General features: G+C 48.3%; 3 protein-coding genes and 1 long non-coding RNA gene across 10 annotated transcripts; 2 read left to right on the top strand and 2 right to left on the bottom strand.

Moving 5' to 3' along the window:
- Window positions 1–15,222: 15,222 nt before the first annotated feature.
- Window positions 15,223–28,720, top strand: LOC129519143 (uncharacterized). Of its 2 annotated transcripts, XR_008666362.1 has the most exons (3): window positions 15,223–15,602; window positions 16,220–16,413; window positions 28,063–28,720. It is a non-coding gene; the product is annotated as an uncharacterized LOC129519143 (long non-coding RNA). The 2 variants fall into 2 exon arrangements; XR_008666361.1 differs by having other exon boundaries at window positions 15,223–16,413.
- Window positions 28,721–31,076: 2,356 nt separating this feature from the next.
- RFC2 (replication factor C subunit 2) lies at window positions 31,077–53,132 on the top strand. Of its 2 annotated transcripts, XM_055340431.1 has the most exons (11): window positions 31,079–31,511; window positions 34,682–34,751; window positions 37,448–37,489; window positions 37,814–37,920; window positions 41,559–41,660; window positions 43,933–44,033; window positions 46,796–46,953; window positions 47,136–47,201; window positions 48,937–49,017; window positions 50,876–50,989; window positions 52,769–53,132. In XM_055340431.1, the coding sequence occupies exons 1-11, from the start codon at window positions 31,369–31,371 to the stop codon at window positions 52,877–52,879; spliced, it is 1,095 nt and encodes a 364-aa protein (XP_055196406.1). In that variant the 5' UTR covers window positions 31,079–31,368; the 3' UTR covers window positions 52,880–53,132. The 2 variants fall into 2 exon arrangements, with proteins under 2 accessions (XP_055196408.1, XP_055196406.1); XM_055340433.1 differs by lacking the exon at window positions 50,876–50,989 and having other exon boundaries at window positions 31,077–31,511.
- Window positions 53,133–54,805: 1,673 nt separating this feature from the next.
- LAT2 (linker for activation of T cells family member 2) lies at window positions 54,806–68,597 on the bottom strand. 4 transcript variants are annotated; one of them, XM_055340434.1, is made up of 13 exons: window positions 68,461–68,597; window positions 65,005–65,127; window positions 64,355–64,394; window positions 61,901–61,944; window positions 61,679–61,739; window positions 61,396–61,433; window positions 61,106–61,141; window positions 60,994–61,024; window positions 60,528–60,583; window positions 59,328–59,393; window positions 58,969–59,040; window positions 58,466–58,587; window positions 54,806–55,625 (listed from the first exon to the last, which is right to left on the bottom strand). In XM_055340434.1, the coding sequence occupies exons 2-12, from the start codon at window positions 65,096–65,098 to the stop codon at window positions 58,484–58,486; spliced, it is 642 nt and encodes a 213-aa protein (XP_055196409.1). In that variant the 5' UTR covers window positions 65,099–65,127; window positions 68,461–68,597; the 3' UTR covers window positions 54,806–55,625; window positions 58,466–58,483. The 4 variants fall into 4 exon arrangements, with proteins under 4 accessions (XP_055196409.1, XP_055196412.1, XP_055196411.1 ...); XM_055340436.1 differs by lacking the exon at window positions 54,806–55,625 and adding an exon at window positions 56,638–56,647; XM_055340435.1 differs by lacking the exon at window positions 54,806–55,625 and adding an exon at window positions 56,665–58,186.
- A 5,748-nt stretch (window positions 68,598–74,345) lies between these two features.
- Window positions 74,346–101,934, bottom strand: EIF4H (eukaryotic translation initiation factor 4H). 2 transcript variants are annotated; one of them, XM_055340740.1, is made up of 7 exons: window positions 101,799–101,934; window positions 84,100–84,287; window positions 82,274–82,338; window positions 82,089–82,185; window positions 81,681–81,740; window positions 76,641–76,778; window positions 74,346–76,342 (listed from the first exon to the last, which is right to left on the bottom strand). In XM_055340740.1, exons 1-7 carry the CDS (start codon window positions 101,855–101,857, stop codon window positions 76,203–76,205), a joined length of 747 nt encoding a protein of 248 aa, XP_055196715.1. In that variant the 5' UTR covers window positions 101,858–101,934; the 3' UTR covers window positions 74,346–76,202. The 2 variants fall into 2 exon arrangements, with proteins under 2 accessions (XP_055196715.1, XP_055196714.1); XM_055340739.1 differs by lacking the exon at window positions 81,681–81,740.
- Window positions 101,935–121,896: the final 19,962 nt, after the last annotated feature.

The following is a 121,896-nucleotide window of genomic DNA, read 5'->3' as shown; positions in this document are numbered from 1 at the left end:
GCTTCTCCCTCTGCCTATGTCTCTGCCTCTCTCTCACTGTGTGCCTATCATAAATAAATTTAATTTAATTTAATTTAAAAAAAAAGAAAAAAAGAAAAAGAAAACAGGGGAGGAGCCCAGGCCCTGCCAGAGGTTCTTAAGATTTTAGGGGCACTGGTGCCCTTGAAACTTGAGACCTGTAAAAAAAAAAAAAAAAAAAAGAAAGAAAGAAACTTGAGACCTGTGGACTCTCCCAGAAACATACAATATGCTGATGCATGTACGTGTGTGTGCACACACGTACCCATGCACACGTATACACACGCAGAGTTTTGCAGACAGGTTCAGACAATTCTTGGACCTTTTGAAGCTCTACGTAGTTTGTATATCCAAGGTTTTAGGGCAGAGAGCTCAGAAAAGATGGGTGTAGGCTCATTAGAGGGGAACAGGGCATAGCAGAGAGTATGATTTGCCCAAATGGATGGGTTTCTGACCCAGATGAAGTGGCACCTGGGTCCTGGGGTCACTTCTCCCTCCTTTGGCACCTAAGGCTTCTGGAATCAGGAAAATGGCCAAAGTTCCCAGGACATCAGCCCATCGGAAATAGGCTAAGAAGTTTCTCAGTTGGAAACTAAACCAGAGTTTAGTCCTGACCCCTCCTTTCAAAGATGGGTAAACTGAGGCCCAAAGAGAGGCAGGGCTAAAAATAATAAAAATTAGAAAATAAAGAAAAGCGGGGATCTATCCAGGGCAGGGTCTGACCTGCTGTGATGCACCTGAGCTCAGTGATGCCTGACCAGGTTCAGACACCCCCTCCTGCCTTCCACCCACCCCTGGCCCCTCACCAGCCCCCTCCCTCCCTGACAGCCCCCAGCATTCTTCATACTAACATGCAGGCAGGGCACTAGCTTCCCCTTCCCTGGACACCATGGGCGGAGCTGCAAAGGGACGACTCACCTGTCACGCTTGTTCTAGGTAAGAAAAGAGAGTTTCTACTTTGTGGAAGCTCAGATTGAGGTTTGCTGCTTCCTGAGGCTAAGTGAATGTTGCAGAGGTAGAGACTGGAGCTGGGCATGATGCCTGCCCCTGGACATCAGGCCTGGGGGGGCAGTGGCGGTGCGGACCAGGGGAAGGGAGCCCTCCCAGCTGACCTCTCACCCAGGACTTTTGTCTCCACAGAAAGCGCTGATTGGGCCATTTTCTTGCTGACACTGGCCCTGACTAGCAGCCCCACGAGACGGTGGTGAGGGCCGGGGGGGCTTTCATGGGAAGAGCGCCCTGGGAATAACAGCCTCCCTGTGTAGAGAGGGCAGGGAGATGCCACCTTGAGCCGGGGCAGAGCTCTTGGAGGCAGAGACCACAGGAGAGGCCTGGCTGCCCTGCAGGTTGCCACCGCTCTGGTGGACTTTTTATTGTTTTATTTTATCTTTTAGGACACACAGGACATTGGCATGATGGAATATTTTATAGCCTTGCTCTTTACAAGGAATTTGTAATAACATGGGGGAAACAGTCCCATTTTTGTTTTGTTTTGTTTTTTAAGATTTTGTTTATTTATTCATGAGAGACACAGAGAGAGGGAGAGGCAGAGACACAGGCAGAGGGAGAAGCAGGCTCCATGCAGGGAGCCCAACGTGGGACTCGATCCCGGGACTCTGGAATCATGCCTTGGGTTGAAGGCAGGTGCTTAACCGCTGAGCCACCCAGGAATCCCGGCGGTCCCATTTTTATGTCAATTGAAACATGCACGTAACACACATCTGAAAATAATGTGTTATGTTAATTATGCTTCAGTTTAAAAAATGCATGTGGTAAAACTGTGTGTATGCTAGACTCTCAATCTTGTAAGCCACAGATGGGGGGGAGAAAACTGGCAATGGTGGTGGGCTTCGGGTGGAGGGAATCTCTAGGATTTTTCTCCCCCTTTTTCTGCATTTTTCCACAGTCGACATATGTGTTACTTAACTAACAAAAGGAATTTAAACCCGTTTCTGTTAAGGTGATTGTTTGGATGTTGTGTTTCTGTTCAAAACACAAAAAAATGATTGTTCAGATGTGGTCCCTGGCTGGGGCTGGGAGTGACATCACCATGGAGATATCAGCTGAGGCCATCACTCTGAAGGCCACACCCTTACTTGCGAACACGTGGACTCTGCCTTCCCGGCCAGAGGATCCTGGCACCTCCCTCTGGGTTGACACAGCCCACAGTGTCATGAGCCCCAGCATGAGGGAAGGTCTCTGCTACCACTTCTCTCTGTCCAGGGTTTTCAAGGTCCTGGGGACTTTGTCCGTGTGGCCTCCACCATTTCCTAAGGACAGATGGTAAACCAAGGCTGGCCAAGTGAACCCAAAGCTGGCATTGCTGAGTACTTATTACAGGGTAGGTCTCGAGCTAAGAACTGCGTATGGGTTGCAGGAATAAATGGGGACCACTTAGATGAGGACAAGCAAACGGGGTTGATCCAGAGCTGACTGTATGGCAAGGGAGTCGGCCACATGGCTTGTGTTTTGCAGACACTCCAGGCTGGCCAGGGAGCCAGAGAGCCTGAGGGCAGGCAAAAGGGAAGGTGTAGCTATGTCTGGGTCGGAGGCTGTTGGCATAGGGAAAATGGAGGCAGGATAACTAGAATCAGGGTGGGTATCACCTCTGCGATGGAGCTGGGCAATATATTTGTTTTTTTCTGGTTGGTCCTGAGTTGGAAGTGAAGGCAAGAATTCAGGAAGCTGGCGGCTACTGATGGAGTCCCTGCCATCTGGGGCCGATCACTAGTAGGGGAGGGTATCATTTGTCTTCCTGGACCGCAGGCTGTGGATTGTGGGCCAGTTCTTTTTATATGTGGTCTGGCCCTTGCATTTTAGAGAGGAGGAAACTGAGTCATGGAGGGGTTAAGGACACCCTCCAGCTCACACAGCTCACGAGGGCAAGGTTAGCCAGGACTCTGCGCTTCAGTGCTGGGTGTAGAGAGGGCAGGGAGATGCCACCTTGAGCTCCAATCTGAGGTCCCGAAGCTTCCCGCTTTGGGACTAGGACGGAGCAGGTAACGTGGGAGACCGGCTCCCTCCACGGGGGACCGCCAGAGCCACGCTGAGAGGAGCCTCTGCATGCAACGTGCCAGTTCCAGTTCTACCTGCACCCACTGAGTGCCTACGTGTGTTGCATTTATTCTTTTCTGTATGCCAGCCTTGGTTCTAAGCAACCTAGAGTCTATAAACTCATGTAAACCTCAGGATGCCCCAGGAACGGGATCTGTTTCTGGTCCTGTTTATGGGACGGGGTCCGACACATGATCTCCGGGCAGGTAGGGAGTGGCACCCAGACCACCCCAGGGCCAGAGTTGGTGTGTTAGTGATTACACCTCCTGGGCCTCGAACCAAGTAGAGACAGTGAAGGGGCAGCAGGGGCTCCTGTCTTAGGGCTTTGCTGCTGAGGGAGAGACCCCCCTCTCTGGGAGGAGGCCTTAGGTGCTCATGGACTCCACTCCTTCTGGGGCTGCTTCCTCTTTGGGTCCTGAGTGAGCTGGGCCAGACACCTGGTCTCCTCTTGCCAAAGGAAGTCTCTAGAAGGTGCCAGCTGCAGGGCCTCCTCCCAGGCTGTCCCTTGGCTTCCGACCTTCACAGCTACTATTCCATATTCCTCTCTCCTCGTACCCCAGTTTGCACATCTGTGCATTGAGTCACTCAGGCCGGAGTGGAGACACACCCTGGCGAGCATGGCTGTTCTGTGTGTCTGCGAGCCTCTTGCCCAGGGAGACAGACTGCCAGGGACACCACCCACTGGCCATTCCTCCTCTAGGGCTGCCCACTCCCTGCACAGGTGGCCTGAGTCCACAGGGACATCTGGAGTTCTTCGGAGATATCATACAGGTCACCCAGTGCTCCCACCAGAAACACAACTAGGGGCTGGCAGATACATTCCCAGTCTGTTATTTTATCATGAAAAGTCGCTGGAAAAAAACAACTGTGCCTTCACCGATTCCTATGAGAAAGGATGTTTTGGCACCAGGAAAAGGTAAGCGCCTCCCTTGGAGTCAAGGACCAGCCCTTTAAATTAAATGCCTCTGGCTTTCTGGAAAGCTCTTGCTTTGTTCACTTTCCCGCTGATGGGGAAACATTGGTCAGTGTTGGCAGCTGTTCCTGGAACCTTTGGGACCAGTGTCCTGTGGAGGCTCACTCTGGCTTTGAGGCCCAGGGCAGTGACTTTCCTGGTCCCACCCCAGTCCTGGTGTCCTAAAGCCACCTTGGTTTCCTAAGATTTACACTGCCCAGTCTGGCTTTTCTTGGACCAGCTCACACATCCTTCCATTCCCCCCTGCCTTCTGGGGCCCTCTGAACCCTCGATGTCATCATGTTCCCAGGGTCTGTGAGCCAGATGTTTGGAGAGAGGTCATTTGTCCAAACCCTATTGCTTTTCAGCAACAAATATAAAGTGCCACGAGGCACAGCACCATCAGGAGAACTACCAGCCCTCTAAAAACAGCAGTCTCTTTCTCTACAGCTTACCCTGGGGTTTCAAATTTCATAAACCGCCCCTGCATCCCACAGAAGTGGTCCACGTGTGCATAATATACAAAAGCTAGGGACGCCTTGGTGGCTCAGTGGTTGAGCATCTGCCTTTGGCTCAGGTTGTGATCCCAGGTCCTGGGGTCGAGTCCCAGTTTGGGCTCCCCGCAGGGAGGCTGCTTGTCCCCCTGCCTATGTCTCTGCCTCTCTGTGTGTCTCTCATCAACAAACAAAATCTTAAGGGCAGGCTGGGTGGCTCAGTGGTTTAGCGCCGCCTGCAGCCCAGGGCCTGATTCTGGAGACCCAGGATCGAGTCCCACACCGGGCTCCCTTCATGGAGCCTGCTTCTCCCTCTGCCTGTATCTCTGCCTCTTCCTCTCTCTGTGTCTCTCATGAATTAATAATTTTTTTTTTATTTATGATAGTCATACAGAGAGAGAGAGAGAGAGAGAGGCAGAGACATAGGCAGAGGGAGAAGCAGGCTCCATGCACCGGGAGCCTGACGTGGGATTCGATCCCAGGTCTCCAGGATCGCGCTCTGGGCCAAAGGCAGGCGCCAAACCGCTGCGCCACCCAGGGATCCCTGAATTAATAAAATCTTAAAAAAAAAAAAAAAAAACTTAAAAAAAAGAAAGCTAGAGCTCATATTCAAACTGCTGTTGTCCTAGCAACAAAACCCCTTTTACTGCTTTCAATCCTTCAGCCCCTCTTCTGCCCAGTGTGTGGCTACAAAATTGCTTTGCTAGTGCATACACAGTATAAACCAAGAAGACCTCTGATGGAGGTAGGGAAGCATGCTTTGGACCACATCTAATTCTTAATAGCAGCTTCCTAGAGGAGGTGATAGCCCAGAGGCATCTTGAAGGATAAGTGTGTGGCAGGCTGAGGGGGCAGCCTGCAGGGGATGTGGGGAGGGGTCCTGAGCTCATGTGGCAGGAACACAAGGGAACTAGGGCTCACTTAGGTGAGGGTGGAGGAGGTGGCTGGCCTGGTCAGTGAGTGCCTCCTGTCTCACAGGGCAGGGCTGTGGAGGTGGGTTTTTTCCTAACGACAACAGGGAGCCCTGAAGGGTTCTAAGTAGGGGAAGGACATGAATTTTAAATATTTTTTAGGGGATCCCCGGGTGGCGCAGCGGTTTGGCGCCTGCCTTTGGCCCAGGGCGCGATCCTGGAGACCCGGGATCGAATCCCACGTCGGGCTCCTGGTGCATGGAGCCTGCTTCTCCCTCTGCCTATGTCTCTGCCTCTCTCTCTCTCTCTCTGTGTGACTATCATAAATAATAAATAAAAATTTAAAAAAATATATTTTTTTAAAATTTTATTCATGAGAGAGAGAGAGGCGCAGAGACAGGCAGAGGGGAGAAGCAGGCTCCATGCAGGGAGCCCGACGTGGGACTCTATGCTGGTCTCCAGGATCAGGCCCTGGGCTGAAGGTGGCGCTAAACCGCTGAGCCACCAGGGCTGCCCCAGGGACATGAATTTTAGACCTGAAGCCTGACTCCCTAGACCACACAGGGCTAGTGCAGTGACAGACAGGGAGGAGAAGCAGGGCAGTCAGGGACGAGGGGTGGGCCCCAGCTGTGTAGACGGAAAGGCATGGCCTCTCAGCTACCCAGGGCCTCAAGTTCTGGCTGGGACTGGGCTGAGGAAGCACATCATCAAGGACGGGACCCCCATACTCTGGGCTCCCGGCTCCTCCCAGCCAGAGGAGGCTCCCCAGCCCCTGATGCCTCTGAGCAGGGGAGGGTTTTGTTTCCTGCAGTGGGGTGCAGGGTGGGCCCCAGGGCCTGCCTAACAAAGCTCCTGGTGGCCTGGGCACTAATTAGCCCAGCCTGGCAGGGCAGGGACAAGGCATGCTTGTTTTCCAAGCCTGCTGCCCTGCCATGACAATCTGCATTCTCGCCAGCTCCTGAAGGGACATTGTGTTAGAATCCCACTCTCCAGGGACAGAGCTCCCTGTGGCCTCAGAACCAAAGTTGGACCTGAGGAAAAGTGGTGCCCCAAACAGGGACACTTCCAGGGGGTCCCGATCAGGGTGATCAGGGTGGGGAGCACCTGGCTGGGTGTCCCTCTGGGGTTGTGATAACAGCGATGCCGATACATCCTTCACTTTGAGAGGCAGCACTGGGGCGGGGTGTGCGGTGGAGGGCAGAGACCAGGTGGGGAATCAGGAATCAGCAGGACCTGAGCCACCTTGAACTTCGGGCAGTGCACTAGCTGGGTGACCCTAGACGAGGCACACATGGCCCAGGCTCAGTCTCCTTGTCTGCAAAATGGGAATGACTGGCTCCTCCTCCATGCAGACAGACAGACAGTCCCAAATCATGAGGGCTCTGATGGAGACACAGCCCAGTGCTTGGGCCTGACCTTCCACCCCATAGATGCCAGGAAGGGCAGTGGGGTTGTTTCCCTGCTGAGCAGTCACTCCTGTCCTTTCATGTTGGTGGGGCTGGGGCAGCAGGAGCAGAGATGGCGGTCTGAAGCCGTCAGCTCTGATCAGGGCAAGGGCAAGGAAAGAGGCCAGGGGAAGGGGAAGGGAAGAGGCCAAAACCCACCTTCTGGTCTTCGGCAGGAGGGAGGGTGTGTATGTCATCAGCAAGCTGCCTCCTTGCCTCCCCAGCCTGGGAAGCTGGAAGCAGCCCCTGCATGAAGCTTCCCTGGGGCTCTATGCAAGACACAAAACTGCCCCTGCCTCAGTTTCCCCATTGAGGCACTGTGTCTCCTTTTCCTCTTTCCTGTCAAGCTCCACAGGATCCCAGGGCTGGTGACCTGTATGGCCCAGGGGGCTTCAGCCTTGTGCAGGGGGAGGGGATGCTGATGTGGGGTCAAGGATCCACAGCTCCCCCACACACCCCTCTTCTTCTCTGTACCTTAGACCTCCCCTCTGGCCAACCGACGCTGAACTGAAATTTCCAGAGGCCCTGGAGCAAGTCAGAGGGGCTGCCATCAATCTGGAGGGTATTACCCACCCAGGCCATCCAACCTTATCTACCAAAGGACCCCCACCTATTGGGTCATAGGGTGCCTGCCTGCCCACCCCCAACCTGCAGCCAGGTTTCTTGTCCACCGGGATCTCTACCTGAGGCCCAGAGAAGAAAGCCAGGTGGCCTCCCCCTGCTGTTGTGCCCAACAATAGCCACAAGTAAGGGACGGTTCATCAGCTAGAGTCTGATTTGGCCTCTGGCCTTTTCACCCTGGGTTTGGGGTCAGCGCATTGACCCTGGTCTCCTCACTGGAGCCTCCTGGAAACATTTGAGACCAGAGTCACAGTGGAGCCTCTAGATAAGGGTAGCGGTGGGGTAGAGTCCCTCCTCCATCAGGATAGGGATGAAGTGGGGGGTCCCTAAGTCAGGGTGCAGCTACGGTTGGGGGTCCCTAGGTCAGGGTGGGGGTGGAGTGGGGGTCCCTAGGTCAGGGTGGGGCTGGGAATCTTTAGGTCAGCGTGGGGGCAGGGTGGGGGTCCCTAGATCAGGGTGGGTCCGAGGTGACAGTCTTTTAGATCAGGGTAGTGGTAGTATGAGGGGGTCTTTGGATCAGGACGGGGCTGGAGGGAGAATCCTGGGCTCTACCCCCAAATCTCTGTGTGACTTTGGGCAGGTTTCTCACCCCATCATCCTGGTCTTTGGTTCCTAAGATGGAGGGCAGGATATGGGGGGTAAATTATTTTCAGGTGTTTTTTTTTTTTTTAAGATTTTATTTATTTATGACACACACACACACACACAGAGAGAGAGAGAGAGAGAGAGAGAGAGAGAGAGAGAGAGGCAGAGACACAGGCATCAGGAGAAGCAGGCTTCCTGTAGGGAACCTGATGCTGGACTCAATCCCTGGATCCCAGGATCACACCCTGAGCTGAAGGCAGACCCTCAACCACTAAGCCACCCAGGCGTCCCTATTTTTTTTTTTTTTTAAGATTTTATTTGACAGAGAGAATGAGAGAGCACAGGAAGGGCAACAGCAGGGGGAAAGGGAGAAGCAGGCTCCCCGCTAAGCAGGGATTCCTGAAGCAGGGCTCATCCCAGGACCCGGGGATCATGACCCAAGCTGAATTCAGGTGCTCAACAAACTGAATCACCCAGGAGCCTCTTAGTACTTGCTTTTAAGTGACAAATGTGGGCAGCCCCGGTTGGCGCAGCGGTTTGGCCCTGCCTGCAGCCCAGGGCGTGATCCTGGAGACCCTGGACCAAGTCCCATGTCGGGCTCCCTGCATGGAGCCTGCTTCTCCCTCTGCCTGTGTCTCTGCCTCTCTCTCTCTCTCTGTGTCTCTATAAATAGATAAAATCTTAAAAAAAAAAAAAGAAAGAAAGAAAGAAAGAAAGAAAGAAAGAAAGAAAGAAAGAAAGACTCTATAATCCTTATTTAAAAAATGACAAATGTATAAATGACACAAAATCATACTCTTTGGGAATGTTCTAAGACCTTGGAATATTTTGACCTGATTTCCTTATTTTATGAAACTGGGGGGATCCTGGGTGGCTCAGCAGTTTAGTGCCTGCCTTAGGCCCAGGGCGTAATCCTGGGCTCCCGGGATCGAGTCTGGCATCAGGCTCCCTGTGTGGAACCTGCTTCTCCCTCTGCTTCTCTGTGTCTCTCATGAATGAACAAATAAAATCTTTAAAAAAAAAAAAAAAAGAAAAAAGAAAAAGAAAGAAAGAAAGAAACTGGGGACTAAAATTCATCTTCTGAAGATCTTGAAAGGTCAGAAACCTCGATGAAGACTTGCCTGGGGGGTGCCTGATTGTCTCAGTCAGAAGAGCACGTGATTCCTGATGTCAGGTTGTGAGTTTGAGCCCCATGTTGGGTGTAGAGATAACTAAAAAATAAATTTAAAAACTTAAAAAACTTAAAAAAAAAAGAAAAAGAAAAAGAAAAAGAAAAAGAGTTGCCTGGAAGTAAGGGGGGTACGTTGGTAAAAAGTGAAGTCCCTCGACTTGGATGGGCTCCTCAGACGTGGGCCATATGTTGGCCGGCTGCAAAACTGACCCCCCTCTCAGAAAAAAAAAAACACAAACAAAACCAGACCCCAGCCTTGCTTGAGGGGAGCCGCTAGTTCAGCTGGGAGCCTGTGTCCGGGGGCCAGTGCCTGCAGGGGCCTGCCTTCCTCCCCTGTGCCGAGTGCGCTTTGGGCCTGATCTCCCCCACCTCTTTGGCCCACGCCTTGCAGGAAGGTGAGGGTCCCTGCCAGCCCAGCCTAGACCATCCTTCCACCTGGTCACACTCCAGCTGTCTGCTAAAACATGGGTCTGGCCATTTGTCTTCCTGCTGGATGACTCAGCCTCGGTGCACTGTTTGCCAGGGGGTGGGGGCCGGGTGGAGAGTTGGACGGGGGCACGGTCCACTGGGCCCCATCAGCGTTTCAGCCTTGAAGCCCCAGCTCAGGGAGCCACCGCTGGGCAGAAATCTGTGAACCTGGGACGCCTGGATGGCTCAGTGGTTGAGCGTCTGCCTTTGGCTCAGACGTGATCCTGGGTCCTGGGATCGAGGTCCGCACGGGGCTCCTAACAGGGAGTCTGCTTCTCCCTCTGCCTATGTCTCTGCCTCTCTGTGTCTCTCATGAGTAAATAAATAAAATCTTAAAAAAAAAAAAAAATCCGTGAATCCTGTTTCCCCAGAGGTTGGCCTCCCATGGCTGCTGCCGGTTCCCCAGAGTACTCCTTCCTAGAGTCCAACCGGACTCAAATGCTCCAGACATTTGAGAAGCCTCATCCTTGATGCCCCATTTTTGCCTCAGGTAGGAGAGGAGATTGATGTGGGAAACAAAGGCAGAGGAAAAATTAAATTTCCTACTGCCTACAGCCCACTGACAAGTCCTTGAAACAGGCAGAGTGACATTCATCTAGGGACTCAGCTGCCTCGATGTTGACACTTTGCTAAGGGCAAAGGTAATCTTAGCCTGACCCCCCAGGACCCTGTAAGTCTACTTTAACATATAAAAATTCCTTTAGAAATTTCCTTTATCTCTGGGCGCCTGGATAGTTCAGTGGCTGAGCTTCTGCCTTTAGCTCAGGTGTGATCCCAGGGTCCAGGGATCAAGTTCCACATCAGGCTCCCTGCAGGGAGCCTGCTTCTCCCTCTATGTCTTTGCCTCTCTCTCTGTCTCTCATAAATAAATAAATAAAATCTCAAAAAAAAAATCTCCTTTATCTCTACTTCCACAGTACATATTGGCGATCATCCCCCAAGCATATGGCTCACCGATATACATCTGAAGGGTCTCATGACTAAGGTTTTATTAGACAGTAATAGATGACCTTTTCCCAACAATAGCTAGCCCCCTCAAGGTCCTGGGAACCTTGCTTCCAAAACTCCTTGGAGACTTACGCTCTCCCTAACACCCTCCCAACTTGAAAGTACATAATGGGCCACTCTTCATGACCCCAGGGCAGCTCTCTCTACCCATGGGTCCTGTCCCCATGTTTTAATAAAATCACCTTTTTTGCACCAAAGACGTCTCAAGAATTTTTTCTTGGCTTTTAGCTTCGAACCCTAACGACTTTTCCTACATCAGAGATGACACCCCAGGCCCAGGTCCTAGGGTGTTACCTGGGAAAGCAGATACAGACAGGGTCTAGGGGGTCTTTCCCAAGACACAAGCCATAGTGTGGGGTTGTGCAGCCTCTGGGGACCATCAGCCACCCTTAGAATCCTGGTGCCATGTAGCACCCTGGGTGGCTCAGTGGTTGAGGGCTTGACTGGCTCAGGTCATGAACCTGGGGTCCTGGGATCGAGTCTCAGATTGGGCTTCCTTGCAGGGAGCCTGCTTCTCCCTCTGCCTATGTCTCTGCCTCTTTCTGTGTCTCTTGTGAATAAATAAATAAATAAAAATCTTTTTAAAAAATCTTTAAAAAAAAAAGAAGAAGAAGGATCCTGGTGCCACTTACTGTCTTTGTGACCTTGGGCAACAATCTTTGCTACTCTGGGCGGTTTCTCTCTCTGGGGCTGCAAAATGAGGTAGCAGTTTCTCCAGAGTTCCCAGGGCGCGGGGCATGCAGTGAGCACTCTGTAGGAGCAGTAACTGTGCTCTCTCAGAGTTCGGAATTGCCAGGGATTTCCACCAGAGGCCAGGAACCAAGGCGCAGGGCTCCCTGAGACGGAGTATTGCCTTACGCATTGCAAGAACCTACTAGCCCCAGCCTGGGAGGCTGTCCAAACGCCCCGTGGGTGATTCACCCACCCCTTGCCTGATGTCAGCCCCCACCCAGAGCACTGTTCCCCATTAGCACAGTGGCTGGGTCCTCAGCATCTGCCTCCCTAGCTTCTCCCTCTTGTGTGCTCTGTGCTCCAGTTACTGCTCCCCACCCCCACCTCGATTTCCAGCTCCTAGGAGGGCAGCAGGCCCCATGACTGTTTGTAGTCTTGAGTCCTCCTCCTCTCTCCTCTGAGCCTGGGCTGAAGCAAACTGCCAGCCATTCCCCCCACCCCCACTCCGGACTGATTCTAGTAGAGTCCCAGATGGTCCATTTAAGCCAGGAATGCTCAACTTCCTGTTTGGTTTTAGGTCAGCAGTTCCTAAACCAGAACTTTCTTTCCCAGGAAAAGTATTTCTTCAGGTTACCGACACTGTTATGCCACTGTGAAAACCAGGGAAATTTGAGACATTTTAAAAAATTTGGATCAAAATGAAAATTAAGGCCTGCCCAAGGAAGAAGTGGAGGTTTAAAGCCCCGGCCTGGTCTGGTGACCTGGGTTCAAATCCATCCCACCCCAGGCACTTGCTGGCCGCCTGGCTTTGAGCAAATGGTTCATGGCCTCACTGTGTTTCTCTCGTGCATTAAACAAAGGAATAAGGATTTCTTCACTAATGACTTGTAGACATTAAATAAAATGTCAGAGGAAATGGATTCTAGCACACATGCCTGGCGGAGGAAAAACAGTGTCCAGAGAGACAAAAGTCTCTCTCTGACCCAGGGCCACTCAGCTAATCATCAGTGAGCATCTATCAGGGTTCCCCATCACCTGGTCCAACATTGTCTCCAATCGAGGTTTTACAGAGTGGTCAGAAGAGAAAATAAGACCAAATGAGAGGCAAAAATTCATGAGAAAAATGGTTGGTGAAGAAATTTTTTGAGGAGAAAGCATCAGAAGGACTAGGGGAAAAATTCTCTGAAGGTCCAAGAAGCAGGTCTAGGCATCAACCCGAATCCTTCTCTAATTATAATTAAAAAGAAATTTGTGTCATTTTCAAAGAATTTCCACATCTTTGGAAGGAGTGCGACTGGACAAAGAATGTGAAATATTCAACCAACCTGTAAGGTCTCCATTACTCATGATGGAAGTTTCTATGGGTCCTTGAAAGAAATGTTTAATATATATTGCTAATTGAAAGAAGCCAGTCTGAAAAGGCCATATACTGGGTAGTTCTAACCATATGACATTCTGGAAAAGACAAAACCATGGAGAACATACAAAGATTAGTGGTTGCTTGGGGCTGCATGGGGAGGAGGAGGTAGGAGGATGCATAGGTGGAGTGTAGGTGATTTTTAGGAAGGTGAAAGTATCCTATAAGATATTGAAATAGAGGATACATGACATTATTCATTTGTCAAGCCCCATAAAACTTTTTGAACATAAAGGGAGAATCTTTATGCAAACTATGAACTTTAATTAATACTAAGTTTTTTATGAGCATTTAAAAAATTTTTTTATTTGATGGTGAAAGGGAGCACACGAGGGAGCGAGAGAGCATGAGCCGATGGAGGGGCAGAGGGAGAGGGAGAAGCACCTTCCCTACTGAGGAGGGAGCCCAGCATGGGATTCAGTCCCAGGACCCTGGGATCATGACCTGAGCTGAAGGCATATACTCAACCAATTGAGCCACCCAGGTGCCCCTAATTAATGTGTTGATACTGGCTCATTAATTGTAATAAATGGGGGCACATCAGCGGCTCCTACTTTTTTTTTTTAAAAGACTTTATTTATTTATTCATGAGAGACACAGAGAGAGGCAGAGACATAAGCAGAGGGAGAAGCAGGCTCCCTGCAGGGAGCCTGAAGAGGGACAGGATCCCAGGACCCCAGGATCATGACCTGACCCTAAGGCAGATGCTCAACCACTGAGCCACCCAAGCCTCCCTTGTTCTGACTCTATATCTCAGCTAGGGTGTTGATTTCAGGTTTATGAATTCAAGTTGAACATCAGGCTCCATGTTGGGTATAGAGTCTACTTTAAAAATAAATAAAATAAAAAAATAAAATAAATAAAAAAATAAAAATAAATAAAAAATAAAAATAAAATAAATAAAATAAATAAAATAAACAAAAGTGTTAAAAATTGTAATAAATATATCAACCACATCACCTAAGACGTTACTAATAGGGGAAATTGTGCCAGGGGAGAGGGTATATGGGAAGTCTACATACTATCTGCTCAATTTTCTGATAATCCAAAACCATTCTTTTTTTTTTTAACTTTTTTTTTTTTTATGATAGTTACACAGAGAGAGAGAGAGAGAGAGAGAGGCAGAAAGAGACACAGGCAGAGGGAGAAGCAGGCTCCATGCACCGGGAGCCCGATGTGGGATTCGATCCTGGGTCTCCAGGATCACGCCCTGGGCCAAAGGCAGGCGCCAAACCGCTGCGCCACCCAGGGATCCCTCCAAAACCATTCTGTATAGACTGTCTATGCATTTCAAAATTTTGTACTTGCAGGAAGCGTGATGTGGTGGAGAGAATACTGGACCAGGGGCAGCCCGGGTGGCTCAGCGGTTTAGCTCCACCTTCAGCCCAGGGTGTGATCCTGAAGACCAGGGATCGAGTCTCACATCGGGCTCCCTTCATGAAGCCTTCTTCTCCCTCTGCTTGTGTCTCTGCCTGTCTCTCTCTCTCTCTGTCACTCTTTCGGTATCTCTCATGAATAAATAAATAAAATCTTAAAAAAAAATATTGGACCAGGTGACAGGGAACCATAACCAATTATGTGGCCCTGGGCAAGACCCTTGCCCTCTGAGCCTGGGTTTTCTCTTTTTTAAAAGGTGGCTCAGTCAGTGAAGTGTCTGTCTTCAGCTCAGAGTCCTGGGATTGAACCCAGGGTGGGGTTCCCTGATGGAGGTGGTGATATCTGCTTCTCCCTCTCCCTTTGCCCCTCCTGCTCATGCTCTTGTTCTTTTTTTTTTTTTTTTAAGATTTTATTTATTTATTCATAGAGACACAGAGAGAGAGAGAGAGGCAGAGATACAGGCAGAGGAAGAAGCAGGCTCCATGCAGGGAGCCTGATGTGGGACTCCATCCTGGGACTCCAGGATCACGCCCTGGGCAGAAGGCAGGCGCTAAACTGCTGAGCCACCCAGAGATCCCCTTGTTCTCTGTCTCTTAAATAAATAAAATAAAATAAATTTTTTTTTCTTTCTTTTTTTTTTTTAAAGGAAGGCATTGGGCTGGATTATCTCCGAAAGTCCCCCTCTGCCTATGAAAGCCTGGGCTTTAGTATAACCACATTTCAGAAAGATAAAAGAGTGAAAGTCTGAGTGTCTCAGGAAACAGCCCTATGAGTAAAATTCAGGGGATGTGCGCTGCCACTGGTTTAGTTCCTAGAATTCCCAGAAGGTATAGAAAATGCCAAATCTCCCGCCCCGGGTCACCTTGATCGGCCAATTCAAATTTCCTCCAAATACCACGCGGGAGGCGGCAGCAACCGAAACTCTAAACTGCCTCCGGTCCCTACCAGCAGGCGGGGGTTTCTTCCCTCCTTGGCTCGGCCTAGAAACTCATATTTTATTCATGAAAATCTGAGGCCCTGGGAGGCCTCGGCCTAAACAGGATGTAAATATTTGCGGGCGGTGGGGGAGAGGTGGTTTTTGAGCTGGGGCTGTCCTAAGCAGGGGCCCGCCCGCCTCCATCCCCTCTCCAGGGTGGGTGTGGGGGGCATGTGCAGGCTGTACCCCTGATTGGGGCCCGGGTTTGGGACTCCAGTACCCTCCGAGGGAGTCCCCTAACCTTCTGATCACCCCCGCCCCGCCCCATTCTCTTAATCAACCGGGTTCCCCCATCCGCCTTGCTGAGACTTAGCACTGGCTTCCCGGCGCTTGCGAGGTGCGTGGCCAGCTCCCCAGCCTCACCTGCCCTTCCTGCACCTGGACACCCTTTGTCTCGGCTGCGCGGAGTTCCCGCCATCCCCAGGCTGTACAGGTATTGCCCCTCGCTCGCTTCCACCGCTGGTTTCGCCGGGACTTAACTTACCTCTGTGAGCTTTGACTTGTCTCCAAGACCCCCCTCCCCGAGTTTGCACGGACTACGCCCTCTTCTGGAACCCGGGCCGCCCCGCCTCTCGGGCTCTCCCGGGAGAATAACTCCTGCTCGGTTCTCAGGGCCTGGCCTGAGCATCACTTCCTGGAAGAAACTGTCCCTAATGCTTCTCCACCAGCTCTGAGCTCAGAGTCGCTCTGCTCCACGCGTGGCATCTGCCGTGCTGAGCGGAAGCCCTTCCTCATCTGTATCCCATACTGGGGACAGGGCCCTGACTTCGGTCCTAAATAAATATTTGTTGAATAAATGAACAGGTGGATGGACGGACGGACCCATAAAGACATGGTCCAATTACCGCCTGCGTCTGTGGCCTTCTCTGACTTGCCGCTATCCCCAGCTGGCACATCTGCACCATGGATGCAAAGCTTCTCTTTGGGGGCCTTTCACACCGCACCAGCTTGTCTCTAGCGTGTGTTCCCCCCACCCCACCCCACAGCCTGTGTACAGTGTCCCTGCACCTAGGGCACTTCCTGGGGCATAACAAGCTGCAATCTTGGTAGAATCTTGCAGGGTATCGAAGATTTCCAAAGTTATACCCTGCACCCCACAACCTCTGGCAAGATGCAAACATTCTTTCTGTGAGATGCACCTTCTTGGAATTGGGGCCCTTGGGGCTTCCTGAAGAATGTGGTGTCTGCACAAGCGTGCAGGAGTGGGCATGCTCAGGCTATACTTCACTTCGTGACTCCTTCAGGTAATGAGACCAGTGCTTGGCTATTTCTGGGATTAGGGAAAACAAAATACACCCCCAAACTGGAGTACCAGCAGGTCAGACTGGACCCAAGAGAAGCACCCCTTTGGCAGTGGAGGTGGTATTGAAATGGTGGGTGTGACCTCACACTGAGAATAATGTCCCGGGGAGATTGGTGCAGAAAGAAACTGCTGCCTAGGTGAGGTTTTAAAAATGCAGTTAGTCAACCCCAAATTGATCTGTGTAGACATGTGTTTTTTCTCAATTATAGGACTTCTTAGCTTAAAGCGGGCTCACTTTCTAGCTGTCTGAATGTTCCACCACACAGAGAACCCAACAGGAAGCGAAAGAAAGAAAGAAAAGAAAAAAAAAGAAAGGAAGGAAGGAAAGAAAGGGAAGAAAGAAAGGAAAAGAAAGAAAAAAAAGAAAAGAAAGAAAAGAAAAAGAAAAGAGAAGGTCCCACAGGAGCAGCCTAAAGGGCCTGTCCTGGCACTCACGTTTCTTCTGGGAGAATCTCCACACCCCCAACTCCCACTGTGGTCCCTGCCTTTCTGTGTTCATTGAGCTCTTGGAGCAGAAGTTCATTCCTGCTGTGTGCCCAGGCCCCCAGACCTACCCCATCAGAACCTCTACGGTGGCCTCCTGGCCTCGGCATTTGTGTCAAACCATCTCGGTGATTCTATGCAGCTACACTTGAGAAGCCTTGACTGGAGCTTCCCGAGACCGCATCTGTGTCCTGCTCCCAGCTAGTATGTCACTGTACCACACCTGATGTAGCAAGACTTTTACATAGAATTATTGTTTACTTCAGGGGCACCTGGCTGGCTCAGTCAGTGCAGCGTGTGACTCTTGATCTCAGCGTTTTGAGTTCGGGCCCTATGGTGGGTGTAGAGATCACTTAAAATCTGAGGGGCACCTGGGTGGCTCAGTTAAGCACCTGATTCTTTTTTTTTTTTTTTTAAGCATCTGATTCTTGACTTTGGCTTGAGTCATGATCTCGGTCCTAAGATCAAGCCCTGTGCTGGACTCTGTGCTGGGTATGGAGCCTGCTTAAGATTCTCTCTCTCTCTTTCTCCCTCTGCCTCTCTCTGCTTGCACTAAATAAATAAACAAATAAATAAATAAATAATCTGGAAAAAGCCAACAACATTGAATTATTACTTTTTTTCCTGTAACTCTTTTTTTGCATGGAGACTTTTTCTAGTCGGCATACATGAAGGACCTTTATTTTTTTCATTTTCATTTTTTTAAAAGATTTTATTTATTCATGAGAGACAGAGAGAGAGAGAGGCAGAGACACAGGCAGAGGGAGAAGCAGGCTCCATGCAGGGAACCTGACATGGGAATCGATCCCAGGTCTCCAGGATCACACCCTGGGGTGCAGGCGGCGCTAAACCGCTGCACCACCAGGGCTGCCCAGGACCTTTATTTTTTAATGACTACGTAGTATGAATATAGCACAATTTACCTCCCCCTTCCACCTACAGATGGATTTCTCTATCATTTCCTGCTCTCCCCTGTTCTAAATTACCACAGTGAATATCGTCATACATATATCTGTGCATGTGTAAGCATTTCTGTAAGACGAGTTTCCAGAAGGAAATTCTGGGTCTTACAATATACACTTCTTCTTTGTTTTAAGATTTATTTATTTGAGAGAAAGAGAGAGAGAGAGATCATGACTCAGGGGCCGGAAGGTAGAGGGAGAAGCAGACTCCTAGCTGCAGGGAGACCCATGCAGGCAGGACTCCTGAGACCATGACCTTAGCCAAAGGCAGATGCTCAATTGACTGGGCCCCCCAGGCTCACAAGAACGTACACCTTCTAAAGCATTGCTAGAGGGGCACCTGGGGAGCTCAGTTGGTTGAGCGTCTCCCTTTAAAAAAAAAAAAGATTTTATTTATTCAAGAGACACACAGAGAGAGAGGCAGAGACACAGGCAGAGGGAGAAGCAGGCTCCATGCAGGGAGCCCGATGTGGGGCTTGACCCCAGGACCCTGGGATCACACCCTGAGCCAAAGGCAGATGCTCAACCACTGAGCCACCCAGGTGCCCTGAGCACCTGACTCTTGATTTTGGGTCAGATCATGGTCTCGTAGTCATGACGTCAGCCCAGCTTTGGGCTCTGAGCTCAGGTTGGAGTCTGCAGGAGATTCTTTCTCCCTCACCCTCTGACCCTTCCCCCCCACTCATGCTCTCTACCTCTTTCTCAAATAAATAAGATCTTTAAAATAACTTCAAAAGAAAGTAAAAATTAAAGTGGCAATGATATATATATACATGCATGTTATATGTTACACTATATATGTTACATGTAACATGCATATGTGCATATACATTTGCACACCACATTAACAACCAAACAGAAATACTCCTGGGGAGCCTGGCTGGGTCAGTTGGTGGAGCGTGCAACTCTTGATCTTGGGGTTGTGAGTTCGAGCCCCACGTTGGGTGTAGAGATTATTTAAAAATGATTAAAAAAATCTTAAAAAAAAAAAAAAAGAGGGACACCTGGGTAGGTCAGTGGTTAGGCATCTGCCTTTGCCTCCAGATGGTGATCCCAGGGTCCTGGGATTGAGTCCCGCATCGGTCTCCCGGCCGGAAGCCTGCTTCTCCTCTGCCTATCTCTGCCTCTCTGTTTCTCTTGAATAAATAAAATCTTATAAGGGATCACTGGGTGGCGCAGCGGTTTAGCGCCTACCTTTGGCCCAGGGCGTGATCCTGGAGACCCAGGATCAAATCCTACGTCGGGCTCCTGGTTCATGGAGCCTGCTTCTCCCTCTGCCTGTGTGTCTGCCTCTCTCTCTCCCTGTGTGACTATCACAAATAATTTTTAAAAATCTTTAAAAAAAATCTTAAAAAAAAAAAGAGGGATGCCTGGATGGCTCAGCAGTTGGGTGTCTGCTTTGGCTCAGGTCCTGGTCCTGGGATCCAGGATTGAGTCCCACATCCGGCTCCTCATGGGCAGCCTGCTTCAAATCAGCACTCCTATCCTGCATCAGCCAGTGATGGAGGAGGGATAACTGGACAGAACTGGAATGAGTGTGGTGCACTGGTCCCCCATCCCTCAGCAGATTGAGAAGCAGCCACAGGAAGGCCAGGACAGACACACTGAGTACAGGAAGAAGGGACAGCTTGGACGAATAAATAAATGGAACAAAATTAGAAGTAAGGAATCCAAACCTCCTCGTGGCCCAGGTTCTACAGTGTGGGGCAAATAGTCCACCACATGCTGCCTGTAGCCACGGGGTAGTGTCCACATTGCAGCACACAAATCCCACACCCACTGTACTGATCACCCTAAAGCACTGGGAAAAATTCTGTACCTTTTTTTTTCCCCTAAGAAGGCAAGGAAGTGTGTGAAGCAGTTTTCAGTTTCTCAACTATTAAAATTTAACAAAATAGTTAAAATGAAAAAACTTTGCATACAGAGGACACTTAACCGGAACGTGTACTTACATAGAACAGCTTGTCTCCTGAGAGGGTTATTAAACCACTGCTATTCAGAATTTGCTTAAAGCAGGGCAGGCTCTCCTTGAAATCACCAGCCTTACCCATCCTAAAATGCCCTCTTGTGAGGAACAGTAAAGGTCTTTTAAAAGATGCATCTCATGAGCACTGGGTGTTATTCTGCATGTTGGTAAATTGAACACCAATAAAAATTAATTTATTAAAAAAATAAAAAATAAAATCTTAAAAAATATATACATACACTAATCATGTCATATTAATCATATAAATATACTAATCATATTTACATTAACATTAATAACATGAATTTGGCATATTGAGAGTTTGTCATACTGAGAATATGTCAAACCCATGTTATTAATGTCATTATGAATATGATTAGTATATTTGTATTAATATGCTTGACATATTAATATTATATTGTTTTAAGACAGATATCAATTAATACTTCGGATGTTTTCATCAACAAAAGGCACATACAGAACATCTACTGTGTGCACAGTATTGGGCTTATCATTCCTAAAAGCATCATTTCAAATTTCTTTTCATGTCTGAAAGAAAACTGTACTAAACTTCTGGTTCATAGTTTTGTATCACTTGATGTTTATTATACTTCATAAAATGTGGGATTTACAAAAAAAAAAAAGAAGATGCATCTCAGGGTCATGTGTAGTTATCTCCCCTTGCCCCTCAAAGCCCAGGGTATCAGATCAGTGCTTTGCTGCTGAGGGGTGTAAACATTTAAAAATCAAGAGTTCTCTCTGGACACGTTTGCGCAGGTGTGTCGGATTTAAGCTTGAGCAAGCTTCCTTTTAATACTTAGTTCACAGGGCATCTCCCTGTGGGGCCTGGGCCACTCTGCTGGAGTGCTCTCCAGGTGTCACTTGTAGTGTGTAGGACACCTGTACACCTGCCATGATGCTTGGACCATGACGCTCCTGTTAAACTAGCTTGGCATCACCTGCTGTGGTCAGAACAGAGTTCCCAGAACAGTGCTCACAGCGGCTGGTCCTGTGTGGGCTTGCCTTGCGAGAGTCACATCGCAGCTCCACAGTGAGGACTGTCATTGTCAAATGGGCAGCCTTCTCTGGGATGCCTGTGAGAAGAGCCCAGTCAGAGATTACCCTGTGACCTCGTTAACCAGAATGACAGGGCAAGTCACACGCTCAGAGATACACACCAGACTTGGGGAGAGACTCCAGGAGAGGCAGAGACAGGTATCTGGGGTACCAGATGCCTCAGTTTCCACATCTGTAATGGGGATGACAACAACCTCACAGAGGGAGTCAGTGTAAAGCCCTTTACCCAGGCCAATTGCTAGTTACGTTAGTAAACCTCAGTGGGGTCTGAAGGCTGTCACCAGCCCCACACTCACTGCGGGGACTACAGAGACAGTCGGCAGAGAGGCAGCTGTCCAAGGTGGAAGGAGCAGGCCCACGGTGGGGAGTGGGACCGTTGAGTGCACCACAGGGTACATTTGTGCACCAGCCTCACAGAATCTCAGTGGCCCGGGGTTTTCCTTTCTGTAATAATAATAGTACTTGACAATGAAGCAGCACTTTCTTCTTTTATTTATTTTTAAAGATTTTTATTTATTCATGAGAGAGAGAGAGAGAGAGAGAGGCAGAGGGAGAGGGAGAAGCAGACTCCATGCAGGGAGCCCGACGTGGGACTCGATCCTGGGACCCCAGGATTACTCCCTGGGCTGAAGGCAGGCGCTAAACTGCTGAGCCACCCAGGGATTCCCCTTTATTCTTCTTTTAAATATTTTTTATGTGAGGGAGAGAAAAAGAGTGCAAGGTGGGGGACAGAGGGAGAGGGACAAGCAGATTCCCCGCTGAGCAGGGAGACCAACAAAGAGGCCTCGACCCCAAGATCCTGGAATCATGACCTAAGCCAAATGCAGACGCTTAACCCCCAGAGTACCCAGGTACCCCCGGAGTAGCACATTAAAATATTACCTCCTGGTACTGCTGGTACAGTAGTATACTACTGTACACTAGTATAGCCCATTGGGAAACAAGTGACAATTCATTTTTTAAAAAGATTTTATTTATTCATTTTTTTAAATTTATTTATTCATGTTAGACACACACACAGAGAGGCAGAGACACAGAGAGAGGGAGAAGCAGGCTCCATGCAGGGAGCCCGATGTGAGACTCCATCCTGACCCCAGGATCACGCCCTGGGCCAAAGGTAGATGCTCAACCGCTGAGCCACCAAGGCGTCCCAACAAGTGACAATTCATACAGATGTGGGTTTGCCAGTGAGCCCTGAGACAACTTTTGTGCGTTTAAAAATTTAGAAAGTTACAGATTTTCTTTTGACTTGTAAAGTTACAAATTTGAGAAACCTTATTCATGCTTTCAAGTTCACTTTACAAATCTTACTTTTCTTGAAGTGCCTGGGTGGCTTAGTCGGTGAAGCATCTGACTCTTGATCTCAGATCAGGTCTTGATCTCAGGGTCATGAGTTCAAGCCCTGCATTGGGCTCCATGCTGGGTGTGAAGCCTGCTTAAAACAAATAACATGGGCAGCCTGGGTGGCTCAGCGGCTTAGCACCGCCTTCAGCCCAGGGCGTGATCCTGGAGACCCAGGATTGAGTCCCATGTCGGGTTCCCTGCATGGAGCCTGCTTCTCCCTCTGCCTGTGTCTCTGCCTCTCTCTGTGTGTGTCTCTCATGAATAAATAAATATTAAAAAAAACAAACAAATCTTTTCTTTTCATAACTCTAGTGAATTTTGACATTTATTGACTTATACCATTATTATTGGCATTATTATTTTAAGTAATCTTTATCCCTAATGTGGGGCTCAAACTTAGAAACCGGAGATCAAGAGTTGCATGCTCTTCCAACTGAGCGAGCCAGGCGCCTTTTGATGATTGATATTTTTAAAGGCTTTCTTAGATATAGCATAATTAAAATCTCTCAAACATTTTATTTTATTTTTCTAAGATTTTATTTATTTATTCATGAGAGACAGAGAGAAAGAGGCAGAGACACAGGCAGAGGGAGAAGCAGGCTCCCTGCTGAGAGCTTGATGTGGGACTCGATCCGGGACTCCAGGATTGCGCCCTGGGCCAAAGGCGGCTAAACCACTGGGCCACCCAGGGATCCCCCTTGGATTCTGTTTATATAAAATGTCCAGAATAGGCAAATCCATAGAGTCGGAAAGCAGATTACTGGAGAGGCTGGAGGAAGGGGCAGATGATGACCGTTGATGGGTCTAGGGTTGCTTTTTGAAGCGATGAGGTACTTTGGAATTTGTGTGGATGACTGCTCAATTTTGTGAATATATTTTAAAACTACTGAAATAGTTTTAGAAACTATTTTAGAAATAGTAGAATAGAAACTATTCTATTAGAATACTCTACTATTTAGTAGAAAACTAAACTAACTAAACTAAAACTCTTCTATTAGAATAGAATAGAAACTACTGAAGCCTGCTTCCCTCTGCCTGTGTCTCTGCCTCTCTCTCCTGTGTTTCTCATGAATAAATAAAATCTTTTAAAAAAATATTTACCCTCTCTCAAACATTTTAAACTACATTTATAAATTTAATTGTTCAATTTCCTTTAAGTTTCTTAGTTTTCTGACAAACCTAAGTTCTTAAATATATCCTATAAATCTATTAAACATAATATGTTGAATCTCAAGTTCCCTTAAATATTGTAATACAGAAAATAATATTGTAATACTATTTATAATTTAATAAGATTTTAACCTAAAATCACAAGTTTAATTTTTTTTAAAGGTCTTACTTATTCATGAGAGAACACAGAGAGGCAGAGACATAGGCAGAGGGAGAAGCAGGCTCCACACAAGGAGCCCGATGCAAGACCCAATCCTGAGACTCCGGGATCACGCCCTGAGCTGACGGCAGGCGCCCAACCGCTGAGCCACCCTGGCACTCTCCCACAAGTTTAATTTAATTCAGTTTTACATTTTATTTTTTAAAAATATTTTATTTATTTATTTGAGAGAGAGAGCAGAAGCAGGGGGAAGGGCAGAGGGAGGAGGAGAAGTAGACTCTCCACTGAGTGGGGAGCCCCATGTGGGGCTTGATCCCAGGACCCTGGGATCATGACTTGAGCCAAAGGCAAACATTAAACTGACTGAGCCACCCAGGCACCCCTACATTTCATTTCATTTTATTTAAAAAAAATGTATTTACTTATTCAAGAGGGAGAGAGAGAGAGTGGGGGAGTGCAGAGGGATAGGAACAAGCAGAACTATTGGATGAGCATAGAGCCCAACACAGGGCTCCATTCCACAACCCTGAGATCTCAACCTGAGCCAAAACCAAGAGTCCGACGTTTAATCAACTGAGCCACTCAGGCGCCCTTCAATTTTACATTTTAAGTTAGAATTATAAAGGTCCCTTGGTAGACACTAGTATGCTAACTTCTCGTTAGCATTTCAAATCCTTAAAATACTAAATATATAACGATCATACATGAATGCTACAGAAAAATACTAATGCAAAATTTTTACTTAGGTCACCATGTTTGTATTTCTGAAACTCCCTGGGGTTATTCATTTATTAAAAAAAATATTTACCAGGCAGCCCGGTGGCTCAGCAGTTTAGCGCCGCCTTCAGCCCAGGACGTGATCCCGGACACCTGGGATCGAGTCCCACGTCGGGCTCCCTGCATGGAGCCTGCTTCCCCCTCTGCCTGTGTCTCTGCCTCTCTCCTCTCTCTCTCCTCTCTGTGTTTCTCATGAATAAATAAAATCCTTAAAAATATATATATATTTACCAATGACACCTGAAGCTAATGTAACACTGTGCATCAACTACTACACTAAAAAAAAAAAAGATAGGAAATTTGTTTTTTAAAATACTTTATTTATTTATTATTTATTTTTTTAATTTTTATTCATGGGAGACACAGAGAGAGAGGCAGAGACAAACGCAGAGGGAGAAGCAGGCTCCATGCATGGAGCCCAACATGGGACTCGATTCCAGGTCTCCAGGATCGGGCCCTGGGCTCAAGGCAGCGCTAAACCACTGAGCCACCTGGGCTGCCCCAGAAAGATATTCTAATGACCCTTATTAAATTGAAGATGCTCTTGCTTAGGACCTAGCAATTCTATTTCTATCTATGCTAGAGAAATTATCTAAGAAGCACAATGGAGGGGCACCTGGGTGACTCAGTCAGTTAACTGTCTGACTCTTGATTTCTGCTCAGGTCATGATCGTTGTGAGATCAAGACCTGTGCCAGGCACCGAGCCTGCTTAAAATTCTTTCTCTCCCTCTCCTTCTACCCCTCCCCCTAGAGGGCTCAGACCACCCAGTGTAGATCCAGGCTCCCTGCTACTTGCCAAGAGACCTTAGGAACAAAGCTTGACCCCTCTGTGCCTTGGGTTCCTCTTCTGTAAAGTGGAGGTAGAAGAGAGAAGACAAAAGAATGGGGTGGAGAACTTTAGCAGTATCCTAATGTTTTATTTCTCTTTTAAAAAAAGAGGAACATTTTAACATCTGTCTTGGTGGATAAGTATATGAATGTTGATACTATTTTCAGTACATTTATTTCATATGTTTTATAGTTTTAAATTTAGAGGTTAAAAGATCACAAAACAGGGCAACCCGGGTGGCTCAGCGGTTTAGCGCCGCCTTTGGCCCAGGGCCTGATCCTGGAGATCCAGGATCAAGTCCCATGTTGGGCTCCTTGCATGGAGCCTGCTTCTCCCTCTGCCTGTGTCTCTGCCTCTCTCTCTCTCTCTCTCCCTGTGTTTCTCATGAATAAATAAATAAAATCTTAAAAAAAAAAAAGAAAAGAAGAAGATCACAAAACAGGGGCCCCTGGGTGGCTCAACTGGCTAAGTGTCTGCCATAGGCTAAGGTCACGATCCCAGGATCCTTGGATTGAGCTCCAAGTCGGGCTCCCTGCTCAGTGGAGTCTGTTTCTCCTTCTCCCTCTGCCTCTACCCCCGGTCGTGCTCTCTCTCTCTCTCAATCTCAAATAAATTTAAAAATATATGATTTTATTATTTTTTGAAGATTTTATTTATTTATTAATGAGACACACAGAGAGGCAGAGACACAGGCAGAGGGAGAAGCAGGCTCCCTGTGGGGAGCCTGATGCAGGACTTGATCTCAGGACCCTGGAATCACGATGTGAGCTGAAGGCAGATGTTCAACCATTGAGCCACCCAAGTGCCCCTAAATAAAACATTTTTTTAAAAGATCACAAAACCAAACAAACACATCGGTACACTTTTCTTTAAGTTTTTAGTTTTATTTTTTATTTTTTATTTTTTTTTTAGTTTATTTATGATAGTCACAGAGAGAGAGGCAGAGACACAGGCAGAGGGAGAAGCAGGCTCCATGCACCAGGAGCCCGATGTGGGACTCGATCCCGGGTCTCCAGGATCGCGCCCCGGGCCAAAGGCAGGCGCCAAACCACTGCGCCACCCAGGGATCCAAGTTTTTAGTTTTAATTACAATGTTGTTAACATACAGTGTTACATTAGTGTCACATGTACAATATTGTGATTCAACAATTCTGTACATTACTCAGTGCTCATCATGAAAAGCGACATATAGTTTTCTCTACAAGCACCCTTGCCTCCTTCCATGCCACTTACCACATTGCAACCAGAGACTTAAAACATAAACTGGGCCTTATTGGGGCATCTGGGTGGCTTCGTCGGTTGACAGTCCAATTCTTGGTTTTGGCTTAGGTCATGATCTCAGGGTCCTGGGATCGAGCCCTGCATTGGGTTCTGGGCTCAATGAAGAGTCTGCTTGAGATTCTCTCCCTTGTCTAGTACTCTGTCTCTACAGTAAACACATTTTTTTTTTTAAATAAAGATTCTATTTATTTATTCGTGAGAGACACAGAGAAAGTGGCAGAGACATAGGCAGAGGGAGAAGCAAATTCCCACAGGGAGCCTGATGCCGGATGCGATCCCAGGATCACGACCTGAGCCGAAGGCAGACACTCAACCACTGAGCCACCCAAGTGCCCCTACAGTAAATAAATCTTAAACAAAACAAAAACTGGGCCTTGTTCCTTTACCTAACCTTTCTCTCGTCCTGCACAATCTGGCTCCTGTAGGCCTCTTCTCTCTCCAACACCGATTCGTACTTACCCTGGATCCTCCAGCCATTGTGTGGTCATTGTGTCCGTCAGGTCTTGTTAGGCCATGGGGATATGGCGGTGACCAGGATGGAGAGAGCTGCAACAGCTGCCATTTTAGGGAGGAAACAAATACTAAACAAAGCAATAAATCCAGATAATTGTGAGTACAATACAGAAATAAACAGGGTCTCAGGAGAGCAAAGCCAACAGGCACTCAGCTCTCAGATTCAGAGTTCAGATCTCAGGTCAAATGCCCCCTTCCCAGCAAAGCCCTTCTGGACTCCTCACGTGGGGTGGTACCCTATCACTGCAATCAGGTCCTTATTCTAACATTTAACCAGAATTATAAGTAAATAAACATCTGATTGGCTGCTTGGTGTGTTTCCCTCCCTACAAAGTCAGCTCTTTGAGGGTGGAAGCTTGCCCTCTCCATGCAAGTGGCTGTAGGCACTCAGTCAATATTTGTGAAAGACAGAAACCAGGAATGAGGCTAAATGATTTCTACCGGTTTCCAAATTCCACAAGTATAATCAGAGCAACTCCTGAGGACAAATGTTACCCAAACAACAAATCCTTGCACTGTAGGTATGTTTAGGATATATACCTTTTCACTACATGATGAGCCTTTTAATACTGAAAATGCTAATGAGAATGTTAGAAAAATTCTAAGGATGATGGAACGCTGCAGCATCTGAGAGTTAACAATTATTTCAGTGGCAGCATCACCACCTAAAAAACAAACAAACCAGCTACGATTCATCAAGAAACCCACTGGAAAACAAAACGTGATTTTTTAAAAAAATTCAGGATAAGCAAGGCAAATGGCATCAAGTAGGCTCGATATTCTGGGGCAGTGGAGGGTACCAGTGGATGGAAAGCAGGTGTATAGGGTAGTCCTGGTCTTGAGATGCCACCCGATTTTCAACTTCACGACCTGTGTCATCATTGGGGAATTGGGCTACACTCTAGTGATCAAAGTCATGGTGTCATTTTAACCAAGATTTGTTGCCTGTCCCATCTAACAATTTATGAGAATGCTCTGGCTTTCAGTAAAGGAGTTGTTCTTTCTTTTCTTTTCTTTTTTTTTACAGAGGGAGAGAGAGAATGAACAGCGAGAGGAGTAGAGGGAGAGAGAGAATCCCAAGCAGACTCCACACTGAACACAGAGCCTGATGCAGGGCTTGATGTCACGACCCTCAGATCATGACCTGAGGTGAAATCAAGACTCAGAGGCTTACCCAGCTGAGCCACCCAGGCACACCAAGAATTTTGTTTTCTGTCTTTTTTTCTCCTTTCCATGCCCTTCGTCTTTTGTATAACTAACTGCCCTGGTGAGGTTAAGAGTCAGGGAGCTTAGCCTAGGTGCAGATTCAATTTCCTGGGATTTTGCAGATTTGTTAGGAGAGAAGAGGAGGAATTCACTTGGGCTTGCCCTTGACCTTTCCTTTGGTTTGTTGCTTGACCTGTGGTTTCCCCAACATGCCCTGGCCCCCCCAGTGTGGCTGCTGTATGGCCTACAGGAATAGCTGGAGTTTCTAAGCTCTGAGCTCTGTTTGGGATCAAGTCCAACAAGTCACAGAAGGCTCAATATAAAGAAGCCCTGTTATACAGTTCTGCCCCAAAGGTCACCTCCTTCTCAGATTCTCCTGGCATCCTAAGTGTATCAGCAAATGCAGAGTCCTGTGGGTGCCAACAGGCCTCCTGTAGAGTGGGATTTTTGGAAAAGAACCATGAGAGAGTTAAGAATTATATACCGTTTTCTGTATTTATTGAAAATGATTTATTTGTAAGCTGTGTATATGGTGGAAGGGGTGTGGTGTGTGTGTGTGTGTGTGCAATAGCTGACAGTAAGGAAAATATTAATTTCATCACGTGGAAAACACCCCAGGGAAAACCATGAAAAAGACATTTCAAGAAGAGTTTCTATTTCAAGAAAATTTGTGTCTTCTCTGGAGAAATAAAGGATCTTTGAACAGCGATTTCTGAAACAGGCAGGATGGTTCAAAGGAGAATGGAAGAAGGAGAGCCAACTTCAAGCTTCCCCTGTCCCCAAATCATATAAAAGGGAAAAAGAAAAACACTAAGTTCTGAACCTGGAAACTTTAGTAATTACCACCAAGGAGAACAAACTGCTTCAGGATTTGAGTCATTTGTGGTTCCTGCCCAACTGGCAAGAAGTTAAACAGAATGAAAAATCATGTGTTCCCATCCATCTCACAGAACACAATTGTAAATTGTGCCCACTGCTTCTGACTCGCTAGCCTGGGTGCAGAACCGGAATGAGCAGTTAGCGGACAGAAACTCGGCATTTACTATGTGCAAAGGAAGGAACCAGGCATTAGGCTGCAGGCACTTTTCTTCTCATGGAGCTGACCACTCAGGTTAGAAAGAGGGAGCAGAGAATTCACATGTGAAAAATGAATATAACAGCAATATTGTGTTCTCCAATGAATGTCTGTAATTGGGGAAAGAAAACTGAAAGGTAAGGATAAAAATTGGACAAAATCACGTGATCTAGATTTTGGAGCCCATGATGATTTGAATGACTTATCAATCACCTAGAAGACAAAGTCTTCTACCAAAACGTATAGAGATTTTAACTGGTGATGGCAGGAAAACAGCCAATGGAGTTCTGATCACCTTCTGGTGAAAGCAAACCAGTTCCTCACAGCTGACCCAAACTGTTGTGAAAACATGGATCCTCACTGTTCATTAAAGACCTTCAAATCGAACAATTACCGAGCGCCAGTCCTTGTACTAAGCAAATAGGGATAGAGATAAATGGGTCCCAATTCTTCTCTTCGATTTGGCCATGAAAGCCAGTTTTTAACCCGAAATTATGGTGAAATATGGTAAATGCAACACAATAGAATTTCTTAAAATTTTATTTATTTATTCATGAGAGAGAGGCAGGGACACAGGTAGAGAGAGGGAGAAGCTGGCTCCATGCAGGGAGCCTGATGTGGGACTGGATCCCAGGACTCCAGGATCACGCCCTGGGCATGAAAGGCAGGCGCTCAACCGCTGAGCCACCCCCATCAATACAACAGAATTTTACACGAGGGGCACCTGGGTGGCTCAGCGGTTGAGCCTCTGCCTTTGGCTCAGGTCGTGATCCTGGGGTCCTGGGATCAAGTCCCAAATCGGGCTGCCTGCTCAGTAGGGAGTCTGCTTCTCCCTCTGCCTGTGTCTCTCTGCCTCTCTCTGTGTCTTTCATGAATAAAGAAAATCTTTAAAACATTTTTTTTTCTAATCCAAACAATACAATATTATACCAATTGCTTTGGCAGCATGGTGGGGAGTGAATCCTGGCTGGACCACCTACAGCCTAAATGACATGGGACAAATGATCCAATCATTCTCCAGCCTGCTTCTGTGGATAATTAGGAGTATCCACCTTGGGTCTGGTGCACAGCGAGTGCGTAGTAAACGACAGTCATTGTTCATTATCTTTATTATTCATCATTTTTAAAAAAGATTTTTATTTATTATGATAGTCACACACACAGAGAGAGGGGGGGGAGAGAGAGAGAGAGAGAGAGAGAGAGAGAGAGAGAGGCAGAGACACAGGCAGAGGGAGAAGCAGGCTCCATGCGCCGGGAGCCTGACGTGGGATTCGATCCCGGGTCTCCAGGATCGCGCCCTGGGCCGAAGGCAGGCGCTAACCGCTGCGCCACCCAGGGATCCCTATTATTCATCATTATTAGGACATTTGGGCTTTGCGATTGAAGATTACTTCAATAGGGCGAAACCCCGGCGCAAACAATGCTCAAAGCATTCGGGCATATGGAGCACCCATGTTTCTGGAACGAAACGCGGTCACATCCCACAGAGCGGACAGCCGTCTCCTCCGCCAATCGGGGGCAAGTCCCACCTCGCAGCACCGTGAGAACGCCCCGACCACAAACGCCAAGCGCCAGGGCGCGGGAGCCCACCGCACAGGAACCGCCGCTTCCGCCGGGACACCCGAGCGATCGGGACCGCAGGGCACGGTCCACACGTCGGTCGGGGTCCGCGTCCGCGTCCGCGTGGGCCCCGCGCGGGGGCAGCCGGATGCCCCTACTCCCCCCGCCCCGCCCCGCCCCGCCCCGCCCCCCGGGCTGCCCGGGCGCCGCCGCCGCTCCAGACCCACAGCGCCGACGGGGCCTCCCACACAAATCGCACAGAGACGCAAGCCGCCGAACGTCCCGTCCTGGAGCGACCTGCCTTCTCGGAAGTCGATGCGATCCGGTCCAACCTTCCTCTCATTAGCCGTCTGGCCGCCGGGCCTCCCCTAGCCACCGGCGCCCCCCAACCCCGGGCCGCGGCCGGGGCGCTCTGCGCAGGCGCGAGAGGCGCTGGCCCCCGCTTCCGCGGCGGCCCGGCGTCCCTCGGGGGCTGGGGGCGGGGCCTACGTGATGGCGTCATGGGGCGGGGCCTCCGGCGCGGGAAGAATGGAGGTGCAGGAGAGCGGCGGCGGCGCGGGGGAGCGCGGGCCCCAGGACCCTCCGCCCGCCTCCAGCAAGGCCCCGGGCAGCACCGGCCACTACGAACTGCCGTGGTGAGGGCCCCGCCATAAGCGATGGGTGCTCTGGGCGTGTGGTGGGCGCGTTGGCGGGCCGTGTCCTGCGGGAACTCAGGGCGGGAGGCCGCGGGGTGGCACCGAGTAGCTGCGGCTTCGGAGAAGGCCAGCGTCGCGGTCCTCGGCCCCGCCTGGGCGCACGGTGGGCGGTCTGAACTCTGGAAGCGGGTTCTAATTGTGCTAATTGTGATCGTCGCCGCCCACTCAGCGCCTGGCGGGAAGCGTCGGGTGCGGGTCGGTCGGAGCTCGGGGTGGTGTGCTGCAGGCGCGTCCTGGGCACCCGAGAGCAGCGGGTGACCTGGACAGCCACCTGCCACGGGCGCAGGTGTGGTGTGGGCCATCCCCTTCGGGCCCACTCCTCCATCCTCCTTGAGTGCCCATCCCTCCAACCCACCCCTCTCCTGACCAGATACCTAAATGGAGAGCAGTACACCTTACTGGCCCATCCATCCACGGCTGCACTGTCCAGTCTCCCAGCCACTGGCCCCTTGAGGCCGTTGAGAGCAATGGAAATGAGGCTGGTCCGAATGGGGATGGGCTGATGGTGTACAAAATACACCCGATTTCCAGAACTTAGTATAAAAAAAAAATCTCATTCGTAATTATTACATTGATTACATGTTGAAAATGATAATCTTTTGAATATATCAGGGTCAGTAAATTGTTAATAAAATTAACTTTCACCCATTTTTACTTAAAAAAAAACAGTTTTTAAAATTTATTTCAGAGAGGGAGAGAGAGAGAGAGAGAGAGAGCGCAGGCACACGGAGGTGGGGGTGAGAAGCAGACTCCCCACTGATCCCAGAGCCTGGATGCAAAGCTCTATCCTAGGACCAGAAGATCATGACCTGAGCCAAAGGCATAGGCCTAACCAACTGAGCCACCCAACTGCCCCTCATTTTACTTCTTTTTTTTTTTTTTTTTAAAGATTTCATTTATTCATGAGAGACACAGAGAGAGGCAGAGACACAGGCAGAGGCAGAAGCAGGCACCACGCAGGGAGCCTGATGTGGGACTCGATTCTGGGTCCCCAGGATCAGGCCCTGGGCTGAAGGCGGCACTAAACCGTTGAGCCCCCCAGGCTGCCCTCATTTTAGTTTTTAATGTGGCCACAGAAAGTGTAAAATTACACATGTGGCTTGAGTTATATTTTTTTATGCACAACACTACTATAGATGCTTAGGATATTTCATTATACAAAACACTCTGCTGGGGCATCTGGGTGGCTCAGTGGTTGAGCATCTGCCTTCCGCTCAGGTCATGATCCTGGGGTCCTGGGATTGAGTCCTGCATCAGGCTCCCTACATGGAGCCTGCTTCTCCCTCTGCCTGTGTCTCTGACTCTCTCTGTGTGTCTCTCATGAATAAATAAATAAAATCTTTAAAAAACAAAACACTGCTGCCATGAGCTTCCATTTCATGGGGGAAAGAATAAAGAATAAACCCAATAGATATGCAGTATATTTGATGATGGTAGGTGGCATAAAGTAAAATGACTGTGGTGGTCAGTGACGGCCTTTAATGAGATAATTTCAGCAAAGACCTGAACTCAGGAGTGAGCCATGTGGTGATGTGGAGAAAGCTTTCAAGCAGGAGGAGCCCCTGTGAAGGCCCTGAAGGAGGAGCATGTTTGCCATGTTCATAGTCCAGTTCAAATTTCAGCGCCTGACATTCCCAAGTGTTGGCTCTCTCCCTCTTCTGAGCTTCCACAGCCCTTGGTTTATATAACCGGTTTAGCACTATAGTAAGATTTGCTAAGCTCTATGTGCTTGCTGATAGGAAAAGCCTTTATTCATTCATTCATACATACATTCATTCATTTCTTTGTTTATTTTAAAGATAAATATTTATTTATTTATTATTATTTATTTATTTATTTATTTATTTGACAGAGAGAGCACAAGCAGGGGGAGTGGCAGGCAAGAGAGGGAGAAGTAGGCTCCCCGCTGAGCCGAGAGCCTGACATGGGGGTTGATCCCAGGAATCATGACCTGAGCCTAAGGCAGACACTTAACCAACCTGAGCAACCCAGGTACCCAGGAAAAGCCTTTAGAGCAAGAACAATGTCTTGCTTGTTTCTCTACCTTCCTCTTTTCTCCCCTTAAGGTCTCAAATTCCTTATATGGTGCTCAGCACCTGGAAAGGACTGAGTATAAACAAGAAATGAGTAGGAACAAGCATGCTCCATCTGCTGGTCTTGGAGGAGAGCTCTTTATTTACTGTAGTATGTGACAAACAAGCTTCTTTGCACTTAGCTGCTTCTGGAGCAGAACCAATACCTGCAGGGACTGCAAGCTGAGGGTAAATCAGAGAGTACAGTAAAGGGCAGAGGAAGTGCTGATGGTCAAATCATTGCAAATCTATGCCACTTCTGTTCTCAGAGCTAGAGAAAGTCATAACATAGCTTGCTTTATTTGAAAAGAGAGAAGTGTTGAGGTGCCTGGGTGGCGCAGTCGGTTCAGCATCTGACTCTTGATTTCTGCTCAGGTCCTGATCTCAGGGTCATGAGATCCAGCCCTTCTTGGGCTCTGGGCTCCAGGGAGTCTGCATGGAATTCTCTCCCTTTGCCCCTCCCCCAACTCATGTGCACGTAAGCCCGTTTGTGTGCATGTGTTTTCAAATAAATAAATCTTTAAAAAGAAAGAAATATTGATCTGAGAAAGCCACTAGCCTGTCCACATAGCCTCATAGGATCACAGGATAGGCTTATGATTTCTGTCTAGCCAGCCCTGCTGTGCACCTGGCACAAGTGTGCAGGAACTGGCAGGTAAGGGATGAGAAGGGGGCTGGGTTGCACCATGTCTGTCAGATTGGATGATATCAGTGCCGCATGTACTAAGCTTCTGTTGTGACGGGCAGACCGGGCTGCTGCAGTGTCCCATTGCTCCAGATGGCCCACTCTGGCCCTTCTCCAGCAACAACAGGTGTGTCTCTGCCATGGCGGGTTTGAACCCTGTGGTGTACAATCCTTAGGCACTTTTCAAAGGGCACTTGGGTACCTCTTTAAATGTAAAACCTACAACATTTACTGTATTTAAATTGAATGTATACAGTCTTCTGACAAAGATCTCAGGATTGCCCTTTAGTGCTTGTTCTTGGGCAGAGTAAAAATAGTCATGTCAACATCTTTATGCATTTTCTTAAAAACAGGGTTGAAAAATACAGGCCAGTAAAGTTGAATGAAATTGTCGGGAATGAAGACACGGTGAGCAGGCTGGAGGTGAGTGATTTTTTTAAGAGATGATCTTACATCACATCATGGTTTTGAAAAGCTTGAGGCATTTGGAGGAAGGCTGCCAAGATAGTGGGGTGGGGTGAGCCATGAATCCAGATTGAGGGATTGAGAGATAGTCTGTTTGGAGAAGACTGGAAACCATGGTGTCTAACTTCACATGTTTCAAGCACTAGGTTAATGGGGTGGGGTTCTCTGACCTATGGTTCTAGAGCCGGGATGGCAAACCTTTTCTGTAAAGGCCAACTGGTAGATATCTGAGACTTTGTAAACTGTATAATGCCTTTGTCCAATAATCTTAATTTTTTAAACAATCCTTTAAAAACATAAAAATTGGGCCGCCTGGGTGGCTCAGTCAGTTAAGCATCTGCTTTCAGCTCAGGTCATGATCTTGGTCCTGGGATTGAGCCCTGCATCTGGCTCCTTGCTCAACGGGGAATCTGCTTCTCCCTCTCCCTCTGCCCTTCCCCCTTCGCTGCTTGTGTTCTCTCTCAAATAAATAAGTAAAATCTTAAAACAACAACAACAACAAAAAAAAAAACCAGAAAGAAACAAAAATCATTCCTAGCTAGGAGGCTTATAAAAACAGGTCCAGGGGCACCTGGGTGGCACAGTCAGTTCAGCGTTGGACTCTTAGTTTTGGCTCAGGTCATGATCTCCGGGTCATGGGAATTTTGCTTGGGATTTTCTCTCTCTCTCTCTCCCTTTGCCCCACCCTGCTCATGCTCTTTCTCTTTCTCTCTCAAGTAAATAAATCTTTTTTTTAATAATAAATTTATTTTTTATTGGTGTTCAATTTGCCAACATACAGAATAACACCCAGTGCTCATCCCGTCAAGTGCCCCCCTCAGTGCCCGTCACCAATTCACCTCCACCCCCCCGCCCTCCTCCCCTTCCACCACCCCTAGTTCGTTTCCCAGAGTTGGGAGTCTTTATGTTCTGTCTCCCTTTCTGATATTTCCCACACATTTCTTCTCCCTTCCCTTATATTCCCTTTCACTATTATCAAGTAAATAAATCTTAAAGAAACAACCAGACCTCAGGCTGGATTACCTCTCACTTCCCCCCAACACTCCTTCATTATAGTTTGGCAACCCCTGCCTAGAAGGCCTAAGTGACAGGACACAGCCTACTTTAGGACGACAGGAACAAGTAGGAGTATTCACAATATAGCAAGCTTTGAAATCCTAGCGCTAGAGGTCTTTAGTCAAAATCTAGAAGCCCAGCTAATTGAGACATGATGGAAGCAGTCTCTGCAGTAATTGGGCCTTAGACTTTAACAGCTGCCAAGATATTTATTCTACAAATGTATTCATTTTACAAGTATTTCCTGGCCAGGTATGGTATGATGTTAGGAGCTGTTGATATAACAGTGAACAAAATAGACACAACCGCTGCCTGTGTGATTTAGTCTCATAGAGGCTAAAGTCAATAGGTACTGTGATGTGCATTCTGCCAGAGGAGGTACGGGGTGCTCTGGATGCACATGGGGAAGAGTTGACCTGCTCACAGTGTCTTAGTTCTCAAATGGAAAAAGGGACGGCAGAGCTAAGTAAGTGAAAGTTAATCAGACTTGGGGGTCAGGAGCAGAGGGAGGGAAGGCAGCAGGAATAGCATACGCAAAGGCCCAGAGGTGAGAGGGCTTAGCTTGTTGGCAGTGGGTGGGAGCTATGGGAGGGTGGTACCATCTGATTGGAATACAGAGTAGTGCTTTCCAGACGTTAATGGGTATATGAATTTGCCTGTGGGATCTTGTTAAAAATGCAGATCCGGACCCAAATTTCTGGAGCGGGGCCAGAGAGTCTACATTTTTCTAACAGGCTCCTGGGGGATCCGGGTGCTCTGGGTCCATGGAGCCCACAGAATAACAAGGCTGTGGAGTGTATGTATTGGGGTGTGTAAGAAATGAGCTGGTGAGGTGGGCATGGTCTCCTGAGCCCTGTTTAAGGGTTGGGGCTCACAGGGCAGGAAGGAGTCCACCAGGGGCTTCAGTCAGGTGCAAATGTTTTAATAGATGGGCATCCTAGAAAATTGGTTGTGGTTATAGTAGGGAAAGTGTATGGGCTGGGGCAGGATTAGAAGCCAGGAGACCAATTCAGGGCCAGTTCAAAGCCAACCAGGTGAGAGGTAATTGGTGAAGTAAGTGGCAGTGGGGCTGAAGAAAAGGACATGGAGATAGAGGAGAGGAAATGGCCAAGCCTCTGTAACTGAGGTGCTGTTTGGGGCATGGGGAGTGGAGGAGACCCAGTCAAGGATGACCATGACCTCTAGGTTCCTGGTGTAGGCAGTAGAGTTGATGGCATGGACGGCCTAGGTGAGGGGAAGCATGGGTAGGGCCTCGGGCATGAGGGGGAATGAGGACGTTGGTTCTGAATAAGCAGAGGAGAGAGTTCTGTGGGGTATCCACATGGAGAACCCTGTGGCCATGTCCCTAAACTGGTCTGTGTGGCCGAGGAGGCTTGGCACCTCAGGTCTGCAGATTAACCACTTTTTAAAAAAAATGTTTTTATTTATTTACTCTTGAGAGAGGCAGAGGGAAAAGCAGGTTTTCTGTGAGGAGCCCGATATGGAACTCTAACCCAGAAATCTGGGATTACATCCTGAGCCAAAGGCAGATGCTCATCCACTGAGCTTCCCAGGTGCCCTGCAGATTAACCACTTCTGATGCATATTTCTTCCTTCAGGTCTTTGCAAAGGAAGGGAACGTGCCCAATATTATCATCGCTGTAAGTACCCGCTTGGGGCCCTGTTGGTGATCTTAGAGTTTCACTTTCCCTCCAAGAGCTTAAGTGCACAGAGCTTCCTCGTCAGAGAGGCCCCTGGCCCCCAGAGCCCTTGCCATTCCCCTTGGCAGAGGGAAGCATTGTGCTCTGTTGGATCGGGAGGCCTATGGGTTGGTGTCTGTGTGGATTTGGAGTGTGCTGTGGGTCGGGGTGGAGGTTCGAAGGGAAGGTGAACACCAACAGATTGGGGAGCAGTAACTTGGGAGCTAAGGCGAGCTAAGGCAAGCTCATTCTGCTGGCCTGTAGCCCTTTTGATCTCCTCCCTAGGGCCCCCCGGGGACCGGCAAAACTACCAGCATCCTGTGTTTGGCCCGTGCCCTGTTGGGCCCAGCGCTCAAGGATGCTGTTTTGGAGCTCAATGCCTCAAATGACAGGTACGCCCAGGAGTTAGGGCTGCATGAAGGGTGGCAAGCGTTTGAAGTCTTGAGTTGTCATAGAAACCACCTTTTCCTTGGGGTTTACTTCCCAGCTTTGTATTTTCCTTTGATCCTTCCCTGTGAACAAGAATGGCCATCACTTGCCTATCCACGTGGCATCCTGAGGACTGTTACTGGTTTACTTTATTTTTTAATGAAGTTTTTTTGTTTTTTAAGATTTACTTATTTATTTGAGAGAAAGTGTGTACGTATACACCTGTGGGAGTCAGGCGAAGGGAGAGGGAATCTCAAGGTGACTTCCCATCAAGCACGGAGGGCAATTTGGGGCTCAATCCCATAGCCTAAGTGGAAAGCAAGAGTCGGATGCTTACTGACTATACCACCCAGGTGCTCCTTTAATGAAAGTTTTAAAAATTATTTTTAATTGGAGTAAAATACACATTCAATTAAATGTCAGCATTTTTTAAAAAATATTTTATTTATTTATTCATGAGAGACGGGGGCGGGGGGCAGAGGGAGAAGCAGGCTCCATGCAGGGAGCCCAGTGTGGGACTTGAACCTTTGTTCTCCAGGATCCCACCCTGGGCTGAAGGTGGCGCTAAACCGCTGGGCCACCCAGGCTGCCCAAATGTCAGCATTTTTAAATGCCCAGTTCAGCAGTGTTGCATACTTTCACACTGTTGTGCAACCATCTCCAGAACTCATTCCATTTGCAGAACTGAAACTGTATATCCATGAAACAAATAACTTTCTGTTTCCCCCTCTCTCTAGCCCCAGCAACCACCATTCTTGTTTCTGTTTCTATGAACTTAACTCTTTTAGGGACTTCATCTAAGTGGAATCATACAGTATTTGTCTTTTTGTAACTGGCCTACTTCACTCTGCATAATGCCCTCAAGGTTCTTCATGATGGAGCAGGTGTCAGAATACCCTTCCTTTTTGGAGCACCTGGGTGGCTCAGTTGGTTAAATGTCTACCTTTGGCTCAGGTCATGATCTCAGAGTCCTGGGATTGAGCCCCACATCAGGCTCCCTGCTCAGTGGAGAGCCTGCTTCTCCCTCTCCCTTTCCCCACCCTCCCCCAGTTCATGCTCACTCGCTTTCAAATAAATAAAATCTTAAAAAAAAAAAAAAGAATTCCCTTCTTTTTTAAGGCTGACTAGTATCCCACTGTGTAGAGAGACCACCACATTTTGCTTATCTGTTCATGTGTTTTGGACACTGTGTTGCTTTCATCTTTTGGCTGCTGTGAATAGTGAATAATGCTCACATGAACAGGGGTATACAGACAGGTCTGTGAGACCCTGCCGTCATATATCTCAGACACATACTCAGGAAGGGGACTGCTGAGTTATTTTTGGCAATTCTGTTTCATTTTCTGTGGAAGTGCCACACTGTTTTCTTTGGCGGCTGTGCCATTTGCCATGCACCCTGACAATATGTGATTTCCCCACATCTGCACCAACATTTGTTTTCTGTTGTTGCTGGTGGTGGTGGTCATTCTGATGGGCGTGAGATGCTGTTCACTCTTCAGATAAAAACCAGTAGAGGGGGCAGCCCCGGTGGCCCAGCAGTTTAGTGGCGCCGTTAGCCCAGGACGTGATCCTGGAGACCCGAGATCAAGTCTCACGTCGGGCTCCCTGCATGGAGCCTGCTTCTCCCTCTGCTTGTGTCTCTGCCCCCCTCCTCTCTGTGTCTCTCATGAATAAATAAATAAAATCTTAACAAAAAAAAAAAAAACAGTAGAGGATTAGAAAACAAGGAACTGTTGAATAAAATGTCTGCAATCTGCCTTTGATTATTCCTTGAGGATGTGGCTCTCAGTGCTTTAATCTCTTCCGTTTTTTTTTTTCTTTAAAGATTTATTTATTTATTCATGAGAGACACAGAGAGAGGCAGAGACACAGGCAGAGGGAGAAGCAAGCTCCCTGCGGGAGCCTGATGTGGGACTTGATCCTGGGACTCCAGGATCATGCCCTGAGCCGAAGGCAGATGCTAACCACTGGGCTCCCAGATGTCCCAAGAGTCAAAGTTCTTAACTGACTGAGCCACCGAAGTGCCCCCAAACTCACTACTTCTAAGAACCAGTGGCTCATAATTTTGAGAGAATGGCCCATAATGGTAAAATAGTTCCAACTTAATTTGATGAACACCCATTATAATGATCAATACAATAATTTTGTTTTTCCATCTCTTTACTTCCAATCCCATTTGTATACGTACCTGCCTTTAGCTTTTGATCACTGCCAGCTACCCTGTAAATGTTTGTGGGCAAGCAAGCATCTTAAAAGATGAGAGAATAGTCACATGTATTAGCAAAACAGGATGGTCCACGTTCATGTCAGAAGGTATATTGGGGGGATCCCTGGGTGGCACAGCGGTTTGGCGCCTGCCTTTGGCCCAGGGCGGGATCCTGGAGACCCGGATCGAATCCCACGTTGGGCTCCCGGTGCATGGAGCCTGCTTCTCCCTCTGCCTGTGTCTCTGCCTCTCTCTCTCTCTGTGTATGACTATCATAAATAAATAAAAATTAAAAAAAAAAAAAGAAGATATATTGGGGAATGAAGTCCTTCCTGTTGAGTGACTAACTGGATGAAAACGTATTTATTCTTTGTCCTTAGATCTGTCTTATTCACTTCTTGATGCTAAAGTTTGAGAAAATTCACCTGTGATTTTGGCATTGGAGAAGCACATAGTCTGAGGCTGACTGTGGTCAGTTTCACTGTCCTTGTTAGCGTCCAGAGTGCTGCTCTTTGTCTCTCTGTGGTTATTTTTTGATGTGTCCAATAATGTGGAATGTTCTCTGTCATTTGTTTCCATCTTTTGTGGGTGGAAAATGAAAAAGTTTTGAGTTTTCAGCTGCGGTTAGTGAATGCTTTAAAAAATAACAAAGATGGTGTATTTGAACTTCTTTTATGTCTTCTAGAAAGAGAATGCAGACCCCTAGTGACACAAAACATTGGAGGATGGGGCAGTAGGGACAGTTTTCCCTCTACCACAACCATCCTAGGCAAGTGCGGCAATGTTGTGTATTCTTATGACTTTCATCTTATTTTTTTAGCATAGTTGTGAATAATTGATAAGGAAGTGATAAGAAACAAGGAAATAGTCACTAGGATGATGACATTGCTATTTTGTTTCAAGATACAGGAAGAATAAGGTCACTGAGACCCTGCGATATATCTCAGAAAGGGATCTGGTGAACTTTCATGCTATCAGAAGGAATAAGTAAATTTTATCTTTGTGTTTTGGAAGACCTCCAAGAAGGAATAAAAGTAATGAAATGTTAATCCTTATTTTTTTTTTAAAGATTTTATTTATTTATTCATGAGAGACACACAGACAGAGAGAGAGGCAGAGACACAGGCAGAAGGAGAATCAGGCTCCACGCAGGGAGCCTGATGTGGGACTCGATCCCGGGTCTTCAGGATCATACCCTGGGCCAAAGGCAGGCACTAAACCGCTGAGCCACCCAGGGATCCCTGAAACGTTAATCCTTATAAACAGTGAGAGTTGCCCACAAAACTTAAACACTAAAATTGTGTCTATGGTGGTGTCCTGGGGGTGAGAAGACCCCCTGAAGGAACCTGTATCTGTCTCAGAAGGTGACCATACAATTATGCCTTGTTGTTTCAGGGGCATCGATGTTGTGAGGAACAAAATCAAGATGTTTGCCCAGCAGAAAGTCACCCTTCCCAAAGGGCGGCACAAGATCATCATCCTGGACGAGGCAGACAGGTAGAGTGCTTTGCCAAGTACATACTGACCTTTATTTCTGTCTCTTATCAGGCTTTATTAAAGCAGGAGGGAAAAGCTCTCTCACCTTTGCACTTTGGTGGCAGACTGGCTTATCACATCTTCAAAAAGCAATTTAACAGCACCTGAGCCTTAAACCTTATCTTTACCGAGTAATTTACAAGCATTTGTCTAAGATAACTGACAATGTTGGTTACTGTGTCTATTCCAGTATTGTGTGAATAATTTCAATTATATATATTTTTTACTCTGGCAAAATACGCATGACATGAAATTTACCATCTTAACCCATTTTTTTTTTTAAGATTTTATTTATTTATTCATGAGAGACCAGAGAGAGAGAGAGAGAGGTAGAGGCAGTGACACAGGCAGAGGCAGAAGCAGGCTCCATGCAAGGAGCCCGATGTGGGACTCGATCCTGGGTCTCCAGGATTACACCCTGGGCTGAAGGCGGCACCAAACCGCTGAGCCACCAGGGCTGCCCTTAACCCATTTTTTAAAAAAGATTTTATTTTTTTGAGAGAGAGAATGTGTACAAGTGTGGGGAGGGGCAGAGGAAGAGCAGACTCCCTACTGAGCAGGGACCTGGACATGGGGCTTGATCCCAGGATCCTGATTACCTGAGCCAAAGGCTGACGCTTAACTGACTGTGCCACCCAGGCGCACTCCTCAACCCCCATTTTAACCATTTTAAAGTGTATAGTTCAGGGGCACCCGGGTGGCACAGAACTGGTTAAGCATCCGACTCTTGATTTCTGCTCAGGAAATGATCTCAGGGTTGTGAGATCGAGCCCCCCATCAGGCTCCAAGCTTCACACTGGGAGTGGAGCCTGCTTAAGACTCTCCCTCTGCCCCTGCCCCGAGTCGTGCTAGCTCTCTCTAAATAACAAAGTGTTCAGTTTGGTGGTATTTAGTACATCCACAATGTTGTACAACCATCACTGGTATAAATGAGAAGTTTGAGATGATGTTAAATGAAGAAAATACAGGGATGCCTGGGTGGCTTGGGACACCTGGGTGGCTGAGTGGTTGAGCATCCGCCTTCGGCCCAGGGCATGATCCTGAGGTCCTGGGGTTGAGTCCCACATCAGCTCCCTGCGAGGAGCCTGCTTCTCCCTCTGCCTGTGTGTCTCTGCCTCTCACTCTGTGTGTGTGTCTCATGAATGAATGAATGAACAAATGAATAAATAGATAGATATCTTAAAAAAAAGAAAACACAAAATTTTGTTCATATCTTGGTTTAGTCTCCTTGTTTTTTACACTTTGCATTTTCATATACTTGAGATCATAACATAATTTTTGTATCCTTATTTTTTTTCTTTTCTTTCTTTTTTTTTTTTTTTTAAAGATTTATTTATTTATTTATTCAGAGAGAGCAAGACAGAGGCAGAGACACAGGCAGAGGGGGAAGCAGGCTCCATGCAGGAAGCCCGACGCGGGACTCGATCCTGGGTCTCCAGGATCACACCCCAGGCTACAGGTGGCGCTAAACCGCTGCGCCACCTGGGCTGCCCCTTATTTTTTCTTTTAATGTAAAAAAGCATTCCATGTTACTATAGTCTTGTTGCAAACATAGTCTTTAATTGCTATATTATATTTTATAGTGTGGATGCCCACTAACCACTATGGGCATCCGTATGCCCACTGTGTTTTACTGGAACATAATAGTGATGTTGCAGCTAACATTTATGGAGTGTTTCTTTCTTTCCTAGATTTTTACTTATTTGTTTTAGAGAGAGAGAATGCACATGCACAAGTTGGGGGAGAGGCAGAGGGAGAGGGAGAGGGAGAATCTCAAGCAGACTCTGTGCTGAGCCTGACGCTTGGAGATCATGATGTGAGCTGAAAGCAAGTCAGATGCTTAACTGACTGAGCCACCCAGGCATCCCTATGCTGTACCTCTCATACCTGTAACTTATTGATTCCAAAGCTAGAAGCCTCTATTTCCCACTCCCCTTTACCCATTTTGCCATCTACACCCCGCCCACCCTCCACACCTCCAAGCTCAGATAGTTTCCTGAGATCTCACAAGTTGAGTTTCTGTGAGACGAACCAGGGCAGCCTGACTGCAGGGCCTCTGTCCTCTGCTCCACCTGCATGCAGCCTGCCTGTGGAAGACCCACCTGGGGTCCTGGAGAGCAGCTAAGCATGCTCAGTCTGGACTTCAGGGTGCCCAGGCTCTCTAGGGAGGGATTTGTTTCCAGTGTACCCTGTGCCCCAGATGCAAAATGCCCCCCTGTTGTTTTCTTCTCAGCATGACTGATGGAGCCCAGCAAGCCTTGAGGAGAACCATGGAAATCTACTCCAAAACGACTCGCTTTGCTCTTGCTTGTAATGCTTCGGATAAAATCATAGGTAAGGGTCACCTCTGGGTGGCTTGGGGTCCCCTCATGGTGCTCACATGGGCCCTTTGGCAACAGAAGAGTAGGGGCTTTTTCTTTTTTTTTGAGTAAGGGCTTTTTGATTGCCTCCCATGGGCTGAGCACTACAGAATCAACTCTTTCATTTAATCTTATATTATTCTACATGAAGGTGGTTACTGGCTCCACATTCAAGATGAGAAAACTGGAGCCCAGAGAGGTTGAGTAGTTTGCCCATAGTCACACAGCAAGTGGAAGGGCTGGGCCTGGAACCCCAGATCTGTCTGACTCTTGCACCATCACAGGCACACGTGACATTTCGATATCCTGTCATGGTCACTTGCTCCAGACGTGCTCTTGCACTTCCGGTGTGTTCTGAGCACTTAGCACACACTCCCATCAGCACATGGTGTGTTGTCATCACCAGGGACTGCCTCACCAGTGAAGGTTTCGCCATCAATCTGCTCTGACCTGGCTCCTGTCCCTCCCTTCCTGGAAGTCTCTCTGCTTCCTCACCCATTTGTCCCCCTCCCGTCTCAGCTTCCTGCTGGTTGCACTTTCTTCCCTTTGTGATACGCACTGCGAACCCAGTCTGCTTTATTTCCCTCAACATTTCTCACCGCTCTCTCACATCACCCCGCCCTGCTAAAGCTCAGCCCCCGGACTTACCCTTCACCCAGGCCACCGCACAGCTGCAGTTAAGCCTGTGGCTAGCCATGCGACACTGCACGGTCCTGGTTCCCAGCCTCAGCAGGCTTGCCATGTTACCAGGATTCCTTTGGTGTCCTTCTACCTGCGTCAGATGCTCATCATCTCTTCATTAACCTGTTCAGTCATCATTGAGCAAACATTTAGTCTGTTCTGTATGGTGCTAGTGGGGAACATACAGCGTTGAAGGAGAACATGCTCGACCCTCAGGATACCACCAGGGTGGTAACAACTCTGAGGCCAGGAGTAGCATCATATTTAGAGACCTCCCCAAATGCATTTCGCATAGGGCTGTGCATCCACAAGTTTGGTTACTGATTTGACACTGCCTACTGTTGTGGGCAGAGAAAGCCCTGGCCCTCCCTTGTCAATTTTGCTGATACAAACAGCATCCTGACTTTTTTTTTTAATTAATTTTTTTAAATTTTACTTATTTATTCATAAGAGATAGAGAGATTGGCAGAAACACAGGCAGAGAGAGAGGCAGGCTCCATGCAGGGAGCTGATGTGGGACTCGATCCCAGGACTCCAGGATCACACCCTGGGCTGAAGGCAAGTGCTAAATCACTGAGCCACCCAGATGTCCCGTTTTTTTTTTTTAATTTCTAAACAGATACAATAGATATATGAATGAAATCACTGGAGAAATTTATTTCTGAGTAATCTCTACACCCAGCATGGCTCAAACTCACAGCCTTGAGATCAAGAGTCACATGCTCTCATGACCGAGCCAGCCAAGTGCCCTGCTGCAGAGTTGATTTTTCTTTCTTTCTTTTTTTTAGATTTAACTAACTAATTAATTAATTAATTAATGAGAGTGAGACAGCATGAGCCGGGAGGGGAGGGAGGCAGAGGGAAAGGGAGAAGTAGACCCCCACTGAGCAGGGAGCTGGATGCAGGGCTTGATCCCAGGACCCCAGGATCATGACCTGAGCTGAAGGCAGATACCCAACTGACTGAGCCACCCAGGTGCTCCCAGAGTTGATTTTTTAACTCAAACATCAGTTTGGGTCCTGGACTCATTTCAGTGAAAAGAGAGACACTCTTGTTCTGAGGAAGGCCATGCTGCTTTATTCTGATATGCATTTAAATTCTGTGAAATAAATAAATAAATAAATAAATAAATAAATAAATAAATAAATTCATTCATTCATTCATTCATTCATTCATTCAGTGAACTCTGGGGCGCCTGACTGGGTCAGTCAGAAGAGCATGTGGCTCTTGATCTTGGAGTGGTGAGTTCAGACCCCACCTTGGGTATAGGGACTACTTAAAAAATAATAAATTCTGTGAACTCAGCTTTTGACGCTCCTCACGAGAGAAAAATGCGCTAAAGGATGCTTCTACTTTATCTGAAATATTAATTGCTTTTAAATACAAACTGATCACTCTTCCTCTTATCTGAGCTGATAAGCCAAATATGTAATTATGGTTCCTCAGTAGAGGTTCCTGATTTCAGGTAAATTGAAATGGGCTAACTCTCAGGACTCTCAGGTTTCTTTAATGCACATAAACTTACAGGAGTGCATTCCTTGAAAGCCTGTGTGAGCACAAAGGATGGAACACAGAGAGACCACATGGGGCCTGAGAGATTCTGGAGAAGCTGTTGTCATAGTCTAAAGTGAGGGACAGGGGCAGCTTCCAGAATTCTGCATCTGCCTCTCTAGTGGTTCTCTGCCCTTGACTGTAGCCTTACAGAAACCACCCACATGTCCCATGTTCATCCTGGTCCCGCTGGGTATTGACACCCAGCCTACACAGTGAGCAGAAGCCTAGCCTTAACTCAGCTGTGGGCTGTGGCATGTGTCTCTATCCTGGAGGGTCTCTTCCCCTTCTGGAAGCTGTGTCTAGCCAAGGCCATCTGGGGCAGTGCTAGGCGGGGCCTCTTGTTTCTGCTTTGAAACCAGCCTTGAGCACCCACTGGGGAGGGAGCGTGGGGCCAGCATGTCCTGTGCCCCAGCTTCCTAGCACTGGACTGCCAAAGGGGTCCTGGAGGGCTCTTGGGGATGTGCTGGCCTCTGGGGACCCCCACCCTTGTGTCTCCATCAGAGCCCATTCAGTCCCGCTGCGCAGTCCTCCGCTACACGAAATTGAGTGACGCCCAGGTTCTCGCCCGGCTGCTGACTGTCCTGGAGCAGGAAAAGGTGCCCTACACCGATGATGGCCTGGAGGCCGTCATCTTCACGGCGCAAGGAGACATGCGGCAGGTGCATACCCCCTAGTCCACAGGCACCCGGTTCTAGGGGGCAGTGGGGCATGGTCCTGGTGCAGAGACCAGAGACCCTGCTCACTGGGGACTTGGGAGGAGGAGGAGGCTCTACTCGGATTCCAGGGGTGAGGGGAGGCCAGGACTGAACATAGCCTCCAAAGCACGCTTGCTCGTCCACAGGCACTCAACAACGTGCAGTCGACTTTCTCAGGATTCGGCTTTATTAACAGCGAGAACGTGTTCAAGGTACAGGAGCCCATGGGCCCCAGGTGGTTCTGCGAAGCAGGGTTAGTGATGGTCGGTGGGCAGCACTGGGAACCCCTGGACAGACCTGCAGCTGTGCTGGGACCCTTGTGTGCCCTGTGCAGTCAGGAGGGTCTCGGGAGCGGCCCCCCACCCCGATATTCTCTGATCTGGTGGCCAAGGACACAACACCCCACTGCCCCACCCCCCACCCCGAGATTGTCCTGCTGCTGGAGAGGGTGCAAGGCTCCTGTTGCCCGAGGGACAGAGATTCTCACTTTCCCCACATTGGCCAAGGGTTATTCTCCAGGGAATACCGTGGACAACTGGCTGCCCCATCCTAACAACTTGGCTATTTTGGAGATCAGTTAGTTCCCCCCCGCCTTTTTTTTTTTTTTAAAGATTTTATTTATTTATTTATGAGAGACACAGAGAGAGAGAGAGAGGCAGAGACATAGGCACAGGGAGAACCAGCTTCCACCTAGGGAGCCTAACATGGGACTTGATCCCGGGTCTCCAGGATCATGCCCTGGGCCAAAGGCAGGTGCCAAACTGCTGAGCCACCCAGGTGTCCCAGTTTCCCCCTTTGAGAGTAAAGACTAGGTAGGGCTGTCCACACATTCAGACCCTATCTGTTTCTTAGCCAGTTTGTGGGTAATGAGAGCGGTGTTGTGGGGATCCCTGCGTTTGGCCCGGGTCGTGGTCCTGGAGACCCGGGATTGAGTCCCACGTCGGGCTCCCTGCATGGAACCTGCTTCTCCCTCTACCTGTGTCTCTGCCTCTCTCTCTCTCTCTCTCTCTCTCTCTCTCTCTCTCTCGTCTCTCATGAATAAATAAATAAAATATTTAAAAAAATAAATAAAAGTAAATGAGACGGGGTGCCTGAGTGGCTCAGTCAGTAGAATGCTGACTCTTGATTTTAGGTCTTGATCTCAGGGTTGTGAGTTCAAGCTCAGCATGGAGACTACTTTAAAAAAAAAGAAGAGGAAGAAGTTTTATTTTTATTTTTTTAAAAAAATTTTATTTATTTATTCATGAGAGATCCAGAGAGAGGCAGAGACACAGGCAGAGGGAGAAGCAGGTTCCACGCAGGAAGTCCGATGTGGGACTCAATCCCGGTTCATGCCCTGAGTTGAAGGCAGATGCCCAACCACTGAGCCACCCAGGGGTCCCAAGAGGAAGAAGTTTTCAATGTGGGTCCTGAGGTAGAGGGCGGAGCGTGGACTCCAGGCCAGTGGAGGGAGGGGCAGGGGGCAGCTCAGGCTCAGGGATACCTGCACACCCCCAGGATCCTCTTCACCCTGACATGCTGAGGTGGAGGACCATTGTCCCTAGAAGAATAGTTTCTATTCCAGGTGGGAGGCTGGTCCCAGTCTTCAGTGGATTCTGAGTGGTTCTGGGTGCACCATCCTCCAAGTGACCTAATAAGGTGTGTAGCTAATGGCTCTTAATAAGGCAAAGGATTCCTGTTGGCCCTGTTCACTCCCCTTGTGCTTGGGAAATCTGTAACCACGGTGTTAGAACTTCCCCCACATACACAGCCCCCAGAGTGAGGAAGGTGATGCCATACTCTGGTGACTCAGTTGGTGGTGACTGGGGCGTTTCCAAACCTGGTTCTGTTTGCTGGAGAATTTGATGAGAAAAGCCCGCTGAGAAGTTGGGTACTTGGGTGTATCGGGGCTCCTCCTCAGGTGGGTCCCCGCAGCCCCTCACTGGCCTTCTTTTCCCATTTGCTCAGGTCTGCGATGAGCCCCACCCCCTGCTGGTAAAAGAAATGATCCAGCACTGCGTGAACGCCAACATCGATGAAGCCTACAAGGTTTGCGTCCCTCCTCCCCTGACTCGGGAGGAGCCTTTGCTTCTGTAGCAGAGCAGCAGGAGCCTGTCTCTGTGCTGGGGCTTCCCTCACAAGGGTTCCTCCACTGGATTCTTAGAATGATACTAGCAGTTGGGTGCATTCCGGGTGGGGGGAAGCTGATTCTGGGAAGCCGGATTCCTCACTCTAAATCACACTATTGGCAAGCACTCAACCTGCAATTCAGAGTCACATCACTGTCCTATAATTATATCCTCCACAAGGGAGCTCTGTCCCCCCAAGACCTGAGGAAAGACCAGCCCAACTCCTTACGTTTCTGAGACACAGTCTGTCTGCCTGCTGAGGGAGACTTCGCCCTCCGTCCCCCTGAGGAATGTGGGAATGGCTTTCTGGGACACAGGGGTGCCTGGTCATCCAGGAGAGGCAGGACCCAGGGCTTCCAGCCTCCATCCAGAGAGCCAGACACCATGTGCAGATCACAGGGGCCATCATCACAGTCCAGATGACCCTCAGGTCCACAAGGGTGGCAATGGTGTGATTTAAGGCCATTGGTCTGATCCCAGCAGGTTTTCCTCCCCCCTGCTCCCGCCAAACTAGACCAGAAGTGGACTGGATTTAGGGCAGGATGAGATGTAATGAGATACCAAGGGGTAGGGCAAGGAGCCCAAGGCAGAGACCCAGGCACCTGGCCCGAGGGCAGCCTTCAGATTTATGAACACAGCTTCCATGCCCCCGGCATCTGCCCCGAGATGCCAGAGCAGAGGTGATACCCTGCAGTCTGAGTGGGCTGGGTGGGGTTGGAACTGGGGCAAATCAGGCGGGGGCTGAGAGGACTCCGCTCCAGCCCCAGTGAAGATTTGGTGGAGGCTAAGCCTGCAGCGGGTGTGCCTCGTGCTTGGCAGCTCAGAGAGCACAGCAGACACATGGTCTCCCTCTTTCCTCATACTCACTGGGATGATTAATACAGCTTTTTAGGAGCCTTGGATTAAGACGCCACGTGGGTGCCGTAGTAGACCATGCAATACATTTTAAAGATCTTATTTTATTTTTTATGAGAGAGAGAGAGAGAGAGGATGTGAGTGAGCAGGGGGAGGGGCAGAGGGAGAGGGACAAGCAGACTCTGTGCTGAGCTTGGAGCCTGACACAGGGCTTGGTCCCATGGCCCTGAGGTCAGGACCTGACCTGAAACCAAGAGTCAGATGCTTAACCTACTGAGCCTCCACAGGCGCCAAGCAATACCAAGCAATAAATTCTGAAACATTTGTGACATTGGGGCGCAGTCTATTGACCGCCTCAGTCGGTAGCACATGTGACTCTTAATCTCAGGATCCTGAGTTCAAGCCCACTGTTAAAAAAATTGAATAAGTAAAAAATAAGACATTTGCAATCCTATCTCTACCTGTTGGGAAACTCCAGTGACCCCCAGGAGGTCTGCAGGCCGTGGCCCCCCAGCAGCTCCATCAGCTGGCCGGGTTAAGGGGCACCTGGGTGGCTCAGTGGTTGAACCTCTGCCTTTGGCTCAGGTCCTGATCCTGGAGTTCTGGATCAAGTCCCACAGTGGGCTCCTCACAGGAAGCCTGCTTCTCCCTCTATGTCTCTGCCTCTCTGTGTCTCTCATGAATGAATAATAGAATATTAAAAAAAAAGAAGAAAGAAAGAAAGAAAGAAAGAAAGAAAGAAAGAAAGAAAGAAAGAAAGAAAGAAAGAAAGAAAGAAAGAAAAAAAGATGGCCGGGTTGCTGAGGTTGGTGTCCTCTCCCTGCCATGGGATAGGCCCAAGACTGATGTGGCTTCAACGTCGTGTGTCCCTCTGCACCACCACCCCCTTACCCTTTGTCACCCAGCGGATCTTCTCTATCTAGATTCTTGCTCACCTGTGGCATCTGGGCTATTCGCCAGAAGACATCATTGGCAACATTTTTCGAGTGTGTAAGACCTTCCAAATGGCAGAGTACTTGAAACTGGAGTTTATCAAGGTCAGTGAGAGGACAGCAGTGGCTCTTCTGGGGAAGGTGGGCCACGCTGTGCTCTGTTCTGTTTGTGCACAGGCCTGGCCTCTGGACGATGCTCAGTGAGCGTCCCAACCACAGCAGAGGCAGGCAGCTCATGCCTGGGACTGGGAGTTGCTTTAAGCCTGATGTACCAGTCAGTGGCCTTGGGTTTCTTAAAGGGGCTCTCTTCATTCAAGATCAATCTGTTTACCCTCAGTTAATTGAGGCATCATTTGCATAGATTAAAATACAGCCTCTCTGGTGCCTTCTGTTGACCAGAGTTCTATCATTTAAAGGCCACAACCTAGGTCTGAACAGTTGTTTATAATTCCTCCTTCAGATACACGTGCCCGTTTGTAGGCAGTCAGCTCCTCCCCTAGCAGCTGGGAACCCCCGCTCTGTTTTCTCTTTGGGGGAATGGAATTTTTCAGAATGTTATATGGAAATGACCATGGAATCCAGTAGAAGGTAGCCTTTTGAGTCTGGCTTCTTCCACTTAGCTTAATGCACTTCGGGTTTGTTCATGTTGCATCTGTCAGTGGTCTTGTTGCTGAGCAGTGTACCACAGTGTGTGTTCACCGCTTGAAGGACACCAGGGTGTGTGGGTTCCGGTGACCATCAGTAAGGCCACTGTAAACATTTGCAATTGTGAATTACTGTGCAGGTGAACATGAGTTTTTATTTTTCTTAGGAAACTTCCCAGGAGGTGGGATTGCTTGTTCTGATGGTCAGGGTACGTTTAACTTTATAAGAAACTGCCAAACTGATTTCGAAAGTGGTTGTAGTATTTTGCATTTCTCCCAGCAGCCTATGAGCACTTCAGATGATCCACAGCCTATACAGCCCTTGGAATGTTCGGTTGATTCTTTTTTTTTAAGATTTTATTTTAGAGAGAGAGTAGGGCTGGGGCCATGGGGCAGAGGGAGAGAGAGTCTCAAGTAGACTCTGCATGAGCACAGAGCCTGACTCAGGGCTTGATCTCAGGACCCAGAGACCCAAGCGGAAACCAAGAGTTGGATGCTCAACAAACTAAACCAAGCAGGTGCTGGTTGATTCTCTTAAAGCCACTCTAATCTCTAATAGGTGTGTCATAGTATCTCAACATGACTTTAACGTGCATCTTCCACTAACTGACGGCGTTGAGCACATTTGCGTGTGCTGATCTGCCATCTGTAATCTCTAACAAAGCATCTGTTCAAATCTACCGATTTCTTGATTGGGTCATTTTCTTGGTATTGAGGTCTGAGACTTATTTATGTACTCTGCCTTCAAGTCCTTTATCAGATATGTGTTTTATTTTATTTTTTTAAAATATTTTATTCATTTATTCATAAGAGACACACAGAGAGAGAGAGAGGCAGAGACACAGGCAGAAGGAGAAGCAGGCTCCATGCAGAGAGCCCGATGTGGGACTCGATCCTGGGTCTCCAGGATCACACCCTGGGCTGCAGGCGGCGCTAAACCGCTGCGCCACCGGGGCTGCCCAGATATGTGTTTTATAAGTATTTTAATATTTTCTCCAAGTCTGGCTTTTTTTTTTTCTTTTTCTTTCTTTTGGTATTTTCTAAACAATACCTTAGAGGGAAATATTAACATCCTTTTAGAAAAAAATAAAGTGAACTTTAAGCATAACTCATGACACTTCAAGTTCATGTTCCAGCTGAAGTTTGATTCATTGCATCAATTTTAAGTAAACTATTGAAAAAAAACATCAAGCCCTCCCTCTTTTATTAACCAGATTTACATTTGCTTTTGTTTTTTCAGGAAATTGGATACACTCATATGAAAATAGCAGAAGGTGTGAACTCCCTCCTGCAGATGGCAGGGCTCCTGGCCAGGCTGTGTCAGAAGACAATGGCCCCGGTGGCCAGTTAGGGCGGAGAACTGGTTGATCGGAGTGATGAGAGTCCTGAGAGTCCTCATCAGGGAGAGATAGGAGTCCACGTCTTCTGATTTGGCACCTTCCTTTTACACGATCGTGGCCATCACACTGCTTCCATGAGTGCCTGCAGTCAATCTCAGACTCACGGGTGTGATGACAGGGTGGAGAGGCCCTAGAGAACCTCCAGGGCTTGGCACTCAATCTGGGCATGTGTGGCATCTTAACTAATAAAAGAGCTGGACAGTTTTGTTGGCACTAAAGTGGCATCGCCAGGTGGCAAGGAAAACCAGCATTCTGTCTCTGAGTGCCCCAAGCATCCTATCAGTAGAATAGGTGATTTAGATAATAGACTGATCAAGCTAATCTCAGTTCTTTTAGAAGCTGGGACGGCAGTCCCTGGGGTCAGGGGCAGAGATAGACATCTCAGAGGAGCCTGGGACAGTGAGTCCTTCAGAGAGGACGTGCGGGAATCCCAAGGGCTAGTGGTGTAGTACAGATGCTTGGGAAAACTGCCAGCTGGCCTTTTCTGTGCAATCGTGTGCACATGGTGCTTTGGAATTTCCCAGTGAACTTTGTTTTACTTTGTATGATTGTTCCTGCCAGACAGGTACTGTTTTTTTTCCTAATTTTTTTAAATTATAAAAAGTGGAAAGAATGGGGGCACCTAGGTGGTACAGTTGGTTGAGCATCCAACTCTTGATTTCAGCTCAGGATATGATCTCAGAGTAGGGGGATCAAGCCCTGAGTCAAGCTCTGCACTCAGTGCAGAGTCCACTTGAGATTCTCTCTCCCTCTCCCTGTCGTGCTCGCTTGCTCTCTGAAATTAGTAAATCTTAAAAAAAAAAAAAAAAAAGGTAGAAAAAATGATACAGTGAACTTTCTGAATCTACACCCACCTTCACAGCTTTAGCAACACCTGGCCATTCTTGGGTCTGGTGTGTTCCCTACCACTCTACCCCATCCCAGGTTGCTCTGAAGCAGATCCCTGATGTTAGGTTACAGTGGTGTTTTTACAGGGGTTGGGGGTGACTCCACTTCTGTGATTGGTGGCCTCCTGTCTAGAAGCAGTTGTGTGCCATGCTGGTTCCTGCCCTCTCAGCTCTTGCAGGAAGGGCCACAGCAAGGTGCTGTGTGTGTCCTCACCACAGATTTGCATATGGTTCTGGAATAGCCAGGCAAGCCCATGTGCTTTTCTCTCCTTAAATCCTCTCCCAGCCCAAGGTTGGCCACAGGGCTCAAGAGCTCCAGCCTGAAGCTCTAGAGCTGTAGGAAGCAGAGAGGGGCAGGGCCTGCTGGCCTCCCACTCTGCCATCCTTCCCAGGCTGGCTCTGTCCTCTGCCCAGGCCACAAGGACACTAGACCACAGGAAAGGCTCTTTGGGTTAAGGCTTCAATGAAGAGGGGGGAAAAATAATTAAGGTCCTCAAAAACTGCAGAGTTGTGTTTTACAGTCTTTGAACGTATTTCTCTCAGTCTTATTCTTCATCTGGAGCCTTATGATCCCTGCGGTTTGCAGGGGAGGACCAGGGCCCAGAGGTGTGTGTCTGGTTCTCACACACAGTGACTGTGGAGGCAGGACTCCTGCCTGGAGCTGCCCCCACAGCCCCGCTGCGCCCCACTCTGTATCTGAGACTGTGAGATCAGTACCCCTGGGGGTGAAGTAACAAGTGGCCAGCAGTTGGCCTGCTGTTTTTCCCTCTCACTTCCTGAGGACAAGGTACTGTCCTGAGGGCATTATCTTTTGGAAAGAATCATGTAGCATCCTGGAAAGGATTAGACCCCAGGACCAGGTTCCTGTCCCCACCCCACACTCTTCATCTCTCTCTCTCTCTCTCTGCCTCAGGGTCGATTAAGCAAGAGGCTTGACTTCCACTCCCTTGGAAGGTTTTGCATGGAGCAGGGGAAGCAGACATGAAAATCTCTAGTCTTAAAATGCTTTATTGAGGTGTTTCAGTTGAAAGGAAACATCTTGTTTCTCCAGCTCTGGCTTTTCTGACCTAGAAGCTCCTTTTGGGCTCCCCCCACTTCCCATGAAGCAATTGTGTTTCTGCTTAGCCAGCTCAGCCAAGTCCAGTCCTGGGGCAGGGAAGGATTTAGGGCAACAGAGGGCCACCACTTAGCCACTCTGCTCTGCTCCTCCAGAAACATGATGCATTTTGTCCACAGCAGACGTTTCCACTGAAGAGCACGAAGATGTCTGTAGCCTCATCTCTTTCAGGTAAACTGAGGCCTGAAGAATGGAGCACCAGGGCTCCCCCCTAACTCTGCTAAAATTATGTGTAATGCTCATAGGAGGCAGGATGGTCGAGAATCTCTAGTTGGAGATGTAGATTATTAAATATGGCTCCACCTATATAAATTAACTGTACAAGTTTACGGATCAAGGAAAAGATCTCAGCAGTTGACGTTAGTAAGCAATTTGGAATCAGAATCCAGAGCAAAAAGGCACAGGAATACCAGCGACGCACAATGTTTTCAGACATGGGGTTGGGGATGCAGCCTGACATCGGGTCATAGCAGGAGCCACGTTGCCCTCAGCCTTGGGTTCCCGCAGAAGCCAGGCCAGGGGCTGGTTCCATGTGTAATGGTCCTTTCCCTGGCCAGTCTCCCCCAGCCTGGTGGACGGTCCTCCGGACATCTCCTGCATCTCCCAGGAGTAACTGGGGGGATGTAGAGGTTGGGCAGCTTGACAGAAGCGACCCTGGAGGAGGCAGTAAATAGCCTGGTGTTCCCTCGGCTCCTTGATGAAGATGAAAAGGTTTGTTAAAAGGGAAAGGGTTGCTTGGACTAGCACTTTCTTCCTTGGCACTGGGGTGGCTGGGCCAGCGTCAGAGGGTGGGGATGGTCAGCATTCAGCCTCCTTCCTGCAGCTGGGCTGGGAAGGCCGCCGCCATCTCTCTGAAATCCCTGTGCTCATTGATCCTGGCCAAGGCTGGGGTTCATCAGGACAGGAATGCCCTCTGCAGAACGGCAGGTGGCCTTCCGTGGCGCAAGTCTGGTGACCGACACCTTCCGGGCGCATCTTCTCCCTTCCCACCCAGAAGGGACCTGCTCAGCATCAGCTGTAACTCAGCCCAGCTTCCGCCTTGCCTGGCAGCCCTTCCACTTTTCTGAACCCAGGAATCAGGCCACTCCGGCCCCCAGCAGGGCCACCGCTGACACTGGCCTGTGCAGTTCAAATCCCTGAGCCTGACAGGAGCCAGGATGCGAAGGTTCCATCTAGCCACGGCTGAACCCAAGCTTGAGCCCACTGCATGGTTTCTGTCTCCAGATTGTCCAGCTGAAAAGCCTGTATAACCCCTCTAGCCCCTGCCCCATGTCTCTGCTCCATTCCAATGTGGGACTTCTGGAATGTTCTCCGCTCCCTGTCTTGAGACTCCTATATTCTGAATGCGAGCAAGCTTTCTCCCCACCAGTGCCCACCAGTGCTCGGTACATCTCCGCCTGCCTCGTGCCTACTCCCGCCCTCCTGAAGTGCTTTCCTCAGGCCCAGGACACTGCCCTTCACAGCTTCGTCCCCCAGCCTCAGGCCTGCGGGTCCCCAGAGCTCAGTGCCAGCTCCTCTTTGCCTTGTTCCCCTGAGGATTGACGGTTGTCGCTTTCAATGAGGACACCCACCTGTCTCCAGCCTGGCCTCTCCCTCGGTCCAGGCTCAGCTGTCTACCCGGCCACGAGACCTGCTCTGCCCACAGCCACTCACACCTCCGCTGGGGACAGTGACATTCTCTCGTTGCTCAGCCTAAAACCTCCAGCCCTCGGCTCCTCTCTACCTGCCCCCCCCCCCCCGCGCTGTGCATCAGTGAGTCAGTCCTGCGGGCTCAACCTTCAAAGCCCACTCCCGTTGTGGACATGACGGTTAAACACAGAACATTCCATCCCGAACACCAGAATACACATTCTTTCCAAGTGCACACGGAACATCCCTCTGAACAGACCACATGGTAGGCCACCAAACAGGCCTCAATAAACGTAAGAAGACTGAAGTCATACCCCATACATCTTTTCCGACCACAAGGGTACAAAGCTAGAAATCACAAGAAAAACGGAAAAACACAAACACGGCAAGGCTAAACAACATGATACTAAAACAACCAAAGGGTCAGTGAAGCCATCAAAGAAAAAAAAAATTTAAATACATGGAAATGGGGCGCCTGGCTGGCTCAGTCGGAGTACATGACTCTTGATCTCGGGGTCATGAATTTCAAGCCCCAGGTTGGGTGTAGAGATGACTTAAATGAACTTAGAAAAAAAAATCTAAAATTCATGTTTGTCTGCAGCCCAGGCCAAGAAGTCACCTTTCACCTGGATGCTCACTGGTCTCTGTGTCCCCTGCTGCCCCCTGAATTCATCTCCCTCCTTGGCAGCCAGAGGTCCTGTTCCTGCGCCCTCTCTCCCGTCTCAGAAAACCCAGGTGTGGCCACGTGGCTGCGCCCCCCCACCCAGAGCTGCGCCCTGCCCCTGTCAGACCCTTGTCAGACCCTCTGGGCGTGTGCTCTGCTGCCCAGCAGGGCGGGAAGGGAGCAACCACGGCTGCCCTGGCCACCCCATCCTCGAGGAACCCGGCCTCCTCTCTGAGGGTTTGTCTCCACAGGGCTTGTTACCTCCTAACATGCCGCCTGTCCTTCCGGTCGTCTCAGCCCACAGCCATGCCATCTGTGTCATCTCTCCCACCAGAGTGGAGTCCCAAACGTTCGGGGATCCAAATGGATTTTTTTCTTAAGATTTTAAAGTAATCTGTACACCCAGTGTGGGGCTCGAACTCACAACCCTGAGATCAAGAGTCACAGGCTCTGCCGATTGAGCCAGCTGGGCACCCATGGGTGGATTTTGTTTATTGCTGGGTCCCCAGTAAACACCCTGGGCAGGTGCCTGCTAGATGTCGGGGGAGTGCATGAGCAGTGGGCTGGGCACCTGGGCTCACGCTGCAGCGGCCTCTCCTGCTGTGGGGGCTCTCCCAGCCCAGGAGCCACCTGCCTGCCCTGATAGGGGCTTCAGGTGGCCTTCAAGGGCCCTCTGGGGTCAGTCCTGTCTCCCACGCAGTGGCACAGCCTGGGCTCCAGTGGCTGACTCCGAGTGGGACCCAGGGCAGGTGGCTGAGTGCTCTGCGTTTGCGGAGCTGCGAGCCAGTGTGCATGAGCATCAGTCCCACGCTCGCTGGCATGGGGTGGGGGTGGGGGGTTGCTTCACACGGTTCAGCCATGACTGTCATGAGCACCATCCTCTGTCTCCCCGTCTCACCCCTGTCCCATGTCCTTCACGTACTGAGCCCCATTTGCTCCACTTGGCAAGTGAGGCATAGTCCTGGAAGGTTAAATCACTCGCTCGAGGTTGCAGAGAGCCACCCGGAGCCCACCCGTTCTCCCCACAACTCACCAGCCTCCCCAGCCCGACACCCCCCTATAGCGGTCTGAGACCCGGGTGTCTGCCGTGGGGGGTGGGTAGGCACCCATTTCAGCACCCATAGGTGCTGCCCCTGGACCCTGTTGGGGCCCCCGCATGGCTTCTGCAGCCCTGTTCTTCCCTTGGGATAGGGCCCCTCGGGCCTGTGAGGTCCACCCCCTGGGAGACAAGCAGCTGTACCTTCCTCCCAGATCCTCCCTAGGCTTCTCTGGCTGCCACACTCTCATTCACGTAATCAGGGTCCTCGTTGTCCTCGTCCGGGCTTCCTGCCAGGGACAGAGGCGCTTCCCTCGGGACTTGCTCTGCGGACCAGCGGGCAGATGAGCAGATGTGGTCAGTCGGTTCTTGCAGACATACTCACGCCTGTTCCCCAGCCAGAGGCTCGGCCCGGGCCCCAAGACGCCACAAAACAGCCAGCAGGAAGTGCTACACAGAATGGGGTGCCGCTCCCGGCCCTGAGGTTAGCCAGAGATTTGCCCACGGGGGTGGCTGAGGTGTCCGGTCCTCACTTGGCACGAGGCTGCCGAGGCCACTGATGGGCCAGAGACTTCACTGTGAAGTCAGCTGCAAGGGCTGCAGGGGAGGCCACCCCGCCTGGCACCCCCAGGCCAGCCCCCCAACTCTCCCCCCTTCCCCGCCCCCAACTTGCCAGGCCCGGCTGCTGAAGCTGACCGGCCACGTACCCACGACCCTCCTGGACTCCCGCCACTGCCGGATGGATGCCGAGTTCTGGTAATCCTCGGATCCCTCGTCGCCTGCAGGGAGACACCAGGACAGGAGCTGGCACAGGTGGCGCCGCCACGGCCAGTCCTCAGGCCAGCAAGGCGCCCGGGCTCGGCCCCTCAGGGAAGAAGGGATCCCCTCAGAAAGCTCGGGCCCCCTCGGCCTCCTCCAGGCACTAGAGCGACGCTTTATCCAAAGGCTCTGGAGCTCACGGTGAACCTTCAGGCTTCCGGGCAGGTGGTGCCTTTGAGCCGTGAGAGCTTTGGACTCGGGGTGTAGGCGGGCCTGCCTCCCTGCTCGGCTCCCGGGGCGGCCTCACCTGACTCGGGGTCCTTCTGCTTGCAGATGAGCACGTTCTCATACGAGTTGGCATCGTCATCGTCATCTGCCAGGCAGAGGGGTGAGGGTTGCTCGTGGGCCCTGCCCGGTGGCCCAGCTCTCCCTCCCTCCCTCCCTCTGTCCTGCCTTCCCCTCAGTAGGAGATCTGTCCTGCCAAGCCCCAGCCCTCTGGGTTCCCCACGGGGCCTTCCAAACATTCTCCTGGACAAGATTCTTAGCAGATGCTGGCCTGGCTCCAGTGGCCTCCACCCTGGCCTCCTTCATTGTTTTCCAAGGTCACCCCACATGCACTGGGGAGCAGAGATTAGGGGACGGGGTTGCACAGGCAGTTGGATAGTTGGAGGGAGAGAGGCCTCTTCTTATTGGCCAACTAGGGCCAGTGAGAGCCGCTGGAGGCAGAGGAGAGCCGGGAACCAGGCCCCGGCTGCTCTGAAAGCAGCACCTTTGGGCAGGGAAGGGGGAACCGAGGCTGGATGGGCCTATGGGAGCCCGGCACCCCATATCGCCCCTGCGAGCCAAGCTCTAACCACTGCCCCACTCAGCGTCCGTCTGTGTCAAAGGGGCTCCAAGAGATGAGGGCCCTTCCCCTACTCAGGAGGGGCAGGGGGAAGAAGAGGACCCCCCCACTTCCTGCCCACCATGTGCCCAGCCCCCAGCTCAGTGTAGCCCAGGCGGGAGCCAGGGTGCAGGAGCAGACCTGAGCACCTGTCAGCAGGCCCTGCCCACCCTCAGTCCTCAGTTTCTTCTTCTGTAAAGCAAAGGTTTTAAGGGCCTAAGAAAGATCCCAGCCTCCTCAGCACCCACAGGGCTCAGCGTCTGTCAGCAAGGCTGCCGGGCCCAGGGCCTTCCTCTGAGGTCCCACATGTTCTCAGCAGTTGCTGCCCAGCCCTGACGGGGGCCTGCGTGACGAGGGGCTCAGCCTCCCCCGCTGCCCCTGGCCCCAGCTCCCCTCTGTGGCCCACCTCCCTCTCCCCTCCCTGGCCCCCACACCCCTTCCCTGCTCTGCTCCTGGGCTCCTACCCCCCTGCCAGCCTCCGCAGTTTCCCCAGCTCCCCCAGCCAACCAAACTAGGCCCAGCCAGCCTCCTCCTCCGCAGCCTCCCAACTGCCTCTGGCCTGGGGAGCATAGCTTAGGAAGCTCACCACCTCCTCCCTCTTCCCCTCCTCCTCTTCCTCCTCACCTGCCCTGGGCTTCTGGAACTGCCCCCAATTGTAGTAGTCTGTGGTGATGGGGTCTCTGGCAAGAAAGCACAGACACAGAGCACTGGCTGGACAGGCGTGTGGTTGGGGTGGGGGTATTGTGGGGGGGGGGCAGGGATGAGAGGGCTGCTCCGGCCATCACCCTCCAGGTTCTTTCCTGGTCCCTCTGCCCCTCTTCCCTGGGCCTTGGTTCACCCATCTGTGAGATGAAGAGACATCCTCGAGGCCCTTATCTCTGGGTGATGCAGGATGAGTCCCCCAGACAACCCCTCCTCAGAGCAGGGCCACATCGTCCCTGTCCCCACAAAGCCATGGTCACCTGAGGGGAAGTGATGCTACTGAGCACCTGCTTGGGCCCGTGGTTCTAGGGCAGGAAGCCTTCATGAAGGGGGAAGCCCGGCGGGGAGGGTGGGGGGAGGAGGTGGCCGCCCACAGAAGGCCACTTACATGTAGGCTGAGTCCGATCCGTGTCTGCTTCCTGCAGGAGGAGGCGAGAATTAGGCCTGAGCGCTGGGCTGTGGGCCCCACCGCAGCTCCCACCTCCCGGGATCCCACCCACCTTTCCTGAAGTTCTGGTACCTGGAAGACTCAGAATCTGGAAGAGAGGCCCGCTTGTTGCTTCCTCCCTCCCCTGCCCTCCTTCCAGCCCCAGGGAAGGGCCTTCCAGGTCCCCGGTTTCCTACCTTCCCACTTCCCACCTGCTCTCCATCCCTTCCCCTGCTAGGCCCTGCCAGGGCCTCTGGCCCAGCTCCCGCAGCACCCCCAGGCCTCCCCTGCACAGGGGAGTTCCTGTGCCATGGGGTGTTCCCCTGTCTTGGCACCCCACCCCCGTGTCTGAGGGCCACTCACCCTCCAGGCTGGGGGAGAACCGCAGCAGCTTGTCCTTCCTGCAGGAGAGGGGGATGGGAGGGGCCAAGCAAGGCCCGGTGGTGAAGAGGCTTTGGGGTTTCCGAACCACAGCCCGGTGGCCCCCTCGTGGGGCCCTCACAATCCAGCTCTGGGGCTCTGAGGTCCAAGGTGGCAGCAAGGTCTTGGCCTGAGCCTGGCCAGGGGGGGACCCCGGGGCCTTCCTTCCCAACGCCTCCCATGGGGCTGCAACCCCTCTAGGCCTGGGATGGGGGCTTATTCCTACCTTGTTGGCGCCACATGAGGGTCTTTGTCCACCAGGGGTCCTGGCCAGGCCTGCCTGACCACTGCAAAGGACAAGGGGCATTGGCTGGGCCCCAGCCAGCCTGCCAGCACAGTCCCTCACTCACCCAGATCAGGCCTGGCCACAGTCTCAGAACAATGAGGACACACATGGACACCCCCAACCCAGAGCCCAGTCTCTGGACCCTTCCGTTCAGGGACTCACAAGAATAGGTCCGGGCCACCGCAAAGTTCTGTTGGTTCTCTTCCCTGGAAAAACATGGAGCTGTGCTGAGCCAGGGCCTGGCTTTCCACAGCTCATGAGACAGAGAGATGGAGAGACAGACAGACAGGGACGAGGAACAGAGGGGAGAGGGGCCCGACCAGGGCGAGGGTGAGCAGGAGCCGCCACCTCTGGGCCTCAGAGCCAGAGCTCCCTGATGCCCCCCATTCTCAGGACTGCTCCCAGCCCTGCCCACCGGGTAGCTGCCCTTCTCACATGGCCCTGGCTGGAACCGGCTGTCCCTATGGCCTCCCCAGGAACCCTGGAGATGGTCCTGAGGGTCTGTGCACAGGGCTGGGGAGGGGGATGGCCCTCAGATTCCGAGGTGAGGGTGGGGTGGCTCTTCAGAGCCTTCAACCAGAGGGTAACTTCAACCCCCCTGGAGATGTTCGAACACAGCCTTTCCTCCCAAGTAACCGGCGAGGTAACCTCAAGGCTTAGCAGACACAGCCAGGTGCCTAGCCATGCCTGCATCCCCTTCTTCCTCTGAAACGGATTTTTATTTAGGCCCGTCTAAAAGGCTGAATTTTCCAGCCCCCCTCATGCCTAAGCATGGCTGTGTGCTGAAGTCAGTGAAATGCAAGCCCAGATTGTTGGGATTTCCAGGAAAACTGCTTTTGAGGAGGCACTGCCAACACGAGTGTGCCCTTCTCATCCTTGCCTTTCATTCTTACTGCTGCGTGGAACACAGAGATGAGGGCTGGTGCTCTAGCTGTCATTTTGGACCATGAAGTTCCCTCAAGAATGGAAGCCCCCACTAAGGATGGTAGAGTGGATTTCAGCTACACATTAAAGCCCTTTGGGTTCCTCCTCTGGACTAGAAAGGAGACCCGGCCCAGCCTTCCAGGGGCTCCCAGGGGGCTGGGAGTCAGGGTGACCTGATTTGGGAAGGATGCCCTTAATCCACAGGCAGGACTGGACCCAAGTGAAGTGGGGAGAATCCAAGTCTTCCCTCCTGCCTCCTCCCACCCAGGCCATCTCCTTCCCACCATGAGGAGGTTTCACTTCTGGCTGAAACAGCCTATGTTTCTAACACCAGTCAGAGTCCTGGAGTGGGCCAAGAGAGGAGAGAAGAGGGAGAGATACTGAGGAGGCCTGCCTCGGGGCAGGGGCGTGGGGGGCACCAGGGGAGTCCAGTCCCCTCCTCCCCGGTAGAGGCTGTGGGCTGGTGACCCAGAGCACCAAGTGGCCAAAAACCCTGGAAGAGTCCAGCCCCAGCCCCAGGGGTGGGCATGGATGCGGACATTCTGTTTTCAAATTTCATTGTGGTTTTTCAGTTGCAAAAGGAAATGAGAAAGGGTGTGTGCGCGTCTGTACGTGAGTTCCTTCCCCCTAGGCATGTACACGGCCAGAGAAGCGCATGCATGAGCAAGAGTGTGGGCACATGTGGGTGTGAATGGGCATGCCAGCCTGTGTGCGTGTGTGCACGCAGGTTCAGAGGCCCCCAGGTGCACCGTCAGTCACCTTCCTGCTCAGCCCAAGGACCCCAGTGGCCGCTGGCCTCCTGCCTGGGGTTGTCCTTGGGCCTCATCATGGTCTGCAGTGACCAGCACGACTGACTGTCCCAGGGCTCCTACACAGAGCAGCTCGCCCCCCCCAACCCCAAAATGCCTGGATCCTGTGGCTCTGCCTGGGGTCAGTGACCAACCCCCCACCCCAGCCCTGTTTCCTCTCTACTCCTACCTCCCTGCTTCCTACTGTACATAAGTCCCTGCTTCCAGCTCGTCTGTGGCTCCCCTGGACCCTCAGGACAAAGGCCCTGGCCTCTCTCCACAGTCAAGGCTCTCCTCCCTCCTCATCCAGCTCATGCCTCTTAAGATACACCCCCACGAGCCACCTCATCCCCAGAAGAAAGTGAGCACCCCAGTCCAATGTTGGCAACTCCCTGCCCTGTTCTCTCTCTGGAATCTCCTTTTGCCTCCTTTCTCTCTTGACATCCTCTCCACCTCCTCCAACAGGCCTTCTCAATCCCCCAAGGACATGCCCACATCCTCCCTGAGCTCTGTCAGCATTTTCCAGGGGAGATTTGCACACAGCTCACTCTGCTTTGTGCCCAGTGTCTGTTCCCCACATTGCCCGGACGGCGGGACTCTCCGTCTTCCCCCAGCACCGGCACTGCGGGCTCCCCCGGGCTGGGGGTAGAGGCAGTGTCTCTGGAGATGCAGGTGGGCAGGCCCCAGAGTGGCGCCTCCTCATCCCCAAGCCCTCCGGCCAGGCCCGGGCAGCACAAGGACAGCCCCAGGTGTCCCTCCCTCCCTGGACCAATTAGGACCCACTAGAGCCCGGCGTGGAGGAGATGGCAGTGCAGGGGTGAGGGGAGGGGTGTGTGGACTCGCGAGGGGATGCCCACAGCCAGGCCACACGAAGTCACTAGGCCGGGGACCCCGAGGCACTCACAGGCTCCTCTGCTCGTAGATCTTCTCAGACTTCTTCACGGCTGAGAGAACAAGACTAGATTAGCAAGCGTCCCCAGCCAGGGTGTTAACCGAGATCCGAGGCCCCCCTCGTCCTTTCTCCCCTGTGCCCTGGGCAGGCCTCAGATGGGACGTGGGGGCTGGACTGCCAATCACTGTGGGCCACCTGTACTGACAGGGGCTTGCTCACCACCTATCAGGAGAGCAGAGCTTGCAGAAGGTGGATGCTGCAGGCAGCACAGCAAACTCCCTCCCTCGTTTTTCCAGAGCATTCCCCTGCCCCAGACTCACTGTTCCACCAAAAGCCAAGTCCCACAGTGAGCCAGACCCATCATCTTCACAGGCAGTTTAGGGGGTTCATCTCTGCCTCGTGAAACTTATCTGACTGCCCTTCGGGCTGCAGCCAGGTCTGGGGACTCTGCCCTCATCCTCTACTGCGCATCCCCCCTTTTTAAAAATTTTATTTATTTGAGGCGGGGGGAGGGAGAGAATGAGTGGTGGGGAGGGGCAGAGAAAGAGAGAAGCAGGCTCCACGTGGGGCTCAATCCCAGGACCCCAGGATCGTGACCTGAGCCGAAGGCAGACGCTTCACTGACTGAGCCCCCCCAGGACCCCTCTCCACCGCGCCTTTACCTGGGCGGGAGCAGCGCACGCACAGGCCTGCCACCGTCCCCAGCAGCAGCAGCAAGGCCACCCCGGGCCACAGCAGCTCACTCTCCACATTCATGTCCACTCCTGGCCACTCGTCCTGCAATGCTGCAACGTGGGGCATCCTGTGAGAGCCAGTTGAGTCCTCCAGCCCCACACTGTCGGGTTTCTGATGCCCCTGTCCCCTGACAGCCCCACAGCTGAGCCCAGGCCATGGAAGCACCATGGAACCAGGAACAGGTCAGGCTGCACCTGGCCCTGCTCCCCCATCTGACCCCGGCCTGCACTTGACAAGTGCTGGAAGGTTCTGGGGACCCACCAGACAGCACTCTGTGTCTCAAATGTGCCTTTGCTTAATCCACACCACCGCCCTTGCGGGGGAGAGGCTCCCCACGTTTCACAAATCTAGAAACAGGCTGGGGTTCCCAGCTGCAAAGTAGAAAGACAGGATTCAAACTCGGGCCTCCGGACCCTAACTCTGCCTCTACCAACTGTATCCTGTCACCGCCTGTAAACCCAGCTTTGCTCCCTGAGCTCAGTCCATGGCCCCTTCCACACAGGAGCCCTGGTGGCCCCCATGCATCCAAGCCCCTGCCCATGGCCCCCTGGGGGAGCTGGGAGTGGGATTTCTGTTCTTTAAACACAGAGGGGGTTCCCGAGGGCCTAAGGGGAAGACGGGTGCTCTGGGCAGAGAGACCTGGTGGGCTGCCCACAGCTGCTGGTGGTGGGATGTGCTGGGGGCAGCTCTGCAGGGTGAGGAGGCTCTGAACCCGCCTGGCACCAGGCCACTGCTGGTCGAGCCATGCTGTGATGGCCAGGCCGTGGCGAAGCCCCAGGCAGCCACACACCAGGGCCTGGTGGGTGTAAGTACAGCCCCCGTGAGAGGGCTCCCAAGGAGAATCACTGCAACTATAGAGACTCGGTCTCCTGGCAGTGGCCGGGGACACAGCTGAGGGCGACAGCGCCTTTCGAGGGGGTCCCCACCCCATGGCAGGCAGGTGGAGCCCACAGCCCCCAGAGCATCCACTCTGCATGTCTCTTTTTCCTGGTTCAGCCACCTGGAAGGAGGGCTTCCCCCCACTTTTCAGCGGGGGAAGGCTCGGCTGGGCTCGGGAGAAGCGGAGCTCTGTGCTGCTCAGCTCCTGTGTTGGGCTCCCCTGAGCACCTCCGCTGCTCCCGGCTGTCCCCTCACTTCTCCCAGCTTCCTGAATCCTCACGGCACAACTGGCAAGGCTGAGCAACACCGAGCCTCCATCGGGGCCCTCCTGGAGAAGCCACCTCGCCTTCCCCAAACACTGAGTCAGTAGGAACACGAGAATTCCCCAACCCTATGATGGGATGGTCCCATCACCCCAGGATGTCGTCCGTGGGCTGTCCCCTGCTCTCGGGGCCTGGGCACTGCCCTCCCCACTTGCACACCCTCTTCTTTCCGCCCACCTCAGCCTCTCTGCTGCACCTCTAGCCTCAGCCCAAGTGCACTTTAGGCTGAGTGGGGTGGGGAGCACCAGGTGGTGGAGGGAGGACTCCTGCCTGTGCCTTTGAGTCTGTTGGCCTCAGTCTTCTCATCTATACAGTGGGGATCAACCCAGTGCCTTAAAGAACTGCTGGCAGATGATAAGCAGCCTGGCTCACTGTCCGGGCTTCTTGAAGAGTAACCTGCTGCGGGTCAGATTTCTAGCTGCCTGGTTTGGAGAACTCCCTCGTGCCTCTGAGGCCTGCACTTGAGGCCCAGGAGCCGGCCCACTGACCTTTGCAGCTTCCTGGAAAAGTGGTCTTCCCCAGAGGATCCTGGCCACCAGGGAGCCCTCTTGCTTCCTGGGCCAAGCAGCACAGTCGGGGTGCCCCCAGCCTTGCTCTACCCCTATCCACCTGGCACTGAATGAGGGAGGGGAGGGGAGCACGAGAACACAGAGTGGGCCTCCACTGTTGAAGCCCTGCATTGCTGACCTCTGGTAGCCCCTTGGAAATGGGGAAATAATGACACTCATCCCCCAGTTTGTCATGAGGCCAAGCATCGAGATGATGCATGAAAGTGGGGGGGGGGGGGACACTGTTGGATGACTACTATGCCTTGCCATCATCTGGGTCCCTATGGAATGGGAAGTGGCAGTGGCAGCCTTTTTGGGGTCAGGAGGAGCAGTGGAGCAACCTTACCAGAGCCTGCCTGCTTGGTCCCCAGGGGCATGCAGATCTGCACCTCCCCCCACCTTGCCTCCACCCCGAGGCTGGAGGGCAGGGTCCCCAGGGAGGGCTGCGCTCTGCCCCAGCCCCTCAGTTGTCACAGACACACCAAGTGCCATGTGGGAGATGCCCGGGAGGAGAGGGGGGCCCAGAGAGGCAGGTACTTGATCTGAGTTCGCCCGGCTAGCCAGTCACAGAGCCAGGACCCTGTCTCAGGCTGGGCTGACCCCAAGGGCCCTCCCAGCTACCCCCCTGCCCCCCGCCTTACATCACGTTTTTAAGAACCTCTTTTTAAAAAGAGAGACCCATTTGTTGCACATGCCTGTGGCTGCCCCTGGACTGAGCAGATCTGCCCTCCGGCCTGGCTTTTCTATCTGGTTCACTACCTGGTTGGGCAAGCAGGGCAGGCGGTCAGAGGAGGGTTGGGGGTGGAGGCCGAGCCCCGGGGGGGAGGTGGGAGGGCCCCAAGGGGCAGGCAGGGCTGCGTGGGGTGGGGAAGGAGGAGGCCACAGGCCCAGCACTGCAGAGCCAAAATAGCACAAAGGGAAGTGCGCAGTTTTCAGATGAACAAAGTTTGCAGCGGCCAGGCCTGTGGGAAAGCCCTCAGGGCTGGGCTGGGCAAGCCTCAGTGTCCCTCCCGCCCAATTTCCCAGCCGTCCTCGGGCCTGCGTGGGGAAACTGAGGCCTCCCAGGGTCGCAGGGCGGGCTCCGGGGTGGGAGTGGAGTGGGAGGTCGGGTCGGGGCCCTGGGAAGGCCTTCGGCGCTGGGCTCTGCTCGGGCGCCGGTTTGCCCACGTCCTCCTGGCCTTCACCTGCGGCCCAGCAGGCTCCTTAGCGCTCAGGTGGCCGGGGCGGGGGCCGGCGGGGTCGGGGGCCGGCGGGGTCGGGGGAGGGCTGCGGCCGAGTGGCCTGCCGAGCCTCGAGCCTCGTCCGCCTCCCACAGCCTCCCACAGCCTCTTATGGTCCCATTTCACGGATGAAGAAACCAAGGCTCCGGGCCCGGCCCCTCACGGGTCTGAAAGGGGCGGTGGGACCACCCCGGGGGCTCGGGGCCTGTGTGGGGCAGGCCGGGGAGGGCCCCCGAGGCCGCAGGGTCGGTCGGTCGGGGCGCCGCCGCTCGGGGCGCCGGGGGTGGGGTGGGGTGGGGGGGTGGGGGGGTGGGGGTGGGCAGCCCAGCGCCGCACGACGGGAGCCAGGCGGCCGGCCCTGCCCACCCCGGCGCAGCTGTCCCGCGGGCCGGAGGGCCGCCCCGGGGGCTCACCTGAGGTCGCGGGCGCTCAGCGCGCGCCCCTCATCCCGGCGAGCCGACGGCGGGCGGACGGCGGCGGCAGCGCAGGGCGGCGGCTTCCTGGCCGCGCCTGATTCGCCCGCGGGCTGCGCCGAGCGGGCCGGGGCTGGCGGAGGAAGGGCCGGCGCCGCGGGGCCGCGGGGGGCGGGGCGGGGCTCCCGCGGGGCCGCCCCGGGGCGCACCCGGCAGGCCCGCGGCGGCGGCGAGGCGGAGGGGCGGGCCCGGGCCGCGGCCCCCGGGCGGACGCGCGCCTCGCGGCTCCACGGCGCGGGCCCAGGGCGGGCGGCAGGTGCGCGCCCGCAGGAGCAGGACGGGGCGGGGGGGGGGTCCGAGGGGCCCGCACCCGGCACCCCGCACCCGGCACCCGGCACCCCGCCCACAGCTGCTCTCCCGCCCGCACCGAGGCCACCCAACCCTGGGGGGCTCCCCGCGGCCGGAAGACCCCAGGGAAACCCACGGGCGCCAGCGTCGGTCGGCCTGGCGCTTCGGGACGCGGGCTCCCTGGAGCCGGGGCCGCTCGGGGCCCGACGACGGGGTTTCTTTGCGGGTCTGTCGGGGCCCCGCCGCCACGGGCGCCCGCGGCTGCCACCCGGTGGGCGAGGAGGGGACTGCGCCCGCCGCCCTCGGGCCGCCGCCGGGAGCTCCCCCAGCCCCGCGCGGGGTCAAGCTGGGCGCCTGCCTGACTCCCACACTCCACAGACACTCGGTGGTGTCTGTCCGGCACCACCACTCCCTTGTTCCACGCCGGGCCGTGCCGCATTCGGTTCCCATGGTAACTGGCCCCTTGGATGTCACTTTTCTTACACAGCTGGGAAGACTGGAGGCCCGTGGAAGCGATGCTGGACTTGAACCCAGACTCCAGTCTCCAGTCTTGTCTTCCCAGCACCCACAAGTGCAGGGGGGTCGGTGGGTGAGCGCCAGCACCCGTCCTCGTCAGGACCACCTGCCTGACCGCCCCCCCCCCATTCACACCACTGGGACCCACCAGCGTCGGTTTCCATGGATCCCTGGCCTTTGCACCTGCCCGGGGGTTTCCAGCTGGTAGAGAGGGGTGGGGGCTCCACCTGTCCAATGGGAAGTTGCTGTCCGACGCCTCACTTCTTTCTGGGGCCTTGGCAATGGCAGGAGTGACCTCAGACCGCTGGCAGTCTCCAGGACAGTCTGCAGTGGGGCCTAGGAGCCCTCAGACCCTCTCTGAGCCCATTTTCCATCTACAGCAACAGGGGCCAGTCAACCCAAAGTCGCTTTTTGTTATCTGACTGGCAATGGGATGCCATGCCCTTTCTAGGCAATTCTTAAAGTCCGCCAAGGTTCTGTCTTATTCATAAACCATTGAGTTGTGACCCAGAAAATAAGCTTTGAAAAACTAGACGGTTCACACCCAGTTGTATTGTAGTGCACTTAAGGTATACAAATATTTTATTCTAAAAAGTATTTTAAATAATTCAGCAGTTTGTGTATTATCCATTTTCATGACCATTTAGCCACTTCTAAGTGTGCGATTCAGTAGCATTACATTCACAATGTTGTACAACCATCACCATGATCTATCCCCAAAACTTTTTCATCACTCCTCAGACATTTGGCTTTTCAGTTCAGAGTACCTGCTGTGTGCGTGCACATTTGTAACCTAATCAAGATACCTATGTGGTGATGCAACAGCACCCAAAACTTAACCACAAGTGGAGAATCTTCTGAAGTCACGTATACCCTAAAGGCTGATGGGAAACTACGCATTTTCTTCAGAAAAATCACCTTGTGAAGTGTGTGCGACATTCTAGAAACCCCTGGAGCCTGCCTAGGTCGTCTGCCACCTCCAGGCCCCAAGTCTTAAGGTGCAAAGGAGCCTCCCATCCACCTCTCCTCCCCAGCAACTTCTGACATTTATTCTTCATTGTAATTCAGTACCCAAAGGAACCTAGAGTGTCCTCATTCTTCTCCCACTCTCCATCTCGGGACCTGCTCATGTTGTTTTGTCCTCTATGTGTATTTCCTGAGATTTTGATTACAGTGCCACGACTGCTAGGGAGGCTAAATGTCATTCTTCTCATTTTGTGTATATTTTGAGGGCATAATTAAAAAAAAAAATCTAGTGAGCACACTCTTAATTTCAAGAGTGTAATGCATGTGAGCAAGACCTCTACCCATTCCAAGGAATCTTGGTGCTATTTACAGCATCTCTGGGCTGCCTGAAAAGCTTCTCATTTCCCTCTCTCCCCATTCCCTTCAGAAAGATAAGCTTCTGGGCCGGAAATGATTTTATTAACATTTACCTTGCCTCCAAGAGGTACAGGAAAGGAGTCTCTGTAGTGCCCAAACTGAATAACAAGAGCCTGCCATTGTGAAATAGTGTGCTTTTATTTATATATTTGGTATTTTACACCTAGAGGGTGGTTACAGGGTGGGGGGAGAGATTAGTAGTAGGTTATAGTTTAGTACAGAGTCTTCATTATTTCAGTTCACCATCATGGCAAAAAAAACCCTGCAGGGATCCCTGGGTGGCGCAGCAGTTTAGCGCCTGCCTTTGGCCCAGGGCGCGATCCTGGAGACCTCGGATCGAATCCCACATCGGGCTCCCGGTGCATGGAGCCTGCTTCTCCCTCTGCCTGTGTCTCTGCCTCTCTCTCTCTCTCTCTCTCTCTGTGACTATCATAAATAAATAAATTTAAAAAAATTAAAAAAAAAAACCTGCAAAGCCTCTAAAATGGATTTATAAGCCTGTTAACTTTAGGTAAATATCAAACATCTCACCGTTGTTAGCGACTGGCCAAGAAAACACACGAGACAGAGCAAAGCTCTCACTAAAACGAAGGGCAGACGTGGCCAGGCCCAGGCCAGATGCTTCTGAGAAAGCACAAGGAGCCCTGCCCAAACCACCAGCCACGGAGCAGTCTCCCCGCAGCTCTGGGCTGTTTTGTGGCCCTGCACGCTGGGAAACCGGGCCTGGGGAGAGGGCAAGACAGCCACCTGGACTGCTGTCCGGTACTGAGGATCACTTACAAAGCCTGGGATCGGACACCCTGTTTGCCTCCCCTCCTGACTCCCCTGAAAGAGCACTGGTGAGAAGTCCACTGGGCAAGACATCCAGAAGTGGCTGGGCTGGGCTGCCTGCCCCATTCTCTGCAAGACCAAGAAGCCACATGTACCACACTGGGCTGTAGCAGGTGCAGTTATCACTCGAAGAATAAACCTTGCAGAGGCCAGCAGCCCCACATGACCCCAGCAGCTATAATCTGAGAAGAGGACGGAGGGAAACAAGAGTATTTAAAGTACTCCTGTGAAAAGAGCCAACTCTAAGGAATAATTTAAAGAAACAAATAGGGGGTCCCTGGCTGGAATGTGTGACTTTTGATCCCGGGGTCGTAGGGTCGTAAGTTCGAGCCCCACATTGGGCTGTTGGGCGTACAGTTCACTAAAAAACAAAACAAAACAAAACAAAAGAAACAAAACAAAACAAAAGAAACAAGCAGGCGTTAAGAATCCCCTAGGGCCACAGAGTGCCGGCTCACTGCATGCACTGCCAAGAAATGCCACTTGCAGCGAGTCTCAAGCAGGAGCTGCTTGACAGGCTTGCTGGTAACTGGCTCTTCTTGCTCTCAACTGAATTCTTGACAAGTAACCTCCCTTCAGCAAGAAAGTCAGGCTATTCCTCAGATTCTCAATCAAGAGAGTAGAAGCCAGACAATCCCAGCACCTACCTCCTCACCTCTTCCTTTCTGCCTCCTGCTAAGACCTCCCTAAAGGAACAGGACATTTCGATCAGGATGGGAAGCCCCGGCTTCTGGAAGTTGGCTGTGCAAACTTCTCCTCTCCTGAGACCTGGAGAAACAATCTGGCCCCCGACAAGATGGCCTCTGAGGCCAGAACATTCTTTGAAACCTGAGCTCCTTATTATGAAAAGGGCCTTAGGTGGCATTCCACTAAATCTGGTTCCTCTAAGACATAGACATGGCCAACAAGCACATGAGAAAATGCTCTGCATCACTGGTCATCAGGGAAATCCAAATCAAAACCACAACGAGATACCGCCTCACACCAGTGAGAACGGTGAACATTAACAAGACAGGAAACCACAAATGTTGGAGAGGATGTGGAGAAAGGGGAACCCTCCCGCACTGTTGGTGGGAATGTGAACTGGTACAGCTACTCTGGAAAACTGTGTGGAGTGCTTGCTTCGGCAGCACATATACTAAAAGAAACTGTGTGGAGGTTCCTCAAAGAATTAAAAATAGAGCTACCCTAATAACCCAGCAATTGCACTGCTGGGGATTTACCACAAAGATACAGATGCGGTGAAATGCCCGGGACACCTGCACCCCGATGTTTCTAGCAGCAATGTCCACAATAGCCAAACTGTGGAAGGAGCTTCGGTGCCCATCGAAAGATGAATGGATAAAGAAGATGTGGTTTATGTATACAATGGAATATTCCTCAGCCATTAGAAACGACAAATACCCACCATTTGCTTCAACGTGGATGGAACTGAAGGGTATTATGCGGAGTGAAATGAGTCAACCGGAGAAGGACAAACATTATATGGGCTCATTCATTTGGGGAATATAAAAATTAGTTAAAGGGTATAAAGGGAAAGGAGAGAAAATGAGTGAAAATATCAGTGAGGGTGACAAAACATGAGCGACACCTAACTCTGGGAAATGAACAAGGGGTAGTGGAAAGGGAGTTGGGCCGGGGGTGGGGTGACTGGGTGATGGGCAGAGGGGGGCACTTGGCAGGATGAGCACTGCCCTGGGTGTTATGCTAAATGTTGGCAAATTGAACTCCAATAAAAAAAAATTAAAAAAATAAATCTGGTTCCTTTTAAGGCAGTTCAAGAGCAGCAGGGACAGAAAATGCAGAGGAACCAGGCCAATGGTCTGTTTAAACCTATCTCCAGAACATTCATAGTGGGCTCAAACTTTTATGAAAATGAACCTATTTACTTAAGTGCTTATTTGGGCAAAGATGTGCCCTCCTCTCTTAATTCAGTTACTTATGGATGAGATGCAGGTATGAAGATACCTTCTATGAGATTTAGTATCGTACAAACACTATGGACCAAGGGAATAGGTGCCTGTCAAGAGGCACAGGGGGACAGAGAAGACAGGGTCCTGGGATCGAGTTCTGCGTCAGGTATCCCACAGGGAGCCTGCTTCTCCCTCTGCCTGTCTCTCATGAATAAATAAAGCAGGAAAACCTTGGTATCGTTTCTAACCATCACTGGCTCTTAAAATAACTTTTTTTAAAAAAGGATATCGTAGAAGGTGTTTCTGAAGACTTTTCTTAAAAAGACTTATTAAAAAAATAATAAATAAATAAATAAATAAATAGACTTATTTACTCATGAGAGAGAGAGAGAGAGACAGGCAGAGGACTAAACAGATTCCTCACAGGAGCCCGATATTGGACTCGATCCCAGATCCCAGGATCACAACCGGAGCCGAAGGCAGCCGCTGAACCACTGAGCCACCCAGGCATCCCTCTTAAAATAATTTCATGGGATCCCTGGGTGGCGCAGCGGTTTGGCGCCTGCCTTTGGCTCAGGGCGTGATCCTGGAGACCCGGGATCGAATCCCACATCGGGCTCCCGGTGCATGGAGCCTGCTTCTCCCTCTGCCTGTGTCTCTGCCTCTCTCTCTCCCTCTCTCTCTCTGTGACTATCATAAATAAATAAAATTTAAAACAAAAACAAATATAAAAAAAAAAATAATTTCATGACTCCTCTAAGTTGCAAAAGCAAGACACTTTTCTCACTGCAGGTGAAGGATGCTCTATGAAACTCACCCATCACCTCCCAACTTTAAAACTGTGCAATTCCACATGAGGGCAGGTAAAAAGAACTCAAAAAATAAGGACAAGCATTAAATATTACGTAAGGTTTTCTTTTATTTAAAAGATCATTCACAAAATACCATATCCATAGATTTACTTTCTGTCATATAGCTGAATGTGTTAAGTGTTTGGAATTCCATTCTTACGTTTTAAAAGTCAACTGGATGGCCCAGAAGTTTAGATGATTTTGTTTTGTTCTTAATCTTTTCCACATTGAAGATGTAAGTAGGTCATCTGAAAGCATCAGGTTTGATTACAACCACATAATGCATGTCTTTCTTAAGTTAAGTATTGGTGTCACACAAATGGTTCTTATTTCAGAAGCAGAGGTGGCAGGGGGAAAGGAAGGAGGGGAGAGAGTTCTGTAATTGCTGAGACCTTGGGACAAAGACACGGTTAAGAGAAGCCGAGGCAGCCAGCTGGTGACGAGCACTGCCGCAGCCCAGTGTGCCGCCCAGGCCGGGCTACCCTGTGGCTCCTGGTCACCAGGGTCTCTTCCCCAGGCTCTAGCTGCTGGCAGGCCCCAAGCTGCTCCCAAGGGGAGGAGCAGGGCTCAGTGCTGCGGAACTGGAAGTTGTTCACATACAGGTGTGTTCCAGCCCAAAGGCAAAGGCCCAGCACACTGCCGGGCCCCTGGCCAAGTGCCGAACAGTGTGTGTGGGATCAAGAAACTTTGTCCCAAAGAGGAGACTCAGTGACAGACAGCCACCTACCAGCTATCTGAAGGTTCTGGACAGTTCTGCATAGTAGAATCCTCAATTCATTAAGTGAAACAATAAAGTGCCAGATTTTAGGCCCATTTTCATTATAAAACTCAGGGAAGGTGGGAAGCACAGTATCTCACTGTTACACTGGGGGACAGACAAATTCAAGGAAGAGAGGCGGGACCCACGCACGGCGGGGATCTGAGGAGGGGCAGTGCAGCCCTGGCACGGCTCTGCCACGGCCACCCATCAGTGCCCCCACAGCACCCTGGCCAGCAGGAGGGATAGCAGATGGAGGTTCTGTGTCTAGCCGGCCAGAGGCACATCTACTACTGCCAGGGAGGAGGGGAGCAGCCTGGGACACTGGCAGGTGTGAACATAGCAATGTGCTCAGCTGGCCTGATCCAAGTTCCTCACCAACACTCCACACCCCTATCCCCTTCTTTTGGGTTCCATGTTTGAATTGAGAGCCTCTTCTGCTTGAAGAATCTGTTCTGGGCAGGAGTAACAGAGACAGGGTTGCTTATAAATAGGAATAGGAAGGAATTTGCAAGGATCAACAGGTATTTTACTCTTGCTTTGAAAACAAGGTGCCTTAAATTCTGTATGTTGATCACAGCGGAATAAAGATGCTACCCAATTTGTGATTTCTTTCCTGTTTTGTTTTTTTTTTTCCTCTTTATCTTTTTCCCCCTCCCCATGGAAGCCACAGCAATACAGAACTCTACATGCAGGTTAGAAGAGAAGCGCTGAGAAAAATCAAAGAAACACCTGGGTCTGGCCAGTGCTCTAAAGTAAAGAGAGAAAGCAAAGGAGAAAAATGGAGCAGCACCTCCATCCAGAGAACGCCCATGGGTGGCTGCTTTGTCCCTCAGGAGACACTCATGTACTGGAAAGAAACAAGAAGCAGGAAGGAGAAAAGACAGAAGGAAAAGGCGAAAGGAATGGCAGAAAAAAAAAAAAGCACGAAACAGGCACTAGATAGGTTCAGCAAAGCCAAGAATGTACTAAAAACCACTTGTTAACTGCTGACATGCGCTCACAAGCTGTGTTTCCGTTTTAAGAAAGGAGGACAAAGGTCAGGCGCAGGAATGGTGGCTGCAGGACTGCCAGCCCAAGGGGCTGGCCAGGCTGTGGTCTCGAGCTAACTCCCCCACACCCCATTCCCTCCCAACCGCAAGCTCATTCTTGCTCCTTGTGAACGACTTCCTCTCTGGGCCTGGCTCCCCCGAAGATAGCAGAGTTGGGATTGGCTACTTGATTGAGGGGCGTTGCAACTGTTCGAGGCTTCAGCTGGAGCCGTGGCCTCTGTGCTCTTTCCTCTGTGGGAGAAAAACCAACGGTGGTTTATAAAGAATGGACCACCTTCCCCATCCAGGCAAAATGACCAAATGGAGGGCAGCCCCTACAACCCAGCCTGCTTTCTAACCAACATGCCAGCCTTGAAGATCTACCCTATCCCCAAACCTTCTATTAAGAGGTAAGAAGGTAAGCTTACTATTTAAGACTAAGAAGTGGTCCACAGAGGCCACTGTCCATGGCCTAAGAAGCCATGTGTGTGCGGGGGTACAGCCAGAGTACCAGGACAAGATACCTTCTGCTGACAACGTAGTGCCATACCTTCTGTTGGTTCTCTGAAGTCCATATTGGAACCTCGAAGGGGAGGGCCATCTCTGAACCGACTCCCCATTGGGGGGCCTGTTCGCCGGTCACCTGGGCGACTCCCTCCCCTGCCTCCTAAGAAGTCATCTCTGAAGCCTAAAGAAGGAAGAGGACACTGGATTACTTTTTAAGCTCCTGTCTCAAAGCTGACAGTGCAGCTGGTATAGATGGTTTGATTAGAAATTCAGTCTGTCCGACATCAGAAATTTTTGCAAAATAAAGTGTACTGAAAGGAGTCCAATGTGAACATGTTGGGTAATTTTCAGTTATAACGTATTTTTAACAGTTTTTAGGTTAAAAAAAAAAAGTTGTTTAAACCTTAGCTTGCAGGAAAAGTGGGAGGAAAATCACCTAAGACTATAATCTAATAAGGCTTACAATAAAATAAAAATCCTCAAAGCCCATTCTGTCTTCTAATATAAACCTCTAATTGTTAAAGACAAACCCGAAGTTTAAACACGCCGCCACCTCTGGGCAACACTCCATCATCTGTTTTTCTGCTGTGTGTCAGGTGCAAATCACTCTAAAAGTTAAGCACCTGTGCTGTAAACAAAAGTAGTTACGGAGCTGGACTCACTCCCAATATATGCCACCTCTTCCAGAAGAGGTGCTTCTCCTTGTTCCCAGGGTCTCTGCTAAAATAGTTACCAAAGTAAGCTGTGCCTCATTATGAGTGCTAAGAGTATTATGATGCTCGTGTGTAGATGATTTTCTCCATAGGTTTTTAAGAAGCCTAAGTTTTCTTTCCGTTTTTATTTTATTTTTTTAAAGATTATTTATTCATGAGACACACACACACAGAGAAGCAGAGACAGGCAGAGGGAAAAGCAGGCTCTATGCTGAGAGCCCGACGTGGGACTCGATCCTGGGATCCAGGATCACGCCCTGGGCCAAAGGCAGATGTTTAACTGCTGAACCACCCAGGTGTCCCCCTCCTTTAAAAAAAAAAGATTTTGAGGGGATCCCTGGGTGGCTCAGCGGTTTAACATCTGCCTCTGGCCCAGGGCACGATCCTGGAGTCCCGGGATGGAGTCCCAGGATCGGGTCCCACGTTGGGCTCCCGGCATGGAGCCTGCTTCTCCCTCTGCCTGCGTCTCTGCCTCTCTCTCTCTCCCTCCCCATGTCTATCATGAACAAATAAATAAATAGATCTTTAAAAAAATAAAATAAAAAGATTTTGAGAGGGGGAGAATGAGAGAGAGCACAAATGGGGGTGGGGGGAGAGGGAGAAGCAGATTTTCCACAGAGCAGAGAGCCCGATGCAGGGCTCAATCCCAGGACCCCAAGATGATCATGACCCCAACTGGAGGCATACACTCCAACCGACTAAGCCCCCCAGGGGCCCTGAAGCTTTTTTCTTTAACTTCCTTTTTACTGAAAGACTTTCATTTAGAGGGGGTCTGAGCGGGATCCCTGGGTGGCGCAGCGGTTTGGCGCCTGCCTTTGGCCCAGGGCGCGATCCTGGAGACCTGGGATCGAATCCCACATCGGGCTCCCGGTGCATGGAGCCTGCTTCCCCCTCTGCCTCTCTCTCTCTGTGACTATCATAAATAAATAAAAATTAAAAAAAAAATTTAGAGGGGGTCTGAGCTAATTAATTATTAGCCTTTTAACAGTATAGACCATTGAAGTTAGAGTTCACATTCGGTCAAAACTATGACAGAAATATAATCAAACAAATGAACCTACTCCCTCTCAGCCCTCAAAGGGCTACTTTCACTCTAAGGATGGTGCCATTGCTCAAGGCTTCTGAGGAACGTAACTCTATTTAGAATCCTGAGGGAATGCCTGGGTGGCTCAGTGGTTGAGTGTCTGCCTTCAGCCCAGGGTGTGATCCTGGAGTTCCAGGATCGAGTCCCACATCAGGCTCCCTGCATGGAGCCTGCTTCTCCCTCTGCCTATGTCTCTGCCTCTTTCTGTGTCTCTTATGAATTTAAAAAAAAAAAAAAATCCTGAGCTCGAGGAATATTCTAGATGTGGTCTTATCCCCATTACTTGTAGATTTCATATTTGCCAATAGGTCTACTTGCTAGCATTTGAATGCGACCCTAAAACCAATACTTTTGGCACTTCTGCTTTTCTAGACATGCATAGAGCGGTGGAAGATGGGAGCTGCCTGAAATGCACATTTTACAGCTGAGATCAAATGAAGCAACCCTCGGCCTTCTTGCTCAGACCATAAACAAATGTCTTTTCAATCTATTCAGTGCCAGGTTTCTGCTCTTTTGTGCTTTTCCTCAGAACAGAGCACCAAAGAGTTTGTCTGGTATAAGTGCAAGAAGGTGGTCTTGTGCCTCACAGAGAAAGTACGAGTTAGGTAAGCTCCATTTGGGCAGAGTTCTAGTGCTGCTGGCCATGAGTTCATGGTCAGGTGAATCAACAGTATATATGAACTAAGGTGTCTTTAGACAGAAATCCATACAAGAAGGTATGCACTGCCTGGCTGACAAAAATGCTACGACCAGAGATTCTCAGGAATCCGACCTTGTTGTCTCCCCAGGAGCAATGGTTTGGTGTCTGGTCATCAGGTGTTCCCAGTACTTTTAAACTTAACTCCCTTGGATACGGAGAATGATTGTTTCAAGGGTGTTATTTTTCTGTTCTTTAAGGGTGGCCAAGGAATTTGGGAAGAGATCAAGTTACGTTGTATCTGGTATGTTGTATCAGAAAAAGAGCTGGACAACATCAATTTTAACAAAACAAGTAATGAAAACAATTTCAAAAACATTCAGGCCAAGAGGAGCACTGAGTTGGGGAAAATACACTAGGACGCGCAGAGTCAGATCGAAGATTCTTTACAGAATCTTTTGAATCAGAGCTCACACTGTTTATTAAATAAGCTTGCCTGGTATTCAAACATTTAACCTGACATATCGCCCCCCCCCCAAACTGGGAAGCATATCTTCCCACGTGAACATGGAAGTCACTTCCCCTGTGCACATAATTCTTGCTACCAGTGTGTACCAGTAAGCAGGTCACACTCACACTGACAAGGCAGATAAAGACAACCGCTGCTTTGTCCAGGTGGCAGGAGACAGTCTAATGGAGGAAAAATACCCAGTGCATGTTAAGAGCAAGTAACAACCCCATTCCCAAACTGCTTATGATAGGAGCAGGGGAAGATGACAAGGGAAAAGCAAGGCATGACATTTGCCCTATCTTTTAATTAAGTCTGAAGATGGCTCGCAGTTGAGCATCTGCCTTCAGCTCAGGGCATCTATTGCCCTTCAGCTCAGGGCATCCCAGGATCAAGTCTTGCATTGGGCTCCCTATGGGGAGCCTACTTCTCCCTCGGTCTCTGCCTCTTTCTGTGTCTCTCATGAACAAATACATAAAATCTTTAAAAACAAAACAAAGTCTGAAGACAGATTTTTGGGAGGCACACTCGTCATGAAAATCTTCTAAGTTGTCTTTTTTTTTTTTTTTTTTTTTTAACAATGAGCATGTATCATCTTAAAAACAGTATCATTCTGGGACACCTGGGTGGCTCAGTAGTTGAGCATCTGCCTTCAGCTCAGGGCGTGATCCTGGACTCTTGGGATAGAGTCCCACATTGGGTTCCCTGTACAGAGCCTGCTTTTCCCTCTGCCTGTGTCTCTGCCTCTCTCATGAATAAGTAAAATCTTAAGAAAAAAAAACAAAGCATCATTCTTTAAAGTACAGAAAAGATCTATTTTCACAAATGACACATATAGGCATTACTTCATGTGGGCACTTTGGGTTTCAGATACCCCCCAAACACTGCAGTTGATGCTGAAACTGGCGGGTGTTGAGGAGGCCTCTGGCTGTGTTCTCTGTTCCAGAAGAGTACAAACCCAAGCTAAGGCAGCAGGTCCTTAGGTAACCTCCACATATCCAGAGCCACAGCTTGTGTATTCCTCCAGTCCCAGGAATTCAAAACCACCAGGTTCAAGACCACTATTCATCAGGCCACTAAGGGCTGCACCTGGACTGACTGAGAAGACATTTGTTGCATGTTTCAATCAGAGACTAGCTTATACATAAAATTACAGGTTTACTGGATCATACTGTACTTTTATGAATAAGCTCATTTCTGACTGGCTAGAGGACTTTTAGGAATTAAGTTATTCAACAGATATAAGCAGTCATCTGTTTAGCTAGATTAGTGCTGAAAGGAATTTTTAATAATTCTGATCTACAACAGCTTGTCCTACTTCTTCCAATACTTACCAAATAAATAGTTTATGCTGAATTTGGTTTGATGGGGGGGTGGGGAGGATGATACAGTGGGTGGGGGCGCTGATGGCACCATCTTATATAGTGGGGAGTGCAGAGTTTGAAGAAAACATTTGTTTTTCATTTTTTTACCTTTCTGTTACAACTGATATTTTTATTGCATATGTGAATTACTTTTATTTAAAAAAAAAAGAGATTAAAAAATGTTTAGTAGGAGACCGACCCTTCAAAGCAGAGGCCTGACACGCAAACTGATCTCCTATGTTAAGACAGGGAGGCACCTGACAGCCTGCCTTGGTAGGTTAAGAAAAGAACAGTCAAGTGGATCATGTCCACCATGAAGGGATGGGAGTTCCATGCCCTTCAAGAAAAAAACCCTGGTCACCAGGATTTCAATCATGCAAGAGGGAGCCACCAAGAACTAAAGTGACGAAGCTTTCTGTAAGCTTCCAAAACCTCCACGCTATTTCTAGAAGTAGCAGAGTTTCTATTTGTACCATGCACCCTAGTGCTGCCAAGGGGATTCCTGAGACGAAGGCCTGGATGATAACTGTAGGCCAAGGCAAGGTAAGACAAGATGGAGGATCAGTCTACCCTGCCCAGTGGGGAACCTCTCAAGTCCTACTCCAAATACTCAGGTTCTAAAAGAGGCTTGGTGCATGCCTGGGGACCTTTTGGGAAAGTTTCATCTGTGGAATGAGCTAATGGAGTGGTCCGGCCGGGCGGGCTACTCACAACAAACGTACAACAGCAGCAAGGCCACTGAAAAAGGTTAAGTGGCAATATTTTAAATGCTGATACCGGAATTGAAGTCATCCCGGGAATCCCATCCACCTCTAGATTCTCCAGGGCCACCCATTCCTGAGGATACACAAGAAAGATAAAGTTGAGGTTGTACCATTACCTTGCTGCACAAACATGGAAAAATTCAGTGGGAAGATGGACAACTCATGTGATGAGAAGTTCACCGGAATTATAAGAGTTCTTGCTGCCAACAGAAAAAAACCCTGAAAAACCAAAAAACCCAAACAACAAACCAAAAAAACACTCCAGGCTTGCAGAAGCACCATCCATTCTCAAGATTTTTACATGTGTTTAAAAACTCACAAAAACCTATCAGACCTGTAAGATAGTTCTACTAGTAACCTTCAAGAGTTGTAATCAGTGGGCTACAGCAAGTTTATGTTCAATTTTAGAAGAACCAATCACCTCTGTCATCTGGTCCACCTTTCCTGAATCCAAAGCCACCTTTATCTTGTTTTCTGCCTTCTGCAATGTCCACACGAAGTGACCGATCACCCAACAGCTAATGATAAGGGGAAAATAGTGTAAGTATTGGCAGGAAAAAAACATCTCAACTTCTAACATGACACAGAAAACCTGAAGATACTTACTGCACCATCGTATGTCAAGGCTTCCTTAAGGGAATCCACCTCATCAAATTCTACATAGCAGAATCCTGTAAGAGAAACAAACCCCAATTTCCTCAAGGAATTCTAGGTGAAGACATGGTGGGATTACGGTCGGGTCCATTTCCCAACTCTTGTATCTAGGGGACACTAGAGTAGTAGAGCCTAAAAGTGAGATTGCACTTTCTGATAAATACAAAATACCTGACTGGCATTCCTCCCTCTCAATTATATTCTGTCAGAAAGAGCCAAACAGGCATTGAGATATTTGGCAGCTCCGTTTTTACAGGTTTCTTTTTATGAATTTTAACCATAATATTCAAACCTTTCCTGAGTCATTGAAGAGCTGTCAGGACTGACTTTTGAGTAACTTTAATATAACGCAACTGGGGCTTAAAGACAGATTTCACATTCAATACCAAACATGCTTTGGAGGAATAGGCTGAAAGTGCCTACTTCTTAGTACTCAGGTAGTTGGTATAAAATCTGCTTTATACAACTAAGAAATATACCCTCAGTAACAAGGGCATCCTCTTTGGGATGCTAGTTAAAAGACAGATGGCCTAGGTCCAAACATGTGTTACCCACAATCTGTGTCCCTGATGCCAGATTCTGACACAGGCCTGGGAGCACATTCCCAGGCAGAGGAAACCACACCTTCTCTCACCTCCAACCTTTGCATTAGCTTCTCCCTCTACCTCCAACACACTTTCCATGGTCCGTCCTTGCCACCTGGTGTCTAAATCCAGGTTAAGCATCCCCGCTGCCCCAATACGCTCACACTGCACCCCATGCAACACCCTTCCACCCTGTATATCCCCATCCTGTGTGATGATTACACTTCACCTTCAAAGCCCACTAGACCGCAAGTGCTCTGTAGGCTTGGGTCCAAACTCGTCCTGCTCACCATCTGCTCATTAACTACTTAAAGAACGCACTGCTTAGCTGGAGAGTCTCCACCTTCTCCGCAAGTGGATTCAATGTCTGGAGTACTTGAGGAAACCACTTTGCAAGTTCAAAGAGGCCACAAAAGCCCACTCACCCATCTCACCCTTCCTGAGTTGCTGAAACTGAGGATGACCCTCCAGTAGACAAACTAAAACTTGCTTCTACTGACTCAGCCCGAAGGCTGGCCTCCCCCACCCATTTCCCCTGAAGCCAGGCACTCCTGGTGCCTCAGGGAGGGATACTGGCTGGGGCTTACTTTCACAATACAAATGGATACATTTGTTTTCATTGTTTGGGCACTTAAAACAAGGCTTCAGGTTCTAAAGCCAAAAAAACTTTCAAAATGATAAAAGTACCACCTATTTGCAAAACTATTCAGAGGAGTGAAACTTCCACTTCTCATACCACTCCTCACCTTTCCCAAACACACATGCTCCAAAGCCACAAATGTAGAGTGACAATATTTATTAGGTTTTCTTTTTATTCCACACAAATACCTAGATTACAGGAAAACTATAAAGAAATATGCAAGGAGTCAGGCCAAGGTGAAATGCACCTGCAAAGTCCTCAGTTTTATCTGTTCATTCCCCTCTCAGGGAACTCCCTTACTGGTGAGACAAGATAGCTAGGTCAGGCAAAAAGATATACTCGGTCATATATATACTGTGTATTTCTACAAACCAGATCATGTGTAGACATTTCTTCCGCAAGTAGAACTGAAAGACTATGAGTTAAAAGCTTGTTTATTTCAGCTACGACAGGCAAATATTTAGAACACTTTCATAACTGGAGCTCTCTGGTTCCCTAACATTTTGGTTTCAATGCTCCCTCTACATTGGTAAAAAGAACACCCCCAAACTCACCTTTAAATTTGTCTGTGTCTTTGTCTCTGACTAGCCGCACACTCCTTATGCTGAGATCCTTAAAGATAGCATCTATGTCGCCCTGAACTGTATTAAAAGGTAGATTTCCTACATACGCTGTGTAGGGGGGCTCTGTGGGCAGCTCCTTCTGGCTGCGGGAACCATGGCCACCAGCACTGCCGCGGGACCTGGAGGGGAAACAGACAGGATTCAAGTCTACTTGCCTCGGAGCAGGAACGAGGAAATGGTCTTCCACTCAGCCACACCACCCATGTGAATCATTCCACTTCAAGACACAATAACACCTTGAAATTATCAAGTCTTCCAAACTATCATTCCTGACCAGGGTGCCTAGGTTTTGGTGACAGAAATGTCCACCGAAACACAATCTATATAAATATTCATTTCCCTGGAAATTCAAATCCAAGTAGGACATACCCTCCTTGCAAAACTGGTTACATTCTATTTACTTAGATTCAGTACCTGCAAAATATTTATATCCTAAAACCTTAGAAAACACCCTCCTTCTTCACACATGATCATCCTAATACATGCGGAAATGGACTGTCCAGAGTTAGCACACTGTATTCAGAAAGGATTTGTAAAGCTGCTGAAGTTTAACCCATTCGTAACACACCTGCTTCTTGCTACTGTCAGACTGTGGATAATACAAATGCTCGAATAAAATTTTTAGATTTTATACAGCAAGTACTATGTACATACTACCTTCCAACACTGCCCATGCACACTTCACCGGTCCTCAAATGCATATTACCTAATCCACTTAATCCTCAATAGCAACCTCCCCTGTAATAAGTGGTTATGTGTCTATGGTTATGAGGCTCAAAAGTGGCAAAAGCAGGACAGACCCTGACTCTACCACATCTCATTGCTAATTTGTTCTGGTTTGAACCCCAGCTGTCACCAACTCACTCTACCCTCTGAGTTACTCAACTTCTCTAAGCTTTATTTATTTGTAAAATTGGGTTAATATTAATACAGAGTGGGAACCCTGGGTGGCGCAGCGGTTTGGCGCCGGCCTTTGGCCCAGGGCGCGATCCTGGAGACCCGGGATCGAATCCCACGTCGGGCTCCCAGTGCATGGAGCCTGCTTCTCCCTCTGCCTGTGTCTCTGCTTCTCTGCCTCTCTCTTTCTGTGACTATCATAAATAAATAAATAAAAATTAAAAAAAATATTAATACAGAGCTTGAGTTACTGAGAAATAACAAATATAAGGCCCCTAAACACTGACTGAAGCACAGTACACACAGGGAAGTGACATTATCATCACACCTATAACTCAAGGTTCACAATGTTTTATAGATAATTAAGAAATAAACTACACATTTGCCACTACACATTTGTCAGAATCCACAGAATGTGTATATCAACAGTGAACCCTAATGTAAAATATGGACTCTGGGTGATGACAATGTCAGTGTAGGTTCACGGACTGTAACAAATGTACTGCTCTGCTGTGGGGTGTTGACAGCAGGGCCATCTGTGGCCGTGTGTGTGTGTGTGTGTGTGTGTGTGTGTGTGTGATGGCAGGGCAAATATGGGAATTGCATTTTCTTTTTTTCCACAAAGACTGATTTGAGAGAGCAAATGAGATCTAGTGAGTGGAGGGTGAGGGGCAGAAGGAGAGAGAGAAGCAAAGCAGACTTCACACACAGGCTTGATCTTATGACCCTGAGATCATGACCTGTGGGGAAACCAAGAGTTGGAGACTCAAGTGACAGAGCCATGCAGGCACCCTTAGGAACTGGTATTATCTGATCCATTTTGCTGTGAACTTAAAATTGCTTTAAAAAATAAAACATGGGGCACCTGGGTGGCTCAGTAGTTCAGTGTCTGCCTTTGGCTTGGGTCATGATTCCAGGGTCCTGGGATCGAGTCCCACATCAGGTACCCTGCAGGGAGCCTGCTTCTCCCTCTGCCTGTCTCTGCTTCTGTGTCTCTCATGAATAAATAAATAAAATCTTAAAAAAATAATAAATTAGAACAAATGATTGGGGAGGGGAGCTCTTCTTTATATCAACAAGAATGTCAACTAATAAATGTAAAAGGAATCATGTCCATAGAAAACCAGTACTCTTGGGGTGCCTGGGCAGCTCAGTTTGTTAAGCTTCTGACTTCGGCTAAGGTCGTGATCTCAGGGTTCGGGGATGGAGCCCCTAGTTGTTAAATCTGCTTGTCCCTCACCCCCTGCGTCCTCTTCTTGTGCTCTCAAAAAAATTAAAAAAAAAAAGGAAGATGGAAAAAAAAGAAAATCACTACTTGTACCCACCAAAACAGCAGTGGTTGATTCAGGCAAGTCTCATCAATGGACATCAAAACCACCAATATAAAATGTACCTGGCCATCACCATGTTAACCGCTAACTGACAAACTTTTACACTGTGCCTTCTATTTTGGCACAGATTCTTCAAATATGTCAAAAATTGTGAAAAACAAAAAAGGCAGGGGGATCAATGAAACATGACAACTAATGCTACATATCATCTTTGATCCTGGAACAAACAGCTATAAAAGAAAAAAAAACAGATGGAGAAATTAGAATATGGCATGAACAGATATCACTGCATCAATGTTTAATTTCTGGGGAGTGGTAACTGGTACTGTGGTCAGAATGGCCCTGTTCTCAGGAGAGACCCAGAGGGTTCAGCATAAAGGACATGTGTGCAGGTACATATAAAGATAGGGCAGCCCCGGTGGCGCAGCAATTTAGCGCCACCTGCAGCCCAGGGCGTGATCCTGGAGACCCTGGATTGAGTCCCACGTCAGGCTCTCTCTGTATGATGCCTGCTTCTCCCTCTGCCTGTGTCTCTGCCTCGCGCTCTCTCTCTGTCTCTATGAATAAATAAGTCTCCTCACAACAAAGATCTGCTCAGAGTTACCCTTTTTGCAGGGCAAGCATCAATACAAGTCACAGAAAGTAATTTTTTTTTTTAGTAATTTGGTTTTTTAATCCCATTTTGCTAGAAATATCATAAAAGAGATTCCCCATCTTTCCTGAGGTAACGTTCTTTTTTTTTTTTTTTAAACTCCTGATTATTTTTTTTAAAGATTTTTTTTTTTTTAATTCATTCATGGAGACACAGGCAGAGAGAAGCAGGCTCCATGCAGGGGGCCGATGCGGAACTCGATCCCAGGTCTCCAGGATCACGCCCTGGACCGAAGGTGGAGCTAAACCACTGAGTCATCCGGGCTGCCCCCTGAGGTAACATTCTTTAAAACGTGTTTTTAGCCGAAGAACCAAATCATGACGTAATTCTTGACTAAAAAAAAAATTTTTTTTAAAGATTTTATTTATTTATTCATGAGACAAACAGAGAGAGGCAGAGACACAGGCAGAGGGAGGAGCAGGCTCCATGCAGGGAGCCCGATGTGGGGCTCGATCCCAGGACCCTGGGATCACACTCTGAGCCTAAGGCAGACACTCAACTGCTGAGCCACCCAGGCGTCCCCCCAAAAAATTTTTTTTAAAGATTTTATTTATTGGGGATGCCTGAGTGGCTCAGCAGGTGAGCATCTGCCTTTGGCTCACGGCATGATCCCAAGGTGGATCGAGTCCCACATCAGGCTACCTGCGTGGAGTCTGCTTCTTCCTCTGCCTATGTCTCTGTCTCTGTTTCTCATGAATAAATAAAACCTTTAAATAAAAAAAAGTTATTTATTATGAGAGAGAGAAAGAAAGAGGCAGAGACACAGAGGGGAGAAGGAGGTTCCATGCAGGGAGTCTGATGTGGGACTCCATCCTGGGACTCCAGGATCACGCCCTGGGAAGGCAGATGCTTAACCACTGAACCACCCAGGCATCCCCTTGACTAAAATTTTTTAAGTTTAGTGACTCAGAATTCCACCTCTTGCAGATAAGAAATCCTATGTTTTGTTTTCAAGTGGACTGCATTCCACTTGCTCCCACTCCCCAGCCCTGCCCCACTGAGTTTAGTAAATTGACTTCAATACTCTCTGCAACACCATTGTTCTTATCTTGATAACCTTAAACTATTTTATAAAGATTTACTTATTTATTAGAGAGAGTGCGTGAGCATGCACAGGCAAGCAGGGTGGGGAGGGGGATCTCTAGCAGATTGCTTGCTGAGCAAGGAGCCTGCCATGGGGCTCAATCCCATGACCCTGAGATCATGGGCTGAGCTGAAATCAAGAGTCAGTCATTTAACCTACTAAGACATCCAGGCACCCCTAAACGTTAAAATATTTTCAATAAGATACTCTTTGAGACGGAATACTGATTATGTAAGATACAGTATAAGCATAAGCATTTGGAAAACTGTCAAAACACAAGATGAATTAACAATTTTAACAACTTTCAATTCACATATTCAATATTTACTAAACATCTGGTGGAACAGACCTCTGCCCTCAAGCAGCTCACAAGTGAGTAGTAGCACATATAAAATACGAATAACTATGAGCATGCATGCATGCATATTTGTGTATATATGTACACACACACATATGGCAAAGAGCTGCAATGATTTTTTTTTTTAATCTAAGGTAAAGGTAAGGATGGAGAGCTGACAAATCCAGCAGGTGTACATCTATGAATCAGGAATATGGAGGGCTTGCTTAAAGAGCGCATCAAACATTTACACGAGAACTTCTGCAGGATGCTAGATGCAAGCCCGGGAAGGCTGAGGTCAGGGAGCCAGGTGAGCCTTGATAAAGACTGCTTCCCCACGGGGTGAGGGTGCTAATTACATGACAGGGCACTAGAAGAATGCAATAGGTAAGAAGCCAGCCCGGGCTTTGGGAAGATGGAAGAATCTCATTTCAGGCAAGCAGTATTTTAAAAAAGCTAGAGATGTGGGAACAGCTAACCCAGCCCATTAACCTGCTCATTTCACCTGAGTCTCACAAAATAGCTGGTGGCTGACAATTCCAGACCTTTCCCAAGAGTCACCGCAGTCATCCTAAATACCACCTGATCTGATGTAGTCAGTTCTACCGGACTTAAGTGTGTTTTAGCTTTTCAGTGAGTAGTTCACTGAAGATGTGGGGGCAGTCAGTGCAGTGGGACCAGGGCCCTCTCCCTAGATTCCAAATTTACTGGCTCCAAAAGTTACAAAGTTATAAATAGAAAGTGGAAGTCACCAGTGTGCCAGCAACTTGAGAACCAAGAGTGGGGGAGACACACCAGAGAGTACACATACAAGTCGTAAAATGTTACATCCTGTTAGCAGTCCACCAAAAAATCCCCAATGCCAGGAAATCCTGAGCTGAAAGTCCTAAGATAACTGTGACATTAAAGTTTACGCGGACTATCCCCTAATTGAACAAGCTACGTTACACAAAAGCACTTTCTAGAACAGGTTAAAAATGACAGGGAGAGAAGACTCATTTGACACCTTAGCCCAGTGTAGGATTGCTTCCAAATTACCTCTGTGCCTCAGTTTTCTTGTCTGTGACTATGCAAATACTTCAAAACTTTATTTTATAAAGTTTAAAACTGATCATAAAACCACCTCATAAATCTTGACTGCTTTATAAAAGTTTAATAACAATTCTAAAATGTTATAGGGAAGTCTAAACACGCTCAAGGTCACTGGCAGAAACAGATGAACAAGGCAGCAGGCCACTGCGGTGCCCCCCCCGCCAATTTTCAAAACAACATATACGAGTTTTAAGGTCATAAATTACATCCTTAGTAACTAAGGAAATCTAACTTTCAACTCAAAGTATGACCAAAATCCTTGAGAGACAAATCACTTTTCTTCACTCAAATTAAATATATGCAGTATCTATGAAGGACAGAACAGGCACAGAGGGCTCACATCTCAGAATCAGTCCCTGCCCTTAAGGAGCAGATAATTCAACTGAAGAGGTCTCCTCTGGAAAGGAGAAACCACATCCCAAACAAAGGGCGCAGACAACCCAAAAGACAGTAACAGGAACGGGTTTCTGCAGGGTGGAGCCGCCAGGAACCAAGATTTCACCCCACTCCACATTCCCACACACACAGGGAAACACTGAACTCCTAAGCAGACAGTAACTGCGAATACACAGACCAGAAGGAGGAAAGGAGCCTGGAAGAGGCGGCTGTAAGAAACAAGAGGAGGGGATCCCTGGGTGGCTCAGCGGTTTAGCACCTGCCTTTGGCCCAGGGCGCGATCTTGGAGTCCTGGGATGGAGTCCCGCATAGGGCTCCCGGCATAGAGTCTGCTTCTTCCTCTGCCTGTGTCCCTGCCTCTCTCTCTATGTCTATCATAAATAAATAATCATAAGTAAATAAATAAATAAATAAATAAATAAATAAATAAATAAATAAATAAATATCTTTAATAAAAATAAATAAAAAGAAACAAGAGAGGGACGCCTGGGTGGCTCAGCGGTTGGGTGTCTGCCTTTGGCCCAGGGCATGATCCTGAGACCTGGGATCCAGTCCTATGTTGGGCTCCCTGCAGGGAGTCTGCTTCTCTCTGGGGCTGTGTCTCTGCTCCCCCCCACCTCTTTTTCTCATGAATAAATAAATAAATCTTAGAAAAAAAAAAAAACAAAAAAAGAGGAGAGAGAATTCAGGCTGGGATTAGATCCAGTAAGTGGATTCAAGAGAAAAAGTGCCCCAGACTTACTTCCCAAGAATAAAAGATAAGGAAAAAGGAAGGACTCATGATAAGATATTTTCTGAGAAAGGACTTTATGAAGATTTCTAGGTGCCATCAGAAACTACACAGAATTTAAGCCCTGTTGCTGCCACTGAAAATTCAAGACCAATGCCAAGATACCCAGTACAGAGTATTAACCTTTCTCTGGTATTTGCAACATCAGGTGTTCTACTATTACCTCTAGGTTAGGGACACAGTATCATCAGGGCTGATCAACAAATCTGCTCTTTCATGTGCCATCCAGAAATGCTTACTAGCATAGATTATATTGACATGTGGCACCACGCTGGATTCTATATAAAAATCACAAGCCTGGGTGGCTCAATCGGCTAAGAGCCCGACTCTTGATCTCAGCTCTAGTCTCGATCTCAGAGTCTTGAGTTCCAGCCCCTCGCTGGGCTTAAAAACAAACGAACAAAAACAACAGAAGACTGCCTTTGTAAGATTAAAATGCAAGTAAGCAATAAAGTCCACTGAACATGCTTAAAATGAAAAAAATTAAAAAGTAATGGTCATAACGCACAACCTATTTGGTTTCTAGAAAATAAGCAAAAAAGGTTTAACTCATAAATGTCAAGCCCTCATTTCATATATACTGATTTATCTTACTACTAACATATTATTAAACACTGATTAAAATCACTGAACCTGGGACACCTGGGTAGCTCAGCAGTTGAGCATCTTTCTTCAGCTCAGGGTGTGATCCCAGGTCTGGGTATCAAGTCCCACATTGAGCTCCTGCGGGGAGCCTGCTTTTCCCTCTGCCTAGGTCTCGGCCTCTCTCTCTCTCTCATGAATAAGTAAAATCTTAAAAAAAAAAATCACCGAACTCGTATCAATAAATTTCAACTAAAGTTCAGTTTATTCAGTTTCCTTAGTTTTTTACCCTAACACCCTTTTTCTGTTCCAGGAGCCAAAGATCACATGACATTTTAGTTGTAGCTTACCGTTTTTTGAAAACCAGCCCCACACTGCTTGGTTTAAAAGCATTTCTAAGTAGATCTCCCTCTGCTAAATGTATGCAGTCTCCAAGGCCCCTAATCAGCATTCACAATTAGACCCCTTTATAACTACAGGATGGGCATGAAAGCCCCCAATGTTTCTGATCAACCCTGGGGTGGGGCAGGATCAATGGTGGAATTTTTCATAAGCCCTATTTCAGGGAGCTCTTTTCTGCTGTGAATGATTTCTTCATAAACCAATCTCATCTGTAGGATTAAAAAGAAACCTGGCAGGGACATGCAAAGTAGTTCTAAGGCAAGAATTCAGTCTTCAGAATTATTACAGTCTCTGGTACTTAGCAGGGGTAGAAGGAATGAAGACCTTAGGATCACAAACAACTTCTACTAATATGGGTATTTTATTTGGAAAAAAATGTAAAATAGAAGAGAGGGTGACGTGTATTTAGATGACCTCTCCAATTAAGTCCTTCAGTGTTTTTCCAAAAAATTTTTGGCTGTGATCAACATCATGACTACAAATATATACACATATCTACCTGACTGCATATGAACAAGTAACAAAAAGCTTGCCCAAAAGTAAAACTATAAACTCACAATATAACACACTAGTCTCTTATTCTATTTCACCATTAAAAAAGCTCATCAGGACCCCTAAAATAAATTGATTTCATCATCTACCAACAAGACAGGCAGTTTGAAAGCCTTGTTATAGGAGAACAGCAAACCCAAGGGGGGACTTCTGATTTCTGATTTACATGGTCTTTCAAAAAATCTTTCTTACTAGGCAAAAGGGCATTTACCACAACGTACTAAAATTTTGGACTCCCATGCATTAATGAAAGCAAACAAATGGGTTATTAATTCAGTAATTTCACGTGGTGCAATTGGTCATTCAATCCAAAGTTCCAGATTTTTCAGAGGAAATAAAAACTTAAACCTAAAGCTGTTTATTGGTCCTCAGAGTACTGCCACAAAAAACATCTGTCTTGAAGCTATGATGTAAACTATTTCTATGGGTTAGTTTTGAACTTTACAACCCAAGAGTTCTTTTTCTCTAAATTAGAATGCCTATTATTTGAGATTTGACATTCCAGGTACTATCAGCTTCAATTCATTTTATCTTAATTTTTTAAAAAGATTTTATTTATTCATGAAAGACACAGAGAGGCAGTGACAGGCAGAGAGAGAAGCAGGATCTCCACAAGGAGCCCGATGTGGGGCTCAATCCCAGATCCCGGGATCACGCTCTGAGCCAAAGGCAGACGCTCAAGTGCTGAGGCACCCAGGCATCCCAGCTTCAATTCATTTTAAAGAACACTTACATTTTCATGCGCTGGTCAATTTTATATGATCTACAAATAACTTACAAGTTTCAATTATTTAGAGACGCACAAACAGCTACAGATAGACACAGTTAAAACCCAGAATTTAAAGGCATGCAAAGCTAACAGTTCTTTTCTTCACTTAATATCTGAAAAATCACAAATATAACACCGTATGCTATACTTCACTTAAAAATATTTGAAAAATCAGGGATCCCTGGGTGGCGCAGCGGTTTGGCGCCTGCCTTTGGCCCAGGGCGCGATCCTGGAGACCCGGGATCGAATCCCACATCGGGCTCCCGGTGCATGGAGCCTGCTTCTCCCTCTGCCTGTGTCTCTGCCTCTCTCTCTCTCATTCTATGTGACTATCATAAATAAATAAAAATTAAAAAAAAAAATTAAAAAAAAATATTTGAAAAATCATAAAAACTGGTTACTTGTATTTTTTAAACGGGTATGTATTAAGATGAATACTCAGTATTTACTAATAATTTTTGCTAACAAAATCTAACTTCTAGCTACCTTCCACATGGTAGTTACAAGAATTAACTGCTTTATTTTTAAGATTTTGTTTATTTGAGAGAGAAAGAGCATGCGCACTCACACACAGGGAGAAGCAGACTCCTCACTGAGTGGAGGGCCCCATGTGGGGCTCAACCCCAGAACCCAGAAACCATGATCCAAGCTGAAGGCAGATGCTTAACTGACTGAGCCACCCAGGCACTCTGGATTAAATACTTTAAAAGTACCTGGAAAAAGCTACACACACCCTGACTTAACAACAACAACCAAGAAAGAGAGGAGGAATCTTATCAGGAGACTTAGTGGACACATGGAACAAATGCCATGTGCAAACTCTGGTCCTGATTCAAACAAATCAGTTGTACATCAAACTGTAGGAGCTAATTAGAGAAGTAAAAATATTTACGGGGAAGTTTTTGGATATAATATTGTGGTCACATTTTTTAGGTCTGTACCTTTGAAACGCATACTAAAAGTACTTCCAGATGAAATGAAATGTGACATCTAAGATGTGCTTTAAAATAATCCAGTAGCATGTGGGAGGAAAGTGGCACAAGAAGGTACAGATGAAATAAACGTGGTCACTTTATTTTTTTTTAAAGATTTATTTATTTATTCATGATAGACAGAGAGAGAGAGAGAGAGAGAGAGAGAGAGAGAGGCAGAGACACAGGCAGAGGGAGAAGCAGGCTCCATGCAGGGAGCCCGATGTGGGACTCCATCCCGGGACTCCAGGACCACGCCCTGGGCCAAAGGCAGGTGCTAAACCGCTGAGCCACCCAGGGATCCCAACGTGGTCACTTTAAAAAGTGGGTCATGGGCACATGAGGTGGGTCATTATAGGAGACTCTACTTTTCTGCTTTAATTTTTCTGTAATCAAATTTTTTGCAGATTCAAATAGGTCAACTATATGAAATAATCTTTGAGGTAACTGTGCAAAACTGAACATGAACCGGGTGATAGAAAAACTGGTGGTTAGAAAGAAACCCTTGATCAGTTTGAAACACATACTCAAGGGATCCCTGGGTGACGCAGCGGTTTAGCGCCTGCCTTTGGCCCAGGGCACGATCCTGGAGACCCAGGATCGAATCCCACGTCGGGCTCCTGGTGCATGGAGCCTGCTTCTCCCTCTGCCTGTGTCTCTGCCTCTCTCTCTGTGTGTGTGACTATCATAAATAAATTTAAAATTAAAAAAAAAAAAAGAAACACATACTCAAGTATTAAAAATATCTTAAGACAGATGACAGGATGGCTGCGATTGGCTTTAAAATATTCTATCCCTTCCCCACAATGAGGAAGACAGGCACAAAGAACAGTAAAAAGGTTTAAGTTAATGAATGGAAATGAGTGAAGAGTTTCTTAATGGGTCTGTTTGGGAACAATCAAAGAGTTCTGGAAACAGACAGTGGCGGCAATGACACAAGATGGTGAGTGTCACTGTGGGCATAAGCTGTACACTCAGAAATGGTCAGGGGATACCTGGGTGGCTCAGCTGGCTGAGCGTCGCACTCAATTTGGGTTCCAGTCATGATTTCAGGGTTGTTAGATGGAGCCTCACATTGAACTGTGCTCAGTGAGTCTGCTCACTTCCCACCCCCACCCCCCGCTCATGTGTACTCTCTAAAATAAACGAAAAATCTAAAAGAAAAAAAGAAGAATGGGATCCCTGGGTGGCGCAGTGGTTTAGCGCCTGCCTTTGGCCCAGGGCGCGATCCTGGAGATCCGGGATCGAATCCCACGTCGGGCTTCCGGTGCATGGAGCCTGCTTCTCCCTCTGCCTGTGTCTCTGCCTCTCTCTCTCTGTGTGTGACTATCATAAATAAATAAAAAACAAAACAAAAAAAAAGAAATGGTCAAAGTGGTAAAATTTTATGTATATATCTTACCACTCACACCACACAAAACTTGAAAAAGAAAAATGAACCCGGGGAACGGCCACGTGGGTTCAATATACTAGTCTCTGTTTATGTATGAAGATGTTTAATTTATTTTTATTTTAAAGATTTTATTTATTCATGAGAGAAAGAGCAAGGAAGAAGAGTACACAAGCAGAGAGAGGGCCAGAAGAAGAGGCAGACTTCCCACTGAGTCCAGAGCCCGATGCAGGGCTTGATTCCAGAACCCCAGGATCATGACCTGAGCAGAAGGCAGACGCTTAACCGACTGAGCACCTCAGATTTATTTTTAAATGTCACATAAAACAAGCAACTGCTAAATTCTGGTCTAATCTAGACCACGCGGATGTTCCTCCATTAAAGAAGTTATTTAGCTCAAAGAGCAATCCTTCATATTTTCAGACAGTCTGTAAAAGTCCAGTAACGTGTATTTCCTTTGGTTCTAGCTCTGCCTTCCAGAGTCACCTCTCCGCATTGAACAGTTCCTCACAGTCCAACTAGTGGCTGTATCCTGTGACCTGCACTGGTCTTGCACTTGACCCCAGCATAAACCAAGGCAGGGGGCAGCCTTGATGGCTCAGCGGTTTAACGCTGCCTTCGGCCCGGGGCGTGATCCTGGAGATCCAGGATCGAGTCCCACGTCGGGCTCCCTGCATGGAGCCTGCTTCTCCCTCTGCCTGTGCCTCTGCCTCTCTCTGTGTGTCTCTCATGAATAAATAAATAAAATCTTAAAAAAAAAAAAAAAAAAACCAAGGCAGGGGCACCCAAACCGTACTATCACTCATGCTTCATTACACAGTATTTACAAAGAGAGAACGAAGCCAGCGAGCTTCAAAAGAAAAAACAAACAAACAAAAAAAAACAAAAAAAAACAATGTCCTTGACCAAGTAGTAAAAATGATTAGTTTTATTAAATCTTGACCCACTTTTTATTATCCCATGTTTCAAAATAGGGGCAAAACACTTCTGCGGCTTACAGAAATGTGATGGTTATCTCCAGGAAAACACTCATGCAAGTGAGTTACAAGCTGAACTAGGTATTCTTTCATGGAACACCATTTTCACCTGAAGAACTGACAAACTATGGTTATTCAGACTTAGGTATTAGGCAGACATTTTCTTTTCTTTAAAATGCAGACTGGGCTTTTAAACAAAAAATAGAAAACTTGTATCCATCAACATAAGCTTGACAGCCTCACTGTACCTGAAATGTTTCTGATAAAATCAATGGTGATGTTAATAAACATGAGTTTTGATGCTGTATGATAAAATAAAATGTGCCAATATTTGAAGACTTCCAGAACTCAATAAACACCAACCCATTATGTTACAAGATCATGCACTAGTAAAGAATCCATTTGAAATATGTACCCTGTACCCCATAGGTACTGTGTACCCTATATTGGAATACAAGGCTCAACTGGAGGTGCCATGTTTTCAATGAGGTATCAACATCCTGGAGCATATCCAGAGGGCCCCATCAAGAACATTTTAGAAAACATGACATGGGGGTGGGGGGAATCCCTGGGTGGCTCAGTGGTTTAGCGCCTGGCTTTGGCCCGGGGCACAATCCTGGGGTCCCGGGATTGGGTCCCGTGTCGGGCTCCCGGCATGGAGCCTGCTTCTCCCTCCTCCTGTGTCTCTGCCTCTCTCTCTCTCTCTCTCTCTCTCTCTGTCTGTGTGTCTATCGTGAATAAATAAATGGGTAAATCTTAAAAAAGAAAGAAAGAAAGAAAGAAAGAAAGAAAGAAGAAAGAAAGAAAGAAAGAAAAAGAGAAAGAAAGAAAGAAAGAAAGAAGAAAAGAGAAGAAAGAAAGAAAAGAAAAAAAGAAAAGAGAAAAGAGAAAAGAGAAAAGAGAAAAGAGAAAAGAAAAGAAAGAAAAGAAGAAATCATGACATGGGGAAAAAACTTCAAAGAACCAAGGACATCCAATCAAAAAAGACAACCTAGGTATTACTGTTACGTTCTATCAAAATCAAGCAATCACGTATTTAGTGGCCTGAGTATGCAGGTCTAACCAGCTGTACAAATGAAGTACAGAGGCTTGGCATGCTCTCCTGCCCAACACTCTCTTCTATTTCTAGAGGAAGCTGGAAACTGGAAGATGGGAGACTGATCTAGGACTGCCCCCTCCCTCCACCATTGTTCCACATGTTCCAAGTTTCTAGGAAGACTACTTGAAGTTGCATAATGTCCTCCCAGAACACTAAAGGTTAATTTCAAATAGAAACATGCAAAGATAGTTTTTAGAAATTTCAGAAGCATTTACATTAAATGTTCCAAGCACAATTATAACAAACCAATAATGTACAAGAACAAATTATTCAACTAGCATTCATTTACAACATAGTACTCTACTTGTAAAATGCTTTATACCCATAAACTGAATAGATTTCTCTTACCTGGCTTTAGAAATATTGCCAAGAAAGTAAAAACTCACTCGCTAGCTCAACAGAACTTTTCCCACTCTTACTGATGCAAGGGAAATATTTCAAGAACCAACATATTATATAAATCCAGATCCACAAATTATTAAGTGTAATGGACACTGTGCTGCATGCTTGCGACATCTCACTGAATACTCTCAATAGCCTTATAGAGGAATTTCTATTTTACATGGGGGGGGGGGGAGAATGAAGCTCAGAGAGGTAAAGAAACTTGTTCCAGGTCACACAGCTAATACATGAATCAAGGCTCAGGTGACACTGGACCTCTGTCCAGTCTGCCTGATTCCAATCCAAAGCTAGGCCTTTTCCCCAAACTGTTCAGAGGCTCTTGTTTTGTAAAACCAAGTATCTGTGATAACACTTTTTTATAGAAGATAATGATTTGGAATCAAGAAGTGGGAATTAGGGAGTGGAGAGGACAATAATAATAATAAACCTAAACCACGTATCACTTGGTAGGCAAACAGGATTTTAAAATAAGCTTTTTTTGGGATCCCTGGGTGGCACAGCGGTTTAGCGCCTGCCTTTGGGCGTGATCCTGGAGACCCGGGATCAAATCCCACATCGGGCTCCCGGTGCATGGAGCCTGCTTCTCCCTCTGCCTATGTCTCTGCCTCTCTCTCTGTGTGTGACTATCATAAATAAATAAAAAAATAAAATTAAAATCAGCTTTTTAAAAAAAGATTTATTCATTCATTCATTCATTCATTCATTCATTCATTCATTCATTCATGTGAGAGAGAAAGGGGGGGGCAGAGACACAGGAGGAGGGAGAGGCAGGCTCCATGCCAGGAGCCTGATGCCGGACTGGATCCCGGGACTCCAGGATCGCGCCTCGGGCCAAAGCCAGGCGCTAAACCGCTGAGCCACCCAGGGATCCCCTAAAATAAGCTTTTCAATACTTGTATGAATTCTATGTGATCAGTGCAAATAGCTACTGTTTTTATACACTGTTTTCTTTCCCCTTTTCAGTCTTAAAATATGCTTAGAAATTGAGACAGAGATGCGAAGCTTAAGTCTTAGAAGACTCAAAAGTTAGAATTCCAATTGCCCCTCCTCAACTGGAACTTAAAAATACTTCAATGTGTAGTTTTACCAGTTTTTAGTAGGTATCATTTTCAGCAATCTCCATTCTTGTTACCTCCAAGTTCCAATCTGATTCTCAGAATTGACAGTTTTAGGTGGAGCACTCAAAAGCATGTTGTAGTTAGAAGTGTAAAAAAAAACAAAACACTGTTACTGTCCAGTTTATTGCCAATGGCCAAGTGAAAAATTAAAACCAGGAAAGAAAAAGAAAAACCAGCAACCTGCAGAACAAAATAACACTCCAGATCTAGTACAATTAACTAGATAATTTGGAATTCTGATTTGACTTGTTCTGGGGCAACAATGCAGTCCCTAGGGTCTCTCTTTGGCTAACAGGGACATGCCTCTGTAGATTGAGAAAATAAACCAGTCTCCTAACACTGCTTACTGACAACAGCACTGGTCACTACATACAACTACAAAATAAACTAGCACGGAATGTATAATCATTAAAACCAAATTTTTAGATTATGATTGCATTTCAAACCTGCTATTCCTTTCGTCTATGACCCAAGTGGCTTAGAGTTGAGATCTCTTACTTAGCTAAGGTGTTTTAGACTAGAGGGAAGGTCTCTTGGTACAAAAATACCAAACACAGCAATGCAAGACTGGCTTTCCAGAAGTGACAATATTCCAAAATGCCTAAGCACAGTATCTCAGCATAAGCAAACAACACGTAGACATTTGTTGATGGGAAGCATAATTCATCTAACAGTAGAAATTATCACTAAAGGTTATCAACTAGCCTACCATCTTGCTAAATTTCAGAGAAACCACTAACTGATAACTCCAGATCTGATGAAAATTAAAATTAACATGGACTCCGGGATAGGAAGCTTTGGCCCAGACCACACCTTTGCATGTGCGGTACTCTGTGAAGTTTCCGGACCCACTCCAGACAGTCTACACAAACACACAAATTCACCAATAGGTTTTTAGAACAGAACTACTTTTAGGAATCTGAGTCCTATTTCCCACATAGTTTTTACATGGATTTGAAGTCAAATGGAAAACTCCAACAAGGTCAGATACAGAAGATTTTTAACAGTAAAGTGACTTTTTATCAGAAAGCTTAGGAGATGCAGAGTGACTAGCTATTTTCTCACACCGGTTTTTGGATTACATCTGGACACGACTAACATTTATCTGCCTTCTGATGTTTGAAGCGAAGAGCATCTTGACCACTTGGTATTGTTCAAGGCATCCCAACTGTCAAAATGTGACATCCACTACAAGTGTGACTCAAACACCTCAAGTCACCGGAACAGGGGCAAATCTGTCAAAAGGCAGAATAAGGAAAAAAACAAAAACCCAACTCCAAACCCCAGATTCAGTATAACTTATTGTAGTCCCAAACCAACTAAAACTCCTTGAATCTGCCTTAAATCAAACTACTCGTGTAAGAGTTTTCCTGGGCACTCCCAAATGTTTCTTGAAACTGGGGGGGGGGTGGGGGGGGGAGAGAAAGAAAAGAATCCTGGTTATTAAATTTCAACATGACTTAAGTGCAAATTTGGTGTCTAGAAACCTACCCCAAAGGCAATACTTTTACGTGTCATCCAACATCTATTCCTTTTTTATTAGCAAATAAAATATTCTTTGAAATAACAGGTGGCTCCACCTTCCCCAACTTCCACGTTCTAGTGCCATTAATATTAGGTGCATTCCCGCACCCAAACAAGCCTTTGTTTGAGCCGGTCCCAAACCTAGGTATTAAAAGGTCATTCTTCACCAAACAAAGATACTTTTGGGATAGCAACCCAGGAGACTGGACACTTCAGTAGGTACTATTGTAGTGTTATCCTGGCAAAGTAGTCCTTTCTGTTAAGAGTATACAATGGCCAAGTGTGTCCTTGACAAACAGCAAGACGTTTATAGCCCGTCTCCTAAATTCCGTGTGAGGGAACTTGTACTAAACACACACACACACACACACACACACACACACACACCCAGTGCGGATGCCTGCTATTAAACACCGTAAGCTTCTTATTCATTAGTCAAGAATTGCTCTTTTAAATGAGGTGTCTCGATTATAGACAGTCTGTATATAACCGAAGTCGCGCGCGGTTCCTTCTCCGGGTCGGAAGGAGAAACGACGGAGAAATAAAAAATGTTCTGCCTGCAAGTACGTAGCACCTGTCAATAAGGCACGGTGCTCCCAAGACGCACTGAAATTAAAAGAAAAAAAAAAAAAAGCTATTATGTATTTCCTTTGCTTGGTGTCCCCCTCTCCCGGCGTGGATCGGACCCTTGCCGGGCTCGAGCCGCCAAATCCCTGCCTCACACGTAAGGGCAGGGACTCACGCCGCGGTCGCCCTCCCGACCTTAGCGCGGGAGCCCGCAGGGCAGACGGACCACCGGCGGCCGGAACCGGGCCGGGCCCCCACTCCGCCCGGCAGCAGACGCTCGCACTGGCCCTGCCGTACTGGGGGCTGGGAGCGGGAGCGGGAGCGGGAGCGGGAGCGGGAGCGGGAGCGGGAGCGGGAGCGCGTCTTCCCGGGCGCTCAGCGCCGCCGCGGCCTGGCCTTGCGGCCCAGGCGGCGCCGAGACGACGCGGCGGCGGCGGCGGCGGCGGCGGGAGACACAGGGACGGGCCTGCGCCGCGAGCAGGACGCGGGGGACACTAACCACCGCCGCCGCCGCCGCCGCCGCCCCCTCCCCGAGCGCGCCATTTCCAGGCCCCGGCCCTCCGGGCGCCTCTCCCAGGCCTCCGCGGGCCCGGCCGGGCCCCCTGCCGCCCGCCGCCCCAGGTGAGCGCGGGAAGGCCGCCGCCGCCGCCCCCGCCCGCCCCCCGCGCCCGGCCGGGGCCCGCGCCCCGCCGCCTCACCCTCTGCCGCCGCCGAAGCTGCTGTAGGCCCGATCGTCGTAGGTATCGAAGTCCGCCATTTGCCGTCTCCGCTCCGAGAGGAACCAGGGTGAGCGAGGAAGGACCCCGCAATATAACTCCCCCCGCCCCGCCGCCGGGGCTGTCCGCCGCGCCGCCTGATCGCAAATCGCACGCACGCACGCGCGCGCGCGCGCACGTACGCCGCGCCGCGCCCGGCCTGGGCCGACGGGCCGCTGCTGGCCCGGCGCGCTCTGCGGCCCACGTGGTGCGGCGGGGCGGGGGCCGGGCGCCCAGCCCTGCGTGCCCGCCCATTGTGTGCTGGCCCCCCGGCTCCCCCCGCGGCCGCCCGCCGCCCCCGCCCCGCCCCGCCCGTGCGCGCGGCCCGCGCCCTCCCGCGGCGCGCCCCGACTGTCCTTCCCGGGGCCGCGCCGGGCCCCTGGGGTCGCTCAGCGTTCTGCGCTCCAGGCCTGGCAGCGCCCCCGGAGCTCTGCTCCGCTTGGCCCCGCCCCGACACCCTCTTCCCGGGCGGAGGGTCGCCCGCCTACGCCAAAGGGAGGGCCAACTCCTCCAGGAAGCACCCCCCCCCCCAGCTGGGCACTCGCTGAGAATGCACGGGGACGAAGGGCCCAGAAGGGGTGAGGATCCGGGCGTGCGAGCGACCCCCGCCGTCGGGGGTCTCTGCTCGCGGCGTGGGTGTCGGTGGTGGGCGGCCGAGTTGAGAGGACCCGGTAGGTTTCCGAACTAGCAAGAGTTGGCGCATCCTGCTTTTGCAGAGGTCATTGCGCTGGGAAGCCGTTCAACCCTGACTCGAATTTCAGCGAGCTGTAGCAAAGCGAGGCTATGCAATGAGAATTAATGACGCTGGTGCTCGCTCAGCTCTGCAGTGGAGATTGTGTCCAGACACAATGTAAAAGAACCTCAATTTTTGCAGTGCATGCTCGGTACTTTTTATATATAGGCGGTTTTTGCTACTCTAGCCCAGTGCTGGGATTGACAGAGCAGCTATGGAGTCATTTTATGCTTTCATCTCTTTTTTATTTCCGAGTGATAAAACCACTTTACTGGGATGCCTAGGTGGCTCAGTGGTTTGGTCGCGTGCCTTGGGCTCAGGTTGTGATCTCCGGATCCGGCATCGGCCTCCTCGCAGGGAGCCTGCTTCTCCCTCTGCCTGTGTCTCTGTGTCTCTCATTAATAAATAAATAAAATCTTAAACAAACAAACAAACAAACACCACTTTACTATCTGTTAGACTTTGAGTTACTCGGCTCCGCCTCCTACTAGCTGTGTGACTTATAATCAAGTTACCTAAGCTCTTCAGTGTCTCAATTTTATCATCTATGAAAGGGGAGGATATCCCCTACCTTCTAAGCATTGTAAAGATTAGATGAGGAAACGTTGGGGAAATTCGTGTTGCACAATAATTATACTGAGCACACATCTATGTGCCTGGCATCAGTATGGCTATTTGGTTTCTTCTCTCCTTGCAAAGCTTGAACTAGGACCCTCCCTCCACCTCTCTGCCTCGCCATAACATGTCCATTACTCTTAAAACGTACCCAGATGCACTTGACTACATGGAAACGTTATTTTTATTTTATTTTCTTCCAGTTTTATTGAAACCTTAATATTATTCTTTTATTTTTTAAAGATTTTACTTATTCATGAGAGACAGAGAGAGAGGCAGAGCCAGAGGCAGAGGGAGAAGCAGGCTCCCTGCAGGGAGTGTGATGTGGGACTTGACCCCAGGATCATGACCTGAGCCAAAGGTCATCCACTGAGCCACCCAGGTGCTCCCCCCCCCCCCCGCCCCAATATTTATTCTTGAATGGCTTAACTACGGTTTTTTTTTTTTTTTTTCTAACTACGGTTTTTAATCACAAAGTCTCCGAGAGTGAGATCCTGTGGGACAGGAACCCATATTGAGAGTTCTCTGTCATCTCCCACAGAGCTGTATGTGAGGGAGAGGGGATAATTTATCATTAGTAAAATAAAAAGAGGGAAGACTTTTAGAAAGGCCAATGGCTGGGGCTCTCCAAGTATTGGGACCATCCATGAGTCATCCCCTTACTCCAGAGTTAATCCCCCTTTCTCTATCCAACTAGCACCTAGGGTCAGTCTCGGGCCGCACTCATACTAGCCGAAAACCTTTCCCTTCTTTTGGGTTCTCCAGCACACAGCCTGCCTCTCACCCAGGATCCGGAGGATGGAAGCCAGCCCTAGAAAGTAACGTCCACACGGCAAATGCCTCCCTGGCACAGTTAGATGCCCAGCCTCTTCTGAGGTTGTCCTCATGAGCTTTGATCCTAATTTGCTCCCAGGCTCCTGCAGAGTGCATATCCCGGTGTTTACCAGTTCCCATGAGTTGTGGGATGGGAGCCTCCCTGAAGGCCCAACTCAGATGCCACTTTCTCTGGGAACCTTTCATGTAGTGGCAAGGTCTGTGGGTTGCTCGTGTTTAATTCTGGCCAAGCCACTAACTACTAGCAGTCTGACCTCAAGCAAATTGTGTCACTGTCAGTTCTTTGTCTATAAAGCGGGGAAAAATAGTCATTGTGATCTTAATTTTTAGTATTTAACTATTTGTAAGTTCTGATACATTTTGTTGGTGTGATATTGTTAATTTATCTAAACCCAAGTATGAATCATTTTTATGTCGAGATTAATATCAGTGATTTAAATAGTCAATTTCTGTGAAGAGGCCTACTGATACTCTGAATCTGTGCAGGACCGCTCTTGTGTGAATCTCAGTATGCAAAATGGATGAAAGATCTAAATGTGAGACAAGATTCCATCAAAATCCTAGAGGAGAACACAGGCAACACCCTTTTTGAACTTGGCCACAGTAACTTTTTTTTTTTGAATTTTTATTTACTTATGATAGTCACAGAGAGAGAGAGAGAGAGGCAGAGACACAGGCAGAGGGAGAAGCAGGCTCCATGCACCGGGAGCCTGATGTGGGATTCGATCCCGGGTCTCCAGGATCGCGCCCTGGGCCAAAGGCAGGCGCCAAACTGCTGCGCCACCGAGGGATCCCGGCCACAGTAACTTCTTGCAAGATACATCCACAAAAGCAAAAGAAACAAAAGCAAAAATGAACTATTGGGACTTCATCAAGATAAGAAGCTTTTGCACAGCAAAGGATACAGTCTACAAAACAAAGACAACCTACAGAATGGGAGAAGATATTTGCAAATAACATATCAGATAAAGGGCTAGTTTCCAAAATCTATAAAGAACTTATTAAACTCAACAGCAAAGAAACAAACAATCCAAGGGCAAAGGACATGAAGAGAAATCTCACAGAGGAAGACATAGACGGGGCCAACATGCACATGAGAAAATGCTCTGCATCACTTGCCATCAGGGAAATACAAATCAAAACCACAATGAGATACCACCTCACACCAGTGAGAATGGGGAAAATTAACAAGGCAGGAAACAACAAATGTTGGAGAGGATGCGGAGAAAAGGAAACACTCTTACACTGTTGGTGGGAATGTGAACTGGTGCAGCCACTCTGGAAAACTGTGTGGAGGTTCCTCAAAGAGTTAAAAATAGACCTGCCCTATGACCCAGCAATTGCACTGCTGGGGATTTACCCCAAAGATTCAGATGCAATGAAACGCCGGGACACCTGCACCCCGATGTTTCTAGCAGCCATGTCCACAATAGCCAAACTGTGGAAGGAGCCTCGGTGCCCATCGAAAGATGAATGGATAAAGAAGATGTGGTTTATGTATACAGTGGAATATTACTCAGCCATTAGAAACGACAAATACCCACCATTTGCTTCAACGTGGATGGAACTGGAGGGTATTATGCTGAGTGAAGTAAGTCAATCGGAGAAGGACAAACAGTGTATGTTCTCATTCATTTGGGGAATATGAATAATAGTGAAAGGGAATAGAAGGGAAGGGAGAAGAAATGTGTGGGAAATATCAGAAAGGGACACAGAACATAAAGACTCCTAACTCTGGGAAATGAACTAGGGGTGATGGAGGGGGAGGAGGGCGGGGGGTGGGGGTGAATGGGTGACGGGCACTGAGGGGGACACTTGACGGGATGAGCACTGGGTGTTATTCTGTATGTTGGTAAATTGAACACCAATAAAAATTAATAAAAAATTAAAAAAAAAAAGAATTTCAGTATGCATCTGTGTTGAGCTACCGCAAAGCTTCCATTACGAGCTCCAGGTCAGAGACTTTCCAAACAAGTGAATCTGAGTATGAGAAAAATTGAAATTGACTCATGTGATGACCATAAAGAACAAAGTACTGAATATGCCTGTCTTTGTAACCAAATCTATAGCTCACTAGCATTAAAGGCCTGTGCACTTAGCAAAATAACTGAGAAAACTGTTTAAAAAGATTCCCAAATTTATCAGAGAAGAGGTAGGAATGTTTGGATAAGGAGGATGCTCCGAGTCTGTCTCCTTGGTCTGATCTGTTTGCCACAGAGCGGTTGCAAAACTGAAATCAGGGCCTGCCCTCGTCTCTCCCACCCTCCTGTCCTCCTGAGTAGGAGCCAGAGCCCCTCCTCTGGTCTGCTCCCCACCCAACCCCTCCCTGTCTCTCTCATAGCTCTCAGCCCAGCCACGCTGGTTTCTGTGCTCTGTACGCCTAATGCCCCAACCTTCGAGCCTTTGCACCTGCGGTCCCCCTGATAACCCACATGGCACCCACCTTCGCTTCCTTTAGGCTTTCGCTCAGAGAAGCCCTGAAGCCCTCCCTAACCTGCTCTGCTTGAAATAGCAGCAGCCCCCAGTTCCTGTTAGCTCTTATCTTACCTGAGATATTATCTCTTATTTTCTTATTTAACATTTGTGTCCTGAGAGCAGGGACTTTGTTTTCTGCTTGCTGATAAAGTCTTAGCACCTGCAGCAGGGTCTGCCTCATAGAAGACACTCAGTAAATACTGGTTGCTTCAACAGAGATGGGAATCTGATGAAAATTAGATTAAAAGCCTTTCTCCATCGTCCTGTTTCCTCTGGACCCTCAACGTGGGCAGCATTGCAAAGAGCTTCTGCAACCACTGGAGCTCTGTGGACCCAAAGACTCTGTGATTCAATTATGGAGCCACTCATGTGCTCTATTAGGATTATTTTTGACAGTTTTATTTTGATACAATTCGTATACCATACAATTCACCCATTAAAGTATATGATTCAGTGGTTTGTAGCATAATCAGAGTTGTGCAACTGTCAACATGATTTTAGAATATTTTCTTTTTCTTCCTCCCTCCCCCCCTTCCCCCCCCCTTTTTAAGATTGTATTTATTTATTCATGAGAGACACACAGAGAGAGGCAGAGACACAGGCAGAGGGTGAAGCAGGCTCCCCGTGGAGGAGCCCAATGCAGAACTCAATCCCAGGGCCCTGGGATCATGACCTAAGCCAAAGGCAGATGCCTAACCACTGGGCCACCCAGTGCCCCTACTCTCCTTTTTTTAAATGTAGGTGTGGAGCCTCATGCAGGGCTTAAACTTATGACCCTGAGATCTAGACTTGAGCTGAGATCAAGAGTTGGACACTTAACTGACTGAGCCACCCAGCACCCGAGAACATTTTCATTACCTGAAAGAATGGGCAATACTCCCCTCAGTCTTAACTCACAAACCCCCACCTCCTTTCCAGAGTTAGGGACCAAGAAATCTACCTTCTATCCGTATATATTTGCCTCTTCTGGACATTCCATATAAATGGAGTCCTTCAATATGTGGCCCTTGTGGACTGACTCCTTTCACTCAGCATCATGTTCTCAGGGTTCCTCCAACCTGGAGTATGTATCAGTGTCTCATTCTTTCTATTGCCAAATAAAATTTCATTGTATGAATAGATCACATTTTATTTATCCCTTTGGTGATGCACATTTGCGTTGTTTTCATTTTAGGCCAAATCATTTGCAAGCAATGCTGCTGTGAAGATTTATGTTTTTTTGTGTGGATACCTTTTCTCTTCTCACAGGTGTCACCTAGAGGTGGAAATGCTGGGTCATTTGGTACTTCTATGTTTAACTTTTTGAGGAACTTCCAGACTGTTTTCCTAAGTGGCTGCACCATTTTATATCCCCCACCAGCACTGTGTAAGGGTTTCTATGTGTCCTCATCCTCGCCAAGGCTGGTTACTAACTGTCTTTTTTATTATAACCATCTTATAGATACAAAGTGGTATCTCGTGGTTTTAATGCACTTTCCTTCCTGCCTTTCTTTTTTTCTTTTTTTCTTTTCTTTCTTTTTTCTTTCTTTCTTTCTCTTTCTTTCTCTTTCTTTCTTTCTTTCTTTCTTCCTTCCTTCTTTCCTTCCTTTCTTCTTTCTTTCTTTCTTTCTTTCTTTCTTCCTTCCTTCCTTCTTTCTTTCTTTCTTTCTTTCTTTCTTTCTTTCTTTTCCTTCCTTCCTTCCCCTTCTTTCTTTCTTTCTTTTCCTTCTTTCTTTCTTTCTTTCTTTCTTTCTTTTCCTTCCTTCCTTCCCTTCTTTCTTTCTTTCTTTCTTCTTTCTTTCTTTCTTTCTTTCTTTCTTTTCTTCTTTCTTCTTTCTTTCTTTTCTTTCTTTCTTTCTTTCTTTCTTTCTTTCTTTCTTTTCTTTCCTTTCTTTCTTTCTTTCTTTCTTTCTTTCTTTCTTTCTTTCTTTCTTTCTTTCTTTCTTTCTTCATGAGAGACACAGACTGAGAGAGAAGCAGAGGCAGAGGGAGAAGTAGGCTCCCTGCAGGGAACCCGATGCAAGACAAGATCCCAGATCCCGGGATCAGTACCTGAGCCAAAGGCAGGCACCCAACCGCTGAGCTACCCAGGCATCCTATTGATGCACATTTCTCTGATGGCTGTGAACTCATCTTTGCATGTGGTTATTGGCTGTTTATAGATCTTATTTGGAGAAATGTGTATTCAGGTCCTTTGCCCATTTTTAAGTTGAGTTATTTATTTCATTATTGAATTGTAAGAGTAGGGCAGCCCAGGTGGCTCAGCGGTTTAGCGACCCTTCAGTCCAGGGCGTGATCCTGGAGACCTGGGATCGAGTCCCACGTCGGGCTCCCTGCATAGAGCCTGCTTCTCCCTCTGCCTGTGTCTCTACCTCTCTCTTTCTCTCTGTTTCTCATGAATAAATAAAATATTAAAAAAATTTTTTTAAAGAATTGTGAGAGTATTTTATATAGTCTAGATATAAGACCCTTATCAGACATATGATTTGCAGGATTTTTCTCCCATTCTGTGTTGTTGGTTTTTTTTTCACCTTTTTTAATGGTGCCATTGAAACATAAATTTTTTTTAAAGATTTATTTATTTATTCATGAGAGACTCAGAGAGAGAGAGAGAGAGGCAGAGACACAGGCAGAGGGAGAAGCAGGCCCCCCACAGCACAATGTGGGACTCGATTCTGAATCCCGGGATCACACCCTGAACTGAAGGCAGATGCTCAACCACTGAGCTACCCAGGCATCCCTGAAACGTAATGTTTTAATCCTGTCCAACTTACATATGTTTTATTTAGTTGCTTATGCTTTAAATGTCATGTCTAAGAAACTATTGGCTAATCCATTCACAAAGATTCATGCTTATGTTTTCTTCTGGAGTTTTATAGTTTCTGTTCTTATATTTGGACTTTGATCCATTTTGAGTTAATTGTTTTAAAAGATTTTATTTATTTGATGGGTGGGGGATTGGAGAGAGAGAGAGCATGTGAATGCACAAGCAGGGAGTAGGAGAAGCAGGCTCCCCTCTGAGCAAGGAACCCCGACTTGGGGCTTGATTCTAAGATCCTGGGATCATGGCCCGAGTCGAAGGCAGATGCCCAACCGACTGAGCCACTCAGGTGCCCATTGAGTTAATTTTTTTTTTAAATTTTTATTTATTTATGATACACAGAGAGAGAAAGAGAGAGAGGCAGAGACACAGGCAGGGGGAGAAGCAGGCTCCATGCACCGGGAGCCCGATGTGGGATTCGATCCCGGGTCTCCAGGATCACGCCCTGGGCCAAAGGCAGGCGCCAAGCCGCTGTGCCACCCAGGGATCCCGAAGACTACTCTTTTCTGATTGAGTTGTGTTGGCACCCTGGTGAAAAATCTTTTTTTTTTTTTTTAAAGTAGGCTTCACATTCAGAATGGAACCAAACATGGGGCTTGAACTCACGACTTTGAGACCAAGACCTGAGTTGAGATCAAGAGTCAGACTCCCGGGGATCCCTGGGTGGCTCAGCGGTTTAGTGCCTGCCTTTGTCCCCCGCGTGATCCTGGAGTCCCGGTATTGAGTCCCGCACCAGGCTTCCTGGAGCCTGCCTCTCTCTCTCTTTCTGTGTCTCTCATGAATAAATAAATAAAATCTTGAAAAAAAAAAAAAGAGTCAGACTCCCAACCAACTGAACCACCCAGGCACCTGGTCAAAAATCATTTTGTCAGGCTCTGTGCTCAGTGTGGAGTCTGGTTAAGGATTCTGTCTCCCTCTGCCTCTCCTCCTGCCCCTCCTGCTCATGCTCTCTCTCTCTCTCTCAAATAAGTACATCTTAAAAAGAAATATGGGACGCCTCTGCCTTTGGCCCAGGGCATGATTCTGGGGTCTCAGGATCGAGCCCCATATCGGGCTCCCTGCGTGGAGCCTGCTTCTCCCTCTGCCTGTGTCTCTGCCTCTCTCTTTCTGTGTCTCTCATGAATAAATAAACAAAATCTTTAAAAAAGAAAAATAAAATAAAATAATCTGGCTATAAATATGTGAGTTTATTTTTGGACTCTCAATTCTCTTCTCTCGGTCTATATGTGGTCTAGCCTTATACCAGCACCTCAGTGTCTTCATCACTGTTGCTTTGCAGTGAGTTTTCAAACCAAGATGTGCGAGTGTGAGTCTTCCAATTCTGTTCTTTTTCTTTTTTTCAAGATTGTTTTGGTTATTTGGGGTCTCTTTTTCATATGAATTTTAGGATCAATTTGTCATCTTGAGAGAGGTCAGCTAGGATTTCAGCAGGCATTGCGTTAAGGCTGCTGATTAAAATGGGAACTATTGCCAGCTTAACAATTTTAAGTCTTCAGATCTGTGAACATAGTATGTCACTCCCTTTATTTAGGTTGCCATTAATTTCTTTCACTGGTGTTTTGCAGTTTTCAGAGTACAGTTGATGCACAAAAAGCTTGGAGGCTAGGGGTACTGACCCTCTGCACATTTAAACATCTGTGTATAACTTTGGCTTTCCCAAAACTTAACTACCAGTGGTCTTCTGTTGGCTGGAAGCCTTACTGATAACATAAGTAGTTGGTTAACACATATTTTGTATGTATTTTATGGATTGTATTTTTATGATAAAGTAGGCCAGAGAGCATTATAGGAAAATCATAAGGAAAATATATTTACAGTACTGTATCAAAAAAAAAAAAAGAAAAGAAAAAAAAGAAAACCCTCTTGTACATGAACCCGCACATTTCAATTGTGTGTTCTTCAAGGGTCAACCATAAAAGTTTTGTACTTCTTTTGTTAAATTTATTTCTAAGTATTTTTTGGTGCTGTTGTAAAGTGGAATTTCTTTTCCAGTTTGCTCGATGTTATTGTATAGAAATACCATTGATGGGGATCCCTGGGTGGCGCAGCGGTTTGGCGCCTGCCTTTGGCCCAGGGCGTGATCCTGGAGACCCAGGATCGAATCCCATGTCGGGCTCCCGGTGCATGGAGCCTGCTTCTCCCTCTGCCTGTGTCTCTGCCTCTCTCTCTCTCTCTCTCTCTGTGACTATCATAAATTAATAAAAAAAAAAGAAATACCATTGATTTTCACGTGTTGATCTTGTATACTGCAACCTTGTTGAATCCCACTTGTTACTTTTAATAGCTTTGAAGTAGATTCCTTAGGGTTTTCTCAGTACAAGATCATGTTATCTGCAAATAGAGATAGTTTTACTTCTTCCTTTCCAATCTAGGTTCATTTTATTTCATTTCTAGCCTCATTGCTCTGGATAAAGATTATAATATTGAACAGAAGTGGTGAGGGTAGAGGTGCCTGGGTGGCTCAGTCGATTGTGTCTGCCTTTGGCTCTGATTGTGATCCCAGGGTCCTGGGATCAAGTCCCATATTGGGCTCTGTGATCAGCAAGGAGTCTGCTTCTCCCTCTCCCTCTTCTCTCACAAATAAATAAATAACATCTTTAAAAAAAAACAAAAAAAAAAAAAAACAAGAAGTGGTGAGTCTAGACATCCTCCTTTTGTTCGTGATCTTAGGAAGAAAACATCCAATCTCATCATTGAGTATGATTATTAGCTGTGGATTTTTCATAAATTCCCTCTGTCAGATTAAGACAGTTCTCTTTTGTTGCTGGGGTATCTTTTGTTTGTTTGTTTGTTTGTTATTGTTTGTTTTTAAGTAGGATCTACAGGAAAAAAAAAAAGTAAGTAGGCTCTACGCCCAGTGTGGGGCTTAAACTCATGACCCTGAGATCAGGAGTCTCATGCTTTTACCAACTGAGCCAGTCAGGTGCCTCCTGTTGCTGGGTTTTGTTTTTTGGTTTTTTTTTGTTTTGTTTTGTTTTTAGATTTTATTCATTCATGAGAGACACACAGAGAGAGGCAGAGACACAGGCAGAGGGAGAAGCAGGCTCCCTGTGGTGAGCCGGAAGCAGGACCCCAGGATCATGACCTGAGCAAAAGGCAGATGCTCAACCACTGAGCCACCTAGGCACCCCTGGTTTATTACTTTTGAATAATGCCTTTTGGGGGTAGGGGCAGAGGGAGAGGGCAAGAGAGAATCCTAAGCAGCCTCCCCCTCAGCACAGAGCATGTGTTCACAGGGCTCAATCTTATGAACCTGAGATCATAACCTGAGCCAAAATCAAGAGTCAGGCTCTTAACTGAGGGAGCTACCCAGGCATTCTGAATAATGCTTCATTTTTATCCCTTTAATCGGCTAAACATTAGTATGTTTTTTATAAATAAGCTTTAACTTAATATTTTGTTAAAATATTTGTATTTGCAATACAATAAATATTTAATTTCACTGACCTTAGCTTGTGCATCCTAAACACTTTTTAGAAATAAATGTTGTGGGGTGCATGGGTGGCCTAGTTAGTTAAGGGTCCAACTTTTGGTTTTGGTTCAGATTATGATCTCAGGGTCCTGAGATCCAGCCCCACGTCGGGCTCTGTGCTCAATGTAGAGTCTACTTAAAGACTCAACCTCTCCCTCTGCCTCCTCTCTGCTGTGTGCACACACTCTCTGTCAAATAAATCTTTTTTTTTTTAAGGTTTTGTTTATTTGACAGAAAGAACAGGAGCAGGAGGATAAGCAGAAGGAGAGGGAGAAGCAGAGTCCCTGCTGAGCAGGGAGCCCAACATGGGACTTGATCCCAGGACCCAGGGATCACAACCTGAGCCAAAGGCAGATGCTTAACTAACTGAGCCACCCAGGCCCTGCTAAGTTTTAATAAATAAATAAATAAATAAATAAATAAATAAATAAATAAATAAATAAAATTTTGTGAAATAAATGCAAAATGCCTTTGCTGGAGGCGAGAGTGGTGGGGGATGGGGTAATGAGGTGATGGATAGATATTAAAGAAGGCGCATGATGTAATGAGCACTGGGTGTTATATGCAAATGATGTATCACTGAACTCTGCCTCTGAAACTACTAATATACTATCTGTTAATTAATTGAATTTAAATAAAAAATAATAAAAATAATTAAAAATAATGCAAAATGCCGGTATTGTCTGTATTATAATGTTCTACTTAATGAGGTTGTTAACAGAATTAAATGAGCTCAGTCATATAATGCTTTTGCATGATGCCAGAAATGGCAATACATGTTTCACATGTAACTTATTACTATTACTCTTACATATATGAAAACTTCCCTGTTTTTCCCAAGTGTGCCCCTCTGATCTTGCAGTCAGGCAGTGTTTTAGCAGCTGGTCATTTACATGACCTGTGTTCCCCACTGGACAGTTGTTTCCTTCAGAACCAGGCTACTTTTAGCCTTTTGGCCTCTGGCCACCTGAGGTCTGGTCTGGCTCCTCAGGCCTCTGGATCACAAGAGGGAAATGTAGTGGGGAGAAGAAAGAAGGGATGCCCAGAGTCATAGCTGAGGGCCCTTTGGCTCAGAGGACCCTGGCCAAGGAACCTGTGGGTCTGACACCCTGATACTTGAAGTCACTGGGCAGAATCGAGGTTGCTTCCAGGGTAGGTGATCCAGCCTGTCCTCCCCAGAGCTCCTTCTCAAAACTAGACCTGACTTCTTGTGGCTTGGGAGAAAGTCACAACCTGGGAAACCATGGAGCAAATATACCTCTTATAGAAGACTCTCCACCCCTGACTGATGTCTTTCAAAGAACTGGAACATAATTCACTCAAATGCCTTGATTTCTTGTTTGTCTTCAAAAACTGGGATGTCTGGTGACTGCTGGCTTTCATTTGTTTGTGGCACCGGGCACTGGAGTTGGGTATTGGGCCATGCTGGGCCCCACCACTCCCTACTGACTTCCCTACAGGCTTTTCCTCTCTAGGGACTGGGTACTGCCACTGAGTTCGTATTTTACCATTTTATAGAGTGTTATCAGACTGCACCTTTTATATTCCTTCTGTACATTTGCATTCCAAAGTATATTTCTCAGATTGGATCTTCTTGATGTTTGTGGAACTAGTTCATTCTTTTTAACAGCTATATGGTGTTCCATTGTATGAATAAATGACTATTTATTCATTCCCTCACTAGGATCAGTTGGTGGTTGGATGTTAAAATATCTATTTTATAAATGGTTGTTGATTTATGTGGGTTTTTAATTTATTTTTCTCTTAAAGATTTATTTATTTATTTTAGAGAGAGACAGAGAGCGTGTGCATGCATGTACAAGCAGGGTAGAGGGAGAAAGAATCTCAAGCAGATTCCCTGTTGAGCTTGGAGCCTGATGTGGGGCTCGATCTCACATCCCTGAGATCATGCCCTAAGCTGAAACCAAGAGTCGACACTCAACTGACTGAGCCATCCAGGTGCCCTTGACTTTTTAGTTTCTTGAAAATATTTTGGTAAGTTACATTTTTAAGACTCATTACCTATTCCTTGTAAGATTTAAAATTTACTGTCCTGAGTCGTTCATAGTAAAAACGCACCTGGATCTAAAATATGGTTCTTTTTCCTTCCAATAGTTATTGCTGTTCTCTCTCTCTCTCTCTTTATGTTTTGCCAGAGGATTTATTAGGCTTTAAAATATTTTTTTTGGGTTTAAGGCCTCTCTTTTGTTTCTTTGTTCTCAATTTTATTGTTTCTTTATTCTCTCTTTTGGAATTTTCAGTTTTGTTTGGCCCCTACTACCTGCCGCCCCACCCCCACCCCCACCCCAGCTTCCTGAGTTGACTGCCTAGCTCACTGCCTTTGGGGGTTCTTTATTTCTCAGATATGTATTTAAGTTTATAAATTTTGCCCTAAGTATTCCTATAGCCATATCCTCCCAGTTTTGTTATATGGTGCTTTCATTTCTTCTTTGACTAGTGAATACTCAGAAGTGAATTTTCAAGTTTTGAATGCATGGGGATTTGCTTATGTTCTATCTCACTGATTTCTCCCTATTGTAGCCAGAGAACGTGATATATGTGATAGTAATTTTTTGGTATTTATTTTTTTATTTTTTATTTTTTTAAAGATTTTATTTATTATTTATTCATGATAGACGGAGAGAAAGAGAGAGAGAGAGAGAGAGAGAGAGAGAGACAGGCAGAAGGAGAAGCAGGCTCCATGCAGGGAGCCTGACGTGGGACTCGATCCTGGGACTCCAGGATTGCGCCCTGGGCCAAAGGCAGGCGCCAAACCGCTGAGCCACCCAGGGATCCCTTTTTTGGTATTTATTAAGACTTGTTTCTGACTTAACATGTGGTCAGTTTTTGAAAATGGTCCATGTGTATTCTTTTTCTTTTAAATATAAGATTTTTTTTAAACATTTTATCTATTTACTCATGGGAGACACACACACAGAGAGAGAGAGAGAGAGAGAGAGAGAGAGAGAGAGACAGGCAGAGGGAGAAGCAGGCTCCATGCAGGGAGCCCGACACGGAACTAGATCCTGGGACTACAGGATCACACCCTGGGCCAAAGGCAGGTGCTAAACTGCTGAGCCACCCAGGGATCCCCGTCCATGTGTATTCTCTAATTATCACATATGGAACTTTACGAGGGTAGTTTACTTTACTTTACTTTAATTTTATTTTTGTGTTTTTATTTTTTAAAAGATTTTATTTACTTGTTCATGAGAGACAGAGAGGGAGGCAGAGGGATAGGCAGGGTCCATGCTCTGTGGACCTCCATCCCAGGACCCCGGGATCATGACCTGAGCCAAAGGTAGATGTTCAACTGACTGAGCCACTCAGGCACCCTGTTTTTTTATTTGTAAAAGATTTATTTGAGAGGGGGGAGTGCTCAAGAGAGAGCATGAGCAGGGAGAGGGAGCAGCAGACTCCCTGCTGAGTGCAGAGCCCTATGCCAGGCTGGATCCCAGGTCCCAGAACACCAGACTCATGACCTGAACTGAAACCAAACACTTAACCCGCTTGAACCACCCAGGTGCCCCAGGATTTTCTATTTTTTGAAGTAATCTCTACATTCAACATGGGGCTCAAACTCACAACCCTGAAATCAAGAATCACATGCTCCAACGACTGAGCCAGCCTGTTACCCCTGTGAAGGTCCTATAAATCTTATACTTTTCATCTGTTTAATGGAGCTCTTAACTGGTGGGGGAGGTATTTTAATGTCTTTCACTGTGATTGTGGATTTGTCAATTTATATTCATGAGTCTGTAAATTTTTGCATTGTGTATTTTGAGACGGTTGTTAGGGGCATAACGGTTTAAATCCTTTTATCTTCTTGGTCAACTGATCCTTTTAACGTTATGTAGAACCTCTTTATTCCTACTAGTGTTTTGTTTTGTTGTTTTTGTCTTAAAGTCTGCCTGAATATGTTCATACTACTTATATGAGTAAGTACCTACTCCCTATTGTATTTCTGCACATCAGCTTTCTTCTGCCTTTCATATTTTTCCCTCATTTCCTTACACTTAGCCTCTGTGAATCTTTATATTTTTAGGTGAGCATCTTATAAATAACAGACAGTTAAATATTATTACTATCATATTATTTGATAACCCTTTAATGGCAAGTTAGTCCATTTTCATTCATTGTGACTACTGATGTATTTGGATTATTTATGTCATTGTATTAAATTGGTCGATACCTTTTATTCCTTCCCCTAACCTTTCTTTTTTTTTAAGTAATTTCAATTATTTTTAAAAGATTTTATGTATTTATTCACGAGAGACACTGGGAGAGAGAGAGGCAGAGACACAGGCAGAGGGAGAAGCAGGCTCCATGCAGGGGGCCCGACGTGGCACTGGATCCCGGGTCTCCAGGATCAGACCCTGAGCTGAAGGTGGCACTAAACCGCTGAGCCGCCTGGGCTGCCCTCCCCCAATCTTTCTTATAAGAATCCTATTTCAAATATTTTAGAAGTTGTCATTCAATTTCCAGCATGCAGTTTTGGTGCAAGAAAGACTAAAAGTAATCCCAAACAAAACAAGGACCCTAGAGTTATTTTTATTTTTTAAGTTAGCTCTGTGCCCAACATGGGGTTCAAACTCATGATTTGGAGATCCAGAGTTCACCTGCTCCTTGGATTAAGCCAGCCTGGTTCCTCTCTGCTGTTAATCTTATTGATGTAGTTTTTGAATGTGGGTGAAGTCCCCAACCAACAGCCAAGAAGGGATCCTTGAGAAATCTTTGGTGCAAAAAGGTGATTTTATTAAGGCCTGGGGATAGGACACGTGGGCAGAAAGAGATGCTGCCCTGGGGCTGTGAGGAGGGGCTGATTATATACTTGGGAGTTGGTGGAAGGAAAAAGGGAGGTGCCCAAAAACACTTTCGTCTGCTGAGGAAGATCCTCAGGATACTGGCACCTTCCTTGCCTTTGTTACAGTTGTCAAGCTAAGTGCTTTTCCCTCTAGCAAAGCATTAACATTAAGACAGTTGGGGAAAAAAAGACAGTTGGGAGTTTCCTGGAGAAAGGTCACATGTATCCCACTCAGAAGTTGGCGAAGGGGGGTGGTTGTCGGGTATCAGCTATGATTTTGTCCTCAGCTTGCCTTCTGCTCCTTCATCATTATGGTCAGATAATCAGCATTTCCCCCTCTGGTAGCTTTTTTTTTTTTTTTTAAGATTTTTATTTATTTGAGAGAGAATGAGAGAGAGAGCACATGAGCAGGGGCAGAGGAAGAGGGAGATGCAAATTCCCCTGCTGAGGAGGGAGCCTGATACAGAGCTCCATCTCAGGACCCCAAGATCATGACCTGAGCTAAAGGCAGATGCTTAACCTACTGAACCTCCCAGGGGCCCCCCCTCCCCCTCCCTCCCTCCTTTTTTCCCCTCTTTTTGCTTTTATTCACTGTGATGGTTTCTAAATGAAGACTTGTCATTTCTAAGTATGGGTAGGGTTTATGCTTTTTGAATCTTTAAACTTGTGTCTTTTGTCAGGTCCAAAAATTTAGTAATCATTATGTCTTTTTTTCTTTTAAGATTTTACTCATTTGAGAGAGAGAGAGAACGAGCAAGAGCGAGTGAGCAAGCAAGCAGGGGAGAGCACAAGCCAAGGAGAGAGGCAGAGGGAGAAGCAGACTCCCTGCTGAGCAGGGAGCCTGATGCAGGGCTTGATCTCAGGACCCCAAGATCAGGACCTGAGCCCAAGGCAGGCACTTAATCAACTGAGCCACCCAGGTACCCCTGTCTTTTTTTTTTTTTTAAGATTTTATTTATTTATTTAAGAGAGAGAATGAGTACAGGAGAGCATGAGCAGGGGGAGAGGCAAAGGGATGGGGAGAAGCAGGCTTCCCGCTGAGCAGGGAGCCCAACACTGAGGCTGATCCCAGGATCCTGAGATCTTGACCTGAGCTGAAATCAAGAGTGACTGAGCCACTCAAGCACCCCTTAAATCATTTAAATTGAATTACAATGCATACCCCGAGAAGTGTGCAAATCATAGGTATACACCTCACTAAATTTCCATAAGTGAAAAACCCTTAGAATCAGTACCAGGGTCAGGACTCAGAACATTCCAGAACCCATGGAAGCCACCCCAATGCCCACTCCCAGTTTCTTCTTCCTTCCAAAGGTTAGTACTTTTTATAGTCATTTCTAGGACTCATTTGATGTTGTCCTTCAGCTTATTGTATTCTGGAGTCTTGGGCTTCTCATCTTCTGTTAGTTGTGTCCTGAGTTTCAATCCTAGTGAGTTGTCCCTCCAGGGATTTTTCCATTTCCTACGGTGAGCTCATCTTTAAGGTGGTTGGTGTTGAATGATCCTTTCCTCATTCTGTAGCAGCCTGGATAAAATGGAGCATGGCTCCCAAGCTTTTCCCTTTTGCTTATGCCCCAGGAGTATCATCAGACCAGGCTCAGTATTTATGTCAGTGTTTGGCCTGGAAGTTTCGGAACTGCCACAGCCCAGCCAATTGACATCCCAAACCACGTGATGCTGGATTGGGAGCTTTGGATTCTCAGGCTGAAACAGACAAAGCTTGCTTGTCACCTCCCTGTGGATGGGCACATTGTCTCAAGGTCCCCCTTTCACTTTTCAGAGACCTCAGGACCAACCTCTGGCCTTTGGTGTGGCCCAAGGCTATGTCCTGTCCCCATATGGGCCCTGAGCATAAGCCATCACTGCTCACACCTACCTCAGCACAGGACAGAAGCAGGGTGAGTGCATTAGCTGTACTCTGCAGGGTCAGTGCCCTCTTGTTTGTGGCATCTGGGGGATTTCTCTTTCTTATGTGTGAACTCAGCTGTACATTTGAAGTAATTTCTGTTTCTTTGACCATCTGAGGAGTTTGTGAGGAGAGAAGTTTCAAGTTATTTTGGTATGCAAAATCAGAAACACTAGAGAGGGGGTACTAGGTGGGCTGTTGAGCACTTGAAAGGTAGCTCATGTAGCTGTGGAACTTATTTTTAATTTTCATTGAATTTTTGTTAATTGACACTGATTTATAAACAGTGACTGGTAGCTAGCGGCTCCCTAACTGGACGATGCATCCTTGGGTTGGAAGGAGGAGCTCCTCATGGCCCCCTGGCCTGAGGAGGCTCTGGTTACACTCATCCCAGAGTGTGGACAGCCTGCATTCCTGTCTTGGTCTACGTCTCTGACCATCTTGATGGAGCTTAAGTGGGAACCATGTGAGTTGGCCTAGATTCCATCCTGTGGATTTGGACCTGCCAGTGCCTGATGAATGGGCCAGGGAGCTGTATCAAGCCCCAACTGTTTATCTGTTGAGGGTGTGGCACAGAGTTGAAAAGGATTAGGAACAACCCTGAGTGACAGTCAGGACTCCCATTGCCTCTTTTGCCCCTTAAAGCCTTGGCTTTCGGGATCCCTGGGTGGCTCAGCGGTTTAGCGCCTGCCTTTGGCCCAGAGCGTGACCCTGGAGTTCTGGTATCGAGTCCCGCGTTGGGCTCCCGGCATGCAGCCTGCTTATCCCTCTGCCTGTGTCTCTGCCTCTCTCTCTCTCTCTCTTTCTCTCTCTCTCTCTCTGTGTCTATCGTAAATAAATAAATCTTAAAAAAAATAAAAATAAAGCCTTGACTTTCTCGCTTTATCCCCTCTCCTTACCCCATTTTATCCTCAGCCATTTTTGATCCTCAGACTCTCCCTGGAAGGCTTCTCCTCCTGCAGGACTGCCCTCCTGAGGGGTTCCAGCTATCTGGGGGCCTCGATTACAGCCTCACACAGCTCAGGATCCCCCAGACACATCCTGCTTTCCTAAGCCTGGGTGTTTGCCCATGCCATTCCTCCTTCCTTCCTAGCTGTCCCTCAGTCACCCCCACTCCCACTTTTTCGATGGGCACATTTTCATTCTCTTTCAAAACCAACCTCCAATATCACCTCTGCAAGAAAGCCCAATTTCTTTTTTTTTTAATTTTTATTTATTTATGATAGTCAGAGAGAGAGAGAGAGAGGCAGAGACACAGGCAGAGGGAGAAGCAGGCTCCATGCACCAAGAGCCTGATGTGGGATTCGATCCCGTGTCTCCAGGATCGCGCCCTGGGCCAAAGGCAGGCGCTAAACCGCTGCGCCACCCAGGGATCCCGCCAATTTCTTTTTTTTTAAATAATAAATTTATTTTTTATTGGTGTTCAATTTGCCAACATACAGAACAACACCCAGTGCTCATCTTGTCAAGTGACCCTTCAGTGCCCGCCACCCAGTCACCCCCATTCCCCGCCCTCCTCCCCTTCCACTACCCCCAGTTCACTTCCCAGAGTTAGGAATCTTCATGTTCTGTCTTCCTTTCTGATATTTCCTACCCATTTCTTCTCCCTTGCCCTCTATTCCCTTTCACTATTATTTATATTCCCCAAATGAATGAGAACATACACTGTTTGTCCTCCTCTGATTGACTTACTTCACTCAGCATAATACCCTCCAGTTCCATCCACGTCAAAGCAAATGGTGGGTATTAGTCGTTTCTAATAGAAAGCCCAATTTCTGTACTCCCCTAACACTCCTGACCCGCATACTCTCCTGATACATAGGTCTGTGTATATTTGCGTATGTATTCTTGTATATAAAACGTTATGAAGGTATACTTTTTTTTCTTTTAAAGATTTTATTTATTTATTCATAGATACACACACACACACACACACACACACACACACACACACACACACAGAGAGACAGAGAGACAGAGAGGCAGAGACACAAGCAGAGGGAGCAGCAGGCTCCACACAGAGAGCCCGACATGGGACTGGATCCAGGTCTCCAGGATCACGCCCTGGGCTGCAGGCGGCGCCAAACTGCTGCGCCATCGGGGCTGCCCGAAGGTACACTTTGTATGCATGATGGGCAAGATTCAAAATTCACCCATGATAGCGAAGTTTGTCTCCCTCACACCCTGGGTTCCAGGCCACCCACCCCCCCCTTCCTCAGGGCAACTACTGTCCCTCGACACTGGGAACACCCTTCCTCAAGAGCCTAGGGACTTCTTTTGACCTGCTCATGGACAGCAGGTGCCTGGAGGGCAGGGCTAACCTAGCCCGTTCTCTGTAGGCTCCCTGGGCACAGGAAGGGTTTGATGTGTGGGCGGACCACAGCCATCTGAGTACCAGGCTT

This window comes from Nyctereutes procyonoides, unplaced genomic scaffold (genome assembly GCF_905146905.1).
Source record: "Nyctereutes procyonoides isolate TBG_1078 unplaced genomic scaffold, NYPRO_anot_genome, whole genome shotgun sequence".
NCBI classification, from domain to species: Eukaryota; Metazoa; Chordata; class Mammalia; order Carnivora; family Canidae; genus Nyctereutes; species Nyctereutes procyonoides.
This window is presented reverse-complemented; position numbering and strand designations above follow the sequence as displayed.

What these genes read in the sequence shown, in the direction of transcription:
- LAT2 (XM_055340434.1), bottom strand. Translation starts at nt 65,098, where the DNA reads ATGAATGTGGAGAGTGAGCTGCTGTGGCCCGGGGTGGCCTTGCTGCTG. An exon ending in GGATCGGACTCAGCCTACAT is followed by an intron (nt 60,584 to 60,993) that starts GTAAGTGGCCTT and finishes CTTTCTTGCCAG; the next exon opens with AGACCCCATCACCACAGACT. An exon ending in GTTCCAGAAGCCCAGGGCAG is followed by an intron (nt 59,394 to 60,527) that starts GTGAGGAGGAAG and finishes TCTGCCTGGCAG; the next exon opens with ATGACGATGACGATGCCAAC.
- EIF4H (XM_055340740.1), bottom strand. Translation starts at nt 101,857, where the DNA reads ATGGCGGACTTCGATACCTACGACGATCGGGCCTACAGCAGCTTCGGC. An exon ending in AGCTTCGGCGGCGGCAGAGG is followed by an intron (nt 84,288 to 101,798) that starts GTGAGGCGGCGG and finishes TTTCCCCTCCAG; the next exon opens with GTCCCGCGGCAGTGCTGGTG. An exon ending in AGGTGGACCAGATGACAGAG is followed by an intron (nt 81,741 to 82,088) that starts GTGATTGGTTCT and finishes GTGTATCCTCAG; the next exon opens with GAATGGGTGGCCCTGGAGAA.
- RFC2 (XM_055340431.1), top strand. Translation starts at nt 31,369, where the DNA reads ATGGCGTCATGGGGCGGGGCCTCCGGCGCGGGAAGAATGGAGGTGCAG. An exon ending in TGCCCAATATTATCATCGCT is followed by an intron (nt 37,490 to 37,813) that starts GTAAGTACCCGC and finishes TCTCCTCCCTAG; the next exon opens with GGCCCCCCGGGGACCGGCAA. An exon ending in CGCAAGGAGACATGCGGCAG is followed by an intron (nt 46,954 to 47,135) that starts GTGCATACCCCC and finishes GCTCGTCCACAG; the next exon opens with GCACTCAACAACGTGCAGTC.